Below are 144,179 nucleotides of genomic sequence, written 5' to 3'. Positions count from 1 at the left end.
GGGCAAGAGTGGGACTAACTGGATTGCTCTTCCCAACAGCCAGCACAAACTAGATGGGCCGAATAACCTCCTTCCGTGCTGTACTATGTCCTGAGATCTTAAACACAGCTAACCGGACACCAGTTTGGAAAATAGTACAACTTGCTCAACCTCCAGCACAGTTGTATCTTCCAGAATAAACTACCATAAAAGTTTTAACTCAGGAGCTCTGCACCCAGACAAAAGCAAAATACTGTGGATGCTGGAACAGAAAATGTTGGCCTGGCAGCATCTGAGGCGAGAAAGAACAGAGTTTTGAGTCCATGTGACCCTGCTATAGATTGTAGAAGGGTCACAGGGAAGTGTTAACTGTGTTTCTCTCGCCCCCTCCCCCTCACCCCCCTTACATTTTTTCTTCTTCAGTTCACTTTCCTTTGAGGCTAATATTGAATTTGTTCCCACCACACTATTGGGCAGTGCAGTCCAAGCCCAAGCACTTGTGTCATACTTTTATTTTCCACCTTAACTGAAGGGTATTTGGAAGTGGATTTTGACTGTCTGAATCAGGTGCTGGTAAGTTGGATTACAAACTAATGAAGAATAAAGCTCCCTCTGCTCTGTCCCAAGAATGTGTGCTATTGTTGCAACTGAAGAAAGGAACCCTTGACTCGACCCTGCCCTCTGCTTCCCATTAAACTCTTTCATACCCATCTGCAGTAATCTCACAGACACTGCCAGACCTGCTGAGCTTATCCAGCATTTTCTGTTTTTGCTCCAAATCCAGATGAAAGCTTGAACACATTGTCACTGGAGGATGAGTTAGTTATTTCCCCCAACCGCATCCACTGATTTGTGAAACCATCCTCCAGTGGGGCAGTTTCACAAACCAGTAAGAAATCGGACGTCGGATTTGTACTTAACTCAGATGAATCCGATGTCCATATTTTCCACATTAAACTCAGTACTGCTGACAGGATATCAATGAAATTTTGTGTCAACTTTGTTTTAGGTGGGCGTACAGAAGAAATCACTATTTTAAGTGCAAGTGTGCAGTAATATTGATAGGGATAGGTCTGAATTAGAATGATCTACTGATGAAGGAAGCAGTTTGCGTTGAATTAAGTTTTCAAGTTTATTTATTAGTGTCACAAGTAGGCTTACATTCACACTGCAATGAAGTTACTGTGAAAATCCCCTAGTCGCCACACTCCTGTTCAGGTACACTGAGGGAGACATGGACAATGCACCTAACCAGCACATCTTTTGGACTGAGGGAGGAAAACGAGGCACCCGGAGGAAATCCACACAGATACGGGGAGACATACAGACTTCACACACACAGTGACCCAAACCGTAAATCGAACCCAGGTCCCTGGCGCTGAGATAGCCGTGCTAACCACTGTAAAAGAAAAGCAATTTGCGATCAATTATGCTAGAACATTACAGGATATAATTTTTGGCACACAAAATCAACCCAGCGACAGCACTGTAAAGGCCAACAGTAAGACATTCTGAAAATATCACTGTGACTGCTTACAACATCAGGGAGAGGTGCAATCGTGGCAAAAACGATGACTTTTTAAAGTATCAAAATTACATTAGGTAAAACTGCCTTCACATCATATGAAAGTTAACAGAAGCGGCAGCTTTGAGACCTTTTAGATTCATTGCTGGCTGGTCACAGCCGATTCTAACTAGAGGCGGCACAGTGGTAAGTACTGCTGTCTCACAGCGCCAGGGACCCGGGTTCAATTCCCAGCTTGGATCACTGTCTGTGCGGAGTTTGCACGTTCTCCCCGTGTCTGCGTGGGTTTCCTCCGGGTGCTCCGGTTTCCTCCCACAGTCCGAAAGGCGTGCTGGTTAGGGTGGATTGGCCGTGCTAAATTCTCCCTCAGTGTACCCGAACAGGAGTGTGGCGACTTGGGGATTTTCACAGTAACTTCATTGCAGTGTTAATGTAAGCCTACTTGTGACACACATAAATAAAACTAGAGTCTCAGGCCTACCCCACAGTTACAGCCCACGTCCAGCGCCACTGTCCTTCCTGCCGGGAACACTTCCACTAAATCTGCGGCCGGAATCAGTCGTAACCGTTCCCCTGGAGGATTAAAACGATAATAGTTAATGAAATTGCCGTAAGGCGCCGCTCCGGGCTCACACTGCTCATTTGCCGTCTCCATGGATTCAGGCTTCACCTCACACATGGACGCCGCCATTGCTTGTCCGACACGGAAGGTGCTCCCCCCACCGGAGTGGCCAGGGCGAAAGGTTCCGGCTGCACTCTGATACAATGGGGAAAGTGTTTAATTCTAGGTTTTACCCAACAGATTTCTCCCAAAAGAAGTGATTAGATTTCCTCTTTTGGTATAGAAACTTAAAGTAAAAGCGTTTCCATAATTACAAACGCCTAAACAGCCTCTTTTTGGGCCAACCAAGTAAACCAGCTCAAATTAAATCAGGATCAAATAAAAAAGAGGCAGCTCCCAAACTGAGGGGAAACAGCCACCCTCTCAGAATTAATTCAGTTTTAAAGTTTATTTATTAGTGTCACAAGTAGGTTTACATTAACACTGCAATTAAGTTACTGTGAAAATCCCCTAGTCACCATACTCCTGTTCGGGTACACTGAGGGAGAATTTAGCATGGCCAATGCACCCTAACCATCACGTCTTTCGGACTGTGGGAGGAAACCGGAGCACCCGGAGGAAACCCACGCAGACACGGGGAGAATGTGCAAACTCCACACAGACAGTGACCCAAGCCGGGAATCGAACCCGGGTCCCTGGCGCTGTGAAGCAGCAGTGCATAAATGGGCCATGGTTAGGGCAATGCCTCCCGCAGTATCGCAAAATCCATTTTATCCTATCAAAAAAATCTTTTGAGGAATATAAGTTTCTGCCTCCTTGTCTTTTTCCCCCATTATTCTCCTTGATGGAATCAGTGTGACATTCTGTAGTGGAAGCCAGCCCTGCCAAACCTATTTGTGTTCTGACCTTAAAGTGTTAAAGTAGGCTTACATTAACACTGCAGTGAAGTTACTGTGAAAATCCCCTAGTCGCCACACTCCTGTTCGGGTACACTGAGGGAGAATTTAGCATAGCCAATGCACCTAACCCACACGTCTTTCAGACTGTGGGGGGAAACCGGAGCACCCGGAAGAAACCCACGCAGACACGGGGAGAATGTGCAAACTCCACACAGACAGTGACCCAAGCTGGGAATCGAACCCGGGTCCCTGGCGCTGTGAAGCAGCAGTGCTAACCACTGTGCCACCTTGCTGCAGACCTTATATCTGCTGACGGACAGTACCATCAATAATTACTGGCTGTCAATCTCATTCATGGGATGTGGGCTTCTTTGGCTCAGCTGCATTTATTGCCCATCCCTAATTGCCCCTTGTGAAGATGCCTTCTTGAACCGTTGAAGTCCATGTGGTGTAGGTGCACCCACAGTGCTGTTAGGGAGGGAGTTCCAGGATTGTTATTGGACATCAGTCAGTCCATGTGGTGTAGATACACCCACAGTGCTGTTAGGGTGAGAGTTCCAGGATTGTTATTGGACATCAGTCAGTCCATGTGGTGTAGATACACCCACAGTGCTGTTCGGGAGGGAGTTCCAGGATTGTTATTGGACATCAGTCAGTCCATGTGGCGTAGGCATACCCACAGTGCTGTTAGAGAGGAAGTTCCAGGATTTTGACCCAGCGACAGCGAAGGAATTATGACATATTTCCAAGTCAGGATGGTAAGTGGTTTGGAGGGGAACTTGCAGGTGGTGGCATTCCCAGGTATCTGCTGCCCTTGTCCTAGATGGCTGAGGTCGAATGTTTGGTCGGTGTTGCATGAAGAGATTTAGTGAATTGCTGCAGTGCATCTTGTAGATGGTACACACTGCTGCTACTGAGCGTCGGTGGTGGAGGGAGTGAATGTTAGTAGGAGTGGTGCCAATCAAGCGGGGCTGCTTTGTCCTGGATGGTGTCAAGTTTCTTGAGTGTTGTTGGAGCTGCACTCATCCAAGCAAGTGGAGAATATTCCATCACACTCCTGACTTGTGGATGATGGACAGGCTTTGGGGAGTCAGGAGGTGAGTTACTCACTGCAGGATTCCTCACCTCTGACCTGCTCTGGTAGTCACTCACCTGAAGAAGGGGCTTAGAGCTTCGAAAGCTTGTGTGGCTTTTGCTACCAAATAAACCTGTTGGACTTTAACCTGGTGTTGTTAAACTTCTTACTGAGTCACAGTATTTGCATGGCTGGTCCAGTTCAATTCAACCCCAGAATGTTGATAGTGGGGGGGACTCAGCGACGGTAGTGCCACTGACTGCCAGTGAAAGGGGTGTGGTCCCATTGAGCTGGCAAATCAGATGAGAGGAAAAAAGGAAAGGCTAGCACCTTTTCACGACCACCAGCCATCGCAAACGCTTTACGGCCAACGGCGTGCTTCTGAAGTATGGGCACTGTCGAGAAAGCGGCAGCCATTTTGCGCACAGCAATCTCCCACAAACATCAATGTGATGATCAGATGATCTGTTTTTGTGATGTTGATTGAGGCCAGGACTCCCCCTTTGAAACAGTGCCAGGAGATCTTTTACATCCACCCAAGGGGGCAGATGGGGGCTTCCGTTTAACATCTCATCCACAAGACAGCGCCTCCAACCATGCGGCACCCCCTCCACACTCCAACACCAGCCTTGATTTTAATGCTCGGTCCTGGAAGGGGAACTCAAACCTCCTGACCCGGAAATGAATGTGTTGGGCGGCACGGTGGCACAGTGGGTTAGCACTGCTGCCTCACAGCGCCAGGGACCCGGGTTCGATTCCTGGCTTGGGTCACTGTCTGTGTGGAGTTTGCACGTTCTCCCCGTGTCTGCGTGGGTTTCCTCCGATTTCCTCCCACAGTCTGAAAGACGTGCTGGTTAGGGTGCATTGACCCGAACAGGTGCTGGAGTGTGGCGACTAGGGGAATTTCACAGTAACTTCATTGCAGTGTTAATGTAAGCCTTACTTGTGACTAATAAATAAACTTTAACTTTTAACACTGAGGCACACACCTCATTTTGATCAGCACAAAGTTCTCCATGTTCCTGTCCATCCCACAATCCAAAAATAACGAGGACTGGATAGAGTGGACGTGGAGAGGATGTTTCCACTAGTAGGAAAAACTAGAATCAGAGGGCACAACCTCAGGCTAAAGGGACGATCCTTTAAAACTGAGATGAGGAGGAATTTCTTCAGTGGTGAATCTGTGGAACTCTTTGCCGCAGAAGGCTGTGGAGGCCGGGTCATTGAGTGTCTTTAAGACAGAGATAGGTAGGTTCTTGATTAATAAGGGGATCCGGGGTTATGGGGGAAAAGGCAGGAGAATGGGGATGAGAAAAATATCAGCCATGATTGAATGGCGGAGCAGACTCGATGGGCCGAGTGGCCTAATTCTGCGCCTATGGTGTTACAATCATGACACAAAAAGAATGAGCCAGTTCTGATGGGTTTAGTTTGGTTATTTATTCGCAATATGGAAGTACAAAGTCTACTACAAACAAGCCGCACGCAACATTCAAGCCAAGTGACGTAAAGTACACGGTCAAAAAAGCAAATGATATCGCAGCATTTTACTACAGAAAAATATAATCTGTACACCTCTTCATAATTCAGAACAGTCTGCCGGGCCACAAAATTGCCCTTCTAGATAAAGATTTGCTGCTACATACTGGATGAAAAGGTAACAAGTCAAACTTTGCTATCAAGGGAAGCAATAAAGGCCAAGTATCTGAAACAACAGCTTGGAAAACAGCACGGTTCTAACAACACCTGGAAGAAATAGTGAAAGGTTAATGCTCTGGATAGGACTTAGAATCATAGAATCCCTACAGTGCAGAAGGAGGCCATTTGGCCCATCAAGTTTGCACTGACAACAGTCCCACCCTATTCCTGTAACCCCACACACTTACTCGACGAATCTCCCTGACACTTGGGTCAATTTAACATGGCCAATCCAGCTAACCCGCACATCTTTGGACTGTGGGAGGAAACCCACACAGACACGGCAAACTCCACACAGACAGTGACCCAAGCCGGGAATCGAACCCGGCGCTGTGAGGCAGCAATGCTAACCACTGTGCCACCGTGCCACTCCATGATAGAGAAAAAAAAATCAAATATCAAAAGAACTCAGGTCAAATATTAAGAGTGATTGGGGGTGGCACGGTGGCACAGTGGTTAGCGCTGCTGCCTCACAGCGCCAGAGACCCAGGTTCAATTCCCGGCTAGGGTCATTGTCTGTGTGGAGTTTGCACGTTCTCCCTGTGTCTGTGTGGGTTTCCTCTGGGTGCTCCGGTTTCCTCCCACAGTCCAAAGATGGGCGGGTTAGGTGGACTGGCCGGGATAAATTTCCCCTTAGTGTCAGGGGTGAATGAGGGTAAATACATGGGGTGACAGGGATAGGGCCTGGGTGGGATTGTGGTCAGTGCAGGCTCGATGGGCTGAATGGCCTCCTTCTGCACTGTAGGGATTCTAATGATTCTATTCTATTAAAAATTAAGTTATCAAGAGGAATTATAAATTAAGAAATTGCATTTCTGTGCTGCCAATGAAGTACTTGTGCAGTGTGTTGCAATGTAGGAAAATGTGGCAACCAATGTGTGCACAGCAAGATCCCAGATCCATTTTGTGACGTTGATTGAGGGAGGGAGAAATACTGGCCAGGGCAGTGGGGAGAACTCACCAGCTCTTCTTCACAATAGGACCAGGCCCGGCCACGAGGTTCAGGCAAAGCCTGTTTAACATCTCATTGTGTCAGATGGGGCCTCAGACAGTGCAGCACCTCTGCTGTAGGCCACTGGAGTGCCTGCCTCGATTTGTGCACCTGAATCTCAAAGAGTGGAACTTGAGCCCACGGCTGAGGCAAGGGTGCTACCAACTCAGCCACAGCTGGTGCTTAGAAGAAAACACAGTAAGAAGTCTCACAACACCAGGATAAAGTCCAACAGGTTTATTTGGTAGCAAACGCCACTAGCTTTCGGAGCACTGCTCCTTCGTCAGGTGAGTGGGAGTTCTGTTCACAAACTGGGCAGATAAAGACACAAACTCAATTTACAGAATAATGAATAATGATTGGAATGTGAGTCTTTACAGCTAATCAAGTCTTAAAGGTACAGACAAGGTGAGTGGAGAGAGCATTAGCACACGTTAAAGAGATGTGTATCATCTCCAGACAGGACAGCCAGTTTGCAAGTCCAGGCAAGTTGTGGGGGTGACTGATAATATGACATAAATCCAACATCCCGGTTTAGGCCGTCCTCATGTGTGCGGAACCTGGCTATCAGTTTCTGCTCAGCGACTCTGCGCTGTCGTGTGTCGTGAAGGCCGCCTTGGAGAACGCTTATCCGAATATCAGAGGCCGAATGCCTGAGTCGTTGAGCAGAGACTGATAGCCAGGTTCCGCACACATGAGGACGGCCTCAACCGAGACCTTGGGTTCATGTCACACTATCTGTAACCCCCATGACTTGCCTGGACTTGCAAAGTCTCACTGGCTGTCCTGTCTGGAGACAATACACATCTCTTTAACCTGTGCTTAATGTTCTCTCCACTCACATTGTCTGTACCTTTAAGACTTGATTAGCTGTAAAGACTCGCATTCCAATCATTATTCTGTAAATTGAGCTTGTGTCTTTATATGCCCTGTTTATGAGCAGATCTCCCACTCACCTGACGAAGGAGCAGCGCTCCGAAAGCTAGTGGATCTTGCTACCAAATAAACCTGTTGGACTTTAACCGACTCCTTACTGTGTTCACCCCAGTCCAACGCCGGCATCTCCACATCATGCTTAGGAGAAAAGTCAGGGGAAGTGTTTTCGGCCAAGGGGAATTAAAGTCATGGAATAGGTGGCCAGAAAAAGATGCCAGTTTAGCGGGCAGAACAAATGGACTCGAGAAGAAATTCAGCGCTGGCATGAAACTGGGTAAGTGCAGTTAACGTAGGGAAAATGGATTGGCGCATTGGTTCCATCCAAAGCATTAATCTGCTGCAATTATTTTTGTTATCCTGAAATGTTTCTAATGTGGATGTCATTTTTGGTCAGTGTGTGCATGTTTTAATATTGAGTTTATTTTTTATGTGCAAATTGTGTGTCCAATAAACTGAGGAACCTGTGTAAGAAATAAGCTGGTGTCGTTTTAAACGGAAATCGATTATAACAGAGGAGGAGAACTTGGCTTTTCTTTCGCTGTCTGCTGTTGTATTGCAGCCACCAGTCACACTGCAGCTTAATTGTGAGCACAATGCCAAACTCAAGAGCCCTGCTCCCCAAGTTAGGATCATTTGTTAATGTTGAGGGAATGTGTCTGCTTCCTCATTCTGTTACAGGCTCCATCGTAAGTTTAGGCCGGTCAAGTGGTATTCCTTCACAGCAGCTCAGCACTGGACCAGAGTTATACTGTCCAGTGCAAAACTAGAGGTGCGTGGAAGTACAGACATCAAGAGATTTCATTTCTCTGACCGAAATCTGCATGGCAATGATGTTGGGTGTTTAGCCTCAGCCATGCAGTGACCTTTTCAGCATGTCGGAAGTACAATTGTCAACCTTTACTGTGCCTGCCACTTGAATCGCCCTGTGGGCTTGTGCACCCCAGAATAAACCGATGAGAGCTGCCTACCAGGATTGAATCGATCTACAATCAACAAAATGCTGCGGATACTGGAATCTGGAATTGAACAGAGGGGACTGGAAGATCTCACCAGGTCTGACAGCATCGATCAGGAGAGAAACAGAGTTAACATTTGAGACTCGAAAGCAGAAAATGCTGGAAAATCTCAGCAGGTCTGGCAGCATCTGTGGAGAGAGAATCGAGCCAACGTTTCAAGTCTAGATGATCCTTCATCAGAGTTCTAGCAGAAAATGCTGGAAAATCTCAGCAGGTCTGGCAGCATCTGTGGAGAGAGAATCGAGCCAATGTTTTTGAGTCTGGATGACCCTGACGAAATCAGAGCTCTCACAAAGGGTCGTCCAGACTTGAAACGTTGGTTCGATTCTCTCCCCACAGATGCTGTCAGATCTGCTGAGATTTTCCAGCATTTTCCATTTCTCTTTCAGATTCCAGCATCCACAGTATTTTGCCTTTAACATTTTAGACTCTTTGTCAGAACTGAAAAGAGGGAGAATGTAGAAACTACAACAAAAAAATAGCAACCACACTCTCAGGCAGCGCATTCCAGATCCTAATCACTCGCTCTGTTAAAAAAAAAGTTCTGCCTCTCGCCATCTTTTGTTCTTTTGCCAATCACTTTAAATTCCCGTTCTCGACCTTTCCGTCAACAGAAACAGTTTCTCCCCACCACCTCTGTCCCAGACCCCGCCATGATCTTTCAGAAACTTGATCAAATCTCCTCCTAACCGCCTCTTCTCCGAGGGGAGTAACCCGAGCTTCAATCTATCCACGTAACTCAAGTCCCTCATCCCTGGAGCCAATCTCATGAATCCTTTCTGCCCCCTCTCTAAATCATAGAATCCATACAGTGCAGAAGGAGGCCATTTGGCCCATCGAGTCTGTGCCAACCACAATCCCACCCAGGCCCTACTCCCATAACCCCACAAACTTACCCTGCTAATTCCCCTGACACTAGGGGCAATCCACCTAACCTACACATCTTTGGACACTAGGGGGCAATTTAGCATGGCCAATCCACCTAATCCACACATCTTTGGACACTAAGGGACAATTTAGCATGGCCAATCCACCTAACCTACACATCTTTGGACACTAAGGGGCAATTTAGCATGGCCAATCCACCTAACCTGCACATCTTTGGACACCAAGGGACAATTTAGCATGGCCAATCCACCTAACCTACACATCTTTGGACACTAAGGGATAATTTAGCATGGCCAATCCACCTAACCTACACATCTTTGGACACTAAGGGATACTTTAGCATGGCCAATCCACCTAACCTGCACATCTTTGGACACTAAGGGGCAATTTAGCATGGCCAATCCACCTAACCTACACATCTTTGGACACTAGGGGGCAATTTAGCATGGCCAATCCACCTAACCTACACATCTTTGGACACGAGGGTGCAATTTATCATGGCCAATCCACCTAACCTACACATCTTTGGACACTAAGGGGCAATTTAGCATGGCCAATCCACCTAACCTGCACATCTTTGGACACTAAGGGGCAATTTAGCATGGCCAATCCACCTAACCTGCACATCTTTGGACACTAGGGGGCAATTTAGCATGGCCAGTGGTGAGAGGAAACCGGAGCACCCGGAGGAAACCCATGCAGACACGGGGAGAACGTGCAGACTCCACACACACAGTGACCCAAGCCGGGAATCGAACCCGGGTCCCTGGCGCTGTGAGGCAGCAGTGCTAACCCACTGTGCCGCCCCTTAAAAGTCTTCGCATCCTTCCCAAGAGTGATGCCGAGCAACAGTAATTGAGGCTGAACCAGTGTTTTATAAAGATTCATCATAACTTCCTTGCCTCTGGCTCTATTTATAATGAACAGAATCCTGCGTGCTTTATTAACCACTTTCTCAATCTTTCTTGCTACCTTCAATGATTTATGCACCCCCAGGTCCCTCTGCTCCTGTATCCCCTTTAGAATCATACCTTTTATTTTATCATGCTTCGCCTCATTCTTCCTATGTCTCATGGCTCTGCATCAAATTTCACCCACCACATATCCACCACTCCACCTGCCTGTCTATGTCCTCTTCACTATTGCTAAGCTCCGCATTGTTCACAATACTCTCAATATCGTGCTCACGTAACTAAATGTCACATCTGACGTGTGACAGGCCTATCTCACAAGGAGTTATAGCTGAAGATGATTCAGCATCAAACATCTGCACCAACAAATCCCAGCCTGAACTGAACCTTCTCCAGTTAATCAGGGAAGATTTTTACTCTTCAGATTACGCTGCAGGTTAACAACACACCCTGGCACACCCCGGCCCGATTCCGGGTGCGAGCGAGGCTCAGAGAACGGCATTCTCCATTGGCCTCGGGCGGGATTGTACGAACCGCGGGCGGACGTGCTGGTAAGATTCCGCCCATAATTCAGTCCCTCAGCCAGGGCAATTGTGATTCATTCCCTCACTTCAGACATAATCCTGATGCCCCATCTTAGAGCCATAGAGGTTTACAGCATGGAAACAGGCCCTTCGGCCCAACTTGTCCATGCCGCCTTTTTTTTTTAACCCCTAAGCGGATCCCAATTGCCCGCATTTGGCCCATATCCCTCTATACCCATCTTACCCATGTAACTGTCTAAATGCTTTTTAAAAGACAAAATTGTACCCGCCTCTACTACTACCTCTGGCAGCTTGTTCCACACACTCACCACCCTCTGTGTGAAAGAAATGCCCCTCTGGACACTTTTGTATCTCTCCCCTCTCACCTTAAACCTATGCCCTCTAGTTTTAGACTCCCCTACCTTTGGGAAAATATATTGACTATCTAGCTGATCTATGCCCCTCATTATTTTATAGACCTCTATAAGATCACCCCTCAGCCTCCTACGCTCCAAAGAAAAAAGTCCCAGTCTATCCAGCCTCTCCTTATAACTCAAACCATCAAGTCCCGGTAGCATCCTAGTAAATCTTTTCTGCACTCTTTCTAGTTTAATAATATCCTTTCTATAATAGGGTGACCAGAATTGCACACAGTATTCCAAGTGTGGCCTTACCAATGTCTTGTACAACTTCAACAAGACGTCCCAACTCCTGTATTCAATGTTCTGACCGATGAAACCAAGCATGCCGAATGCCTTCTTCACCACTCTGTCCACCCGTGACTCCACTTTCAAGGAGCTATGAACATGTACCCCTAGATCTCTTTGTTCTGTAACTCTCCCCAACGCCCGACCATTAACTGAGTAAGTCCTGCCTTGGTTCAATCGACCAAAATGCATCACCTTGCACTTATCTAAATTAAACTCCATCTGCCATTCGTCAGCCCACTGGCCCAATTGATCAAGATCCCGTTGCAATCCGAGACCGGAAAAAATTCTGAAGGGACAGGGGTACAGTGGCCCAGTTCCATTACACCTGACGCAAACTCAAAAAGACACTGGTCATTCAATATTAATCACGCCCTTGTGTTGTGTTTGCAAACAAATAGCAGAAGGTTCGTGAAGCACTCTTTAGTAAAAGTAGTGCCCTTTAAGACTAAATTCAACTGATTCAATGCTACGAACAATTCTTAAAGAGACAGTGGCCCTTTTCTGAACTGTGTAAAACACCTGATGTTACCTGGCGCACATTCTCTTGTCTCAACACGCAGTGCCCACCAGACTAAATATTTGAATACACTCAGTCCGAGAAAATAATACCAGCATCAAAGAAAGTCAATGGGGGCGATTCTCCCAGTCCGCTGCGCTGCTCGAGTAGCGCAGTGGGCCGGGAGATACCAGCGGCGGCCATTTCGCAGGGTTCACGCTGGGCGCCACGGCCTCCGCACGCCTCCCAGGCTAAGCTTTTTGGCGCAATCAGCTCCGCACCAGAAAACGGAAATCAGGTCACGGAAATTGACGTTTCCATACGATTAGCGGGCTCAGGACGATATTCCCCAGGCCCGCGAGCATCTCCCACCCCCGCCGGGAGTGGCTCACTCCAGCGCCATTTCTGACTGTTCCCCACTCACGGGGAACAGAGGCCATTGAGACCCCCCCCCCCCCCCCCAAGGGAGGTTGGGGGTAAGGGGGGTGCCTCTTGGGTAGCGCTAGCCTGGAAGTGCCAGCCTGGCACTGCCCACCAGGCACCGTGGCACTGCTCACCGGGCAGTGCGGGCAATCGGGGCTGGCCATCAGGGTGGGGGTGACTGTCGAGGCAGGGAGGAGGGGGGGGGGGGAGAGATAATCTGGGAGGCCAGCGATCGGGGACCGGTGAGGGGGTCGGAAGGCCAGCAATGGGGGGTTTGTGGGGCTGGTCAGCGATCTGGAGGCTGGCAATGGGTGGCCTGATTCTGACCAGCATGCTTTGTGCCAGATCCCATTGCAAAGCTTCTTCTATCATCTCGTTTCACCCCTATTCTCTAAATAAAATGACATTTGCCGCACTTTTACCGCCTCGCCCACTCGTAAGATCTCACCCGCGGGCGGCACGGTGGCGCAGTGGTTAGCGCTGCCGCCTCACAGCGCCAGGGACCCGGGTTCGATTCCCGGCTTGGGTCACTGTCTGTGTGGAGTCTGCACGTTCCCCGCCCCCGCTCCCCCCCTCCCCCGCCCCGTGTCTGCGTGGGTTTCCTCCGGGTGCTCCTGTTTCCACCCACAGTCCAAAGATTTGCTGATTAGATGGATTAGCCGTGCTAAAATGACCCTAGTGTCAGGGGATTAACAGGTTACGGGGATAGGGCCTGAGTGGGATCGTGGTCGGTGCAGACTCGATGGGCCAAATGGCCTCCTTCTGCACTGTAGGGTTTCTATTGTATGAACAACAATCCTGTGCTTCCACTACTGACAGCAGCTTCTTAATTCTAGATGATTTAATGGAATTTAAAATCCCCTGCTGCCATGGTGGGGTTTGAACTCACATCTTGGGACCATTAGTCTGAGCCTCTGGATTACGGGTTCAGCAAGAGGTTTAACAACACCAGGTTAAAGTCCAACCTTCTTACTGTGTTTACCCCAGTCCAACGTCGGCATCTCCACATCATGATTACGGGTTCAGCAACATGGGCACCATGCTAGCGTTCCACTGTCTTTTGCGAGCCTTTTTATTCTGAATGTTGGTGCAGGTTTGCAGAATGCAACTCAGCGCTTTGCAATGGAATCTTAGAAGCTACAGCACAGACAGATAAAGAAAACAGCGCCTTTCACATCCCTCCCAAATGCCTCGCGTCATCGCTTTTCAACTGCCATCACCGTTGTCGTGGCAGCATTTGCAGCAGCTAATTTGCGCGCAAGTAAACTCCCACACATAGCAAGCGAAACGAGTGATCTGCTAATCGGCCTTCAGAGCCGGGTGAATGGAGAGCTCACCAGGGGCGGTGGGATATTTACCGTCTGCCCGGTGGGGGCCTCGGTTTCCAGGCTCACCCAAAAAGATGGTCAAGGCCAAAAATAGTGCAGCACCCCCTCAGTAGGTGCTGCTGCCTCACAGCGCCAGGGACCCGGGTTCGATTCCGGCTCGGGTCACTGTCTGTGTGGAGTCTGCACGTTCTCCCCGTGTCTGCGTGGGTTTCCTCCGGGTGCTCCAGTTTCCTCACACAGTCCGAAAGACGTGCTGGTTAGGTGCATTGGCCATGCTAAATTCTTTCTGTGTCCCCCGAACAGAATCCTATAGTGCAGAGGGAGGCCATTTGGCCCATCGAGTCTGCACCGACCACAATCCCACCCAGGCCCCATCCCCATATATTTACCCTAGCTAGTCCCCCTGACACTAAGGGATAATTTAGCACGGCCAATCCACCTAGCCCGCACATCCTGTCGCACAACAGGAGTGTGGCGACTTGGGGATTTTCACAGTAACTTCATTGCAGTGTTAATGTCAGCGTTACTTGTGACACTAATAAGTAAACTTTTTACTGTGCTGGGAGTGTCAGCCTGGATTTTGGGCCCAAGTCTCTGGATATGACCTTAAACCTACTGATTCTGAGGTGAGAGTGTTACCCAATGAGCCGTCACTGATACATAACAATGATGTCCAGGTAGACATTCCTCAGGGCAGATTGTGTACCGGCGATTCCCGATCAGCAGCTGCGTGTCAAAGGCCAGGAACTGGGGAGGAAGAAGCAGAACGCGTGGGCTATTTGAGTCATCCCTTTCTTTAGCGCTAAGGTTTGCAGATTCGATTGGAGACATTGGCGGCTTTACGGCCTCACTCGTCCCAAAACCCGCCCGAGGCCAATGGACCTTTCCAAGGTCCGCTCCTCCCTTCCCCCTCGCCTGCTCCGATTCCCGTGGCGGGCAGCTCGGTAAAATTCCGGCCAGTGGATGACCTCCATTCTCCCTTTCTGCCAATGCTGTGGAGAGTTGTGTTTTTAAAAAGAGATGTCTATTCAACCCCCAGAATCCACAGGGCTCCGAGTGACCGGAGATAGGTCTGGGTAGCAGGCTGAAAATGTACAGCCCACTCAAACAACAAACACTGTTCGGAAATTCCTTCCAAGGCATTTCTACATATGACCTCATCATCCTCCGTTCTCTGCCCAAAGGCAGGCCCTTGGTGATTACTGGCCAAACCACAGCAAAATGCCATGTTTTTTTCCGTCATGATGGGTAGGGCGAGGAGGCAGGCCCCAAGTCATAGAATCCCTACAGTGCAGGAGGCGGCTATTCGGCCCATCGAGTCTGCACCGACCACAATCCCACCCAGACCCCATCCCCACAACCCCATGCATTTACCCTGCTAATCTCCCTGACACCGAGGGACAATTTAGCATGGCTAATCCACCTAACCCGCACATCTTTTGGACTGTGGGAGGAAACCGGAGCACCCGGAGGAAACCCACACAGTCACGGGGAGAATGTGCAGACTCCACACAGGCAGTGACCCAAGCCGGGAATCGAACCCGGGTCCCTGGCACTGTGAGACAGCAGTGCCAACCACTGTGCCACCGTGTCTATCTCAACCAGAACAGGAAATTGAACCCTATACCCGAGCTAGTCTGCTTGACAACAAGGGACAATTTAGCATGGCCAATCCACCTAACCTACACATCTTTGGACACTAAGGGGCAATTTAGCATGGCCAATCCACCTAACCTACACATCTTTGGACACTAAGGGGAAATTTAGCATGGCCAATCCACCTAACCTACACATCTTTGGACACTAAGGGGCAATTTAGCATGGCCAATCCACCTAACCTGCACATCTTTGGACACTAAGGGGAAATTTAGCATGGCCAATCCACCTAACCTACACATCTTTGGATACTAAGGGGCAATTTAGCACGGCCAATCCACCTAACCTGCACATCTTTGGACACTAAGGGGCAATTTAGCATGGCCAATCCACCTAACCTACACATCTTTGGACACTAAGGGGCAATTTAGCATGGCCAATCCAACTAACCTACACATCTTTGGATACTAAGGGGCAATTTAGCACGGCCATTCCACCTAACCTACACATCTTTGGACACTAAGGGGCAATTTAGCATTGCTAATCCACCTAACCTACACATCTTTGGACGCAAAGGGGCAATTTAGCATGGCCAATCCACCTAACCAGCACATCTTTGGACAGTGGGAGGAAACCCACGCAGACACGGGGAGAACGTGCAAACTCCACACAGACAGTGACCCTAGCTGGGAATTGAACCCGGGTTCCTGGCGCTGTGAGGCAGCAGTGCTAACCACTGTGCCACCGTGCCTATCTCAACCAGAACAGGAAATTGAACCCTATACTGTTGGTGTTAATCTAATCCACATACTAACCGCTCAGCCAACAAACCCTCCCCTCCCCAACACCCCCCAGATATTGCTCGTTAAAAATGGATACAAATTTGTGAAAAGGAGGAAGCGGGACTTGGACCAGTGACTACAAGGAATGAGCAGAGAGGGCAGCAACGTGATGCTCAGATATTACCACTTGGAAGCACAGAAAAAGCTCAGAAATGCACATGTTCTGTGGTCATGCTGCTACCTAAAAGCGTGTGCAGTTCCACCTTGTACTAGATTCACAGTACGTTAACACAAAAGAATTCCAATATCAGCTGGAGTGAACGCATTCTCTCAGTCACTCCACTTGCTGTAACTCCGGGTGTTGCTGTGGCAGGTACGCTTACGTCCAGTGGCCTCTGTTGAGCATAGACCATTCGCTCCGAGCGACTCAGTCTCTATTGGTGCCAAAAATCTGCAGCATGAAGGTGAAGATGTAAATGATGTCCAGGTAGATATTCAGCGCCCCGAAGATGTATTCCTCAGGGCTGATTGTGTACCGGCGATTCCCGATCAGCAGCTGCGTGTCAAAGGCCAGGAACTGGGGAGGAAGAAGCAGAACGCGTGGGCTATTTGAGTCATCCCTTTCTGTGCCGCCAATTACAGGTTTGCATGCAGATTCGATTGGAGACATTGGGCGGGCCTTCACGGCCTCACTCGTCCCGAAACCGTAACATCCCACCCGAGGTCAACGGACCTTTCCGTGGTCCGCCCCCTCCCCGCCCCCCTCGCCCGCTCCGATTCCCGTGGCGGGCGGGACGGTCAAATTCCAGCCAGTGCATTTACTGCTGCGTGAAAGGGTTTTACAGCCAATGACATCCTTTTGGAACGTAGCCACCATCGTGGCGTGAGAAAAGCCGCTGCCAATTTGCGCAAGCTCCCGCGAAGAGCAACATGATAAATGGCCAATCTGTTTTTAGCTCTGGTTTGAGGAATAACTATCAGCTCAGACACGGGCGGCATGGTGGCACAGTGGTGGGCACTGCTGCCTCACAGCGCCAGGGACCCGGGTTCGATTCCCGGCTCGGGTCACTGTCTGTGCGGAGTTTGCACATTCTCCCCGTGTCTGCGTGGGTTTCCTCCGGGTGCTCCGGTTTCCTCCCACAGTCCAAAAGACGTGCTGGTTAGGTGCTAAATTCTCCCGCAGTGTACCCGAACAGGAGTATGGCGACTGGGGGATTTTCACAGTAACTTCATTGCAGTGTTAATGTAAGCCTACTTGTGACTAATAAATACATCAAATAAACCAAGCCTCTCATTTAAGAAGTGCTGCAAGATCTTTTCAATCTAGTTCAGAGGGCTTTAGCATCACATCCGAGAGACAGCACCTCCAACAGTGCAGCACCACCACTGGTCCTGCACTGGCAGCGCGAGCCTAGATTTGTGCTTAGGTCTCCAGAGCGGACAGGCACACCAGTGTAGCAGCACTAGTCAGTAGCCTGCCTGCCCTCAAAACTGGCGGTGTGCTGCTGGAAAAGACACCAGTAGAGCCTTTAAAAAACCGCAGCCAGCCAGCAACACGCAGAGGCTATCAGCTACAGTGAGAGACACACAAACACTGAACTTACCTTGTTCCAGCAGACGCACTTTCCTACATCGTGTGGGCACCTCGTCAAATTTGCAGTTGGAAACAGCACCGAGCGGGAATTGAAAATGGTCGGGAAGGATGGAGGGACAGGCTGGGGAGGGGATGAAGGATAGGGTTTGTGTTCAGGTTTGACTGCAAAGGAAAAGTTCACCGCGAATCACTCACCATTGTAAAAATGACAGCGCCAAGCACTGCGTAAACAGCATGAAGCCAGGGAACCTGGAAGACAAACCAAAGGCAGCATTAGTCAGGCTCCCTTCGCTGCAACAATGTTCTCTGCTATTGGCTTACTTTGTCAATAGTAGGAGCACCCATTGGCCCTGGTTTCCATTGGGGGTTAAAGGGATCAAGCGGGGATCAGGATATTGACTTTGATGATCAGCCATGATCATAATGAATGGTGTAGCAGGCTCGAAGGGCTGAATGGCCTCCTCCTGCTTCTATTTCCTACGCATGTTTCTATCTACGTACATTGTCAAGTTGTCTCGGTCCTTGCCCCTGGTGTCAATGGCTGGAATTTTACCAGCCCGCCCGCCACGGGAATCAGAGCGAGCGAGGGGCGGACAATGGGAAGGTCTGTTGACCTCGGGCAGGATTCTACAGTCTCGGGACGAGCCAGGGCGTAAAGTCCCGCCGAATGACTTTCTTTTTCTGCCATCGGTCCATATTATCAACGGGCATCGCAACTGCAAAATTGCAAGCTTAGATCCCGTGCAATGCAGAGGGTTAATAGTCTCCTAGACCCTAATCCTGTGGAGGTTTTGTGGCGCAGTGGGCAGCGTCCCTGCCTCTGAGCCAGGAGCTCCAGGTTCAAGCCCAGCCCCAGGACTTGATGGCTAAGGAAGATGCATTCATAACACGATCAAACAGGTTAAATGCCAACCTATAATTTCCTCCTGACATGGCAATGGCTGGCAGTAAGAGTAGGAGAGATTCCTGGTCAGCCGTGCTTGATGTGGAGTGGCGCCTCTCAGGCTATAGGCCCCTGACGACAGACTAGCGACCAGTTCTGGGAATTCCTAGCTATGGAAACAGTCTGCCTTCGTGCGCCACTATATATTTTTTTCTGTGAGGCTTAGACGGAGTGGAATGCGGAGTGCTTCATGGGCCCTCGTTTCAAAGGCGCGGCAACTAGCAGGTGAGCAGGCGGAATGTGCACTGCCCACTCGCAAGAGAGCAGGTGGAATGGGGAAGGGGTTTACGTACATAATGAAACGGTAACACAATCGCCAGAACCAAGCCACTAATGCAAAGCACGATCAGCAACACAAACAGAACCCCGTGGCAGGAGGTAAAGTCAAACTGCAAGAGAATGAGAGAATATCTCGGTTAGCGGATCGCTGGTTAGATTCAAATCCAAATTAACTTTCGGTAGAGACATTTTTTAAAAATCTGAACTCGATTCCTCTTCCCCTCCCCCCACCCCGCCACTGAGAATACTGTGGGCGGCACGGTGGCACAGTGGTTAGCACTGCTGCTTCACAGCGTCAGGGACCCGGGTTCGATTCCCGGCTCGGGTCACTGTCTGTGCGGAGTCTGCACATTCTCCCCGCGTCTGCGTGGGTTTCCTCCGGGTGCTCCGGTTTCCTCCCACAGCCCAAAGATGTGTAGGTTCGGTGGATTGGCCATGATAAATTGCCCCTTTGTGTCTGGGATGCGTCGGGTAGAGGGATTAGCGGGGTAAATATATGGGATTATATGGATTTATCCAATGTCAAGGATTTCTGTTGGACCTGCCACAAATATTGGGTGCACAAAGGGTACATACAAGAGCTTGCTTGAATGAGGTGATGCAGAGAATCATAGAATCCCGACAGTGCAGAAGGAGGCCATTTGGCCCATCGAGCCTGCACTGCCAACAATCCCACCCAGGCCCTATTTCCATAACCCCACATATTTACCCTGCCAATCCCCCTGACACTAATGGGCAATTTTAGCATGGCCAATCCACCTAACCCGTGCATCTTTGGCTTGTGGGAGGAAACCGGAGCACCCGGAGAAAACCCACGCAGACACGGGGAGAATGTGCAAACTCCACACCTGAGGCCGGAATCGAACCCGGGTCCCTGGCGCTGTGAGGCAGCAGTGCCAACCACTGCGCAGCCCACTGGCTATCTTTACCAGAGAAGAACCTGCTCTTGGGCAACATTCTGCAATGTCCTTTTGCCTGACAGGAAGTCAAGCAGGGGACATGTTGGGGAAATAAAAAAACTAACGCATGCCATGGAGATAACACTTAACCAGAATCCTAACCTCCCCCCCCCTGTTTGGAAATGCCACCCCAGTGAGTATCAGGGCCAATGTCTCGCTCATTCATTCCCCCTCAGGACATTGCGTGGGGGGGGAGGGACTGATCATTGGGAAGTTTCCTGGCCAGCTTACCTTAGTTTGAAAACTGAATATGGTAACCGCGAGACACACCAGTGCCGTGATGGCAAAGCAAAGCAGGACAGATTTGGTGTTGTAGAAGCTGGAAAATGAAAGATCAAAAGTAATCAATATAGATCCTCTTCTTGGTTTAAAAATAACAGTGACTCTCGTTTCGCATTTTCAACATACAAGGTTTACAGCATGGAAAAGGCCCTTCGGCCCAACTTGTCCATGCCGCCCAGTTTTTAACCCCTCAGCTTGTCCCAATTGCCTGCATTTGGCCCATATCCCTCTATACCCATTGTACCCATGTAACTGTCTAAATGCTTTTTAAAAGACAAAATTGTACCCGCCTCTACTACTGTCTCTGGCAGCTTGTTCCAGACACACACCACCCTCTGTGTGAAACAATTGCCCCTCTGGACCCTTTTGTATCTCTCCCCTCTCACCTTAAACCTATGCCCTCTAGTTTTAGACTCCCCTACCTTTGGGAAAAGATATTGACTATCTCGCTGATCTATGCCCCTCATTATTTTATAGACCTCTATAAGGTCACCCCTCAGCCTCCTACGCTCCAGAGAAAAAAGTCCCAGTCTATCCAGCCTCTCCTTATAACTCAAACCATCAAGTCCCGGTAGCATCCTAGTAAATCCTTCCTGCACTCTTTCTAGCTTAATAATATCCTTTCTAGTTTAATAATATCCTTTCTATAATAGGGTGACCAGAACTGTACATGGTGGTCTGTGGTTTGCCCACTGCCCGAGTCAATAGCCTTAGCACGAATCTCCCTACTTTAAGATTATGAAGGGAATAGATAAGATAGAAGCAGGGAGGTTGTTTCCACAGGCGGGTGAAACTTGAACTAGGGGGCATGGCCTCAAAATAAGGGGGAGCAGATTTAGGACTGAGTTGAGGAGGAACTTCTTCACACAAAAGGTTGTGAATCTGTGGAATTCTCTGCCTAGTGAAGCAGTTCAGGCTACCTCATTGAATGTTTTTAAGGCAAGGATAGATAAATTTTTGAACAGTGAAGGAATTAAGGGTTATGGTGAGCGGGCGGGTAAGTGGAGCTGAGTCCACGAAAAGATCAGCCATGAACTTATTAAATGCGAAGCAGGCTTGAGCGGCCAGATGGCCTACTCCTGCTCCTAGTTCTTATGTTCAATGCCCTTCCCTTTCTCTCAATTGAAACTGAATTAAAAGACAAAGACCACACCGAAGGAAAGGGGGATGGAAAACAGGCCACATGAGGTTCGGTGGCACCAAGGCGAGGGGTAGCCGGACTGTGTGTGCTTGCGTGTGCATGCGAAAATTACATGAGAGTAGGACATGTTTACCCCCTGCTGAAATGGAGCTGGCTCAGTTATGAGCGTTCATGCCCAGGGGACACCTTGGCACTGCCCGCCAGGCATGGGGTAGGGCCTGATTTGGGGGAGGGCACAATTGGTGGGTGAACCATAGAAACCCTACAGTGTAGAAAGAGACCATTCGGCCCATCGAGTCTGCACCGACAACAATCCCACCCAGACCCTATCCCCGTATCCCTACATATTTACCTGCTAATCTCTCTAACCCTCTTATTTACCCACTAATCCCTCTAATCTACGCATCCTGGGACACTAAGGGGTGTGGGGGGGACCCGCTGCCACTCTGCATTTGGGTGGGAGGGAGGCCAGCGATCGGGGCTGGGGGTGGGGGTCGGGGGGAGTAGGGGCCGCCTGCTGGGGCAGGGGTGGGGGGAAATTGGGAGATCGAGGCGGGCCGGGCCTGAGTGCTGCCTCACCCGCCATGTGGGATTCACCCGCCTTTCTAGTTGCTCCGGACTCATTAAGACGTCCCGAAAAGCCAGTCCAAGGAATTAATAGTGGGAACAGGAAAAAGAGTTGGGAACTCCACAAAAAGCAACACTGTGGGAGTTAGCTGCTGAGAAATGGTGACAGTGTCACCAGGATTTAGCCATGAGACCCATGGGTTTCGAATTTGTCTGCGGCACTCAGGCAGCTGCTTGAGAACTCAGGCTAACAGCATATGATGCAAAACAGGCCCTGAAAGGAACTCCGCCCATTACCTAACTCCAAGATGACGAATGGTAATGCATTCATGGAGCAAAGGAATACATTTTAGCTCCAAGGTTCAGGATGGAAAAGCTGGGGTTGTTCCCCTTGGAGTGAAGGGGATTGAGGGGGGATTTGATCGGGGGTGGACAAGATCAGGATGGGTTTAGATAAGGAAAGCTGTTCCTATTGGCTGATGGTACAAGGATTAGGGGGACACAGTTTTTCGGTTTTGGGCAAGAAATGAAGGAGGGTGTGTGAGGAAGAACTTTCTTTAAAAATGGAGTCGCACTTGAGGGAAATAAACTTGCAGGGCTACGAGGATCGAGTGAGGGAATGCTTTGCTCTAGAGAGAGCCAGCATAGACTCAATGGGCCCTTATCCCGTACCATAATGACTCTAGTGCCTAGACCAGTGGTTCCAAACAAGCATGCCATGAGAAAAAGATTCAAAATTCATGTGATTAAACTAAAACAAACCTTCATCTCCAGCTCTGTGGTTGACATCTCCGAGACCTCCGCCAGATCTCAGGCCTCCCACGCAAGTGCCAGCTGAGATAGATCGGCACGTGCGCGGTTTAGATTTTTAATGTTGGTCAGACCCAACCGCGTGACCAACGGGACTTGGAGCTGAAGACAAAAATCCCGCATGCCCGCACACAAAAAGCAGAAATTCATACAGGGCGCAAATTGTCGGAAAAACCCATCTGGTTCCTTTAGGGAAGGAAATCTGCCGTCCTTACCCGGTCTGGCCTACATGTGACTCCAGAGCCACAGCAATGTGGTTGATTCTCAACTGCCCTCCAAGGGCAACTAGGGATGGACAATAAATGCTGGCCCAGCCAGCGACGCCCATGTCCCATGAACGAATAAATAAAAAGGCCTGGGCGAAGTGAGAGAGAGGTTTTAAAAATAAACCGGTGAGAGGATAGGGAGAAGTTAAAGACAAAGTTCCAAGTAAGGGAAGAAGACAGAAAAAATAGGAGGCGTACCTCGAATTGTTTTTGTAGTATAGAGGTGTGCAATGATGTACAAAAGGTTGGGAACTGGCTTAGACAGTAAGCCATTTGATAATCAATGGTAGATTAAAAGCACTTAACCTGCAGGCAAGTGCCAGAAAATAACTCTCCAATATTGTCATAGAATTCCCTACATTGCAGAAGGAGGCCATTCGGCCCATCGAGTCTGCACTGACCACAATCCTACTATTCCCGTAACCCCACGTATTTACCCTGCTAATCCCCTGACACTAGGGGCAATTTAGCATGGCCAATCCACCTAACCCACACGTCTTTGGAGTACATATAACAGTCAGTAGTTTAAATTGTTTTCCCGTGTTAACATCTACAGCCTTTTGAATGAGATCTTAACCTTTCGGGCCTCTCCCACACGGAGATCCTTTCAGCCCAATAAGACGGCCCCTTCAATCCAGAAATAACATCTGGTGAACCTTCTCTGACTGCCTCCGGTGCAAGAATATCCCTCTTTAAATTAAGGAGTCCAAGATTGTACAGCAAGGAGAGAATTGTTGAGAGGGGAATTCTAATCCCAAATTCAATAACGATTAAAATACATAAACGTGGACATAAAAGATCCCATTGCGCTATCTCACAAAAGAGGATGATAAGTCCTTCCTGCTGTTTGGACCAGTATTTACTCTGAGGGAATTGAGGGATATGAAGATCAGGAGGGAAAGCAGTGTTGAGGTAGAAGATCAGCCATGGTCTAATTGAATGGGAGAGCAGGTTTGAAGGGCTGAATGGCCTACATCATAGAAATCATAGAAGCCCTACAGTACAGAAAGAGGCCATTCGGCCCATATGCTCCTATTCCTTGTTTTAGCAGCTGTAAGAACACAAGGGTTCAATACAGCTCCGAGATATTGTAATCGTTGTTGAATTAGGGATTAGAATTCCCCTCTCAACAATTCTCTCCCTGCCGTACAATTTTGGACTCCTTAATTTACGGAAGGATATACTTACAATGGAGGCAGTCAGAGAAGGTTTACTAGGTGTTATTTCTGGATTGAGGGGGCCCACTTGTTTGGACCTATATCCATTGGCATTTAAACAAATGAGAGGCGATCTTATTGAAACGTAAGATACTGAGGGGGCTCGAAAGAATGAATGCCTAAAGGATGCTTCCTCTTGTGGGAGAGACTAGCACTAGGGGGTGCAGTTTAGAAATAAGGGGCCTTCTCCCATTTAAGATGGCAATGAGGAAGAATTTATTCTCACAGAAGATTGTTAATCTTAGAACTTCTCTCCCCCAGAGAGCAGTCAAGGCTGGGTCACTGAATGTATGCAGGGCTGAGTTAGACAGAGTCTTTGATTGACAAGAGAGAGTCAAGGGTTATGGGGAGCAGGCAGCAAAGTGGAACTGAAGCCACAATCAGAACAGCCATGATCTTACTGAATGGCGAAGCAGGTTCAAGGGGCCGAATGGCCCACCACTATTTCCTACGTTCTCCGGAAGAATGTTTGCCGGGGGTGCAGAAACAGCCAGAGGAACAGTGTATTGGGGATGAGAGGTGGGATCAGAGACAGGAGGAGATGGTATAGATAGGACCAAGCAAAGCCATGGAGGGATTTAAAGACAGGGATAAGGATTTTTCAATTCAATGGGGTGGGTTTTAGAATCCCAACAGTGCAGAAGGAGGCCAATCGGTCCATCGAGTCTGCACCCACCACAATCCCACCCAGGCCCTATCCCCATGCATTTACCCGAGCTAGTCCCGTTGATACTAAGAGGCAATTTAGCATGGCCAATCCACCTAACCCGCACATCTTTGGACATTAAGGGACAATTTAGCATGGCCAATCCACCTAACCTGCACATCTTTGGACACTAAGGGGCAATTTAGCATGGCCAATCCCCCTAACCTACACATCTTTGTACACTAAGGGACAATTTAGCATGGCCAATCCACCTAACCTACACATCTTTGTACACTAAGGGACAATTTAGCATGGCCAATCCCCCTAACCTACACATCTTTGGACACTAAGGGACAATTTAGCATAGCCAATCCACCTAACCTGCACATCTTTGGACACTAAGGGGCAATTTAGCATGGCCAATCCACCTAACCTGCGCATCTTTGGACACTAAGGGGCAATTTAGCATGGCCAATCCACCTAACCCACACATCTTTGGACGCGAAGGGGCAATTTAGCATGGCCAGTCCACCTAACCCGCACATTGGACTGTGGGAGCCAATGTCGATTCTTCATTCTATCAACGCTAAAAGTCTCTTAGTCTCTTGTTTCATCATTTTGGTGATGATTTTAAATCAATGCCTTTAAGCATTAACTCAATGACCAGTGGAAATTGGCCTGATTTAGTCCCTTTCTAAGGAATATTCTGCAATGCTGCTTTGGGACATGAATCAAAGGTTCCAAATCGAGTTCAACGTTCTACATATTAGCCACAGCGCTACCCATTCTGAAAGCTGTGGTGTTGCATGGTCCCTGTAAGAAAGGGTTCATATTTCTGCTACGGGTCATCCAGCTTGACTCATTTCATATTTCTGACCATTCTTAACTGAATGGCACCAACATTAATCATTACACTCATGCTCATTTCATAGCTAGTCAAGCCAAGGCAGGGTGGGAACAAAAGGAAAGGCAAAGACCTAGCCTCACCAACACGTGTTCACGTCAAAGCAAGAATCAATTCAACAAAAATAATAATACCTTGAAATAAATCCAAGCATGCACGCAAAACTGCTGGTCTTTAGAAAGGTTAAACACAAAAGGAAAGGAATTAATAACAAGACACACAAAATGAAATGGGTGGTGTGACTAATTACTGCAATACCTTGACATCATTCCCGTCATGTAAGACAAGGCCAGAGTCTGCAGAGAGTGATTAGAAACATCATTGGTTAATGCTAGTTGACCTTTGTTCCGCTATTAACACCTGCCTTAGTCTTTAACACTATCACTACCTTTGTCTTGTGCCCATGACGTCTTTGTCAAATCGCCCCTGACCAACCTATCCCTGACCTTCTATTCTGCTTCACCTGCTCCATTGTCAACAGCATAAAACCCATCGCATTTCTATCTTTCTCCCATTATGGGCGACACAGTGGTTAGCACTGCTGCCTCACAGCGCCAGGGACCCAGGGTTCGAATCCCGGCTTGGGTCACTGTCTGTGTGGAGTCTGCATGTTCTCCCCATGTGGGTTTCCTCCGGGTGCTCTGGTTTTCTCCCACAGTCCAAAAGACATGCTGGTTGGGTGCATTGGCCATGCTAAATTCTCCCTCAGTGTACCCGAATCGGCGCTGGAGTGTGGCGACCAGGAGATTTTCACAATAACTTAATTGCAGTGTTAATGTGAGCCTACTTGTGACACTAATAAATAAACTTTAAACTCTGGAGAAGACTTAATTCTTTCCAGATCTAGAATCATAGAATCCCTACAGTGCAGAAGGAGGCCATTCTGCCCATCGAGTCTGCACCGACCACAATCACGCCCAGGCCCTATCCCCATAACCCCATGTATTTACCCTAGCTAGCCCCCCTGACACTAAGGGGCAATTTAGCATGGCCAATCCACCCAACCAGCACGTCTTTGGACTGTGGAAAGAAACCGGAGCACCCGGAGGAAACCCACATAGACACGGGGAGAATGTGCAGACTCCACACAGACAGTGACCCGAGTCGGGAATTGAACCCGGGTCCCTGGCACTGTGAGGCAGCAGTGCTAACCACTGTGCCACCACACCGCCCTGTTGAGTTTTTCCAGCGTTTTCTGTTCTTGTGTTAGTCAATGCTGCACAGACACCCCAATTAGCTTCGGGTAATGAAACTACACCATATTAGTCTGAATATATTGGCGAGAGACAGCAATGGCCATGAGTAACATAGTGGTAATGTTACTGGACTAGTAATCCAGAGGCCTGAGTGATTGTTCTGGAGCCACTGGTTCAAATTCCACTGGCAGCTGGTGGAATTTAAATTCAATTTACATTTACAAATCTGGAATATAAAGCTGGTCTCAGTCGTGGTGACCATGAAACTATCAATTGTCATAAAAACCCATCTGATTCTTCCAAGAAGGAAATCTGCCGTCCTTACCCGGTCTGGCCTACATGTGGCTCCAGACCAGCAATGTGGCTATCTCTTAAATGCCCTCTGAAATGGCCCAGAAAGCAGGAGGAACATAGGAATTCGGAGCAGAAGGAGGCAAACTCAGCCCTTCGAGGCTGCTCCGCCATTCAATCAGATCATGGCTGATCTCTCCCTGGTCTCAAATCCACCTCTCCCACCTGTTCCCCATATCCCCTTATCCCTTTTCTATTAGAAATATATCCATCTCCTTCCTGAAACCATTCAATGATTCAGACTCCACCGCGCGATGGGGCAGCGAGTTCCACAAACTCACCACCCTCGGCGAGAAGTAGTTCCTCCTCATCTCAGTTTTAAATCTACCGCCTCTCACCCTATACCTGTGACCTCTTGTTCTAAATTGCCCCATAAGAGGAAACATTTGATCTACATTTACTTCATCAATCCCATATCCCTCGATCAGATCCCCTCTCATCCTTCTAAGCTCCAGCGAGTATAAACCCAAACTGTTTCATCTCTCCTCGTACGTCAACCCTTTCATCCCCGGAATCAGTCTGGTGAACCTCCTCTGAACTGCCTCCCACATCCTTCCTCAGATAAGGAGACCAAAACTGGACACAATACTCCAGATGTGGTCTCCCCAACACCCTGTACAATTGCAACAACACTTCTCTACTTCTATACTCCAGTCCCTTCGCAATAAATGCCAACATCCCATTTGCTTTTTTTATTACATGCTGTACCTGCATACCGACTTTGAGATTCATGAACAAGGACACCCAGATCCCTCTGCACAGATGCATTTTGAATCTGCTTTGCATTTAGGTAATAATTTGCCTTACTATTTTTTCTGCCAAAATGGATAACCTCGCACTTCTCCACATTAAACTCCATCTGCCAAATTTTGGCCCATTCTCCTAGCCTATCCATATCCGTCTGTAGAATCTTGATCTCCTCTTCACTGCCTGCTTTCCCACCTATTTGAGTATCATCCACAAATTTTGCGATGTTACACTCTGTCCCTGCTTGCAGATCATTTATATAGATTGTAAACAGTTGAGGTTTGAGGACTGACCCCTGCGGCACCCCGCTCGTTACATTTCGCCAGCCAGAGTAGGACCCATTTATCCCAACCCTCTGCTTCCTGTCAGTCAGCCAATCCTCAATCCAATCGAGTACTCTACCCCCAATCGCCTGTGATCTCACCTTCTGGATCAATCCTTTATACGGCACCTTGTCAAACACCTTCTAGATATACCACATCCACAGGTTCCCCAATATTCACCTTGCTGGTTACGTCCTCAAAGAACCCAAGCTAGTTTGTCAAGCGTGACTTTCCCTTCATAAACCCATGCCAGTGTGCAGTCTATTGGTACATTTAGTAACATTTAGCAAGGCATCGGTAACACAGAGCACAATTAACTGTAGGAGGCGCAAAAACAAAGGATTCTTCCATCCTTCGAGTCACAATACTTACAAAAATGCTCAGGAGGATCAGGTTCCATGGAAAATGCCTCCTGTAACACACAAAAACATTGTTTGGTATTATCTATCACAATTTGCCAATTGTTTCCTGGAAATTCCTAAAGGAAATGCCAACCCCCCCCCCCCCCCCACTGCTCTGCAAATTTGTAAAGTAACAAACTTTCAACTCAAAACGTGCTAAATTACCGCTTAGTGTCCAAAGATGTGCGGGTTAGGTGGATTGGCCATGCTAAATTGCCCCCTAGTGTCCAAAGATGTGCAGGTTAGGTGGATTGGCCATGCTAAATTGCCCCCTAGTGTCCAAAGATGTGCAGGTTAGGTGGATTGGCCATGCTAAATTGCCCCCTAGTGTCCAAAGATGTGCAGGTTAGGTGGGTGGCCATGCTAAATTGCCCCCTAGTGTCCAAAGATGTGCAGGTTAGGTGGATTGACCATGCTAAATTGCCCCCTAGTGTCCAAAGATGTGCAGGTTAGGTGGATTGGCCATGCTAAATTGCCCCTTAGTGTCCAAGGATGTGCGGGTTAGGTGGATTGGCCATGCTAAATTGTCCCTTAGTGTCCAAAGATGTGTAGGTTAGGTGGATTGGCCATGCTAAATTGCCCCTTAGTGTCCAAAGATGTGCGGGTTAGGTGGATTGGCCATGCTAAATTGCCCCTTAGTGTCCAAAGATGTGCAGGTTAGGTGGATTGGCCATGCTAAATTGCCCCCTAGTGTCCAAAGATGTGCAGGTTAGGTGGATTGGCCATGCTAAATTGCCCCCTAGTGTCCAAAGATGTGCAGGTTAGGTGGATTGCCCATGCTAAATTGCCCCCTAGTGTCCAAAGATGTGCAGGTTAGGTGGGTGGCCATGCTAAATTGCCCCCTAGTGTCCAAAGATGTGCAGGTTAGGTGGATTGGCCATGCTAAATTGCCCCTTAGTGTCCAAAGATGTGCGGGTTAGGTGGATTGGCCATGCTAAATTGTCCCTTAGTGTCCAAAGATGTGTAGGTTAGGTGGATTGGCCATGCTAAATTGCCCCTTAGTGTCCAAAGATGTGCGGGTTAGGTGGATTGGCCATGCTAAATTGCCCCTTAGTGTCCAAAGATGTGCAGGTTAGGTGGATTGGCCATGCTAAATTGCCCCCTAGTGTCCAAAGATGTGCAGGTTAGGTGGATTGGCCATGCTAAATTGCCCCCTAGTGTCCAAAGATGTGCAGGTTAGGTGGATTGGCCATGCTAAATTGCCCCCTAGTGTCCAAAGATGTGCAGGTTAGGTGGATTGGCCATGCTAAATTGCCCCCTAGTGTCCAAAGATGTGCAGGTTAGGTGGATTGGCCATGCTAAATTGCCCCCTAGTGTCCAAAGATGTGCAGGTTAGGTGGGTGGCCATGCTAAATTGCCCTTTAGTGTCCAAAGATGTGCGGGTTAGGTGGATTGGCCATGCTAAATTGCCCCTTAGTATCCAAAGATGTGTAGGTTAGGTGGATTGGCCATGCTAAATTGCCCCTTAGTGTCCAAAGATGTGTAGGTTAGGTGGATTGGCCATGCTAAATTGCTGGCTGGATGGGCCGACTGGCCTCCTTCTGCACTGTTGGGATTCTATAATTCACTACTGAGAACATGGCAAGCATTAAGGATGAGAATCCTTCTCTATTTGGTAAGGTTTCCCCAACTTCAAATGCCCTGCACCCTCCACAAATTCAAGCGGGGTTGGGGGTGAAGGCTGAGCTTGATAGACTCTGGGGAAAGTGCGTGCTGATAGGTAGTGCTATAACAAGAAGTCTCACAACACCAGGATAAAGTCCAACAGGTTTCCCCGACCAGCCATGGCAGAAGGTGCTGCAGGGAATTTAGTGGCCCGGCCAAAAGTCCATTGACTCTCGGTGGGACTGGACGATCCCGGTGGCAGGCTGGAAAATCCGATCCCTGCTCCGGTGCATCACACAAAGCGGGACTGGAAATCTCGAAGTCTGTCCAGGAAAAAGCAGCTGAGGGTGGGAACCAATTGGAAATTTCAAACCCGAGACCAAGTTTGTCGGTCCACAGGGAATACGCAACCAAGGCTGGTAGGCGGAGTTAAGATACAGATCAGCAATTGGTCAGGTGACCCAACCCAATCTTAATCAGTGGGCCCAACACCTGAAGACAGATGGTCACATTGCTGTTTGTGGGAGTTTGCTGTGTGTAAGTTAGCACTCTCTCGTTTCCTTCTCTATGAATGGTATGCTTTGTCTGTATAGCAAGCAAGAAACAATACTTTTCACTGTATCCCAATACATGTGACAATAATAAATCAAATCAAATCAGACTCTGCAGGCTTCCCCACAGCGAAGCCATTTCAAAAAAAGGACTGCGTTGGCTGCCAAGCGCTTTGGATGTCCCGAGGTTGTGCTAGGCGCTATATAAATGCACGCCTTTCTTTCATGGAAGGGACAGGGGTTAGAATGGCCGACTGTCCTGGAGCTGGGCCCCGGCAGACACACGGGAACACGTGGGCCGAGGGAACGTCGGAAAAAAAAATCGGGCAATTTCTTTCGCTTCACGTGCGCTGGCCTTCCCGATTTTCTGACACGTTTTAGTGAGCGTGTGCTCACTCGTGCAGGAAAACCCCTCCCGCAAAAACAGGACAAGTTCACCAATCCCGCACTCTCGACTGATGCGGAGGTGCTGGCGTTGGACTGGGGTGGGCACAGGAAGAAGTCTCACAACACCGGGTTAAAGTCTTGGAGATCCTCTCCACTTTAACCTGGTGTTGTGAGAATTCTTATTGGACTCTCAACTGACAGCTACCACTCGACCCAAATGAGACAAGCAAGTAGCCTTGGTGGGGAGGGGTGGGGCTTGCAGTGGCCAAGGGTGAACAAGCAAGAAGTCTCTTTTTAGGAATTGATTCCAGACTCTGCAGGCCTCCCTACCCCTAGCTTCGTGAGGTCTACAAAGGTCTGGAGCTATGGATGGTGCTGGTAAAGGCTCCAACTTTTTTTCCATCATCTGGTTGACGAGGAATCTCTGGAATTTAATTTAGATCAATGTGAGGTGATGCATTTTGGTCGATCGAATCAGGGCAGGACTTACTCAGCTAATGGTAGAGCGTTGGGGAGAGTTATAGAACAAAGATCTAGGAGTACAGGTTCATGGCTCCTTGAAAGTGGAGTCACAGGTGGACAGAGTGGTGAAGAAGGCATTCAGCATGCTTGATTTCATTGGTCAGAACATTGAATACAGGAGTTGGGACGTCTTGTTGAAGTTTGTTATTTTAGTTTATTTATTAGTCACGAGTAGGCTTACATTAACACTGCAATGAAGTTACTGTGAAAATCCCCTAGTTGCCACACTCCTGTCCGGGTACACTGAGGGAGAATTTAGCCTGGCCAATGCACCCTAACCAGCACGTCTTTTGGACTGTGGGAGGAAACAGGAGCACCCGGAGGAAACCCACGCAGACACGGGGGAGAACGTGCAAACTCCACACAGACAGCGACCCGAGGCTGGGAACCGAACCCAGGTCCCTGGCGCTGTGAGGCAACAGTGCTAACCACTGTGCCACCGTGCTGCCTGTTGTACAAGACATTGGTAAGGCCACACTTGGAATACTGTGTGCAATTCTGGTCACCCTATTATAGAAAGGATATTATTAAATTAGAAAGAGTGCAGAAAAGATTTGCTAGGATGTTACCGGGACTTGATGGTTTGAGTTATAAAGGGAGGCTGGGTAGACTGGGTAGACTTTTTTTCTCTGGAGCGTAGGAGGCTGAGGGGTGATCTTATAGAGGTCTGTAAAATAATGAGGGGCACAGATCAGCTAGATAGTCAACATCTTTTCCCAAAGGTAGGGGAGTCTAAAACTAGAGGGCACAGTTTAAGGTGAGAGGGGAGAGATACAAAAGGGTCTGGAGGGGCAATTTTTTCTCACAGAGCATGGTGAATGTCTGGAACAAGCTGCCAGAGGCAGTACTAGAGGCGGGTACAATTTTGTCTTTTAAAAAGCATTTAGACAGTTACATGGGTAAGATGGGTATAGAGGGATATGGGCCAAATGCAAGGCAATTGGGACTAGCTTAGTGTTTAAAAACTGGGCGGCATGGACAAGTTGGGCCGAAGGGCCTGTTTCCATGCTGTAAACCTCTATGACTCTAGTTGTGTTGGAAGGAGTTACAGGCGGATAATCTATCTGTTTGGCCATGGTATGAACTCACCTTCTGTTGGCCATCAAGTCCTGAGTCCTGGGGCGGCACGGTAGCACAGTGGTTAGCACTGCTGCTTCACAGCTCCAGGGACCTGGGTTCGATTCCCGGCTTGGGTCACTGTCTGTGTGGAGTTTGCACATTCTCCCCGTGTCTGCGTGGGTTTCCTCCGGGTGCTCCGGTTTCCTCCCACAGTCCAAAGGTGTGCGGGTTAGGTTGATTGGCCATGCTAAAATTGCCCCTTAGTGTGTCCTGAGATGCGTAGGTTAGAGGGATTAGTGGGTAAATATGTAGGGATATGGGGGTAGGGCCTGGGTGGGATTGTAGTCGATGCAGACTCGATGGGCCAAATGGCCTCCTTCTGCACTGTAGGGTTTCTATGACTCTATGGGACTCAAACCCGGAGCTTCTGGCGTGGACAGGCACACTAACCTCTGCACCACCAGTCCTTCCTTCATTTATACAGGATGGATATCCAAGTATTTCTCCAGGGCAGTCTTTCCTTTCAACAACCAGATGGTCAGTTTAGGACCACAGAACCATAGGAAAGCTATGATGGGAAAAGAGGCCATTCAGCCCATCATGATTGCACTAGCCGGAGAATAAAGAAACAGTCGCTCATTTTAATCCCATTTTCCATCACCTGGCCCATACCCTTGCAGGTTCCAGTAGACCCAGGTTCCTTTTAAATAAGTTGACTGTTTCAGCCTCAGCATTTCACCAATTTAGGCAGTGAATTCTTCACCCAAAGAGTGGTGAGCCTGTGGAATTCATTACCACAGGAAGTAGTTGATGCCAAAACATTGAATGTATTCAAGAGGCGGCTGGATATAGCACTTGGGGCGAATGGGGTTAAAGGGGAGAAAGCAGGATTAGGCTATTGAGTTGGATGATCAGCCATGATGGTGATGAATGGCGGAGCAGGCTCGAAGGGCCGAATGGCCTCCTCTTGCTCCTATCTTCTATGAATTCCAGACACCCACCACCCTCCGTGAAAAAGTTTTCCCTCATGTCACCTCTAACCTTTCTACCAATCACCTTAACTCTATGCCCCTTGGTAACTGCCCCTCAGCTGGGGGAAACAAGTCTTTCCTCTCTACCCTATCTAGGACCTCATAATTTTGAACACCTCAATTAGGTCACTCCTTCACCTCCTCTATTCTAAGGAAAACAAACCTCGCCTACCCAACCCCTCCGTCCAGCCCTGGCAACCTTCTTGGGAATCTCCTCTGCACTGTCTCCGGAGAAATTCTGTAATATAGTGACCAGAACTGTGCACAAGACTCCAACTGTGACCTCACCAGCATTTTATGAGTGAACTCATCGTGAATGATCTCGAACATGAAGGAGAAAGAAAGCGTAAAGAGGTTAGGGAAAATATTCAAACTTTCCTCTTCCCAATACATTGCAAGGATTCAGACGGCGTTACGAACGCACCTTCTGTGGTCAAGTCCTGGGGTGAGACTTGAACCCAGAACTTCTGGCTCAGAGGGCAAGGATACGACCCACTGCACCATAAGATCTTCCTAAGTTATTACTGTTGATTTGAATACTTAATTAAGTTGAATGATCAACAGTGGAGTGTACAAGTTCATTTCTGCCTAAAAATAGTTACCTTGGTCCAGGGCAGCAGGCCAGGGTCATATAGGTCACAAAGAAGATTGCGCTGTGAATAGGAAAAGAGATGTTAAAGTGATTGAAGCAACAGTGTTAACAGCACAGAAGCAGGCCACTCAGCCCAACTAGTAATATTCAGAGTCCACACGAGCCTCCTCCCATCTCATGTTAAGAAGCCTCACAACGCCAGGTTAAAGGCCAACGGGTTTATTTGGAATCACGAGCTTTCGGAGCGCTGCTCCACTCACCCGATGAAGGAGCAGCGCTCCAAAAGCTTGTGATTCCAAATAAACCTGTTGGACTCGAACCTGGTGTTGTGAGACTTCTTACTGTACCCACCAACGCTGACAACTCCACATCATGGCTCCTATCTCATGTTATTCTTCCACTTTGTGTACGTTAATGTCCCTTTAAGAAGTGTTTTTGTTAAATCATGATCTCTGCAGCTCTCACAGTCAGTGTTTCTCAGCTCACAGTCTTAGGTGATGTCATTGGTGGGAGGCGCAAAAAAAACTGTGCCTGTCAGGTAACAAGGGTTGTTTTTAGTTTTGTTCTGGCTGCAGCGTTCGAGGCATAGAAGTCTCTCCCTCTGATTGTATTTTGAAAGTTTTACCAGTTAGCTGAAAGCATATCTTGTTTGCCATTCTGCAGTCAAGAATCTGTGCTTTGGTGTTTTGATTATAAACTGTTCTAAGTCTCAAGAGCATTTGACTGCAGAATTCAACTAAAGGCCTCGATCTCAGTATCACGTGAGCCTTAGTGTGTGCTATGTTTAACCTGTGAAAAGGTCTTTTGTCTGTGGAGGTTGGGTTTGAGTGGGACAGCTTATATATATTCATTAAGAGTTATACATTATAGTGGCTGTTTTGTTTTTGTTTGTAATTGAGAAAAGTTCTGCTAATTTTCTTACTATACATGTTAACTATATTCTTAAATAAACTTTGTTTGTTAAAAGCTCCCTAGTGGGTCACTTGAATCGCATTTGAAGTGAAGCATCTCATGCTTATTCTGGCCAAATTCAAGATGCAAAAACTTCAGACAGGCTCTATAAAACACTAACCTGAACCATAACAGTGCTTTGCGAGCTTCCTCGTAAATGTGCTCTGGGAACCATATTTCTTCCCTCATAAAATGGCTATATGCGTCGACAAATACACATTGGCACACACACAAATACACAATTGTACGACACAGGTAAGGAGACAATTGTGCACACATATTAACAACATAGGAATCGGGACATTATGAATTCACACTTACTATGAAGCCCAATACCAGCCAGGATGTGCCTGAATGTAGATCTTGACAGGGTCGCTGTACAGAAGGGGTTAAAACAAAAACCAAGTGAATACAATTTCAGGAGTGGGCAACCTGGAATGAGAATGCAGGAGAGACTCCTCCTTTAATTGGAGGGTAACTTGACTCACGTTGAAGGGGAGAGCCGGTCTCTCTGACTGGCACTGCTCACCCAATCGCAAAGCCAGAGCATAAGTGGGCTGCGAGCTCATGGCATCATGAACCCAGGGGCAAACCGGGCACGGCAGAGTACTCACCATGTCACCCTTTCCTTGAGCAATGTACACATTGAAGACACTGAGGGTCAGACTCGTGCCCGCTGAATGGAGAGTGGCTCCACAGGCAATGATCTAATCTCTCGCTGGCCTCCCCCTCGGAACCCACCGAGTTTTCATTTCAAGAAGAAATTGTCCACCTGTTAAGCCCTTCTTACTTTTCCAGAAATGTCATTTCTGTGCCCAGCTCATTTCCTTCCCCCGTCCCCTTCCTCATTCTTCTCCAGTTTCTTTGTGCCAGGGAGGTAAGCATGCACAAACTTGCCACTTGGCACCGGGCACTGGCACCCTCAAATGCCCACATGGTGAGTATAATCTTGGCCACGCCAGTCGCGATAGGAAGCGGGGTACAGCACAAGTGCGGGTTAGAAATCGCTCAAGGAGGAAAGGGCAAATGAGCCCTTTCTGTTCCCATTCTGCTCCCAGCTAGAGGAGCTGCCAGAGTCAGTAGTTCAAAGGAGGTTGCGGGCATGCCATTTGGGAGAGAATTTGAATGCATTTGGGAGCCCTGGCTTGGAGAAAGGGCTCACACAAGGACATAGGTAGCCGTGGACAACTCAAGCCACCTCTGGGTCCAACGGAAGTTGGTTTGTGGCTCACGCCAAGGCTTTGCTTTACGATTTAACTTCACAATCTGGCACAGTACTGAGGGAGTGCTGCACTGACTGAGGCAGTGTAGAGGCAATGTTACCATTGCGTTGTGCCCATTTTCGGGCGCGACGTGGTAAAGTGGGGCGTAAAGCGCTCAGCGCGATTGGCACCGGTTTTCACGACCGGCGCCATTTTACGAGCGCAGGATTTCCGGCACGATCAGCCTCTCGCCGAAAATGGGCGAGAGGAGGGTTAATATATAAATGCTGCTTAACATCTGCTTAGCGAGCCCGGCTCTCGCCAGCGAGGAATAGACATGCTCCCCATGAACGAGGAGCAGTCGACTTGGCCTCGCTGGTGGAACCGGCGGCCATTGAAGCCCCCCCGAGGAGGCCGGGGGTAAAAATGGTAAGATCGCCCCCTTGTGGCTTCAGGCGCAGCGCGCGGAGGATTCGCCTCTTCACCATCAGCAAAGGTGCGCCATATTCTTTCTCATGTTGTGAAGGATCCCACGGCACTGTTCGAAGAAGAATTCCCCCAGAGTCCCAGCTCAACATTCCTCCTTCGACCAACATCGCGATGTGACTGGTGGGATCTTGCTGTGCCTAACATGGCTGAATGGTATTTCAGCATACAAATGCTTGGAGTATCGTTGTGCGCCGTAAAAATCCACAACATAAATGGTTAATCTTTTTGAAAACTGCCCATTTGCGCACAGCAGTTGAAATCTTTGATAATAAGAATTGTAGATTTCTTCAGAGATTAATATATCCTCAGCTATTCCCAACCCAAGAGCTCACGAGGATATCGTACAAGGCTCAAATCCCACACAGCGCGTGGTGAGCTGGTCTGACCACATCGTGAGAGGGCAACTCTTGAATCTCACTTTTCCTGGTAACATGAACTTTAAAGGTTTATTTATTAGTCACAAGTAAGGCTTACATTAACACTGCAATGAAGTTACTGTGAAATTCCCCCAGTCGCCACAGTCTGGCGCCTGTTCGGGGTCAATGCACCCTAACCAGCTCATCTTTCAGACTGTGGGAGGAAACCGGAGCACCCGGAGGAAACCCACGCAGACACAGGGAGAACGTGCAGACTCCACACAGACAGTGACCCAAGCCGGGAATCGAACCCGGGTCCCTGGCGCCGTGACGCAGCAGTGCTAACCACTGTGCCACCGTGCCGCTTTACACAGAGTCACCGGGGCTGCATAAGCTTAAAAGGTATCTGGCCACACGTACGAAGGTGGCAAAGGTCAAAAATTGTTGGATCGCAAAGTGGGTATGCCATTGCCTGAGGTAGAAGCACGGAGGATGGTCTTGTTTGCCACAATGGGCACACTTCTCAAGAAGAAGGCAATGCCCCAGGAGGTGGTAGCCGGACTCAACAGAATCCATGGATGCCACATGTTAAGGAACCTGGCAAGGCAAGGTTACATAATAATACCACATGCCACGCAGTTGGCCCAAGGCTATATGGAACAAAGTTAAAGTTAAAACTTTATTTATTAGTCACAAGTAAGGCTTACATTAACACTGCAATGAAGTTACTGTGAAATTCCCCTAGTCGCCACACTCCGCCGCCTGTTCGAGTACACTGCATTTTAACACTCGTTCAAACCTAAAAGGTTTGATCATCGTATCTCATTGTATCAGGAGACGAAGGAAATTTGGCATTTCAGCTACGACTCTCACCAACTTTTACAGATGCACCATAGAAAGCATTCTTTCTGGTTGTATCACAGCTTGGTCTGGGCTCCTGCTCTGCCCAAGACCACAAGGAACTACAAAAGGTCGCGAATGTAGCCCAATCCATCACGCAAACCAGCCTCTCATCCATTGACTCTGTCTACACTTCCCGCTGCCTCGGAAAAGCAGCCAGCATAATTAAGGACCCCACGCACCCAGGACATTCTCTCTTCCACCTTCTTCCTTCGGGAAAAAGATACAAAAGTCTGAGTTCACGTACCAACCAACTCAAGAACAGCTTCTTCCCTGCTGCCATCAGACTTTTGAATGGACCTACCTCGCATTAAGTTGATCTTTCTCTACACCCTAGCTATGACTGTAACACTACATTCTGCACTCTCTCCTTTCCTTCTCTATGAACGGTATGCTTTGTCTGTATAGCGCGCAAGAAACAATACTTTTCACTGCATACTAATACATGTGACAATAATAAATTAAATCAATCCATACCCGTACTTAAGTAGGGCAGGATTTAAGCTACTTGCAATTGGAAGCCATGACCCGCTTACAGCTTCCAAGGGCTTCACATTGTAACACAGACATTGTTGCGTACTGACACCCAGGACAGGCTCCAACCTGAACATATCCTAGCCGTTGGCGATCTCTGTACTTTGGGAAGAGCAACAACGAGGGGCAGCAGAGTCATACGATTCAGTGAGAAATGAAAGTGCAATCCATGTGGTTTGGTGCGCCAATGGCCCATTCCATAGAATCCCTACAGTACAGAAGGAGGCCATTCAGCCCATCGAGTCTGCACCACAATCCCACCCAGGCCCTATCCCCATAACCCCATGCATTTACCATAGCTAGTCCCCCTGACACTAAGGGGCAATTTAGCATGGCCAATCCACCTAACCAGCACATCTTTGGACTGTGGGAGGAAACCGAAGCACCCGGAGGAAACCCACGCAGACACAGGGAGAATGTGCAAACTCCACACAGACAGTGACCCAAGTCGGGAATCGAACCCGGGTCCCTGGCGCTCTGAGGCAGCAGTGCTAACCACTGTGCCACCCCCTCATGAGGTATTACAGAATGTACACGTTTATTTAATCTATTTTTTCCTCAGGGCTGAGGCCTAAGCAAGGCGAGTGCACAACATTCGAACATATAAATTAGGAGCAGGAGTAGGCCATTCGGCCCCTCAAGCCTGTTCCGCTATTCTTATTCATTGCTGGGACATGGGCATCGCTGGCTGGGACAGCATTTATTGCCCATCCCTAGTTGACAGAGGTCAGTTGAGAGTCAACCACATTGCTGTGGCTTTGGAGTCACATGTAGGCCAGGCCGGGTAAGGACGGCAGATTTCCTTCCCTAAAGGGGACATTAGTGAACCAGATGGATTTTTCCAACAATGGGTTCATGGTCATCAGTAGATTCTTAATTCCAGATATTTTTTATTGAATTCAACTTCCACCATCTGCCGTGGCGGGATTCGAACCCAGGTCCCCAGAACATTAGCTGAGTTTCTGGATTAATAATCTAGCGATAATACCACTAGGCCATCGCCTCCCCATAGCTGATCTGATTGTGGCTTCAATGCCAGTATCCTGCCTGCCCCCGACAATCCTCAACTCCCTTGTTAGTCAGATTTCTACCTCTGCCTTGAAAATATTCAACGGCCCAGCCTCTGGGGAACAGAGTTCCACAGACTGGTGACCCTCAGAGAAATAAAAAATCTCCTCATTAATTGGGAGACCCCTATGTCTAAACTGTGCCCCGAGTTCTGGTCTCTCCCACAAGGGAAAATATTCTCTCAGCATCCACTCTGCCAAGCTCCCCCCCTCAGGGTCTAATGTCAAGCTCCCCCCCTCAGGGTCTAATGTCAAGCTCCCCCCCTCTGGGTCTAATGTGTCTCAATAAGATCACCTCTCATTCTTCTAAACACCAATGGGTACAGGCTCAACCTTTCCCCAATATAATGGGTGCAGGCACATCAAAATGCAGGAAAATCCTGTCGCTACCCTCTCTTGGTGCCAGTTTCTCACTTTCTCCCTCAGCTCACAGGAAGCACGAGTGTCAGACAACTGAATATTGTCAAGATAAACGAGGAAGGACTACTGCCCTGATCATTGGACACTGCATCACATGGTGTTCTGGTGTCGTCAAGAGATTTCAGGCTTTGTTACAAGACCATAAGACATAGGAGCAGAATTAGGCCACTCGGCCCATCGAGTCTGCTCCACCATTCAATCATGGCTGATATTTTTCTCATCCCCATTCTCCTGCCTTTTCCCCATAACCCCTGATCCCCTTATTAATCAAGAACCTATCTATCTCTGTCTTAAAGACACTCAATGACCTGGCCTCCTTCTGTGGCAAAGAGTTCCACAGATTCACCACTGAAGAAATTCCTCCTCATCTCTGTTTTAAAGGATCGTCCCTTTAGCCTGAGGTTGCACCCTCTTGTTCCAGTTTTTCCTACTAGTGGAAACATCCTCTCCACGTCCACTCTATCCAGGCCACGCAGTATCCTGTAAGTTTCAATAAGATCCCCTCTCACCCTTCTAAACTCCAACGAGTACAGACCCAGAGTCCTCAACCATTCCTCATACGACAAGCTCTTCATTCCAGGGATCATTCTTGTGAACCTCCTCTGGACCCTTTTCTTGTTAAACAACCGCAGCAAAGTGTCAGGGGGACTAGCTAGGGTAAATGCATGGGGTTATGGGATAGGCCTTTTAATTCAAACATTTATTGAGCTCATTATTCAAACGGGGGTGGCACGGTAGCATAATGATCAACACTGCTGCCTCACAGCGCCAGGGACCCGGGTTTGATTCCCAGCTTGGGTCACTGTCTGTGTGGAGTTTGCACGTTCTCCCCGTGTCTGCGTGGGTTTCCTCCGGGTGCTCCAGCTTTCTCCCACAGTCCAAAGATGTGCAGGTTAGGTGGATTGGCCATGCTAAATTGCCCCTTAGTGTCCAAAGATGTGCAGGTTAGGTGGATTGGCCATGCTAAATTGCCCCTTAGTGTCAGGGGGACTAGCTAGGGTAAATGCATGGGGTTATGGGATAGGGCAGACTCGATGGGCCAAATGGCCTCCTTCTGCACTAGGATTTCTATGATTCTATGATTCTACTTGCAACTCGGCCAACGTTGTCTACCTGATACGCTGCAGGAAAGGATGTCCCGAGGCATGGTACATTGGGGAAACCATGCAGACGCTACGACAACAGATGAATGAACACCTCTCGACAATCACCAGGCAAGAGCGTTCTCTTCCTGTTGGGGAGCACTTCAGCGGTCACGGGCATTCAGCCTCTGATCTTCGGGTAAGCGTTCTCCAAGGTGGCCTTCACGACACACGACAACGCAGAGTCGCTGAGCAGAGACTGATAGCCAAGTTCCGCACACATGAGGACGGCCTCAACCGGGATCTTGGGTTCATGTCACACTATCTGTAACCCCCACGACTTGCCTGGGCTTGCAAAATCTCACTAACAGTCCTGTCTGGAGACAATACACATCTCTTTAACCTGTGCTTAACCCTCTCTCCACTCACATTGTCTGTACCTTTAAGACTTGATTACCTGTAAAGACTCGCATTCCAACCATTATTTTGTAAATTGAGTTTGTGTCTTTATATGCCCTGTTTGTGAACAGAACTCCCATTCACCTGATGAAGGGGCAGCGCTCCGAATGCTAGTGGCTTTTGCTACCAAATAAACCTGTTGGACTTTGGTGTTGTGAGACCCGAAACAGAACATGTTCCCCAGGGCTAATGGATTGAGGACAAAAAAAAATGCAACACGGAGAGGAAACAATTCTAATATGAATGAATAACTTCAATTCAAACCACAAGAAGTACACCTTCCCATTTGCTATTGCCTCCCAGTCGAACCTTCCATATTCCACAGTCACTTTGCACACACACAAGTGCTGACTTAACCTGGAAACCAGCACTGTGTTAAGACAGAAGCAATAAATAGCCTCCTACCAGAAGGTGAACAGGGCAATAATTCCGGCAGTGAAGGAGAGTTGAATCATCAGGATAATATAGACCTGCAAGAGGGAATAACAAGGCATCAGCCTCTGGCACAGGGTATTAAGGACACAAGTAACAGTAGCTTTTAAAAAGGGAGAATTGGATAAATAATGAAAGGGTTTACAGGGCAATGGGGAAAGATCAGAGGAGTAGGACTAATAAAAAGATGTATTTATTATTATCACAAGTAGGCAAACTCCATACAGACAGCGACCCAAGCCAGGAATCGAACCCGGGTCCCTGGCGCTGTACAACTTAATACAAACTTACCAATGTCACACAGGAGGTTGGTTAATTGTTTAAAGATTATTTATTGATGTCACAAGTAGGCTTACATTAACACTGCACCTCCACATGGGGAATAGAAATTGGAGGGAATGCATGCTGTTCTACTCTAGGGCGCCTCCCAGTGTATCCAGAGAAGCTGCATAATGGACCAATATTTAAGTTTATTCGTGTCACAAGTAGGCTTACATTAACGCTGCAATGAAGTTACTGTGAAAATCCCCGAGTCGCCACACTCCTGCACTGAGGGAGAATTTAGCATGGTCAATGCGCCTCTTTCAGAGGTGCATTGTGGGGGGAAACCGGAGCATCCGGAGGAAACTCACGCAGACACAGGGAGAACGTGCAAACTCCACACAGACAGTGACCCAAGGCTGGAATCGAACCTGGGTCCCTGGCACTGTGAGGCAACAGTGCTAACCAGTGTGCCACCCTAAGTTTGAAGACATAGTGGAGGATTGCTCAGCGAACTTACTATAAAGATTTGACAGCTATTGTTAACAGGAAATTATTGCTGCGATTCCTTCACACTGCGAGCTAAACTGAAAGCTACTCTGCACAGTGTCTGTTTACATCCTCACTCCTTATTCATTGCCATATTCTCTCTCTCAAAGGAATATCACAACATCCAGTACTTCTCAAACTCTTTCTCAATGTCACCCTGTTTTAATTGGGTGGGGGGAGGTTTCATCTCTTGGGCTGAGAGGGCCTGGCTTCCATTGCTGTCTGAGCGAGCCACCCACAATCTTTACTTGCGATCCCACAGGTTTGGGGTGTGGGGGGGGCGGGGGGGGGGGGTAGTGGGGGGTCACAACCCCCAGTTTAGGGAGCCCTGACTTAACCCATCCTTCAAGCACACCAGGCATGTTTAAGAAAACTTTTCCAATTTTGATGCAATGGATACCGTAAAATTGCATTCCAAAGAAACCAAAAGGAAAATAACTTGACGAGGAGACGGCTTGCTTTAAAAAATTAAAAGAATGTTTAATGCCCCTTAGTGTCCAAAGATGTGCAGGTTAGGTGGATTGGCCATGCTAAATTGCCCCTTAGTGTCCAAAGATGTGCAGGTTAGGTGGATTGGCCATGCTAAATTGTCCCTTAGTGTCCAAAGGTGTGCTGGTTAGGTGGATTGGCCATGCTAAATTGCCCCTTAGTGTCCAAAGATGTGCGGGTTAGGTGGATTGGCCATGCTACATTGCCCCTTAGTGTCCAAAGATGTGCAGGTTAGGTGGGTTGGCCATGCTAAATTGCCCCTTAGTGTCCAAAGATGTGCAGGTTAGGTGGGTTGGCCATGCTAAATTGCCCCTTAGTGTCCAAAGATGTGCAGGTTAGGTGGATTGGCCATGCTAAATTGCCCCTTAGTGTCCAAAGATGTGCAGGTTAGGTGGATTGGCCATGCTAAATTGCCGCTTAGTGTCCAAAGATGTGCAGGTTAGGTGGATTGGCCATGCTAAATTGCCCCTTAGTGTCCAGAGATGTGCTTTCCTGCTGGGCCCAAAAATCTGGTCGCAATTTGTGGAGAGCGTCTGAGCAAGAGCAACTGTAAGAAACCCGCTCACGAGGCTCTGTAACTCGGGGAAGGTCAGAGCTGTGTTTGGGCAGAATGACAGGGGCAAAAGACTGAGGAGATTCAGCTGTGTTGTACCCTCCTGCGTAACCTGCTCGCACTCAAAAGTACCGCAATCTTTAAAGCCATGTAATCGATTTCATCAAATCCCTACAGTGCAGAAGAGACCATTTGGCCCATCAAGTCTGCACCAACTCTCTGTGAGAGTATCTTACCCAGGCCCTCCCCTGCCCTATCCCTGTAACCCCACACATGTAGCATGGCCAATCTCCCTAACCTACCCATTTTTGGACACTAAGGGGCAATTTAGCATGGCCAATCCACCTAACCTGCACATCTTTGGACACTAAGGGGCAATTTAGCGTGGCCAATCCACCTAACCTACACATTCTTGGACACGAGGGAGCAATTTAACATGGCCAATCCATCTAACCTGCACATCTTTGAACACTAAGGGACAATTTAGCATGGCCAATCCCCCTAACCTACCCATCTTTGGAGACTAAGGGACAATTTAGCATGGCCAATCCACCTAACCTGCACATCTTTGGACTGTGGGAGGAAACCGGAGCACCCGGAGGAAACCCACGCAGACACGGGGAGAATGTGCAAACTCTGCACAGACAGTGATCGAAGGCCGGAATTGAACCTGGGTCCCTGTGAGGCAGCAGCGCTAACCATGGTGCCACCTGGTGCGTCCAGTTCCCCTTGTTTCTAGACATGAGGTATCGCTGCCAACCAGTTTGTTGCAAATGGGTTAACAGCCTCCGTGAAAGGCAGAGTTGTCAGGGATTCGCCCGCTTTGCAGTTTGCTTTGCCTGGGAAATCCGCAAAGACCAAACGAAGGGGAAATAACACGAGATAGAAATGACAGCACAGAAACTGACCACTGAGCCTCACTGTGTCCTGCAACCCTTGAGCCTCCTCCCACCCATCCGAGGGATTAAAGAGGAGGGAAATGTGCAAGGGGGATGGAGGACAGCAAAGAGAGGCCAGTTGGACTCGCTGCGTCAGCGACGCTTCCCACAGTGAAGACTCCACTCACCTTTCTGATGAAGATCCTTCGGACGTTCTTGTCATCCCAGCTGAAAGAGGAAAAGAGCTCGCTCTCGCCAGAGAAAGCTCCACTTCCATAACTCGGGCTGCGACCTGAGCAAAGGAAAAGATGGAAAACACGCATCAGAAGGAGAAAAGGTCGAGAGCTTCAGGTTTTTAGGTGTCCAGATCACCAACAACCTGTCCTGGTCCCCCCCATGCTGACACTATAGTTAAGAAAGCTCCACCAACGCCTCTACTTTCTCAGAAGACTAAGGGAATTTGGCATGTCAGCTACGACTCTCACCAACCTTTACAGATGCACCATAGAAAGCATTCTTTCTGGTTGTATCACAGCTTGGTATGGCTCCTGCTCTGCCCAAGACCACAAGAAGCTACAAAGGGTTGTGAATGTAGCCCAATCCATCACGCAGACCAGCCTCCCATCCATTGACTCTGTCTACACTTCCTGCTGCCTCAACAAAGCAGTCAGCATAATCAAGGACTCCATGCTCCCCGGACATTCTCTCTTCCACCTTCTTCCGTCGGGAAAAAGATACAAAAGTCTGAGATCAGGTACCAACCGACTCAAAAACAGCTTCTTCCCTGCTGCTGTCAGACTTTTGAATGGTATGCTTTGTCTGTATAGCGCTCGAGAAACAATACTTTTCACTGTATCCCAATACGTGACAATAATAAATCAAATCAAATATTAAGCTGATCTTTCTCTACACCCTAGCTATGACTGTAACACTACATTCTGCACTCTCTCCTTTCCTTCTCTATGAATGGTATGCTTTGTCTGTATAGCGCTCGAGAAACAATACTTTTCTCTGTATCCCAATACATGTGACAATAATAAATCAAATCAAATCATCAGTCCATCACCAAGACAAAGACCTTTCCTGAACAAGCCTCACAACATAGGTCCCAGCCGTAGCTCACTCACTCCGGAGGCCACGGGCTCACGTCTCACTCCTGAGACACAAATGTAAAACTCAAGGGTGATACTCCAGCGCAGTACTGAGGGGGTGCAGCACTGTCAAGAGGTGATGGCTCCTTTGGAAGAGCCATTAAACTGAGGCCTGGTCTGCCTTCTTGGGTAAAAGATCCTGTGGTATTACTTTGAAGACGAACAGGGGAGTTGGGTCCTGGCCAACATTCAACCAACCTCAATTGAGAAACAAATTGATTGCCGTTTGTGGGACCCAAAGAAGTCATCATGACTTGACAGTGCTGCACTCCCTCAGCACTGCACTGGAGTATCGCTCTTCTGAGTTTCACATCTGTGTCTCAGGAGTGAGACTTGACCCTGTGACCTCCGGAGTGGGATCTTGCTGTGCGCAAATTGGCTGCCACACGAACGGAGTGGGAATGGAGGGATACAAAAGAATGGTCTAGTTTGGACCAGGGAGCGGCACGGGCTTGGAGGGCCGAAGGGCCTGTTCCTGTGCTGTATTGTTCTTTGTTCTTTGTTTGAGAGGAGCAGCAGTCTGCGGTAGAGGGGAAGTAAGAGAGAGAGTGCTTCAACATGGAGGAACCCTCGAAAGTTACAAACAAAAAGTAGAAAAGGCAGCCATTAGGCGTAGGAGTAGAAGTAAGCCATTCGGCCTGTTGAGTCTGCTCCGCCATTCACTGAGATCATGACTGATCTGATCGTAGAATCATACAGTGCAGAAGGAGGCCATTCGGCCCATCGAGTCTGCACCGACCACAATCCCATCCATGCCCTATCCCCATAACCCCACATATTTACCCTGCTAATCCCCCTGACACTAAGGGGCAATTTACCACGGCCAATCAACCTAACCCGCACATCTTTGGACTGTGGGAGGAAACCGGAGCACCCGGAGGGAACCCACGCAGACACGGGGAGAACGTGCAGACTCCACACAGACAGTGACCCAAGCCGGGAATCGAACCCGGGTCCCTGGCGCTGTGAGACAGCAGTGCTAACCACTGTGCCACCCCATAGGTAATAAATGATGCCCACATCCAATGTTTAAGCCCAGAGTGGTGCCAGAGTGGGAAAAGGTTGGGTGCACTGGCTTCAGGGACTTGATGTGGAGATGCTGGCGTTGGACTGGGGTAAGCACAGTAAGAAGTCTCACAACACCAGGTTAAAGTCCAACAGGTTTATTTGGTAGCAAAAGCCACTAGCTTTCGGAGCGCTGCCCCTTCGTCAGGTGAGTGGGAGCTGTGTTCACAAACAGGGCATACGAAGACACAAACTCAATTTACAGAATAATGGTTGGAATGCGAATCTTTACAGGTAATCAAGTCTTAAAGGTACAGACAATGTGAGTGGAGAGAGAGTTGAGCACAGGTTAAAGAGATGTGTATTGTCTCCAGACAGGACAGTTAGTGAGATTTTGCAAGCCCAGGCAAGTCGTGGGGATTGCTAATCGAAGAGGCCTGACGAAGGGGCAGCGCTCCGAAAGCTGGTGGTATTTGCTACTAAATAAACCTGTTGGACTTTAACCTGGTGTTGTGAGACTTCTTACTGTGTTTACCCCAGTCCAACGCCGGCAACTCCACATCAGGGACTTGAACATGGAAAAGCTGGTTGTAGAGCCACCCTGTGGTGAAACACAGTTACTGCAGCAATCACAGTGAATACCCACCGCACAGCTCCCCCATTGCTCTGACAACCATGCTGCATTTTTCTTTCAAAACCAGGTTCAGCATTGCCGTGTGGCAAACTGTGGGGGCATCCTGTTTGGAATTTATTTCTGAGTAGCTCTGTGTCACTGCACACCTCAGTTGGGACTTCTAAAATGACCCTTCATTTGCCATAAGTTTTAAGTTTAAAGTTTATTTTTTTCGTGTCACAAGTCAGCTTACATTAACACTGCAAAGAAGTTACTGTGAAAATCCCCTAGTCACCACACTCTGGTCCCCATTCGGGTACACTGAGGGAGAATTTAGCACCTAACCCGCACGTCTTTCAGACTGTGGGAGGAAACCGGAGCACCCGGAGGAAACCCACGCAGACACGGGGAGAATGTGCAGACTCCACACAGACAGTGACCCAAGCTGGGAATCGAACCCGGGTCCCTGGCGCTGTGAGGCAGCAGTGCTAACCACTGTGCCACCCCTAACATTACCAACTGACACCCTGCACTCTGAATGGTGAAAGATAGAATGCAAAAAACGCAGTAAAAAAGAGTGACAGAAGAAGGAAGAGGCAGAGAGAGAGAAAGGGATAGTTATAGATATACAGATTTCACCCTCTCTCTCTACATAGAGAGAGAGGGATGAGATGGAGAGGAAGTAAGAGAAAGGGAGAAAGAGCAAGAGAGAGCAAGAGAGGGGGAAAGAGAGAAGGAGGAAGAGAAGTGAGGGCCAAGTGTTAGATTGGGTTGTGGGAGAGCACTTTGGAGATAGTGACCACAATTCGGTGTCTTTTGTAATTGCAATGGAGAGGGATAGGGCCGTACGGCAGGGCAAGGTTTACAATTGGGGGAGAGGTAATTATGATGCGATCAGGCGGGAATTAGGAAGCATAAGTTGGGAACAGAAACTGTCAGAGAAAGGAACTAATGAAAAGTGGAACTTTTTCAAGGAACAAATACTGGATGTCCTTGATAGGTATGTCCCTGTCAGGCAGGGAGGAAATGGCCGAGTGAGGGAACCATGGTTCACGAAAGAGGTGGAATGTCTTGTGAAAAGGAAGAGGGAAGCTTATGTAGGGATGAGGAAACAAGGTTCAGATGGCTCGATTGAGGGTTACAAGTTAGCAAGGAATGAGCTGAAAAAGGGGCTTAGGAGAGCTAGGAGGGGACACGAGAAGTCCTTCGCGGGTCGGATCAAGGAAAACCCCAAGGCTTTTTACTCTTCATAGAATCATAGAAGAATCATAGAAACCCTACAGTGCAGAAGGAGGCCATTCGGCCCATCGAGTCTGCACTGACCACAATCCCACCCAGGCCCTACCCCCACATATTTACCCGCTAATCCCTCTAACCTATGCATCCCAGGACTCTAAGGGGCAATTTTTAACCTGGCCAATCAACCTAACCCGCACATCTTATGTGAGGAATAAAAGAATGACCAGGGTGAGGTTAGGGCCGGTCTAGGACAGGAGTGGGAACTTGTGTATGGAGTCAGTAGAGATAGGCGAGGTGATGAATGAATACTTTTCTTCAGTGTTCACCAAGGAGAGGGGCCATGTTTTTGAGGAAGAGAAGGTGTTACAGGCTAATAGGCTGGAGGAAATAGATGTTCGGAGGGAGGATGTCCTGGCAGTTTTGAATAAACTGAAGGTCGATAAGTCCCCTGGGCCTGATGAAATGTATCCTAGGATTCTTTGGGAGGCAAGGGATGAGATTGCAGAGCCTTTGGCTTTGATCTTTGGGTCCTCGCTGTCCACGGGGATGGTGCCAGAGGACTGGAGAATGGCGAATGTTGTTCCTCTGTTTAAGAAAGGGAATAGAAATGACCCTGGTAATTCTAGACCGGTTAGTCTTACTTCGGTGGTTGGTAAATTGATGGAAAAGGTCCTTAGAGATGGGATTTACGACCATTTAGAAAGATGCGGATTAATCCGGGATAGTCAGCACGGATTCGTGAAGGGCAAGTCGTGCCTCACAAATTTGATTGAATTTTTTGAGGAGGTAACTAAGTGTGTTGATGAAGGTAGGGCAGTTGATGTCATATACATGGATTTTAGTAAGGCGTTTGATAAGGTCCCCCATGGTCGGCTTATGATGAAAGTGAGGAGGTGTGGGATAGAGGGAAAGTTGGCCGATTGGATAGGTAACTGGCTGTCTGATCGAAGACAGAGGGTGGTGGTCGATGGAAAATTTTCGGATTGGAGGCAGGTTGCTAGCGGAGTGCCGCAGGGATCAGTGCTTGGTCCTCTGCTCTTTGTGATTTTTATTAATGACTTAGAGGAGGGGGCTGAAGGGTGGATCAGTAAATTTGCTGATGACACCAAGATTGGTGGAGTAGTGGATGAGGTGGAGGGCTGTTGTAGGCTGCAAAGAGACATAGATAGGATGCAAAGCTGGGCTGAAAAATGGCAAATGGAGTTTAACCCTGATAAATGTGAGGTGATTCATTTTGGTAGGACTAATTTAAATGTGGCTTACAGGGTCAAAGGTAGGGTTCTGAAGACTGTGGAGGAACAGAGAGATCTTGGGGTTCATATCCACAGATCTCTAAAGGTTGCCACTCAAGTGGATAGAGCTGTGAAGAAGGCCTAGAGTGTGTTAGCTTTTATTAACAGGGGGTTGGAGTTTAAGAGCCGTGGGGTTATGCTGCAACTGTACAGGACCTTGGTGAGACCACATTTGGAATATTGTGGGTAGTTCTGGTCACCTCACTATAAGAAGGATGTGGAAGCGCTGGAAAGAGTGCAGAGGAGATTTACCAGGATGCTGCCTGGTTTGGAGGGTAGGTCTTATGAGGAAAGGTTGAGGGAGCTAGGGCTGTTCTCTCTGGAGCGGAGGAGGCTGAGGGGAGACTTAATAGAGGTTTATAAAATGATGAAGGGGATAGATAGAGTGAACGTTCAAAGACTATTTCCTTGGGTGGATGGAGCTATTACAAGGGGGCATAACTATAGGGTTCGTGGTGGGAGATACAGGAAGGATATCAGAGGTAGGTTCTTTACGCAGAGAGTGGTTGGGGTGTGGAATGGACTGCCTGCAGTGATAGTGGAGTCAGACACTTTAGGAACATTTAAGCGGTTATTGGATAGGCACATGGAGCACACCAGGATGATAGGGAGTGGGATAGCTTGATCTTGGTTTCAGATAAAGCTCGGCACAACATCGTGGGCCGAAGGGCCTGTTCTGTGCTGTACTGTTCTATGTTCTATGTTCTAGAAAGAGAGAAGGGGAAGAAAAAGGGAAAGAAAGAAGCATGGAAAGAGAAAAAGCATGAAAGGGAAAGAAAGAGGGAAGGAGAGAGATAAAGGAAAAGAGAGAAGTGAGGAGGGAGAGAGAGAGAGAAAGGGAAAGGAAGAGTGAAGGAGAGAGAGAAAGAGGGATCGATCAAGAGAGATAGAGGGAGAGGAATTTCTCTGGATCCACAACCCAGCAGCTTCAAGCTCCAAGGTGAGAGTGCGGCCACTGAAATAAGCTGGAACTTGAGCAGCGTTCTAATATTAATGCCTATCAAATAAATATTTGATAAAGGCTCAAACTACAGATCACACTCACTGAGCCAGTGCGAGAATGATAGACTGGGAGATACATGGGCACAGATCAAGTCAAAAGCTACAGTGGGGGGGACGGGAGGGGGACAGACTCCCTCCAAACTTTTCCATGGGGGGTGGGGGGTGGGATTCCTGATTTAACCCGGTCGCAAGGCAGCTGACGGGATTGGCTGCTTTCCAGCCCACCACTCCATTGAGAAAGAAAAGCATCCGCCCACAAGGAGCTGGGTTAAAATTAGTCGTGGAGTTTCTGCCAAGGTTGTGCCAGTGGGCAGTAAGTCTGAGGGACATTATTCCCTGCATGCCTGACGCCTATACCTCATGGTCACGTGCTCAGTAAGTAATGGAACAGGATTATGAATACACACAGTCACCGTTTGCTATTAACGCCTCTTAAACCCCATTTCTTGGTTCTGTGTAGTGCATTTCCTGCCAGCGATGAACACAACAGATTGCACTGCAGGTGACCCTCAAGTCCAGGTCATTGCCATGGCAACCGATCTCGCAAGACATTTTGCGTTAGTGAATGGACGGGAGAGCTATGAGCTGATACAAAAATAACAAGCTTACATTTAGACAGCGCTCTTCACTGCCTATCTTCAAGCACATTGCAGCCTATTAACTACTTTGGAAGTGCAGTCTGCTGTCATATAGGGGAAAATAATGCCTCGTGTTTTCAATTCATTGCATCACCAGTCGAGCTGTCAACTCTCCTGGAATTAAAAGATGAATCTCCAGGATCCTTCTGCGAGCAAAATGAACAAAACATACTTTTGTTTCTTGCTCAGACAAATATCAGACATGGTCAGGGAGACAAGAATTTCCCATTGGTGAGGGAAAGGCAGGACGTGCCTGCTGGCTAATCAACGGTAGGTGGATCGAGGTGTAGGGCGGCACGGTGGCACAGAGGTTACCACTGCTGCCTCACAGCGGGGTCGATTCCCGGCTTGGGTCACCGCCTGTGTGGAGTCTGCACGTTCTCCCCGTGTCTGCGTGGGTTTCCTCCGGGTGCTCCGGTTTCCTCCCACAGTCCAAAGATGTGCAGGTTAGGTGGATTGGCCATGCTAAATTGTCCCTTAGTGTCCAAAGATGTGTAGGTCAGGTGGATTGGCCATGCTAAATTGCCCCTTTGTGTCCAAAGATGTGTAGGTTAGGTGGATTGGCCATGCTAAATTGCCCCTTTGTGTCCAAAGATGTGTAGGTTAGGTGGATTGGCCATGCTAAATTGCACCTTCGTGTCCAAAGATGTGTAGGTTAGGAGGATTGGCCATGCTAAATTGCCCCTTAGTGTCCAAAGGCATGCAGGTTAGGTGGATGGTCATGCTAAATTGCCCCTTTGTGTCCAAAGATGTGCAGGTTAGATGGATTGGCCATGCTAAACTGCCCCATAGTGTCCAAAGATGTGCAGGTTAGGTGGATTGGCCATGCTAAATTGCCCCTTAGTGTCCAAAGATGTCTAGGTTAGGTGGATTGGCCATGCTAAATTGCCCCTTAGTGTCCAAAGATGTGCAGGTTAGGTGGATTGGCCATGCTAAATTATCCCTTAGTGTCCAAAGATGTGTAGGTTAGGGGGATTGGCCATGTTAAATTGCCCCTTAGTGTCAGGGGAACCAGCAGGGTAAATATGTGGGGTTACGGGGATAGGTCCTGGGTGGGATTGTTGTCAGTGCAGACTCGATGGGCTGAATGGCCTCCTTCTGCACTGTAGGATTCCAATATGAGGATGGAAGGTCATGTGATTAAACCTCCAGGACTAGGCTTGGAGGTTTAATCACATGACCTCCCTTCCTCTCCCCCCCCCCCCGCCTCCCTCTCCCGCTCCCTGCACCCCCTAATAATATCTTGCATCTTTACTGGTGGATTATGAAACGAAACACGAAGGAACATCTCATAAGGAGATATTCAGTCAGATGACCAAAACTTTGGGCAAAGTGGTAGTTTTTAAGGCCTGTGAGTAGGCCTTCTGTAAGCAGGTTATGGCGCTTGCCAGTTGGAGACCCAATGTATGAGAGGGAAAAGGAACCAGAACGTGAGCATTAGCTACCAGTACAAGCGCAACTCCGATCTCTCACATGGTTTTGTCGAAACGTTTGACTTACTTGGATCCACGTATGCCCAGCTCGGGTGCATAGGTGCCGATGGTGACGGACTGTTATTCTTGGTGCCCACAGTCGCCTCCTCATACGTGGGGGGGGCAGTTGACGCCGACATGTGTTCGCGTTTCTCAGCGCCTCCCTGCTCACCTTCCGAATTTGGGGCTTTGCTCGTGGCAAAAAGCTGCAAGCGAACAAGGACAATATACATCAGGCTAAGCTATACTGACTCTCAGTGACGCAGACCATCGTGCAAACAGAAAAGTGCATTTCTCCGCCCTCTTTGCCCAATTTGGGAGTTTTTGGTTCGTGTTGATTGGGGGAACTGAGCAGAGTCTACAATCGGAATTGGGGCTCACTGGAGTTTCCTGCAGTGCCCCCCGCCAACAGAATACAGTGCACCCTGCGCGCAAATGGTACAAATCTGCTTACCTTTCCGCGTCTCGGCTAAATTTACCATCCTATATCAGGCTCAAATTGAAGCTTCCCAAAACCAGGAGGCAAGAAGCAGTCTTGAAATGGCGTTCCGACATTCCCTTCCCAGCTATTTGCTGAAAGAGCATTAGTGAAGGGGATTAGGTTGTCCGCCGGATTAGATGACAGTCACAATTCCCATCACTCGAGATTACTGGCACACTCAAGCCTAATACTCAAGCTTCAGGTCTCTCAGCCGATGTCCCTGGCAATCATGGCAGGCAGGGGAGGCAGAGCGATGTTGCTATCAATTGAAAGCCATTAAAAGTAGACTCGCAATGATATTGAGTTCCAGCGATCGGTCTGACCGGCTGCAAAGCTTCCCCGGGTTGAACAGAACGGGGAAATGAATACATGCGCTGAATAATTGTTTCCAATTGTTTCAGGGGATGATTATAGGCCAGCATTTGTTGCCAAGAGGGTGGTGCCACCTTCCTGAACCGCTGCCGTCCCTGTGGTGTAGGTACACCCACAGTGCTGTAGGGGGAAACGCCAGGATTGTTATTGGACATCAGTCAGTCCATGTGGTGTAGGTACACCTACAGTGCTGTTAGGGAGGGAGTTCCAGGATTGTTATTGGACGTCAGTGAGTCCATGTGGTGTAGGTGCACCCACAGTGCTGTTAGGGAGGGAGTTCCAGGATTGTTATTGGACATCAGTCAGTCCATGTGGTGTAGGTACACCCACAGTGCTGTTAGGGAGGGGAGTTCCAGGATTGTTATTGGACATCAGTCAGTCTGTGTGGTGTAGGTACACCCACAGTGCTGTTAGGAAGGGAGTTCCAGGATTGTTATTGGACATCAGTCAGTCCCTGTGGTGTAGGTACACCCACAGTGCTGTTAGGGAGGGGAGTTCCAGGATTGTTATTGGACATCAGTCAGTCTGTGTGGTGTAGGTACACCCACAGTGCTGTTAGGAAGGGAGTTCCAGGATTGTTATTGGACATCAGTCAGTCCCTGTGGTGTAGGTACACCCACAGTGCTGTTAGGGAGGGAGTTCCAGGATTGTTATTGGACATCAGTCAGTCCGTGTGGTGTAGGTACACCCACAGTGCTGTTAGGGAGGGAGTTCCAGGATTGTTATTGGACATCAGTCAGTCCGTGTGGTGTAGGTACACCCACAGTGCTGTTAGGGAGGGAGTTCCAGGATTGTTATTGGACATCAGTCAGTCCGTGTGGTGTAGGTACACCCACAGTGCTGTTAGGGAGGGAGTTCCAGGATTGTTATTGGACATCAGTCAGTCCGTGTGGTGTAGGTACACCCACAGTGCTGTTAGGGAGGGAGTTCCAGGATTGTTATTGGACATCAGTCAGTCCGTGTGGTGTAGGTACACCCACAGTGCTGTTAGGGAGGGAGTTCCAGGATTGTTATTGGACATCAGTCAGTCCGTGTGGTGTAGGTACACCCACAGTGCTGTTAGGGAGGGAGTTCCAGGATTGTTATTGGACATCAGTCAGTCCGTGTGGTGTAGGTACACCCACAGTGGTGTTAGGGAGGGAGTTCCAGGATTGTTATTGGACATCAGTCAGACCATGTGGTGTAGGTACACCCACAGTGCTGTTAGGGAGGGAGTTCCAGGATTGTTATTGGACATCAGTCAGTCCATGTGGTGTAGGTACACCCACAGTGCTGTTAGGGAGGGAGTTCCAGGATTGTTATTGGACATCAGTCAGTCCATGTGGTGTAGGTACACCCACAGTGCTGTTAGGGAGGGAGTTCCAGGATTGTTATTGGACATCAGTCAGTCCATGTGGAGTAGGTACACCCACAGTGCTGTTAGGGAGGGAGTTCCAGGATTGTTATTGGACATCAGTCAGTCCATGTGGAGTAGGTACACCCACAGTGCTGTTAGGGAGGGAGTTCCAGGATTGTTATTGGACGTCAGTCAGTCCATGTGGTGTAGGTGCACCCACAGTGCTGTTCGGGAGGGAGTTCCAGGATTGTTATTGGACATCAGTCAGTCCATGTGGTGTAGGTACACCCACAGTGCTGTTAGGGAGGGAGTTCCAGGATTGTTATTGGACATCAGTCAGTCCATTGTGGTGTAGGTACACCCACAGTGCTGTTAGGGAGGGAGTTCCAGGATTGTTATTGGACATCAGTCAGTCCATGTGGTGTAGGTACACCCACAGTGCTGTTAGGGAGGGAGTTCCAGGATTGTTATTGGACATCAGTCAGTCCATGTGGTGTAGGTACACCCACAGTGCTGTTAGGGAGGGAGTTCCAGGATTGTTATTGGACATCAGTCAGTCCGTGTGGTGTATGTACACCCACAGTGCTGTTAGGGAGGGAGTTCCAGGATTGTTATTGGACATCAGTCAGTCTGTGTGGTGTAGGTACACCCACAGTGCTGTTAGGGAGGGAGTTCCTGGATTGTGATTGGACATCAGTCAGTCCATGTGGTGGAGGTGCACCCACAGTGCTGTTAGGGAGGGAGTTCCAGGATTGTTATTGGATATCAGTTAGTCCATGTGGTGTAGGTACATCCACAGTGCTGTTCAGGAGGGAGTTCCAGGATTGTTATTGGACACCAGTCAGTCCATGTGGTGTAGGTGCACCCACAGTGCTGTTAGGGAGGGAGTTCCAGGATTGTTATTGGACATCAGTCAGTCCGTGTGGTGTAGGTACATCCACAGCGCTGTTAGGGAGGGGAGTTCCAGGATTGTTATTGGACATCAGTCAGTCCGTGTGGTGTAGGTACATCCACAGCGCTGTTAGGGAGGGAGTTCCAGGATTGTTATTGGACATCAGTCAGTCCATGTGGTGTAGGTACACCCACAGTGCTGTTAGGGAGGGAGTTCCAGGATTGTTATTGGACGTCAGTCAGTCCATGTGGTGTAGGTACATCCACAGTGCTGTTCGGGAGGGAGTTCCAGGATTTTGACCCAGCGACAGTGAAGGAACGGTGATATATTTCCACGTCGGGATGGTGACTGGTTTGGAGATAGCGTTGAAGGAGCCTTGGTGAGTTGCTGTAGTGCATCTTGTAGATGGAATATTTAAGGTGTTGATGGGTTGAAGGCGGTCGGGGGGGGGGGGGGCGGGGTGGCGGGGGGGGGCGATGAAGCGGGCTGCTTTTGTTGAGCCTCTGGAGTCTTGGTGGAGAGTACTCGTCCAGGCAAGTGGAGAGTGTTGCTGCATGCAGCACGGAATGGCGATTGCGACGGAACATTGTGCAATCCTACGGGAATATCCCTACTTCAGGCATGACGATGGAGAGAAAGTCATTGATGAAGCAGCTGAAGATGACAATTTTGACGACACATCGGTATGCGATGATGCAACACCAGCAAATTCCCCTTGAATTTATTCTAAAATTGGCATGTTTGCATATTTATGAAGCTAAGCTAAACTATATGGCACAGGGACACAGTGGTTAGCACTGCTGCCTCACAGCGCCAGGGACCTGAGTTCGATTCCCGGCTTGGGTCACTGTCTGTATGGAGTTTGCACATTCTCCTCGTGTCTGCGTGGGTTTCCTCCGGGTGCTCCGGTTTCCTCCCAGAGTCCAAAAGATGTGCGGGTTAGGTGGATTGGCCATGCTAAATTAACCCTTAGTGTCCCGGGATGCGTCGGTTAGAGGGATTAGCGGGGTAAATATGTGGGGTTACGGGGATAGGTGTGGGATTGTGATCAGTGCAGACCCATTGGGCCGAATGGCCTCCTTCTGCACTGTAGGGATTCTGAACGCAATTGTCAAATAATGCATGGGAATCTGTTATGGGGAATTCCTGGGAATCTAGCAGGGAATCCTTAGGAAATAGCCAGGTCCAGCCATAGCCATAACAGATCATGATTATTGGGAATAATCAGTCCTTCTGACATTGATCTATTGAGTGTTTATCCATTGCCTCACTTACAGCTCCTAGTTACCTCGAGGAGAAACTTTCTTCCTGAGGGCCATGTTAAAGAGGGAATGTGATCCAATGTGATGATAAATTGAAGTATTTATCTTTATCTTCAACTATCAGAACAATGAACTGACTGTGTTCATCAGATCCTATCCTAAGTATTAAACTCACCGTGGTATACCCGGGAAATCACAGCAATACAAGCTTTCCAATAGCATGGTCATTTATATAATGCAGCTCAGGTAGAAGGGCATAAAAAACTGCCGAGGTGTTCTCCCCAGTATCCTGACTGATATTTCTCCCACAATTAACATCACAAAACAGATTATCTGGCCATTATCACATGATGTGGAGATGCCGGCGTTGGACTGTGGTGAACACAGTTTTAACAACACCAGGTTAAAGTCCAACAGGTTTATTTGGTAGCAAATGCCATTAGCTTTCGGAGCGCTGCTCCTTCATCAGATGGAGTGGAAATGTGCTCTCAAACAGGGCACAGAGACACAGAAATCAAGTTACAGAATACTGATTAGAATGCGAATATCTACAGCCAGCCAGGTCTTAAAGATACAGACAATGTGGGTGGAGGGAGCATTAAGCACAGGTTAAAGAGATGTGTATTGTCTCCAGAGAGGACAGCCTGCAAGTCCAGGAGGCAAGCTGTAGCGTCTGCATGGTTTCCCCAATAACAAAGAACAAAGAACAGTACAGCACAGGAACAGGCCCTTCGGCCCTCCAAGCCCGCGCCGCTCCCTGGTCCAAACTAGACCATTCTTTTGTATCCCTCCATTCCCACTCCGTTCATGTGGCTATCTAGATAAGTCTTAAACGTTCCCAGTGTGTCCGCCTCCACCACCTTGCCTGGCAGCGCATTCCAGGCCCCCACCATCCTCGGTGTAAAATACGTCCTGATATCCGTGTTAAACCTCCCCCCCTCACCTTGAACCTATGACCCCTCGTGAACGTCACCACCGACCTGGGGAAAAGCTTCCCACCGTTCACCCTATCTATGCCTTTCATAATTTTATACACCTCTATTAAGTCTCCCCTCATCCTCCGTCTTTCCAGGGAGAACAACCCCAGTTTACCCAATCTCTCCTCATAGCTAAGACCCTCCATACCAGGTAACATCCTGTAAACCTCCTCTGCACTCTCTCCAAAGCCTCCACGTCCTTCTGGTAGTGTGGCGACCAGAACTGGACGCAGTATTCCAAATGCGGCCGAACCAACGTTCTATACATCTGCAACATCAGACCCCAACTTTTATACTCTATGCCCCATCCTATAAAGGCAAGCATGCCATATGCCTTCTTCACCACCTTCTCCACCTGTGACGTCACCTTCAAGGATCTGTGGACTTGCACACCCAGGTCCCTCTGTGTATCTACACCCTTTATGGTTCTGCCATTTATCGTATAGCTCCTCCCTACATTATTTCTACCAAAATGCATCACTTCGCATTTATCAGGATTGAACTCCATCTGCCATTTCTTTGCCCAAATTTCCAGCCTATCTATATCCTTCTGTAGCTTCTGACAATGCTCCTCACTATCTGCAAGTCCTGCCAATTTTGTGTCGTCTGCAAACTTACTGATCACCCCAGTTACACCTTCTTCCAGATCATTTATATAAATCACAAACAGCAGAGGTCCCAATACAGAGCCCTGCGGAACACCACTAGTCACAGGCCTCCAGCCGGAAAAAGACCCTTCCACTACCACCCTCTGTCTTCTGTGACCAAGCCAGTTCTCCACCCATCTAGCCACCTCCCCCTTTATCCCATGAGATCCAACCTTTTTCACCAGCCTACCATGAGGGACTTTGTCAAACGCTTTACTAAAGTCCATATAGACGACATCCACGGCCCTTCCCTCGTCAACCATTCTGGTCAATGCATGCAGACGCTACGACAATGGATGAATGAACACTGCTCGACAATCACCAGGCAAGACTGTTCTCTTCCTGTGGGGGAGCACTTCAGCAGTCACAGGCATTCAGCCTCGGATCTTCAGGTAAGCGTTCTCCAAGGCGGCCTTCACGACACATGACAGCGCAGAGTCGCTGAGCAGAAACTGATAGCCAAGTTCCGCACACATGAGGACGGCCTAAACCGGGATGTTGGATTTATGTCACATTATCAGTAATCCCCACAGCTTGCCTCCTGGACTTGCAGGCTGTCCTGTCTGGAGACAATACACATCTCTTTAACCTGTGCTTGATGCTCCCTCCACCCACATTGTCTGTATCTTTAAGATCTGGCTGGCTGTAGGGATTCGCATTCTAATCAGTATTCTGTAACTTGATTTCTGTGTCTCTGTGCCCTGTTTGAGAGCAGATATCCACTCCATCTGACGAAGGAGCAGCGCTCCGAAAGCTAATGGTGTTTGCTACCAAATAAACCTGTTGGACTTTAACCTGGTGTTGTTAAAACTCTTACCATTATCACATTACCATAAGACCATAAGACATAGGAGCAGAATTAGGCCACTCGGCCCATCGAGTCTGCTCCACCATTCAATCATGGGTGATATTTTTCTCATCCCCATTCTCCTGCCTTTTCCCCCATAACCCCTGAACCCCTTATTAATCAAGAACCTATCTATCTCTGTCTTAAAGACACTCAATGACCTGGCCTCCACAACCTTCTGCGGCAAAGAGTTCCATAGATTCACCACTGAAGAAGTTCCTCCTCATCTCTGTTTTAAAGGATCGTCCCTTTAGCCTGAGGTTGTGCCCTCTAGTTCTAGTTTTTCCCACCAGCGGAAACATCCTCTCCACGTCCACTCTATCCAGGCCTCGCAGTATCTTGAAAGTTTCAATAAGATCCCCCCTCATCCTTCTAAACTCCAACGAGTACAGACCCAGAGTCCTCAAATGTTACTGATTGTGGGAGTTTGCTGTGTGGGAATTTGCAACTGTGCTTCCTACATTACAGCAGTGGTCACACTTTAAAAGTGCGTTGAGATCACGAGGTGCAGTAGAAATGGAAGTCCTCCCTTCTGCTGTATGGTTGAAGGGGTCACTGATCTTTATAGTGGTGTTCAGGTGACTGATTGCGCTACTTGCTGTTACTAGTGTGGAGAAAAGGGCAGCATTGCCTCGCGTTCCACTCGACGCCACCCAGGACAAAGCAGCCCCGCTTGATTGGCATCCCTTCCACAAACACCCACTCCCTCACCACCAACACACAGTGCCAGCAGTGTGTACCATCTACAAGATGCACTGCAGCAACTCACCAAGGCTCCTCAGACAGCACCTTCCAAACCCACGACTGCTACCATCTAGAAGGGCAAGGGCAGCAGATACCTGGGAACACCACCACCTGGAGGTTCCCCTCCAAGCCACTCACCATCCTGACTGGGAAATATATCAGCCGTTCCTTCACTGTCACTGGGTCAAAATCCTGGAACTCCCTCCCTAACAGCACTGTGGGTGTACCTACACCACATGGACTGACTGATGTCCAATAACAATCCTGGAACTCCCTCACTAACAGCACTGTGGGTGTACCTACACCACATGGACTGACTGATGTCCAATAACAATCCTGGAACTCCCTCCCTAACAGCACTGTGGGTGTACCTACACCACATGGACTGACTGATGTCCAATAACAATCCTGGAACTCCCTCCCTAACAGCACTGTGGATGTATCTACATCATAGGGACTGCAGCGATTCAAGATGGCGGCTCACCACCACCTTCTCAAGGGGCAATTAGGGATGGGCAATAAATGCTGGGCCCAGCCAGCGATACCCATATTCATAGGAACGAATAAAAAAAAAGATTCAAGCATGAATCACCATGAGGCACGGTGGCACAGTGGTTAGCACTGCTGCCTCACAGCGCCAGGGACCTGGGTTCGATTCCCGGCTTGGGTCACTGTCTGTGTGGAATCTGCACAGTCTCCCCACAGTCCAAAGATGTGCAGGTTAGGTGGATTGGCCATGCTAAATTGCCCCTTAATGTCAGGGGAACTAGCAAGGGTAAATGCATGGGGTTATGGGGATAGGGCCTGGGTGGAATTGTGGTCGGTGCAGACTCGATGGGCCGAATGGCCTCCTTCTGCACTGTAGTGATTCTATAATTCTATGAGGATGGCATGGGGAGGAAGCACAGCATGCAGCCCAATTGCCCCTCATCTGTTGGGGTGGCACCTCACACATGCCAGGCTGCAGGAGAAGCTCTAACTCTTGTGTATAACACTGTGGTGCAATTTGGAATCTGTTGGTGGCATTCTCTCTCTCTTTCCTCTGTCAAACATGTTCCAGTGCCTGGTACAAAATTGTTCGACCAACCTGTTGCCAACTGATAATGTGTCAGTGCAGAGAAGTTGCCAGTGTAGTAACAAACAGCAGAAATCAGTCACATGGCTCAGACATAATGCTTCCAGTTAAATCGTCGACACAAGTGACTTTTTATCCCAGATTCCACATCACAGCAAACAACAAAGCTCGGAGTGAATGCACTTCGCACAAACTGGAAATCAAAAGCTGCATCCGAACTTAAAGGATATTTTAAATCGACAGCAGGCTTGTTTTCTCCTGCCCGTGCCCACATCGCCACCCCCACAGGTATCACCAGGGTGAGCTACTGCCAGGGCTCTGCCATTACTGATGGGCACAGTGCTATGATTGGCATTTAGTGCGAGCAGTCAGAGGCAGGCTGGCGATCGAGTTCACACTCTTTCTCTCTCTCGGACATCTCCAACTCCTGCCGGTCCCCTGTCAGAAAGCCTAACTTGCATTCATGTAGCACCTGTCTGGGGGTGCCCCAAAGCCCTTCACAGCCAATGAAGTGTGTTTTGCAGTGTGGTACCTGTTGTACTGTAGGAAACACTGCAGCTAATTAGCTCACAGCAATATGCTAATGACCCAGGGAATCCATTTTAGTGATATCAATTGAGGGATAAAATTCAGCCAGGACACCGGGGAGAACTCCCCCCGCTCTTCAAAATAGTGCCATGGGATCTTTTACACCCAAGAACAAAACTGCCTACCTCAGACATAAAAGCACCCCCCCCCCCCCGCCCCACACCCGCCGCCCCCGCACCCAGCATCCAGAGCCTTTTGGGGAAGCGTGCATTGCAGGTTTCTGATACCTTTAAATCTTACCAAGTTCGGCCTCTCAGTCACTGATTGGAGGTGGAGCATCTCGTTTTTCCACCATACCCTGATTTGGTTTGATTTAATATTGTCACATGTATTGGGATACAGTGAAAAGTATTGTTTCTTGCGCGCTATACAGACAAAGCATACCGTTCATAGAGAAGGAAAGGAGAGGGTGCAGAATGTACTGTTACAGTCATAGCTAGGGTGCAGAGAAAGATCAGCTTAATATTTGATTTGATTTATTATTGTCACATGTATTGGGATACAGTGAAAAGTATTGTTTCTTGCGCACTATACAGACAAAACATACCATTCATAGAGAAGGAAAGGAGAGGGTACAGAATGTAGTGTTACAGTCATAGCTAGGGTGTAGAGAAAGATCAGCTTAATATTTGATTTATTGTCACATGTATTAACATACAGTGAAAAGTATTGTTTCTTGCGCGCTATACAGACAAAACATACCGTTCAGAGAGAAGGAAAGGAGAGAGTGCAGAATGTAATGTTACAGTCATAGCTAAGGTGTAGCAAAAGATCAACTTAATGCAAGGTAGGTCCACTTAAAAGTCTGACAGCAGCAGGGAAGAAGCTGTTCTTGAGTCGGTCGGTACGTGACCTCAGACCTTTGTATCTTTTTCCCGACGGAAGAAGGTGGAAGAGAGAATGTCCGGGGTGCGTGGGGTCCTTAATTATGCCGGCTGCTTTGCCGAGGCAGCGGGAAGTGTAGACAGAGTCAATGGATGGGAGGCTGGTTTGCGTGATGGATTGGGCTACATTCACGACCTTTTGTAGTTTCTTGCGGTCTTGGGCAGAGCAGGAGCCATACCAAGCTGTGATGCAACCAGAAAGAATGCTTTCTATGGTGCATCTGTAAAAGTTGGTGAGAGTCGTAGCGGACATGCCAAATTTCCTTAGTCTTCTGAGAAAGTAGAGGCATTGGTGGGCTTTCTTAACTATAGTGTCGGCATGGGGGGACCAGGACAGGTTGTTGGTGATCTGGACATGTAAAGAATTGAAGCTCTCGACCCTTTCTACTTCATCCCCGTTGTTGTAGACAGGGGCATGTTCTCCTTTACGCTTCTCCTTTACTGCTATAGAGGGGTACAGGCGGTGTAGAAATGCCTCACATGGTCAGTGTTGTATATTTTATATCTTGGAGCTATGCAGAGATGACACTCGTTTTTATGTGTAACAGGTTTTATTCACGGGGCTCTGTCCATGCTTCAAGCTTTATCTATAGCTTTGTTCACCTTTCTCTGAATCCACACCCAGGCTTAACCAATCAAGCGCTGTGAGCATCAACTGTAAACGGACTCACATTACCAAACGCTGAAAAATTGAACGCCAGAGGTCAGATATCGAGACAGGCATTTCTGATGTGGTTCCACGTAATGTTCTTCACCCACATCTGATGGGGAGGGAGAACCAGAGATCAATTGCAACAACTCCAAGGCAGCTGACTCCAAGCAGATGTGACACAGCAGACCGCATCAACTCCAGTGTGCGAGGTGTGGAGAGACCTAGCACTGAGATAGCATGCAAAACATCTTGACAACGACCCTTTCTGCAGTTTGATGTAGGAATCATCACGCACTGCATACCCTTTTTGTATTTGCCTTGTACATACCAGTCGATGCATGTGCCCCTTGCTGCCAGCCAAACTGGTCTTTTCCCAAATATTTTTCCCTCTCTCCCCCCTTGCCCACCCCCTCAGTATAGCCCAGCCTCCAACCCACGACTGTATGTGTGGCATGAGACTAATGCCATCATGTAACTGGTTGGCTTAAGGCATCACAATTGGCAAGATGCCAAAAGCCCCAGGAATGAGGCTGTGATGAATAAGCTCAATGTGTGTGATATGTAGCGCCAATATACTTACTCAAACAGCCTCAATCAATATGAATGAGTTCAGACTCAGTGCCAGCTCAAAGGGAAATGCCTTGCTCCAGGCATAAAATATAAGGTTCAAATTGCAGTTTAATAGGAAGTTATCGGAACTAGAACAAAGAAAGAACAAAGAAAATTACAGCACAGGAACAGACCCTTCTGCCCTCCAAGCCTACACTGACCAAGTTGCCCGACTGAACTAAAACCCCCGACCCTTCTGGGGACCATATCCCTCTATTCCCATCCTATTCATGTATTTGTCAAGACGTCCCTTAAAAGTCACTATCGTATCCGCTTCCACTACTAGCTCCACATCTGTCTACTGAGAGGGGGAAGCAACCAGTTAGAGTTTCCACAATAGGGCAAAGTGCATGTGTGGTGGATAGAATGGTCTTAGGGTGGCACAGTGGTTAGCACTGCTGTCTCACAGCGCCAGGGACCCGGATTCGATTCCCGGCTTGGGTCACTGTCTGTGGGGAGTCTGCACATTCTCCCTGTGTCTGCGTGGGTTTCCTCCGGGTGCTCTGGTTTCCTCCCACAGTCCGAAAGACGTGCTGGTTAGGTGCTAAATTCTCCCTCAGTGTACCCGAACAGGAGTGTGGCGACCAGGGGATTTTCACAGTAACTTCATTGCAGTGTTAACGTAAGCCTACTTGTGACACTAAACTTTAAAACTCATGACGGATCAGCCTGTCGCTTAGGAAGGACGCTGGTAACCATGGCACCGTAACTCAGCATGAGTCAGAGCCTTCAGGAGAGGAGGGGAAGGAAAAGTGGGAGGAAAGGAAAGAAGATAAATGTTCACGTGGCTGCATATGAATCCGATGGCGCACCGTTTGGGGCTGAATATGCCTGGGGGCTGAATGAACAGTAGCAGACACATTGCATGCACCACAGCGAAGGATATTGACAGCTTAAAGTGCACACACTCGCTCAGGCTGGTCGTTATGCAAGAGGAACTAGATATAGCATCCAACTCGTCATACTTGGAAAAAAAACACCTTAACTAAATGTTACATTCCATCACATTACATTTCAGCACCAGTTGACCTCCAGGTTTTTAAATAAACCTGGTGAAGGCGGGGGTGTTATTTTCGGTGAGAATTGCCCACTTTAGCACTGATAATGTTTATTTCCTAAAGAAAGTCTGCGGTTATAACGTCGGGAGGTTAGATAAATGCATAACATCAGAAGATGTTTGGAGGAATACCGTAATAAATGTCACACTGTAGCAAAACACCTGGAATGATAAACTAGTGCGCCAAGCGATAAATAAAACAGCAAAGTGCTCAGCGATATGGATCGACTTACTTTTCCTTGTGTCATTTTGGGACTCGCAGTGCGGGTGACAAGAGAATGTTCTGCACTTCCTGCTGGTTAATTTCCAGGGAAACTGACCTGCCGCTTGTTATTACCGCAGCAGCTCAGTGACAATACAATTTCTAGCAATATCCACGCACACAGGAGAGCTGGAAGGTACCATTCCGGGTGCAGCAGTCAGGGGAGGCTCTGACCGCATCGCACAACAGCATCCCGGCTGTACCTCCCCCGCCTCCCCAAAACAGCTGGCCAGCACTGTGCTCATCTGCAGCGCCCAGAAAGCGGCCAAGGTGCCTTTTGCAGGAGGGCATTGCGGTGGAGAGGCGCTTGTTGTCCTTTGCTCCAATGGTGAAGTCCTGTTATTTAACCAGGCGCCTGCTGAGCTTGGAGAGTGTTTGGCCACAACCTCAGCCCCCCCCCCCCCTCAGCCCCCCCCCCCCCTCAGCCCCCCCCCCCCCCCTCAGCCCCCCCCCCCCCCTCAGCCCCCCCCCCCCCTCAGCCCCCCCCCCTCAGCCCCCCCCCCCCTCAGCCCCCCCCTCAGCCCCCCCCCCCCCTCAGCCCCCCCCCCCTCAGCCCCCCCCCTCCCCCTCAGCCCCCCCCCCTCAGCCCCCCCCTCCCCCTCAGCCCCCCCCCCTCAGCCCCCCCCTCCCCCTCAGCCCCCCCCCCCTCCCCCTCAGCCCCCCCCCTCCCCTCAGCCCTCCCCCTCAGCCCCCCCCCTCCCCCTCAGCCCCCCCCTCCCCCTCAGCCCCCCCCCTCCCCCTCAGCCCCCCCCCTCCCCCTCAGCCCCTCCCCCTCCCCCTCAGCCCCCCCCCTCCCCCTCAGCCCCCCCCTCCCCCTCAGCCCCCCCCCCCTCCCCCTCAGCCCCCCAGCTTTATAGCCAATGCAGTACTTTTTGAAGTATGGTCACTGTTGTAATATAATAGAATCCCCACAGTGCAGAAGGAGGCCATTCAGCCCATCGACTCTGCACCGACCACAATCCCAACTAGGCCCTATCCCCGTAACCCCACGTACGTCTTTACCCTGCTAATCCCCCGAAACTAAGGGGCAATCCACTCAACCTACACATCTTTGGACACTAAGGACAATTTAGCATGGCCAATCCACCTAACCGGCACATCTTTGGACACTAAGGGGCAATTTAGCATGGCCAATCCATAAGACCATAAGACATAGGAGCAGAATTAGGCCACTCGGCCCATCGAGTCTGCTCCACCATTCAATCATGGCTGATATTTTTCTCATCCCCATTCATAGAAGAATCATAGAATCATTATCCTGTCTTTTCTCCCTAACCCCTGATCCCCTTATTAATCAAGAACCTATCTATCTCTGTCTTAAAGACAATGACCTGGCCCTCCACAGCCTTCTGCGGCAAAGTGTTCCACAGATTCACCACTCTCTGGCTGAAGAAACTCCTCCTCATCTCTGTTTTAAAGGATCGTCCCTTTAGCCTGAGATTGTGCCCTCTGGTTCCAGTTTTTCCTACTAGTGGAAACATCCTCTCCACGTCCACTCTATCCAGGCCTCGCAGTATCCTGTAAGTTTCAATCAGATCCCTCCTCACCCTTCGAAACTCCAACGAGTACAGACCCAGAGTCCTCAACCGTTCCTCATACGACAGGCTCTTCATTCCAGGAATCATTCTTGTGAACCTCCTCTGGACCCTTTCCAAGGCCAGCACATCCTTCCTTAGATATGGGGCCCAAAACTGCTCACAATACTCCAAATGGGGTCTGACCAGAGCCTTATTCAGCCTCAGAAGTACATCCCTGCTCTTGTATTCTAGCCCTCTCGACATGAATGCTAACATTGTATTTGCCTTCCTAAATGCTAACTGAACCTACATGTTAGCCTTAAGAGAATCTTGAACAAAGACTCCCAAGTCCCTATGTGCTTCTGAGTTCCTAAGCATTTTCCCATTTAGAAAATAGTCTATTCCTCCTTCCAAAGTGCATAACCTCACACTTTTCCACATTGTATTCCATCTGCCACTTCTTTACTCACTCTCCTAACCTGTCCAAGTCCTTCTGCAGCCCCCCTGCTTCCTCAATACTACCTGTCCCTCTACATATCTTTGTATCATCTGCAAACTTAGCAACAGTGCCTTCAGTTCCTTCCTCCAAATCGTTAATGTATATTGTGAAAAGTTGTGGTCCCAGCACTGACCCCTGAGGCACGTCATTAGTCACTGGCTGCCATCCTGAAAAATAACCTTTTATCCCCACTCTCTGCCTTCTGCCAGTCAGCCAATCCTCTATCCATGCCAGGATCTTACCCTTAACACCATGGGCACTTAACTTATTTAACCTGCACATCTATGCGGCACCTTGTCAAAGGCCTTCTGGAAATCTAAATAAATCACGTCCACTGGCTCTCCTTTATCTAACTTCCTTGTTACCTCCTCAAAGAACTCTAACAGATTTGTCAGACACGACCTCCCCTTGACAAAGCCGTGCTGACTCAGTCCTACTTTATCATGCACTTCCAAGTACTCTGCGATCTAATCTTTAATAATGGACTCTAAAATCTTGCCAATGACCGAAGTCAGGCTAACCGGCCTATAATTTCCCATCTGCTGCCTCCCTCCCTTCTTAAACAGTGGTGTTACATTAGCTACTTTCCAGTCCTCTGGGATCCTCCCTGCCTCCAGTGATTCCTGAAAGATCACCACCAATGCCTCCACAATTTCCTCAGCGATCTCTTTTAGAACCCTGGGGTGTAGTCCATCCGGTCCAAGTGATTTATCCACCTTCAGACCTTTCAGTTTCCCCAGAACCTTCTCCTTAGTGATGGCCACTACACTCACCTGTGCCCCCTGACTCTCCTGGAGCTCTGGCATCCCAGTGGAGACTTCCACCGTGAAGACTGATGCAAAATAACTATTCAGTTCCTCTGCCATTGCTTTGTTTCCTATTATTACTTCTCCAGCCTCATTTTCCAGTGGTCCAATGTCTATTTTTGCCTCTCTCTTACCTTTTATATATTGAAAAAAACTCTTCCTATCTTCTTTAATATTCCTAGCTAGTTTACACTCATATTTCATCTTCTCCCCACTTATCGCTTTTTTAGTTGTCCTCTGCTCACTTTTAAAGGCTTCCCAATCCTCTGGCCTCCCACTAATCCTTGCCACTTTGTATGCTTTTTCTTTTGCTTTTATGCTGTCCTTGACTTCCCTCGTCAACCGTGGATGCCTCGCCCTCCCCTTAGCATGTTTCCTCCACCTGACCTGCACATCTTTGGACACTACGGGGCAATTTACCATTGCCAATGCACCTAACCTACACATCTTTGGACACAATGGGGCTATTTAGCATGGCCAATCCACCTAACCTGCACATCTTTGGACACTAAGGGGCAATTTACCATGGATAATCCACCTGACCTGCACATCTTTGGACATTAAGGGGCAATTTACCATGGCCAATCAACCTAACCTGCTGATCTTTGGATACTAAGGGGCAATTTAGCATGGCCAATCCACCTAACCTGCACATCTTTGGACACTAAGGGGCAATTTAGCATGGCCAATCCACCTAACCTGCACATCTTTGGACACTAAGGGGCAATTTAGCATGGCCAATCCACCTAACCTGCACATCTTTGGACTGTAGGAGGAAACCGGAGCACCCGGAGGAAACCCACGCAGACATGGGGAGAATGTGCAGACTCCACACAGGCAGTGACCCGAGACCAAAATTGAATCCGGGACCCTGTGGGGCAGCAGTGCTAATCACTGTGCAGAATGTAGGAGGCACAATTTGCCCACAGCAAGCTTCCACAATATAATGGATCTTTTTGGTGATGTTTGTTGAGGGATAAATATTGGCCAGAACGTAGAGGAGAGCTCCCCTGCTCTTCTTCAATAGAGGGCCATAGGATCATTTACATAGGCAGATGAATCCTATAGACACTGGTGTACGCACAGTGTCATAATCACTTGTAAATTTAAAAACTGCTGGGGGCCAGAGGTGTTGAGATGATTCCCCCCTCCATTCATTTACAGAATATAGACATCATTCAGAAGGCCAACATTTATTGCCCTTGAACTGAGTGTCTCGCTCGACCATTTCAGAGGGCAGTAAAGAGTTAACCACAATGCTGTGGCTCTGGAATCACATGTAGGCCAGACCAGGAAAGGATGGCAGATTTCCTTCCCTAAAGGACAATAGTGAACCAGATGGGTTTTTACAACAATGGTCTCTTTGGTCATCATTCGACTTGTAATTCCAGATTTTTATTGAATTCCAATTTCACTATCTGCTACGGTGGGATTCAAACCTGGGTCCCCAGAGCATTACCCTGGGTCTCTGGATTACAAGTCCAGCGACAATACCACTACCCCAGTGCCTCCGATGCAATATTAGCAGACAATTCCTTCCAGCAAGTGTGTATGAAACATCTTCAAAAACGATTTCAACAGCAGCGCTAATCCGTTTATTTCAAACTAGTTAGTGCTTCCACCACAAGATGGTTGCCAATCCTCCCGGTTTATCTGAGAATTTCGCGGAATCGACAGGGATCTCCTGGCATGCTGCTGCTAAACGTGAACATATTTATAAAGAGTGAGCCAGTGTTTCATAGTCAATAGCTGATGATCAAACCTCCAGGAATATGTCCAACCAGCAATACTGAGTGAACACATTACCTTCACCTTATTAATAATAGAGTCATAGAGTCATAGAGGTTTACAGCATGGAAACAGGCCCTTCGGCCCAACCTGTCCATGCTGCCCTTTTTTATAACCACTAACCACTAATTGCCCACATTTGGCCCATATCTCTCGATACTCATTGTACCCATGTAACTGTCTAAATGCTTTTTAAAAGACAAAATTGTATCCGCCTCAACTACTACCTCTGGCAGCTCGTTCCAGACACTCACCACCCTCTGTGTGAAACAATTGCCCCTCTGGACTCTTTTATATCTCCCCCCTCTCACCTTAAACCTATGCTCTCTAGTTTTAGACTCCCCTACCTTTGGGAAAAGATATTGACTATCTAGCTGACCTATGCCCCTCATTATTTTACAGACCTCTATAAGATCACCCACTAAGCTTCCTACACTCCAGGGAAAAAAGTTCCCGTCTATCCTGCCTCTCCTTATGACTCAAACCATCAAGTCCCGGTAGCATCCTAGTAAATCTTTTCTGCACTCTTTCTAGTTTAATAATATCCTTTCTATAATAGGGTGACCAGAACTGTACACAGTATTCCAAGTGTGGCCTTACCAATGTCTTGTACAACTTCAACAAGATGTCCCAACTTCTGTATTCAATGTTCTGACTGATGAAACCAAGCATGCCGAATGCCTTCTTCACCACTCTGTCCACCTGTGACTCCACTTTCAAGGAGCTATGAACCTGTACTCCGAGATCTCTTTGTTCTATAACTCTCCCCAACGCCCTACTATTAATTAAGTAAGTCCTGCCCTGGTTCGATCCAACAAAATTGCACAATGCAATTTGACCCATTTATGTTCTACTTCCTTTTGACAAAATCTCTGAAGGACCAATGAGAGGTCTTTCTTTATATTATGCTTTCAGCTTCTACTGAGAGGTCTACTCAGTGACCGCTGCCGCTGAGGACAAGAGCAGCAGTATTATTGGGAATCTTTCAGTCCACGTTTCCCTCTCAATCATACAGCATTCAGATTTGGAATTGCCATTCCCTGATCATTGTTGGGTCTGCATCTCCCTACCTAACCATAGACTGAGGATTCAACTGTCTCAAAACCTATTCACGTACACAGGATTAAAATGGGCGTAGGTGCCCCACAAAGACAGTCAGGTTGAATTGCAATGCTCCCTTGGTTGAATAACCAGCTCACAAGAGCCTATAGCTTATGTTTGAAGAATGGCTTCAAGGTTGAGACAACAGGCGGCTTGAAGCAGCCATCTAAATGTAGGTTGTAGGGGTCATTGCCTTTAGGACAAGGTTTGATTTGATTTGATTTATTATTGTCACATGTACTGGGATACAATGAAAAGTATTGTTTCTTGCGTACTATACAGACAAAGCATACCGTTCGTAGAGAAGGAAAGGAGAGGGTACAGAATATAGTGTTACAGTCATAGCTAGGGGATAGAGAAAGATCAACTTAATATTTGATTTGATTTATTATTGTCACATGTATTGGGATACAGTGAAAAGTATTGTTTCTTGCGCGCTATACAAAGTATACCATACTTAGAGAAGGAAAGGAGAGAGTGCAGAATGTAGTGTTACAGTCATAGCTAGGGTGTAGAGAAAGATCAACTTAATATATGGTAGGTCCATTCAAAAGTCTGATGGCAGCAGGGAAGAAGCTGTTATTGTCTCGGTTGGTACGTATCCTCAGAATTTTGCATCTTTTTCCCGACGGAAGAAGGTGGAAGAGAGTATGTCCGGGTGTGTGGGACCCTTAATTATGCTGGCTGCTTTTCCGAGGCAGTGGGAAGTGTAGACAGAGTCAATGGATGGGAGGCTGGTTTGAGTGATGGACTGAGCTTCGTTCATGACCCTTTGTAGTTTTTTGCAGTCCTGGTCAGAGCAGGAGCCATACCAAGCTGTGATACAACCAGGAAGAATACTTTCTATGGTGCATCTGTAAAAGTTGGTGAGAGTTGAAGCTGACATGCCAAATTTCCTTCACCTCCTGAGAAAGTAGAGGCGTTGGTGGGCTTTCTTAACTATAGTGTCAGCATGGGGGGGACCAGGACAGGTTGTTGGTGACCTGGATACCTAGAAACTTGAAGCTCTCGACCATTTCCACTTCATCCCCGTTGATGTAGACAGGGGCATGTTCTCCACTATGCTTCCTGAAGTCGATGACAATCACCTTCATTTTGTTGACATTGAGGGAGAGATTATTGTTGCCGCACCAGTTCACCAGATTCTCTATCTCATTCCTGTGCTCCGTCTTGTCATTGTTTGAGATCCAACCCACTATGTTGGTGTCGTCAGAAAACTTGAAAATCGAATTGAAGGGGAATTTGGCCGCACGGTCATAGGTGTATAAGGAGTATAGTAGGGGGCTGAGAACACAGCCTTGTGGGGCACCGGTGTTGAGGATGATCATGGAGGAGGTGTTGTTGCCTATCCTTATTCATTGTGGTCTGTGGGTTAGGAAGTTCAGGATCCAGTTGCAGAGGGAGTAGCCGAGGCCCAGGCCACAGAGTTTGGAGATGAGTTTTGTCGGAGGGTTGAGATAAAGGAGATAAAAGTGCTTGGTAGAGGTTCAGTGTAAGTGATGTGTAGGGTCTTGGCAGTTGTTCAGTGGTTAGTACTCTCACTGTCTGTGAGCGTGAGCTAATGACCCAACTCAAGGCTTTTTATACATACATAAAGAGCAAGAGGGGAGCCAGGGAGAGGATTGGCCCACTCAAGGACAAGGGAGGGAATCTATGCGTGGAGCCAGAGGAAATGGGCGAGATATTAAATGAGTATTTTGCGTCAGTATTCACCAAAGAGAAGGACTTGGTGGATGATGAGTCTGGGAAAGGGTGTGTAGATAGTTTGAGTCATGTTGAGATCAAAAAGGAGGAGGTATTGGGGTTCTTGAGAAACATTAAGGTAGACAAGTCCCCAAGGCCTGATGGGATATACCCCAGAATACTGAGAGAGGCAAGGGAGGATATTGCTGGGACCTTGAGAGAAATCTTTGTATCCTCACTGGCTACAGGGGAGGTCCCAGAGGATTGGAGAATAGCCAATGTTGTTCCTTTGTTTAAGAAGGGTAGCAAGAATAATCCAGGTAATTACAGGCCGGTGAGCCTTACATCAGTGGTAGGGAAATTATTGGAGAGGATTCTTCGAGACAGGCTTTATTCCCACTTGGAAATAAGTGGCCGTATTAGTGAGAGGCAACATGGTTTTGTGAAGGGGAGGTCGTGTCTCACGAACTTGATCGAGTTTTTCGAGGGAGTGACGAAGATGATTGATGAGGGTAGGGCAGTGGATGTTGTCTACATGGACTTCAGTAAGGCCTTTGACAAGGTCCCTCATGGCAGACTGGTGCAGAAGGTGAAGTCGCAGGAGATCAGAGGTGAGCTGGAAAGGTGGATACAAAACTGGCTCGGTCAAAGAAGACAGAGGGTAGCAGTGGAAGGGTGCATTTCTGAATGGAGGGCTGTGACAAGTGGTGTTCCTCAGAGATCAGTGCTGGGGCCTTTGCTGTTTGTAATATATATAAATGATTTGGAGGAAAATGTAACTGGATTGATTAGTAAGTTTGTGGACGACACAAAAGTTGGTGGATTTGCGGATAGCGATGAGGACCATCAGAGGATACAGCAGGATATAGATCAGTTGGAGACTTGGGTGGAGAGATGGCAGATGGAGTTTAATCCCAACAAATGTGAGGTAATGCATTTTCAAAGGTCTAATACAAATAGGAAATATACAGTAAATGGCAGAACCCTTAAGAGTATTGATAGGCAAAGGGATCTGGGTGTACAGGTACACAGGTCACTGAAAGCAGCAATGCAAGTGGAGAAGGTAGTCAAGAAGGCATACGGCATGCTTGCCTTCATCGGCCGGGGCATTGAGTTTAAAAATTGGCAAGTCATGTTGCAGCTTTATAGAACCTTAGTTAGGCCGCACTTGGAATATAGTGTTCAATTCTGGTTGCCACACTACCAGAAGGATGTGGAGGCTTTGGAGAGGGTACAGAAAAGATTTACCAGGATGTTGCCTGGTATGGAGGGCATTAGCTATGAGGAGAGGTTGGAGAAACTTGGTTTCTTCTCACTGGACCTACAGAGGTTGAGGGGAGACCTGATAGAAGTCTACAAGATTATGAGGGGCATGGACAGAGTGGATAGTCAGAAGCTTTTTCCCCAGGGTGGAAGAGTCAATTACGAGGGGGCAAAGGTTTAAGGTGCGAGGGGCAAGGTTTAAAGGAGATGTACGAGGTAGATTTTTTACACAGAGAATAGTGGGTGCCTGGAACTAGTTGCCAGGGGAAATAGTGGAAGCGGATACGGTAGTGAGTTTTAAGGGGCGTCTTGACAAGTACATGAATAGAACATAGAACATATAGAAAGCCACAGCACAAACAGGCCCTTCGGCCCACAAGTTGCGCCGATCACATTCCCACCTCTAGGCCTATCTATAGCCCTCAATCCCATTAAATCCCATGTACTCATCCAGAAGTCTCTTAAAAGACCCCAACGAGTTTGCCTCCACCACCACCGACGTCAGCCGATTCCACTCACCCACCACCCTCTGAGTGAAAAACTTACCCCTGACATCCCCCCTGTACCTACCCCCCAGCACCTTAAACCTGTGTCCTCTCGTAGCAACCATTTCAGCCCTTGGAAATAGCCTCTGAGAGTCCACCCTATCCAGACCCCTCAACATCTTGTAAACCTCTATCAGGTCACCTCTCATCCTTCGTCTCTCCAGGGAGAAGAGACCAAGCTCCCTCAACCTATCCTCATAAGGCATGCCCCCCAATCCAGGCAACATCCTTGTAAATCTCCTCTGCACCCTTTCAATGGCTTCAACATCTTTCCTGTAATGAGGTGACCAGAACTGCGCGCAGTACTCCAAGTGGGGTCTAACCAGGGTCCTATAAAGCTGCAGCATTATCTCCCGACTCCTAAACTCAATCCCTCGATTAATGAAGGCTAGTACGCCATACGCCTTCTTGACCGCATCCTCCACCTGCGAGGCCGATTTAAGAGTCCTATGGACCCGGACCCCAAGGTCCTTCTGATCCTCTACACTGCTAAGAATGGTACCCTTCATTTTATACTGCTGCTCCATCCCATTGGATCTGCCAAAATGGATCACTACACACTTATCCGGGTTGAAGTCCATCTGCCACTTCTCCGCCCAGTCTTGCATTCTATCTATGTCTCGCTGCAACTTCTGACATCCCTCCAAACTATCCACAACACCACCTACCTTGGTGTCGTCAGCAAACTTACCAACCCATCCCTCCACTTCCTCATCCAGGTCATTTATGAAAATGACAAACAGCAAGGGTCCCAGAACAGATCCCTGGGGCACTCCACTGGTCACTGACCTCCATGCAGAGAAAGACCCCTCCACAGCCACTCTCTGCCTTCTGCAGGCAAGCCAGTTCTGGATCCACAAGGCAACAGCCCCTTGGATCCCATGCCCTCTCACTTTCTCAAGAAGTCTTGCATGGGGGACCTTATCGAACGCTTTGCTGAAGTCCATATAGACCACATCCACCGCTCTTCCTTCGTCAATGTGCTTGGTCACATTTTCAAAGAACTCAACCAGGCTCGTAAGGCACGACCTGCCCCTGACAAAGCCGTGCTGACTACTTTTGATCATACTAAACTTCTCTAGATGATCATAAATCCTGTCTCTCAGGATCCTCTCCATCAACTTACCAACCACTGAGGTTAGACTCACCGGTCGGTAATTTCCCGGGCTGTCCCTGTTCCCTTTCTTGAATATAGGGACCACATCCGCAATCCTCCAATCCTCCGGAACCTCTCCCGTCTCCATCGACGATGCAAAGATCATCGCCAAAGGCTCCGCAATCTCCTCCCTCGCCTCCCACAGTAACCTGGGGTACATCCCATCCGGTCCCGGCGACTTACCAACCTTGATGCCATTCAATAGTTCCAACACATCCTCTTTCTTTATGTCCACATGCTCGATCCTTTCTGTCCTCCGCAATCCAGCAGTACAACCACCCAGATCCCTTTCCACCGTGAATACCGAGGTAAAGTATTCATTAAGCAGCTCCGCCATTTCTAACGGTTCCGCACAAACTTTTCCCCCTTCACCTTTTAAGGGTCCTATGCCTTCACATCTCATCCTTTTACTCTTGACATATTTGTAGAAAGCCTTGGGATTCTCCTTAATCTTACCCGCCAAGGTCTTCTCATGACCCCTTCTCGCTCTCCTAATTTCCTTCTTAAGCTCCTTCCTACATCGCGTATACTCCTCTAAATCCTTAACACCTCCTAGCTCTCTGAACCTTCTGTACGCCTCTCTTTTCTTATTCACCAGGTTCATCACAACCTTCGTACACCACGGTTCCCGTACCCTACCAACACCCCCCTGTCTCATCGGAACGTTGTCATGCAGAGCTCCAGACAAACATTCCTTGAAAATCCTCCACTTTCCTTCGGTACTTTTCCCCAAGAATGCCTCCTTCCAATTTACCCGTCTAATTTCCTCCCTGATGACACTGTATTTCCCTTTACTCCAGAGAAACACTTTCCTAGCCTGCCTGACCCTATCTCTTTCCAATGCTATCGTGAAGGAGATAGAATTATGATCGCTATCCCCAAGATGCTCACCCACCGAGAGATCCTCCACCTGTCCAGGTTCATTAGCCAGCACCAGATCAAGAATAGGATGGGAATAGAGGGATATGGTCCCCGGAAGGGTAGGGGGTTTTAGTTCAGTCGGGCAGCATGGTCGGTGCAGGCTTGGAGGGCCGAAGGGCCTGTTCCTGTGCTGTAATTTTCTTTGTTCTATTGTTCTTTGTTTAAGCACATTATCTAGGCTGATTGGTCATTGTCACATCCCTGTTTGTGGAACCGCGTGAGTAAATAGCCTCCAAACCTTCCTATGTAACAGGAGTAACTAACTTCAGTGGTTAGTACTAACTAACACAATGGTTAGCACTGCTGCCTCACAGCGCCAATGACCTGGGTTCGATTCTGGCCTCAGGTCACTGTGTGGAGTTTGCACATTCTCCCTGTGTCTGCGTGGGTTTCCTCCCGGTGCTCCGGTTTCTTCCCACAGTCCGACGATGTGCGGGTTGTACGAGGAATGGTTGAGAACTCTGGGTCTGTACTCGTTGGAGTTTAGAAGGATGAGGGAGGACCTTATTGAAACTTACAGGATACTGCGAGGCCTGGATAGAGTGGAAGTGGAGAGGATGTTTCCACTAGTAGGAAAAACTAGAACCAGAGGGCACAACCTCAGGCTAAAGGGACGCTCCTTTAAAACAGTAAGTAGAATCACAACACCAGGTTAAAGTCCAACAGGGTTATTTGGTAGCACAAGCTTTCGGAGCGCTGCTCCTTCATCAGGTGAGTGCAGGATTTGGTTCACAAACAGGGCATATATAGACACAAACTCAATTACAAGATAATGGTTGGAATGCGAGTCTTAACAGGTAATCAAATCTTTATCGATGGAGACAATGTGAGTGGAGAGAGGGTTAAGCACAGGTTAAAGAGGTGTGAATTGTCTCCAGACAGAGATGAGAAGGAATTTCTTCAGCCAGAGAGTGGTGAATCTGTGGAACTCTTTGCCGCAGAAGGCTGTGGAGGCCGGGTCATTGAGTGTCTTTAAGACAGAGATAGATAGGTTCTTGATTAATAAGGGGATCAGGGGTTATGGGGAAAAGGCAGGAGAATGGGGATGAGAAAAATATCAGCCATGATTGAATGGCGGAGCAGACTCGATGGGCCGAGTGGCCTAATTCTGCTCCTATGTCTTACGGTCTTATTGGTTGGGTGGATTGGCCAGGCTAAATTGCCCCTTACTATCAGGGGGTTAGCAGGGTAAATATGTGGGGTTACGGGAATAGGGCCTGGGTGGGATTGCGGTCGGCACAAACTCGATGGGCCGAATGGCCTCCTTCTGCACTGTAGGGATTATATGAACTTCAAATATTAGCCTGAAGCCCTCTGAGGTGTCATGAGAGGTACGATAAAAATAGTGGTTTAAAAAACAATGAGATGCTTTTTTTCCTTCAACTTGTCAGCAGTCCGATCCGTTAACATGGATATGTGGGTGGGAATTGGTAAGGTGAATTAGCAGAGACAAAGCTGAGAGGTTGATTGATTCGTTATCCAATCCCAAAGGCGAGACGGTTTTCCCTGTAATTAGTCCTTCCGATCGATTCATTTTTGTAATGTGCGGAACAGGATTTCTTTTTGAAACAATGAGAGGTTTAAGCCTGACCTCCAGCTGCTGTCTCACAGTCTGAAGGAAATGATTGGACCTACCATGGTTTTCCTGATGGGGCTGTGCGACACTGAAAGATGCGCGGTTCCTTTTTGTAACCCGGCTTCTGAGTTCATCAAGGTGAAACACGTTTAACTCGAGGGACTGGAACATTTTTGATTTTAACTTTGAAGCAGTCCATGTTCAAATGCAACAAGATCTGGACAATATCCAGGCTTGGGCTGACAAGTGGCAAATAACATTCACACCACACAAGTGCCAGGCAATGACCATCACCAATAAGAGACACTCTAACCACCGTCCCTTGACATTCAATGGTGTAACCATCACTGAATCCCCCACTGTCAACATCCTTGGGGTTACTATTGACCAGAAACTCAACTGGACTCACCACATACACACTGTGGCTACAAGAACAGGTCAGAGGCTGGGAATCCTGCGGTGAGTAACTCACTTCCTGACTCCCCAAAGCCTGTCCACCATCTACAAGGCACAAGTCAGGAGTGTGATGGAATACTCCCCACTTGCCTGGATGGTGCAGCTCCAACAACACTCAAGAAGCTCAACACCATCCAGGACAAAGCAGCCCCGCTTCATTGGCCCCCCATCCACAAATATCCACTCCCTCCACCACCGACGCTCAGTAGCAGCGTGTGTACCATCTACAAGATGCACTGCAACAACTCACCAAGGCTCCTTAGACAGCACCTTCCAAACACACAACCACTTCCATCTAGGACAAGGGCAGCAGATACCTGGGAACACCACCACCTGCAAGTTCTCCTCCAAGCCACTCACCATCCTGACTTGGAAATATATCAGCTGTTCCTTCGCAGTCACTGAGTCAAAATCCTGGAATTCCCTCCCTAACGGCATTGTGGGTCAACCCACAGAACATGGACTGCAGCGATTCAAGATGGCGGCTCACCACCACCTTCTCAAGGGCAACTAGGGATGGGCAATAAATGCTGGTGGGGGGGCGGTGGTGGTCACGAACTGGTTCAAATCCCATTATAGCGGCTGCTGGAATGCACGTTTGTCAATAACATCTGCAATTTGAAACCGAGGGTGCCCCTCCCCTCCCCGCCATGCTTCATGGCAGCGGAATTGCCCCACCAACGTCGCTGGCGGGATCTTCCGGTCCCACCCATCTCTATGGCGCTTTGCCCGGCTCGCGTTTCCCGCCGTCAGGGAACCCGATGTGAGCCTGTCGGGTGGCAGGATTCGAAGATCTCTCTGGTGAGAAGCGCCGAGAAGTCTCAGTAATAGTGAGCACAAAACTGTCTCTGAGTGCTGTAAAAGTGACTTCATCCCAGAAAGGCAAGCCAGCCTGAATCATAGAATCCCTACAGCGCAGAAGGAGTCCATTCGGCCCATCGAGTCTGCACCGACCACAATCTCTCCCAGGCCCTGTCCCCATAACCCACGTATTTACCCTCGCTAGTCCTCCTGACACTAAGGGACAATTTAGCATGGCCAATCCACCTAACCTGCACATCTTTGGACACTCAGGGGCAATTTAGCATGGCCAATCCACCTAACCCGCACATCTTTGGACACTAAGGGGCAATTTAGCATGGCCAATCCACCGAACCTACACATCTTTGGACACTAAGGGGCAATTTAGCATGGCCAATCCACCTAACCTGCACATCTTTGGAGTGTGGAAGGAAACCGGAGCACCCGAAGGAAACCCACGCAGATACGGGGAGAACATGCAGACGCCGCACAGACAGTGATCCAAGCCGGAAAATCATGTCTCACAAATTTGATTGAGTTTTTGAAGGGATGACCAAGAAGGTAGATGAGGGCAGTGCAGTTGATGTTGTCTACATGGACTTTGGCAAGACCTTTGACAAGGTACCGTATGGTAGGTTGTTGCAGAAGGTTAAATCTCACAGGATCCAGGGTGAGGTATCCAAATGGATACAAAACTGGCTTCTTGACAGAAGCCAGAGGGTGGTTGTAGAGAGTTGTTTTTCAAACTGGAGGCCTGTGACCAGCGGTGTGCCTCAGGGATCAGTGCTGGGTCCACTGTTATTTGTCATTTATATTAATGATTTGGATGAGAATATAGGAGGCATGGTTAATAAGTTTGCAGATAACACTAAGATTGGCGGCATACTGGACAGTGAAGAAAGTTATCCCCAATTGCAACGGGATCTTGAACAATTGGGCCAGTGGGCTGACGAATGGCAGATGGAGTTTAATTTAGACAAATGCGAGGTGATGCATTTTGGCCGATTGAACCAGGGCAGGACTTACTCAGTTAATGGTAGGGCGTTGGGTAGAGTTACAGAACAAAGAGATCTAGGGGTACATGTTCATAGCTCCTTGAAAGTGGAGTCACAGGTGGACAGAGTGGTGAAGAAGGCATTCGGCATGCTTGGTTTCATCAGTCAGAACATTGAATACAGAAGTTGGGACATCTTGTTGAAGTTGTACAAGACATTGGTAAGGCCACACTTGGAATACTGTGTACAGTTCTGGTCACCCTATTATAGAAAGGATATTATTAAACTAGAAAGAGTGCAGAAAAGATTTACTAGGATGCTACCGGGACTTGATGGATTGAGGCTGGATAGACTGGGACTTTTTTCTCTGGAGCGTAGGAGGCTGAGGGGTGATCATATAGGGGTCTTTAAAATAATGAGGGGCATAGATCAGCTAGATAGTCAATATCTTTTCCCAAAGGTAGGGGAGTCTAAAACTAGAGGGCATAGGTTTAAGGTGAGAGGGGAGAGATACAAAAGTGTCCAGAGGGGCAATTTTTTCACACAGAGGGTGGTGAGTGTCTGGAACAAGCTGCCAGAGGTAGTAGTAGAGGCGGGTACAATTTTGTCTTTTAAAAAGCATTTAGATAGTTACATGGGTAAGATAGGTATAGAGGGATATGGGCCAAATGCGGGCAATTGGGATTAGCTTAGGGGTTTTTTAAAAAAAAGGGTGGCATGGACAAGTTGGGCCGAAGGGCCTGTTTCCATGCTGTAAACCTCTATGGCTCGATGACAGATTAAGAGAGTGGTTAATAAATGGAGGTGTGGGGGAGGGCATCAATTTAAATGGCTCTGAATTCTCCTCTCACCACCCAGCCGTTAGCAGAAAGCGTTTTTGATTTCCCCCTTTATAAGGGGGGGCTTATTCCCCCCTGTTTTGCTGAGATTAAATTTCTACTCGTAACTCAACAGCAATCTTGAGAGAGGGTCTGTGTGGAGTCTGCACATTCTCCCCGTGTCTGCATGGGTTTCCTCCGGGTGCTCCCGTTTCCTCCCACACTCCAAAGATGTGCGGGTTAGGTGGATTGGCCGTGCTAAATTGACCCTCGTGTCAGGGGGACTAGCAGAATGAATGCACGGGGTTACGGGAATAGGGCCTGGGTGGGATTGTGGTCAGTGCAGACTCGATGGGCCGAATGGCCTCCTTCTGCACTGTAGGGATTCTATGATTCGATGAGGTTAAATGCAGAAAGTTCGATTTGAACACCTTCGTGTACGAGAGGGGACTCACAACATATCCTTGACACTCATGGATAAAGAATGAAAGATTTGCAGGGCAGAGTAAAGAGTTATTGTTTCACTGTCCAGAGTCCAGGATCAAAGTCTGCAAGATAGTCCCATAATTTCGAAATTGAACAGGCGCCAATTTCCTCCTTTTAAGGCATTGGATTTCCTGGGGCGGGCACATTAATCTCACGCAGTGTCAATCTGCTGCATCGACCATACAGGACAAGAACAAGCCCCTTAGCCCGCAACACAGGCTGGAGAGCTACTTCCGCACTGTGAATGAACAGAGGTGCTTTGACACTGGCTCGACTTGCCTGGAGATGGGCATGATTTTGGTGAAATGTGCTTTACTCGACCTGACCGTTCAGTGGGTCCTCTGGGTCGCAGCAAGCATTCTGCAAACCGAGAAGTTTTATGACTTAGCTGGTTAGTGGAGGTTCTGAAACTTACAAACGGCAATAGCCGGAGACGAGGAGGAATGAGGATTAACTAACAGTTCAGTTTCATGTTGTTTTGTTTTTGCCCAGTGCTTACAACACGTTCCTCCGCTAACCTGTCGTGTTTGGAAAGACAGCTGGGTGGGAAAGACAGAGAGGGTCAGTTTTAAACGTGAAAGACAGTTTTAAACGTGGCTGTTATGAAACATGTTTTTGATCGTTGTGTAACGCCTGTGCAACAACCAAACACGAGTTATGTGTTAGATAATTCACGAACACAATTATTCTTTACAGGGTATTGGACTGACTTTGATTTATTATTGTCACATGTATTGGGATACAGTGAAAAGTATTGTTTCTTGCACGCTATACAGACAAAGCATACTGTTCATAGAGTACATAGGGGAGAAGGAAAGGAGACGGTGCAGAATGTAGTGTTACAGTCATGGCTAGGGTGTAGAGAAAGATCAACTTAATATTTGATTTGATTTATTATTGTCACATGTATTGGGATACAGTGAAAAGTATTGTTTCTTACGCACGATACAGACAAAGCATACTGTTCATAGAGTACATCGGGGAGAAGGAAAGGAGAGGGTGCAGAATGTAGTGTTACAGTTACAGATAGGGTGTAGAGAAAGATCAGCTTAATATTTGATTTGATTTATTATTGTCACATGCGTACAGTTCTGGTCGCCGTATTATAGGAAAGATGTGGAAGTGTTGGAAAGGGTGCAGAGATTTACCAGGATGTTGCCTGGTATGGTGGGAAAATCGTATGAGGAAAGGCTGAGGGGCTTGAGGTTGTTTTCGTTAGAGAGAAGAAGGTTAAGAGGTGACTTAATAGAGGCTTACAAGATGATCAGAGGATTAGATAGGGTGGATAGTGAGAGCCTTTTTCCTCGGATGGTGTTGGCTAGCACGAGGGGACATAGCTTTAAATTGAGGGGTGAGAGATATAGGACAGATGTTAGAGGTAGGTTCTTTACTCAGAGAGTAGTAAGGGCGTGGAATGCCCTGCCTGCAGCAGTGGTGGACTCGTCAACGTTGAGAGCGTTCAAGTGGTTATTGGATAAACATATGGATGATATTGGAATAGTGTAGGTTAGAGGGGCTTTAGATTGGTTTCACTGGTCGGCGCAACATCGAGGGCCGAAGGGCCTGTACTGCGCTGTAATGTTCTATGTTCTATGTATTAACATAAAGTGAAAAGTATTGTTTCTTGCGCGCTATACAGACAAAGCATACCGTTCATAGAGAAGGAAAGGAGAGAGTGTAGAATGTAGTGTTACAGTCATAGCTGGGGTGTAGAGAAAGATCAACTTAATGTGAGGTAGGTCCATTCAAAAGTCTGACAGCAGCAGGGAAGAAGCTGTTCTTGAATCGGTTGGTACGTGACCTCAGACTTTTGTATCTTTTTCCCGACGGAAGAAGGTGGAAGAAAGAATGTCCGGGGTGCGTGGGGTCCTTAATTATGCTGCCTGCTTTTCCCGAGGCAGCGGGAAGTGTAGACAGAGTCAATGGATGCAATCGACAATGTTTTAATAAGACTTGAACAATTGGGGTTGTTCTGAAACAGAGATTTTAGGGTAAAAGCAAATTACTGCAGATGCTGGAATCTGAAACCAAAGGAGAAAATGCTGGAAAATCTCAGCAGGTCTGGCAGCATCTGTAAGGAGAGAAAAGAGCTGACTTTTCGAGTCCAGATGACCCTTTGTCAAACATTTTAGGGTGATTTGACACTGGATGGGACTGTGGCTTAGAACCAGGATACTGAACTACACAAGGTTAACACAGAAAATAAGTGGAGGAGGCCATTCAGCCCTTCGAGCCTGCACTACCATTCAATATGATCATGGCGGATCATGCACTTTCAGTATCCCACTCCCGCTTTCTCTCCACATCCCCTTGATCCCTTTCGCCGCAGGGGCCACGTCCAGCTCCCTCCTGAACATATCTAACCAACTGAAGGTTAGGTGGATTAACCCGTGCTAAATTGCCCCTTAGTGTCAGGGGGGTAAGGGTAAATGCATGGGGTTATGGGGATAGGGCCTGGGTGGGATTGTGGTCGGTGCAGACTCGATGGGCCAAATGGCCTCCTTCTGCACTGTAGGGATTCTATGATTCTAACTGGCCCCAACAGCTTTCTGTGGTTGAGAATTCCACAGGTTCACAACTCTCTGAGTGAAGAAGTTCTTCCTCATTTCAGTCCTGAATGGCTTACCCCTTATTCTTAGACTGTGATCCCTAGTTCTGGCCTTCCCCAACATTGGGAACATTCTCCCCGCATCTGGCCTGCCCAGTCTGGTCAGGATTTTATATGTTTCTATGAGATCCCCTCTTATTCTTCTAAATTCCAGTGAGTACAACCCAGTCGATCCAGTCTCTCTTCGTATGTCAGTCCTGCCATTCCAGGAATCAGTCTGCTGAACCTTCGCTGGACTCCATCAATAGCAAGAGTGTCCTTCCTCAGACTAGGAGACCAAAACTGCACACAATACTCAAGATGTGGCCTCACCAAGGCCCTGTATAACTGCAGCAAGACACCCCTACTCCCATACACAAACCCTCTTGCTATGAAGGTCAGCATGCCATTAGCTTTCCTCACCGCCTGCTGTACCTACATGTCAACCTTCAGCGACTGTTCCACCATGACACCCAGGTCACCCTAAGAGGGAGGGTAAGGAAAATAATTTGATTCAGAGTTAGTGATTGAAGGCACAAGAAAGAAAGTGGGCAGCACGGTGGCACAGTGGTTAGCACTGCTGCCTCACAGCGCCAGGGACCCGGGTTCGATTCCCGGCTTGGGTCACTGTCTGTGCGGAGTCTGCACGTTCTCCCCATGTCTGCGTGGGTTTCCTCCGGGTGCTCTGGTTTCCTCCTACAGTCTGAAAGACGTGCTGGTTAGGTGGATTGGCCGTGCTAAATTGACCCTAGTGTCAGGGGGATTAGCAGGGGTAATGTGTGGGGTTACGGGAATGGGGTCTGGGTGGGATTGTGATCGGTGCAGACTCGATGGGCCGAATGGCCTCCTTCTGTGCTATGAAATGGAAGGAAATTAGATTTTATTTCACACAGCGAGTTGTGATCTGATGCTGTTGTTTGAGAGTGGGAGCGGTTTCAGTGGTACAGGGATAGCAGGCTGAATAGCCTCAAGATTCCATCCTCCTCCAAGAGGGTATTGGTGACCACGGCTTTCCATTGGATTGTCCGTGATTATGCTTGGCAAGGTACTGCAGTGGTTTGCCATTGCCTTCTGCAGTGTGGCTGACCAGCAAACTCACCCACTCTTACCGCCTGCCCTCTGGCAGGTTGGCAGGATTGACAGGCTGATAATCAATCGCTTTGGCCAGATTACAAATGCATATTCTGTGGCCATGAAGCCTTAAAGTGGGACTGCCCGTGGCCCAGACATTGCAGGTTCATTACCTTCGCACCACAAGACACTCTGCGATTCTCTGGCGATGCTTTTTTAAAATTAGTTCATCCGCCTTTGAGAAGGTGGTGGTGAGCCGCCATCTTGAATCGATGCAGTCCATGTGGTGTAGGTACACCCATAGTGCTGTTAGGGAGGGAGTTCCAGGATTGTTATTGGACATCAGTCAGTCCATGTGGTGTAGGTACACCCACAGTGCTGTTAGAGAGGGAGTTCCAGGATTGTTATTGGACATCAGTCAGTCCATGTGGTGTAGGTACACCCACAGTGCTGTTAGGGAGGGTGTTCCAGGATTGTTATTGGACATCAGTCAGTCCATGTGGTGTAGGTACACCCACAGTGCTGTTAGGGAGGGTGTTCCAGGATTGTTATTGGACATCAGTCAGTCCATGTGGTGTAGGTACACCCACAGTGCTGTTAGGGAGGGTGTTCCAGGATTGTGATTGGACATCAGTCAGTCCATGCAGTGTAGGTACACCTGCACTGCTGTTAGGGAGGGAGTTCCAGGATTGTTATTGGACATCAGTCAGTCCATGTGGTGTAGTACACCCACAGTGCTGTTCGGGAGAGAGTTCCAGGATTGTTATTGGACATCAGTCAGTCCATGTGGTGTAGGTACTCCCACAGTGCTGTTAGAGAGGGAGTTCCAGGATTGTTATTGGATATCGGTCAGTCCATGTGGTGTAGGTACACCCACAGTGCTGTTAGGGAGGGAGTTCCAGGATTGTTATTGGACATCAGTCAGTCCATGTGGTGTAGGTACACCCACAGTGCTGTTAGGGAGGGAGTTCCAGGATTGTTATTGGACATCAGTCAGTCCATGTGGTGTAGGTACACCCACAGTGCTGTTAGGGAGGGAGTTCCAGGATTGTTATTGGACATCAGTCAGTCCATGTGGTGCAGGTACACCCACAGTACTGTTAGGGAGGGAGTTCCAGGATTGTTATTGGACATCAGTCAGTCCATGTGGTGCAGGTACACCCACAGTACTGTTAGGGAGGGAGTTCCAGGATTGTTATTGGACATCAGTCAGTCCATGAGGTGTAGGTACACCCACAGTGCTGTTAGGGAGGGAGTTCCAGGATTGTTATTGGACATCAGGCAGTCCATGTGGTGTAGGTACACCCACAGTGCTGTTAGGGAGGAAATTCCAGGATTTTGACAGCGACAGTGAAGGAACGGTGATGTATTTCCTAGTCAGGACAGTGAGTGGCTTGGCGGGGAACTTGCTAATCGTGGTGTTCCCATGTATCTGCTGCCCTTGTCCTTCTAGATGGAAGTGGCCGTGGGTTTGGAAGATGCTGTCTAAGGATCTTTGGTGAGTTGCTGCAGTGTATCTTGTAGATAGTACACACTGCTGCTACTGAGCGTCGGTGGTGGAGGGAGTGGGTGTTTGTGGATGGGGGGCCAATCAAGCGGGGCTGCTTTATCCTGGATGGTGTTGAGCTTCTCGAGTTTTGTTGGAGCTGCACCATCCAGGCAAGTGGGGAGTATTCCATCACACTCCTGACTTGTGCCTTGTGGATGGTGGACAGGCTTTGGGGAGTCAGGAGGTGAGTTACTCTCGACAGGATTCCCAGCCTCTGACCTGCTCTTGCAGCCATGGTATTAATATAGAATCCCTACAGTGCAGAAGGAGGCCATTCAGCCCATCGAGTCTGCACCAACCACAATCCCACCCAAGCTCTCTCCCCGTAAGCTCACATATTTACCCTGCTAATCCCCCTGACACTCGGGTGAATTTAGCATGGTCAATCCACCTAACCTACACATCTTTGGACTGTGGGAGAGTCCAGTTCAGTTTCTGGTCAGTGGTAACCCCCAGGATATTGATGGTTTAGAGAAGTGGTTGAAGGAAAGAGGAGAAAGGAATATGGGAAAAGAGCGGACACATGGGATTAGGATACTGCTGGTGTGGAGGATACACTGAAACATGACAGACTGGATTGGGCTGTACAGTCTGTTTTGCTGTTGCAATGTTGATGCAATAAGGGGCGTCATGGTGGCACAGTGGTTAGCACTGCTGCCTCACAGCGCCAGGGACCTGTCTGTGCGGAGTCTGCACGTTCTCCCCATGTCTGCAAGGGTTTCCTCCAGGTGGCATGGACAGAGTAGATAGTCAGAAGCTTTTTCCCCAGGGTGGAAGAGTCAATTACTCGGGGGCACAGGTTTAAGGTGCGAGGGGCAAGGTTTAAAGGAGATGTACGAGGCAGATATTTTACACAGAGGGTGGTGGGTGCCTGGAACTCGCTGCCGGGGGAGATAGTGGAAGCAGATACGATAGTGAGTTTTAAGGGGTGTCTGGACAAATACATGAATAGGATGGGAATAGAGGGATACGGTCCCCGGAAGGGTAGGGGGTTTTAGTTCAGTCGGGCAGCATGGTCGGTGCAGGCTTGGAGGGCCGAAACACAGCCTGTTCCTGTGCTGTAATTTTCTTTGTCCTTTGTTCTTTGCTCCGGTTTCCTCCCACAGTCCAAAAATGTGCTGGTTAGGTGGATTGGCCGTGCTAAATTGCCCCTTAGTGTCAGGGGCACCAGCTCGGGTAAATGCATGGGGTTACGGGGATAGGGTGGGATTGTGGTCAGTGCAGACTTGATGGGCTGAATGGCCTCCTTCTGCACCGTAGGATTCTATGATTCTAAGCACTGAAGCAAATAAAGAAGCAAGTGTTACAGTGGGCATATTGCTTCGCTTGCTCGAAGCTCAAAGTATCTTTCGGCTTGTCTCTCATTTTTAAATATCTGTTTCACATTCTGCAGGTCCATGCAGTGACATATTATTCATCTGTTTGCAGGCTCAGGGACCTTCATCATACTGACTTACCTGAGTTACAGATGGAATGGCACCAGCTACCACAGGCAGAAAATACAGAGTGCCTTGATAACTGTGTGGGGCCTGAGGTGAGGATTCAGCAGATCAGATTCCAAGTTGAATGCTGAGCTTGTGTCCTGTATGTTTTCTTTTGACCGGTGTTTTACCTTGGCGTAGATTTCTCTTTCCCAGACCTTTCCGCACCTTCCCTTCTTCAAACTGGCACTGGCTAAGTTGGCAGAGGAGTGACTAGCTGCCAACTGCTGGGAGGCGAATTAACGGTCTGCGGGCAGTGCCCAGCTTCCAACTTGAAAGCCAGGTGCTAGTAACTCAGCAAGTGTGGGATTAAGGGCACACGTCTGCATTTCTAACACTTCATGGTTTGTGCCTCATCGCCTGGGGCCTCCCGTGATTTTGTAAAAGTCTTTCAAATTGGCACGGTGGCACAGTGGTTAGCACTGCTGCCTCACAGCGCCAGGGACCTGGGTTCAATTCCCGGCTCGGGTCACTGTCTGCGTGGAGTTTGCACGTTCTCCCCGTGTCTGCGTGGAGTTTGCACGTTCTCCCCGTGTCTGCGTGGGTTTCCTCCCACAGTCCAGAGATGTGAGGGTTAGGTGGATTGGCCATGCTAAATTGACCTAGTGTCATGGGGATTAGCAGGGTAAATATGTGGGGTTACGGGAGTAGGGCCTGGGTGGGATTGTGGTCGGTGCAGACTCGATGGGCCGAATGGCCTCCTTCTGCACTGTCGATTCTATGAAATGCCATCAGAATCCAATCTTCCCAGTCAGGGATCCTGTACTTTGAGTAAGCCTTTGTTTGCCCTGAAGCGGCTCTTCCTTACACCTAGAACAATACAGCACAGAATGAGGCCTTTTGCCCCATCTAGGGCGTGCTAGCTCTTTTGCAGAGCAAACCAATTTATCCCACTCCCCTGCTCTTTCACCATATTCCTGGACTTTCTTTCCCCCCCTGTGACTATTCTTCTTCTGGGAGCTAAACATGATGCTGAAGGGCAGTCAGCTATTCAGCCATGTATAACATCGCAGTCAATCCCAATCCCTGCTCAAAAATATGCACTGTCTGCAAGGCACAAGAGCTACGAGTTTAACTGACCACCCATCTCTCTCTCTCTGTCTGCAGTCTGACACTTAGCTGTGTTGGCACTATTGCTGCCTGGTTGACCAGCTCACTCAACACAAACTGGAAGTCAAGGCGAGGGCTGCTGAATAGCTTAACTTCACCTCGTCCATTTGCCAGCCAGAAACCACATTTACAAGATAATTTGCATCATCATATACTCCTGTAATCTTGCTGGAAGAAAAGAAGGAAGTTAAACGGAGCTGTTGCTTGTGAACAGACCATCATAGAATCCCTACAGTGCAGAAGGAGGCCATTCGGCCCATCGCGTCTGCACCGACCACAGTCCCACCCAGGCCCTATTCCCGTAACCCCACACATTTACCCTGCTAATCCCCTGATACTAGGGTCAATTTAGCATGGCCAATCCCCCTAACCTGCACATCTTTGGACACTAAGGGGCAATTTAGCATAGCCAATCCACCCAACCTACACATCTTTGGACACTAAGGGGCAATTTAGCATGGCCAATCCCCCTAACCTGCACATCTTTGGACACTAAGGGGCAATTTAGCATAGCCAATCCACCCAACCTACACATCTCTGGATACTAAGGGACAATTTAGCATGGCCAATCCACCCAACCTACACATCTTTGGACACTAAGGGGCAATTTAGCATGGCCAATCCACCTAACCTGCACATCTTTGGACACTAAGGGGCAATTTAGCATAGCCAATCCACCTAACCTGCACATCTTTGGATACTAAGGGGCAATTTAGCATGGCCAATCCACCTAACCTGCACACCTTTGGACACTAAGGGACAATTTAGCATGGCCAATCCACCTAACCTACACATTTTTGGACACGAAGGGGCAACTTAGCATGGCCAATCCACCTAACCTACATACTGTTTGGACTGTGGGAGGAAACCGGAGCACCCGGAGGAAACCCACGCAGACATGGGGAGAACGTGCAGACTCCACACAGACAGTGACCCAAGCCGGGAATCGAACCCGGGTCCATGGCGCTGTGAGGCAGCAGTGCTGACCACTGTGCTACCGTCCCGCCCCAAATATTTCTCCTCTATGTTGCCTTTAACCAAATGCCAGGAAATCAGACCAGTCCTGATTTTAACTTTAAAGATGGAGGAGCTGGTATAATAAATTATGACAAAGGGCTGCTGTCAGTAAATAGAGTAAAACGTCCACTTTGAGACCAGCAGCCCATGTTTAGCTGTGGCCGCAGCTTCTCACAGACGCTAAACTTCCTCCAACGGAGTCTTGCTGTGCTTCACTCTGGGCCTGGTTGGCCTTGGACTCCCTATTTGGATCATATTAGAAGTTTTAGCAAACAGCGCGGTGTAAAACACCTCCCCCTCGGCACTCGTGTTTGAGCTATAGCCAAGAGCACCAGGGACAAAAGATATGGAGCATTGTGTACATCAAACAGTTCTGTGACAGCTTAATTGAGGGGATTCAACGATAAAGACAGCCCAAGTGAAATGCCTGAGGCATAATTGAGTCTTTTTTTTCAATTCCAGACTGGGTCTATTTCTGTTCTTCAGAGTGTTAAAGGAAGGCCATGATAGACGTTTCAATAAAGTTCGCACCAGCCCAAGACAATTCTTTATTTACTGGACGCTTCAAGGTATGCTTCCTGGGGGGTCTGTGTTTTCTATATTAGAAAAAAAAAATCAATTCCTTGACAGTATATTTTCCCCCTTCATCTGTCTTGGAATTGCTTTCTCATTCTAATGTGGTGGACAGCACCAAGCCACCAAAGGAACGACCTGACCCCCACAACCACCCCCCGTCCAAGGTATTTTGGAAAGTGAAGGGTGGTGCAGATACTGTAGACGCTATACACTGCGACAAATTCAGCAGAAGCTTCTCATTTAAGAGCGGACTTTCTCTTCAATAAAAAGGGAGCCACACCAGGAGGAATGCGGGAGGCTTGATTTTTAGCAACATTACCTCCCTTACATTGGAGATGTACCATGCAGTTGGTGCTTGCAGGGCAGGGTGGCACGGTGGCACAGTGGTTAGCACTGTTGCCTCACAGCGCCAGGGACCCGGGTTCGATTCCGGCCTCAGGTCACTGTCTGTGTGGAGTCTGCACATTCTCCCCGTGTCTGCGTGGGTTTCCTCCGGGTGCTCCGGTTTCCTCCCACAGTCCAAAGATGTGCAGGTTAGGTGGATTGGCCATGCTAAATTGTCCCTTGGTGTCCAAAGATGTGTAGGTTAGGTGGATTGGCCATGCTAAATTGCCTCTTAGTGTCCAAAGATGTGCAGGTTAGGTGGATTGGTCATGCTAAATTGTCCCTTAGTGTCCAAAGATGTGCAGGTTAGGTGGATTGGCCATGCTAAATTGCCCCTTAGTGTCAAAAGATGTGCAGGTTAGGTGGATTGGCCATGCTAAATTGTCCCTTAGTGTCCAAAGATGTGTAGGTTAGGTGGATTGGCCATGCTAAAATGACCCATAGTGTCCAAAGATATGTAGGTTAGGTAGATTGGCCATACTAAAATGACCCTTAGTGTCCAAAGATGTGCAGGTTAGATGGGCTGGCCATGCTAAATTGTCCCTTAGTGTCCAAAGATGTGCAGGTTAGGTGGATTGGCCATGCTAAATTGTCCCTTAGTGTCCAAAGATGTGCAGGTTAGGTGGATTGGCCATACTAAATTGACCCTAGTGTCAGGGAGATTAGCAGGGTCAATATGTGGGGTTATGGGGATAGGGCATGGGTGGGATTGTTGTTGTTGCAGGCTCGATGGGCCGAATGACGTCCTTCTGCATATAGGATTCTATGATTCTAACACCTCCAACTTGCGTGCAGCTCACTTCCTTAATGTAGTGAAATGCTCAAAGATGCCTCACTGGAACATTGTGGAACAGAATTTGACACCAAGCTGCATGAGGAGATTTTAGAACAGGCAAGCAGAAGCTTGGTCTTAGAAGTAAGTTTTAATGAGCATCTTGAAGGAGACTGAAGCGGAGAGGTGTAGGGAGGGAATTCCAGAGCTTGGGATCTCCGTAGCTGAAGGCAACATCCATCTGTGGTCGAGCGATTCAAATTGGGGATGCACAAGAGGCCAGAATTGAATGAGTGCACAGATATCTGAGAGCTGTGCTGGCTGCGGGAGTTTACTGAGATCACAAGTGATAGGAAGGCCATGGAGGGATTTGAACACAAGGATGGGAATGTTAATACTGAGGCGTTGCCAGTCTGGGAGCCAATGTAGATCAGCGAGTTCAGGGGTGATAGATGAACGAGACTTGATGTGCGCTAGGACGTGTAGAATCAGTACAGAAGGAGGCCATTCGGCCCATCGAGTCTGCACTGACCACAATCCCACCCAGGCCCTACTCCTGAAACCCCACATATTTACCCTGCTAAACCCGACACTAAGAGGCAATTTAGCATGGCCAATCCACCTAACCCACATATCTTTGGACACTGAGGGACAATTTAGCACGGCCAATCCACCTAACCTACATATCTTTGGACACTAAGGGGCAATTTAGCATGGCCAATCCACCTAACCTGCACATCTATGGACACTAAGGGGCAATTTAGCATGGCCAATCCACCTAACCTGCACATCTATGGACACTAAGGGGCAATTTAGCATGGCCAATCCACCTAACCTGCACATCTTTGGACACTAAGGGACAATTTAGCATGGCCAGTCCACCTGACCTATACATCTTTGGAGTATGGGAAGAAACCGGAGCACCCGAAGGAAACCCACGCAGACACGGGGAGAATGTGCAAATTATGTGGCTTGCATCTTTGGGCTAACTTAAGTCACAACAATTTCCTGGAGTCGATAATAAAACTGTATGAGTTAATTCTTTGAGGAAGACAGTGAACAAGTACCCATAGATTTTTCTCCCTCTCAGCACTAACAATTGCTGATCCCCTGGCACTATTTCAGTGAGAATACGGACTTCTGATTTCCGAACCTTTTGTCCTATAGCTGGGCGGCAGAATCCCAGTTTATCACTTGGTCTCAGTGGTAATTTGCAGACCAGAAGTATTGTTAAATCCAAAATGGGAGAATTTAACAGTGTTCCTCTCTAGAGAGGCACTATTTGTATTGTTGTAATATGCAGAAAGCATGAGTTAGTGCGCATAATGCCTATGTACTACTGTGGCTGTGAACATATTGTTTACTGCTGACTCTCTCGGGTACACTTTTGAACTTCCATAGGCAGATAAATGTTCCCTTCCCACAATGTCAGCATTTAAAAAAAGACTTGCAGTCTGGATCCCCATAACCATGCTAATCTCAATGATGTGGGGATGCCGGAATCAGAAACACAAAGGGACATCGCAGTCCTTGTTCAAGATTCTCTTAAGGTTAACGTGCAGGTTCAGTCGGCAGTTAGGAAGGCAAATGCAATGTTAGCATTCATGTCGAGAGGGCTAGAATACAAGAGCAGGGATGAACTTCTGAGGCTGTATAAGGCTCTGGTCAGACCCCATTTGGAGTATTGTGAGCAGTTTTGGGCCCCGTATCTAAGGAAGGATGTGCTGGCCTTGGAAAGGGTCCAGAGGAGGTTCACAAGAATGATCCCTGGAATGAAGTGCTTGTCGTATGAGGAACGGTTGAGGACTCTGGGTCTGTACTCGTTGGAGTTTCGAAGGATGAGGAGGGATCTTATTGAAACTTACAGGATACTGTAAGGCCTGGATAGAGTGGACGTGGAGAGGATGTTTCCACTGGTAGGAAAAACTAGAACCAGAGGGCACAACCTCAGGCTAAAGGGACGATCCTTTAAAACAGAGATGAGGAGGAATTTCTTCAGCCAGAGGGTGGTGAATCTGTGGAACTCTTTGCTGCAGAAGGCTGTGGAGGCCAAGTCATTGAGTGTCTTTAACACAGAGATAGATAGGTTCTTGATTAATAAGGGGATCAGGGGTTATGGGGAAAAGGCAGGAGAATGGGGATGAGAAAAATATCAGCCATGATTGAATGGCGGAGCAGACTCGATGGGCCGAGTGGCCTAATTCTGCTCCGATGTCTTATGGTCTTATGGTTGGACTGGGGTAAGAAGTCTCTTATTTCATTGAACGAACAGTGCTCCGAAAGCTCATGATTCCAAAATAAACCTGTTGGGCTTTAACCTGGTGTTGTGAGACTTCTTGCCGTGCTAATCCCACAAGCAATGCAGTGCACTGGAACAGCATTAGATGGCGCTAAAACACTACAGCTGAGTATCTGTTGACTGATAATTTGTGCCACCTTAATGTGATAGTCAAGTTTTGTTCCTGCTTTCTAGCTGTGTGGATCTTCATCACACTTCTTCCAACACTAATTCTAAACACTAAGGGAAAGGACTGGCCTTTGGGTGTTCGAGACTACACTGGATGGACAATCTGGACTTTGGGATTTGCTACAGAAGCCATTGCCGATCAACAGAAATGGAATTTCAAAAGTGACCCTGATAATGTTGTAAGTGAATTTTGCTGTACTTTTTAACAATAGCTTAAAATTACAAAGGGATACTGGCAGACGAGGCGTATGGCAAAACCGTGAGAGATGGATTTCAATCAAGTGTGAGGTTATTCAAGTTGGACTAAAAATGGTTAGATCGGAGTACTTTGTAGATGGTATTAAAGTTTAAAGTTTATTTATTATTGTCACAAGTCGGTTTACATTAACACTGCAATGAAGTTACTGTGAGAATCCCCTGGTCGCCACACTCCTGTTCGGGAACACTGAGGGAGAATTTAGCACCTAACCAGCACGTCTTTTGGACTGTGGGAGGAAACCGGAGCACCCGGAGGAAACCCGCACAGACACGGGGAGAACGTGCAAACTCCACACAGACAGTGACCCAAGCCGGGTCCCTGGCGCTGTGAGGCAGCAGTGCTAACCACTGTGTCACTGTGCTGACCCAATACAGTAATGTCCAAAGAGACTTGGGGGTTCAGGTGCATCGATCTTTGAAATGCCACGTATAGGTGCAGAGAATAATCTAGAAGGCTAATGAAATGCTGGCCTTTATATCTAGAGGATGCAGAGGTCATGCTGCAGCTATACAAAACCCTGGTTAGACCCCACCTGGAGAATTGTGAGCAGATCTGGGCATCACACCTTAGGAAGGATATATCGGCCTTGGAGGGAGTGCAGTGTAGGTTTGCAAGAATGATACCTGGACTTCAGGGATTTAATTATGAAGAGAGCTTACACAAATTAGACCCGTATTCTGTAGAATTTAGAAGGTTAAGGGGTGATCTGATCAAAGTCTTCAAGATACTAATAGGAAAAGAGAGGGTAGATAAAGATAAACTATTTTCACTGGTTGGAGATTCCAGAACTTGGGGGCATCGTCTAAAAATTAGGGTCAGACCGTTCAGGAGAGATGTTTGGAAGCACTTCTACACACACAGGGTGAATCATAGAATCCTACAGTGCAGAAGGAGGTCATTCGGCCTATCGAGTCTGCACCGACCACAATCATGCCCAGGCCCTATCCCCATAACCCCATGTATTTACCCTAGCTAGCCCCCCTGACACTAAGGGGCAATTTAGCATGGCCAATCCATGGGTCAAAGGCAGGTATATGGAGTTAGGCCACAGATCAGCCATGATCTCATTAAATGGCAAAACTGATAGGCTGAACTTCTCCTGTTCCTATGTTCCTAATTACCCTCTCTGTCCGTCCCCCCCATTTTTTCAAAGAGTGGGAGGAGCAAGGGAACGTCATGACTTAATTCACAATATGCAGTCCCCGGGATACCTGTATTGGATTCAATTATTTATTAGTGTCACAAGTCGGCTTACATTAACACTGCAATGAAGTTACTGTGAAAATCCCCTCGTCGCCACACTCCTGTTTGGGTACACTGATGGAGAATTTAGCACGGCCAATCCACCTAACCAGCACGTCTTTCAGACTGTGGGAGGAAACCGGAGCACGCGGAGGAAACCGGAGCACGCGGAGGAAACCCACGCAGACATGGGGAGAACGTGCAGACTCCGCATAGACTGGTTGGAGATAAATGTTGCAATTCTTCCCTTTTTTAAAAACTTTATTTATTCATGGGCTGTGGGCGTCGCTGGCTGGGCCAGCATTTATTACCCATCCTAATTGCCCCTTAAGGTGGTGATGAGCTGCTTTCTTGAACCGCTGCAGTCCATGTGGTGTAGGTACATCCACAGTGCTGTTAGGGAGAGAGTTCCAGGATTGTTATTGGACATCAGTCAGTCCATGTGGTGTAGGTACACCCACAGTGCTGTTAGGGAGGGAGTTCCAGGATTGTTATTGGACATCAGTCAGTCCATGTGGTGTAGGTACACCCACAGTGCTGTTAGGGAGGGAGTTCCAGGATTGTTATTGGACATCAGTCAGTCCATGTGGTGTAGGTACACCCACAGTGCTGTTAGGGAGGGAATTCCAGGATTTTGTCCCAGCGACAGTGAAGGAACGGAGATATATTTTCAAGTCAGGATGGTGAGTGAGTTGGAGGGGAACTTGCAGGTGGTGATGTTCTTGCTGGTATCTGCTGCCTTTGTCCTTTAGATGGAAGTGGTCCTGGGTTTGGATGGTGCTGTCTAAGGAGCCGCAGTAGATGGTCGCATTGTTCCTACTGTGTGTCAGTGATGGTGGGATTGAATGTTTGTGGATGGGGTGCCTATCAAGCGGGCTGCTTTGTCCTGGATGGTGTCGAGCTTGAGTGTTGAGTGACTCACCTGATGAAGGAGCAGTGCTCCGAAAGCTTATGCTACCAAATAAACCTGTTGGACTTTAACCTGGTGTTGTGATATTTTAGTAATACACTTCGGTTTCCGGAGTGTGGCGACTAGGGGAATTTCACAGTAACTTTATTGCAGTGTTATGTAAGCCTTACTTGTGACACTAATAAATATACTTTACTTTAAGGAACAGTAGGAGTTAATTTACTGATCTTATCAAATCTGAAACACTAATAGAGATTCAAGCAATTTATTAATTGTGTGTGCAAAGTTCCAACCCTGCATGTTTTCTCATCCACTTTTGAAATCTCTCTCATCATAAATGGTAGAGATTGAAGCAGAGGTTTCTTGTTTCATCAGCCGAGGATTGGCGTTCTAATCGTAAGCTGCCTTACAGGACACAGTAGCTTTAAGGTCTTTGCACATAAAATTAGTCATCCCCAACTTGTGTTCTTGTCCAGCGTGGCAGGGGCTAATGGAGAAGACAGACAAGCGGACACGCTCTTGTGGGATTTCACAATATTGCCATTTTTTATTTCAAACAGGGCAAATTCATTCAAACCGGACTCTGGGCTTTCAGTCGCCACCCGAACTATCTGGGAGAAATACTTCAATGGACTGGGCTGTTCATCTCTGCTTCTTCTGTAATGGAGGGGGTGGATTATGTTAGTGCGCTCTCGCCAGTGTTTGTGTGGTATTTGCTTACCCGTGTCAGCGGAATCCCGATACTAGAAAAGCAAGCAATGTCAAGGTGGGGACATGATCCCGCTTACCTTAAATACATCAAAAACACTCCAGCTCTATGGCCATTTAAATTTTAATACAGCTTTCCCTCCCTCCTCCATGTTCCACACTGAATAAGAAAGCTGCAGGTTTTCAGGTAGACCTGGAGGAGTGATCTTGTGCCTTTCACAAGCTTCAGGCTGTCCTTTCACAGTAAACAGATATTCCACTCATTTAGCTGGTGTTTCTTTGATTTGATTTATTGTCACATGTATTGGGATACAGTGAAAAGTATTGTTTCTTGCACACGATACAGACAAAGCATACTGTTCATAGAGAAGGAAAGGAGAGGGTGCAGAATGTAATATTACAGTCATAGCTCGGGGGTAAAGAAAGGCCAACTTAATATTTGATTTATTGTCATATGTATTAGTATACAGTGAAAAGTATTGTTTCTTACGCACTATACAAAGCATACCATTCATAGAGAAGGAAAGGAGAGTGCAGAATGTAGTGTTACAGTCATAGCTAGGGTGTAGAGAAAGATCAACTTAATATTTGATTTATTATTGTCACATGTATCAGTATACAGTGAAAAGTATTGTTTCTTGCGCACTATACAAAGCATACCATTCATAGAGAAGGAAAGGAGAGAGTGCAGAATGTAGTGTTACAGTCATAGCTAGGGTGTAGAGAAACATCAACTTAATGCGAGGTGGGTCCATTCAAAAGTCTGACAGCAGCAGGGAAGAAGCTGTTCTTGAGTCGGTTGGTACGTGACCTCAAACTTTTGTATCTTTTTCCCGATGGAAGAGAGAATGTCCGGGGTGCATGAGGTCCTTAATTATGCTGGCTGCTTTGCCGAGGCAGTGGGAAGTGTAGACAGAGTTGATGGATGAGAGGCTGGTATATCAAGTAAGATATTTGGATCTTGTATCATGGTTACAGATCATTTTGTAACCTTGGTGGGCAGAGCATTGCAATGGTGACTGTGATCATGGGAGGTCATGATGTGGAGATGCATGGGAGGTGAGCAGAGAAGTGTTAGTTTAGGACAGAACCTTGTGATAGCACCAATGCTTCAAGTACCAGGATGGCAGAGGGCCCAGAATTACTCTCAAATCTGACGCAAAAGGTAACGTGCACCAGTCTTATAATGAGAAAAAGGGCATTTAATTCTTGCATTAGAGTCGGTTCTGTTAGAGGCCAGGGAATGTTGATGTTCTTTAAATTCAATTCAGCCAAGTTTATGTTCTCTGACACAGTGTAAACCCTACACTTATCAACTGCATTGCTGAAAGAAATCAGCATTTAATTGGAAACGCCACTGTGACAAATATTCATTCCATTTGAAACTCATGTTTTGGAAACTGTATATATAACAGTTAAAAGGCTCACTTAAAATTTAGGAGCTGTTCAACATAGGTCTGAACATAAATCCCAGGATGGTGTTGTTCTGTCGCTGGCTACGTATCTGGCAGAGATTGCTTACATGGCATGTAAGTGAGCTCCACCATACTCCAAGTAAATCTTCAAATGCAGCTTATGCAACTCGGGGTAACCACGTCTATAATGTTGCTCATCTATGCCTCCTCTTGCCTGGGAGCATCACTTCATACTGAGATATAGTTCCACACTCGGTACGTACATTGTCGTATGGGCGGCACAGTGGTTAGCACTGCTGCCTCATAGCACCAGGGACCTGGGTTCAATTCCCAGCTTGGGTCACTGTCTGTGTGGAGTTTGCACGTTGTCCCTGTGTCTGCGTGGGTTTCCTCTGGGTGCTCCGGTTTCCTCCCACACTCCAAAAATGTGCGGGTTCGGTGGATTGGCCTTACGAAATTGACCCTCGTGTCAGGGGATTAACAGGGAAATATGTGGGGTTACGAGAATGGGGCCTGGGTGGGATTGTGGTCGGTGCAGACCCGATGGGCTGAATGGCCTCGTTCTGCACTGTAAGGATTCTACCTCAACTCCGTGCCAATTTTCCACACTAGACTCAACACAAGTGATGACAGGATAATCAACCTGGCCCGCGAGAAGCTGCAATACAGCCATACCTCACTTTAATTTCTCAGCAGTAACGCGGCCCAATTTTCTCTCTGACGAAGGGACCCTGTTATCAACAGTAGCGCTGGCTAGCTGCGCAGAGATGATAGATCCAACCCAGAACCTTCCTTGTTTGCACGGTTCAGGACTGCATAGTGAGTGATGCCTTTACTCATTGAGCCATCATAACCGTGCAGAGTCATAGAGGTTTACAGCATGGAAACAGGCCCTTCGGCCCAACTTGTCTATGCCACCCTTTTTTTTAAAACCCTGAAGCTAGTCCCAATTGCCCGCATTTGGCCCATATCCCTCTACCCACTCTATCTGTCTAAAGCTTTTTAAAAGACAAAATTGTACCCACCTCTACTACTGCCCCTGGCAGCTCATTCCATGATGTGGAGATGCCGGCCTTGGACTGGGGTAAGCACAGTAAGAAGTCTCACAACACCAGGTTAAAGTCCAACAGGTTTATTTGGTAGCAAATATCATTTGCTACCAAATAAACATATAGAACATAGAAAGCCACAGCACAAACAGGCCCTTCGGCCCACAGGTTGCGCCGATCACATCCCCACCTCTAGGCCTATCTATAGCCCTCAATCCCATTAAATCCCATGTACTCATCAAGAAGTCTCTTAAAAGACCCCAACGAGTTTGCCTCCACCACCACCGACGTCAGCCGATTCCACTCACCCACCACCCTCTGAGTGAAAAACTTACCCCTGACATCTCCTCTGTACCTACCCCCCAGCACCTTAAACCTGTGTCCTCTCGTAGCAACCATTTCAGCCCTTGGAAATAGCCTCTGAGAGTCTACCCTATCCAGACCTCTCAACATCTTGTAAACCTCTATCAGGTCACCTCTCATCCTTCGTCTCTCCAGGGAGAAGAGACCAAGCTCCCTCAACCTATCCTCATAAGGCATGCCCCCCAATCCAGGCAACATCCTTGTAAATCTCCTCTGCACCCTTTCAATGGCTTCAACATCTTTCCTGTAATGAGGTGACCAGAACTGCGCGCAGTACTCCAAGTGGGGTCTAACCAGGGTCCTATAAAGCTGCAGCATTATCTCCCGACTCCTAAACTCAATCCCTCGATTAATGAAGGCCAGTACGCCGTACGCCTTCTTGACCGCATCCTCCACCTGCGAGGCCGATTTAAGAGTCCTATGGACCCGGACCCCAAGGTCCTTCTGATCCTCTACACTGCTAAGAATGGTACCCTTCATATTATATTGCTGCTTCATCCCATTGGATCTGCCAAAATGAATCACCACACACTTATCCGGGTTGAAGTCCATCTGCCACTTCTCCGCCCAGTCTTGCATTCTATCTATGTCTCGCTGCAACCTGTTGGACTTTAACCTGGTATTGTGAGACTTCTTACTGAGCTCGTTCCAGACACTCACCACTCTCTGTGTGAAAGAATTGCCCCTCTGGGCCCTTTTGTGTATCTCCCCTCTCATCTTAAACCTATGCCCTCTGGTTTTAGACTCCCCTACCTTTGGGAAAAGATATTGACTATCCAGCTGATCTGTGCCCCTCATTTTATAGACCTCTATAAAAATCACCCCTCAGCCTCCTACGCTCCAGAGGAAAAAATCCCAGTCTATCCAGCCTCTCCTTATAACTCAAACCATCAAGTCCCAGTAGCATCCGAGTAAATCTTTTCTGCACTCTCTTTAGTTTAATAGTATCCTTTCTATAATAGGGTGATCAGAACTGTACACAGTATTTCAAGTGTGGCCATACCAATGTCTACTTCTTAGACATTAAGTGATTTGCAGTGGTAATTTTCTGTATGCTCTGTTGCAAAAGTTCTGTGAAACGTGAGTGCACACGACCCAATTATTATATTTGCTTTGCACATTTACCAACTTTGATCTCCCTCTTTTAAGCATGATAGGTTCAGTTACAATCTTATGCAATATGCACTGGGGTGAGGAGCAGATAGGCATGTCATTTTTGTAATTTAGCAGTTTAAGGGGAATAAGCAGACCAAAGTCTGGTTCACTGCAGCCCTCTCCCTTCAAGAAAATTATGAGAAAGGTTCAACAATTATCCCTATTTTAAGAGATTACACTTAAATGCTGCCATTACCTGCATTCACGCACAAACCACAAGCTGCTTATACTGCAATCCTGCATGTTTATCTTTTCCTACTGCTTTTGTTCATTGAGTTCATCAACAAAGAAGCTTGTGACAACCATTGTTCAAGAGGTCTTACGTTTTAAAGCAGTTGAACTTCAATTGAGGTAAGTGGGGTGGTTCATTTATAATGATTAGTAAGACAACTTAACTCCTTGGGAACTAAGAATCCAAATTGGTTAGGGGAGCATAGGAATTGAGGTACAGATTTACAAATCGTTGATTTGTTAATAATCATCATGCAAGTAAACATAAAAATGCAAACAAAGCCACACTCGTGAGTACATTTCTGGTCTCAATATTGAAAAAGGATAGAGGCACTGGAGAAGGTGCAAAGATTTACAAGGATACAAGATCTGCAAGGCTATGGCTGAACAGGTTGGGACGGTGATCTAATGGAAGGGGTTGGGTCCCTATAACATATCAAAAAAAACATTTTTTTGCTGAAACAAAAACTCTGTTGAAACAAAAAAGATGGCTGCTATAAGTCATATGCCACAGGATTGGCCTGTTCCAGAAGCTACCCCCAAGAGTTAACAAAATAATTTCTGTGTCTGTGGAATCCCACACCTCATTGTAATCAATAAAATATGAGGGGAAGTGTAGATTAACTGGCTCTGCAACATGCCAGAAAAATTCGAATAGCCACCTCCTCTCTCTCAAAGTGGAAACAATTTCTGGCCAGAAGCACAGAAACTGATTGGTATGCTGCAATTAACCATTAATTTGTCATGTCACATGACTCAAGCCTCTGGTCTTTTGGACAATTTTAACATTGGATCTTGAGCCCGCACTTTCCGTGCACAAGATTGTAGATGGGGGTACAAAGTGTGGCAAAAACAAGAAGTCGCAAATCTCACCAGCAAGATTGCGATGTCTGATTTTCCCTGCCCCTTGCCAGCTATGTAACCAGGTTGACACCCACAACACTTGATCAACGCCTGTCAAGTGGTCGAAGCATAGCATGCCCATCATGTCAAGGATTTTTTGTGTTGTCTCTAATCAGAAGTTCATTGTGACTGAACTCAGCCATGGAGGATACACCTTCTGGACTTTGACTTCTCAAGACTCTGGGAATCACATGAATATTAATTTCTATGGTTATTACTGTTACTATCCATAGTTTTTCCTATTTGTTCCCCTCAATGTGTGTATGAAGTGGGAAGTTGTGAACCCTCCTCCAAGGGTTTCATCATTGAATAAACTAACCTTCTGCATTAACCATAACGTGTTTGCTGCACATTAATAGTAAATTGAACCACATGAACAGAGGTTTTGGGAAAACATGCCACAGCATATTCAAAACACCTTTTACTTAGAGAGTTGGTGAGAGGAAAGTAGTAGTTTGCTTGTCTCCCCATCCATAATAGAAGTAAAAAAATAGTCTCCATTTGCCACAAGTGGTTGAGGCAAATAGCAGATACTTATCCAGCTTCCTTTTGTGTACAAGGGAGAAGAGAATAGAAGGCTGTGAAGAGGTTAGCTGAAATAGGTGGAGGTTCTTGTGGAACATAAACAGCTTGGATCACTTGAGCCCGTTTCTTTGCTGACAGTTTATGACACAGAAGTACATCAAATTACCTTTTGTATGCCTTGGTCCACTGAGTAGGTGAATAGTTATTGGGGTGCTATATTAAAATGTATAATACATTACTGTATTAGTCAAAAGATATCCCATCCTTTGACTTTAGACTTATTTACAAGGGAGTAAAGAGGAGAACAGGCAGGAAAGTGGAGTTAAGGTCACGATCAGCTATGATCTTGTTGAATGGTAGGTTAGGTTTGAGGAGCTGAATGGCCTAATCCTACTCTCATTTGTTATAACTAGAAGTCTGACAGGATTTTACCAATTATTGCAAGATTGGGACATCTACAACTCCCTTTAATTATTGAATTCAATGATCAGCCATGATCAAAATGGCAGAGCAGGGCCAAATGGCCTACTCCTGCTTCTATGTTTAAGTATTTGGATTCTGGATGCTGAGTGTTTTTTTAAATAATTAGAAATAGCACATGGTAAAGATACATAGGATCCTGTACGCATCATTGTGAACCTATGGATCTTTAAAATTTATTAAACACAGACCTCAGTCACAATTTAGTTCATTTTCTTAAGCAAGGTGGAGGGAAGAAAAAGATTAAATGTTAAAATGAAGGAAACAGTGATGTTCCAATGATGGTGAGATAATTTATTCTCCTGTTCATTCTTGGGATGTGGGCATTGCTGGCTAGGCCAGCATTTGTTGCTGATTCCTAATTTCCCTTGACAAAGTGTAGTGAGCTGCCTTCTTGAATTGCTGCAGTGTGTGTGGTGTAGGTGCACCCCTCAGTGCTCTTAGGAAGATTCCAAGTCAGGATGGAGAGAGACTCAGCAGGAAGACGCAGAAAGCAGTGTTAAAAAAAAACACACAACCAGAAAAATTGATCACTGCACTCATTTAACTGAAGCTGTTGAAACATCAGATCATGCATTGACACAAGTACAGTAAAAACTACAGAAAACTACACTGTGCTATTTAAGATGGTATTCAATTTTAAGTATCCATTAATAAAGCTTCAGCAATCCCTCAATTGATACTTGAGGTGTATCCTTCAAATGGTTGCAAGCACTTTAGAGACTACGATTCTAACACTACAACTTGTACAGTGTCCTGTGGGTTTCGTTTTGGGCAGCATGAAAACAAGGCTGCATTATTGACCCACTTGCATCAGTTTTCACTTGGATTTAACTTTTCAGATCTACAAAGTACCCAAGAAAGCAGGTTTTACTGCAGCTCTGCAACAGATCGTTGATGAAGCAGGACTTTACAGCTAAAAGCAAATGTTTGGTACAGACCTTTTATAATGGGTACCCCTCAAATGACTAAAATGGATATTTTTAAAAAATGGCTGAAAGCTACATTTAGATTACATCATAATCCATAGTTAGAATCTAGTCTGCATTACATACAATATACATGCTTCTATTTTTGGTAGCAATTTTCTATTTGGGATATCTGTATTGAATAAATTCAACAGCTGCAGAAGTATATTAATGCATATTGCAAGTCATAACCGAGGTAAGCACTTGACATCCGTCTATGCAAATCTAATTTTACACTCCAAAAATGGATCACAAGTTACAACATACACACACGCCAGATTAAACATTATTAAAATGAAAACATTTCAATGTTTTTTTAAAAAAATAGAAGCTTCTAGTTAGCAAAGGGTTCAAAAGCAAGTATCAATCCAGTTTGTTCAAATGCCCATGTTCCAACAAAAATCACGTAGTATATAAATAATAATTGTATGGTTTTTGCAATGAAACTTACTGAAAGGGCCACAGTAACCCCAAATTTGAAGAGTTCCATGCCCTCTCCTTTGCCATGACAAAATGGTTAACTCGTTCACAATTGTCGTATCCAGATGGTACACACCTCGTACCAAAAAAATGCTACTGGTGATTCGAATGATTGGACAGCTACTGGTGTCAAAGCTGTGGCTTTGTAGCAATGACAAATAGGTTTAACACAAGATAAAAAACTGCCAATTGGGTTAAAAGCTGGCAGAAGTCAGGCCATGCCTGTAATGAATAGAAACTATGTGGACAGAAAACTCATTCCATGGCATTTTTGCTTTGTGGTGGACTCCCAATAAAGCATGGAGGGAAGCAAGAGAATTAACATACAAATCGCAAGAGGGGAACTGCTAACAGTACAAAATTGCCACGTACATACAGGGTATTCCTTGTAACTGCCAAAAGTGGCAAGAAATTTAAGCAAAACAAAATGCTCAGATCTTTGATACAAGTTCACAAAAGGCAGAGAATTATGAAAATCAAAATACTGATTGACACTAGGATAGAAATCGGTCAGCAGGATAGATCAGATAATTGTTGGATTATAGCAGTTTTCCTGAATATATTTCCCATTCTGTCGTAACAGATCTCACAACCTGAGACATTGTAAAATAATCTTTTACTTTTGGGCTTCTTAGCGTTTTCCGAGGCAGGCATCAATGGCTTTCTAAACCATTTGCTAGTCCAAAGGTTACAAAATTCAGCACTGAGCCTCCCCATCATAATGGTAAGCCATAGTATTACAAACTGGAATATAGGAGTTATCCACTTAAAAACAGGCTCACATTTTTTAAAAAAGTACCATCACTAATAACAGACATCCACTACATTATATTCAAAGGATTAGACTAGTGATTATACATTATTAATATCTAATGTAGGTATAAAACCGCTGTATTAGGATTGCTGTATTGTGCAGAGGATAATACTAAAGAAAACTGCTGTTAACACTAGTTGGTTCAATGTGAAGTTCCAAGGAATCGGACTTTGATTTTTGGTTAAATTGTGATCACTTCAGTAATGGGGAGGCAAAGAAGTTTCCAGTTCGATTGAAATTCATTGACTGCTTGCCCTTGCTTCCAAACCTGCAAAATATTCAGAGTATTAAATCGAGGAAAGGGATTCTGTGCAATTGTTTACTGTTCCCTGCATCAGATTTCAAGGTTATAGATTGTATCACAGTGGAATCCCACCCCAAAGGCATCAAGCAAGCTATGGAACTGAACAAACACACACAATGTCACTTCAACCTAAATCAAGCAGTTTAGGTACATGCAGAACTTCCAATGTCACACACACTGATTTGGAACACAGTTTGAAAATAGTTTAGTTAAAAAATATTACCCGAGAAATCAGAGATCCTCAGGAGAGAAAACATTTCCAAGTCCTTGGCTTTGGATGACTTATACTAAGGCAGTGCTCAAACTTGTTAGAGAGAGGACAGTGGCTCACATGTGGCTTTTATCAGGTGGGGACTGATCATGCAGCAGCCAATGAGTTGGACAGCAGGTTACCCATGCATCTATCTTTTCAGAGTAGATGGGGGTTGTGAAAGAAGGAAAGACAGGCGATTAACAGGTAAAATTGCTAAAACCACCTCTCACCATTATTCTAGACACCAGAGCCTGGATGTTATGCTTTGTTAGCTTGTGTGCAACTGTTGAGCAGGTTCTCTCCACCATCTTAATGGCAACTTCAACCAGTTTATTTAAAACAGATTGTCATTCAAAAGGAAATGGAACTGCACAGGACATTATTCAACACAGTGTACAAGAGTGGGACAAAACAAATTTATTCACAAAAATAAAGCTGCACTGTTTACAGGAAGACAAATAGAAGTCGGTAGCACAGTGGTTAGCACTGCTGCTTCACAGCTCCAGGGTCCCGGGTTCGATTCCCGGCTCGGGTCACTGTCTGTGTGGAGTTTGCACATTCTCCTCGTGTCTGCGTGGGTTTCCTCCGGGTGCTCCGGTTTCCTCCCACCGTCCAAAGATGTGCGGGTTAGGTTGATTGGCTATGCTAAAATTGCCCCTTAGTGTCCTGGGATGCGTAGATTAGAGGGATTAGCGGGTAAAATATGTAGGGATATGGGGGTAGGGCCTGGGTGGGATTGTGGTCGGTGCAGACTCGATGGGCCGAATGGCCTCTTTCTGTACTGTAGGGTTTCTATGATTTCTATGATTTCTAAGTCAGAATTTCCAGACTGTGGAATGCTGACCGTGAAAAAGGGGTGGGTGAAGGGGAGAGAGAGAGAGCACATGTCAACCTCAACCACTTTGAAGCAGCAATATCAGATGGAGAATCAAGTCAACCCCAATCAAGAGATCCAGAAGGGAAGGAATAAATGGGAAGTAACCGAAATACAAAACTGGCACGTGTAACATGGCCATTAAACAGCATCTTCCAACTAGCATTCTTCACACCTGATATGAGACTGCAGGAGCAGAGGGGTACTTACTTGGGAGTGGTCTTGGTCAGACTGGATTTGACTCGTGCTGATAAGGAGCTGGACGAGGGGGTCTTACCAATTATTTGATGTTCCGGTGTGGTAAGCGGCCCAAGCATGCTCACTAGGGGGATAAAAATTATGAATTAGATAAATACTGAAATCCAAAATGTAATTTACAGCCAGACATTTTTTTTTTTAAGGAGTTCAGGTTTATTTTTTCCACAGGAGATCAGTTTTCTCAGGTCTGCACTAACATGGAGGTGCTCTTTATGTCCTGGAGCAGCTCCGTTTGAAGGTAGATCTGTACTTTGTACCAGCTTTGACCCAGGAGATCTGCAGTGCCTGCACACAGAGCAGCACCCAGACTAACCAACCCTTGCCCTAATCCAGGCAAAGGACAACCTGCATTCAGAGTAATATAGCTTCTGCTATCATGCACATCATTTTGGAGTAGTTCCAGATGGCTAGTGAAAACCTGGAAACTTGAGTTTTCAAAGAATGAAATTAAATCTGGAACTACTGCACTGTACCAATTTGGAGAGACATCAAAATATGGATGAATACTTTCTCCACACAATATTCCTTCTCCAACAATGAAAGGAGATAGGTGTAACCGGTTACTTTGATGAGACATTACATCGAATGTAAAGTGCCATTTTCCATTTATTTTCCTACCATCGGACACATTTTGCAGCAGGACATCAAATTGCTTGCCAACTTTTGTGAATGCATGCGTTTAACGATTCTACTAGTTCACTTACTAGGCGAGCTGTTGACTTTGGAATTACCGTGATGAAACGGGACAGAATATTTAAATAGGAGTTCACACAGAGCAAAAAAATTCACGATTCAAAACCAAGACTTGTTCTCGGTAAGCAAGTGTTGAAAAGCCTGCACCTGTTACTTATAATATTAGTGTGGCACAGATGCTCAATAATCAAACCTATGCGCTTCAAATCACACTAATCAGACATGGCTCACTGAAAGTAGTACATTAAAAAAAAAACTGACACTTAGTCAGAGGCTGTGATTTAATTAACAGATTGGTCTACCACTGATCAACCTCGTAAAGCTTTATTCATTGCTTGGATGCCATCAGAACTGCTGTTGATCTACGGTTATATAACAAAAGGACCGTTAAAAGTTAAAATGGATAGTGACATACAAGGAAGCAAGATACTTTGCACACATACCCCACATTACAAATGCAAAGGGCATGCATCTCTTGTCTCAATTTTTAGTAAGGAAGCAATGCTTCAATTTTCCTTCCTTGGGGAATCGTATTCACCACTGGTTCTTCAAATTGGTGGAAAGTAGTAAAAGAATTATTTGAATGGTAACTCATTATTGAAAAATACTGGCATTAATAGAGCAGCTTGTCACATTTCAAAACCATCCCGAAGTACTTTATAGTAATTACATTGACATGCAGTCACTGAAGTTGGTAAACAGAGCATCCATTTTGTACTCAGCAAGATCCCACAATAATAGCAAGATGAATGGTGACGTTGGTTGAGGAAGGAATGTTGGCCAGGTCATTAGGAGAACCAACTCAGCAGAGCACTGAGGGCTCAGTTTAATGTCTCAACTGAAAGATTGGTACAATACTGTAAATGTCAAAGATGCACTCCAGTCACATAGCGAGTCTTCAACTTGACCCCCTGACAATACAGCCAAGCTAGAAAAACATTCCTTAAGTGGTCTAAGGCTTTTGTTTGCTCATGAAAGGTCCATACCATGAATGATTTTGAACCATCACACAGTATACTCAAATGTATAGCTTCAAACAAGTCAATGTCATTTTATCCATTTTGATAACCACAAGTGTTACCTTTCACTTCAGGAGTGCTGTAGGCATTAGAATTTTCAATGATATGATTAGGGTGGACATTTTCCTGCTCCACCATCGTAAACTGGCTCCAGTATTCCACTGGCAAAGACAGGAAACGTTCAACAACCTACCAGAAAAAGAGAAGCTTTTAGATAGGTTCAATTCCAAAACAAAATGCACAACAAAGACTGCTTACTAAACACAGACTGGGTGACCATTTTGTGGAATATCTTCGCTCAGCCTACAAGCATATCAACCTTCCTGTTGCTTGCCATTTCAACTCAGCACCTTGCTCTCATACCCACATGTCCGTCCTTGGCCTGCTGCAATGTTCCAGTGAAACCCAATGCAAACTGGAGGAGCAGAATCTCATCTTCCAATTAAACACATTATAGCTCTCGGGGCTCAACAACATTAGACTGTGATTTTTCTCCTCCATCTTAGACCCTTTTTCTAAAAAGATATATCCCAAACATTTTTTGTCCCAATGCAAAACTCTCCCTCCCCCTCTGGGCCATCTGCCACTTGTTTCCAAGTTTTGCCATATCTTTGTTACAATCTCTCCTAGTTCCCACTAAATTCATGGTTGGCCCAAAGCAAAAATATTCACAATAAAGAGATTGCTGTTGTAACTGCTTCTTGTGGCACGAGGCACATAATGCCAACATCAGGTCAGATGGACTTCTAAAGGGAGCACCAGAAATCCTCTTGGTCTTGTGCTTTCTGCAAGAACTACCGAACTTCACCCTGATGCATACTGCACCAGTGAGTGCAGATTTGCAGTGCACACTAGAAGCTTTGACCAAGAGTGGCACAGTGGTTAGCACTGTTGCCTCACAGCACCAGGGACCTGGGTTCGATTCCCGGCTTGGGACACTGTCTGTTCTCCCCATGTCTGCGCGGGTTTCCTCCGGGTGCTCCAGTTTCCTCCCACAGTCCAAAGATGTGCAGGTTAGGTGGATGGTCATGCTAAATTGCCCCTTAGTGTTAGGGAGACTAGCTAGGATAAATGTATGGGGTTATGGGGATAGGGCCTGGGTGGGATTGTGGTCAGTGCAGACTCGATGGGCCGAATAGCCTCCTTCTGCACTGTAGGAGTCTATGATTCTAGAAACTTTGCTCGTCACGTGGGAGCACAAACCAAAATAAAAAATAAACTTTAAAACGGCCAATTTGATATTTCTCCCCTTCCTCCGTTGTGAAAAGACGAGGCACATGACATCAGCTCGGTTACATACCTTTGGTTGCAGCTTGGTTTCCTGCAGCATTAACATGGGGGCCGGATCAGGTATGGAGTAACCCACAATTGTAGGGCCAAAGACCTTGCTAAGGTTAGTTATGTCCATCTTGCAGTTTGGGCTGTTAGCCACTCTAAGAGAGGGAGGAAAAACATTAGCTCAGATCTTTGTATCAAATGAAAGCAACTTGAACAAGACAATAAAACACGTAAATTGTAAAATCATAATTTTATGAATCATATAGGCAGCTAAATGATGCACTGGCCACATTAAACACCGATGAAGCAATAAAATTCAACCATAAAGTCTTTAAAATGGTTGCAGTTAAAAATTAGGAGAATAAATTGTTTGAATATTTAGGTGAAATGAAGCACTTCGGAAACAAAAAAAGTTGTAAACTTAAAGATTTAATTCCACATGTCCAACTGTCCAATTAATCCTTTGTAGATGGGGCTTAGCCAGCCCTCCTTGAAGAAATCCAAAGCAACCCTTAAAATAGCCAAGGGACTCCAGAGCCTGGAGATGCCACTACCCCAACCCAAAGTTCATGAAAGGAAGAAAGCACAAGCCCACTCCCAAGCAGAGGGCACCATGTCTGCACAACCAATGCAGTGGCCACTGACGCTACGCCCTCTAATCCACAAAAGTTTCAATGTTGCATCCATTCCATGCCCATGGCTACAGAGAGAAGTTAAAAAAGGAAAAAAAAATAGGCAGGGCAAGAGAGAAGGAAAACTAAAGGGCAAAAATGAGTATTGGCCATTTTTAAATAACAGTTCAGAATCTTGATCATATGCAACCCACTCATTGCCTGCGACAAATGCTGCAAACAGATGGGCCCTATGCTGCAAGTCAGGATCTGAATTGCAAAAGATCCCAAATTCAAACGTACCTTTGCAGGTGATTCATCAGAAATGCCAAAGTATCTCTGTTGGGCTGTGGCAGTTCACCGATAGCCTGGTACATTGCTGCAATACTGTTATCATCATCAGGGATTTCTATCGAATGAAATATTATATTGGTAAAACAAGCAGTGCCCTTGGGTAAAGATCAGGTAGGAACACTGAACTCTGCTGAACAAATGAAATTAATTCCATTTACATTTCCCCACAGGAAAACAAATCCAGTTCCAATAAATATTGGAAAATCTCATTCTCCCTCACCTTCAATAGACTGAAACGCCATGACATAGCACAATACCATTACCCTTTAGGTCAAAGCCATCAAGTTTTACACAGGTTCAATAACCTACACGACTCATGCACGACCTTACCAGAAAACTTGTCAGAAAAGATGATTTTACATTTTTAAAAACATATGCTGGGGAAAGCAAACAGCTCCAGGACAGTGAAAAGCAACCATTTGCTCTTGCTTTCCATTTAGCTCTCAAGTGGATTTATTGCTTTGCAATGTGTTTGCATAACTAATGTTAAATTAGGAAGGTGTTAAAATTGCACCAATTAAACTAATTACATCACTACCCAATTTGCTTCTTTCCCTGGAACCATATTAATTTCCTCATCAGATTTTCTTCTCTGCACTGGGATGTGATTGCACAGGTGAGCGCTGGCCACTGGAAATCCAAAAGGATTCTCGTTGTGTGTGTACCCCTTTTACAGCAAGTGTCAGTAGGTTATCTGATCACAGAAAGGAACCACAGCCAGTCCCAACTATAATACGGATTTTGTTAACATCTACACAGAGGCACATGCTGACAAGAGGTGACGGGACAAGTGATCAGAAGTAGGAACCTGCCCAAATATTTCCTCACTTATCCAGAAGATGGGAGCCTAATTTGTGACTTTAGTCATTCTGGGCGAGATGAAGCAATACCAAATGGGCTTCAAACCTGGGACGTTCCTGGCAATAGAAATTTCATTTCTTTTAATTTATAGATTAGTTTACTTCAAAAAGGTAAAAAAAGAAAATTAAATATTTAAAGAATCAATAGTGTTTTAAACCTCAAGCTCTCAGGTCCCAAAAATAGGAATGACAGGTCACAAAGGCAGCACTGACTGGAATTCTATACATCCTCAAAACACACAGATTGCAGTTGGATTGTCCGGACCGAGATTTAGCTGCACAGTTCTTTTCTCAACATTCGTCATTGGAATGAAAACCTACAAACCTGCTGCTTTTACAAATGCTGAATACAGTTTGAACGTCACAAGAGGCTCCTTCAAGTTCCTCAGAAAGTCCTTCAGAAGCCCACAGATTGCATGAATGTCGTCCACTTTACTGAGCAACGGCACGTTCTTCCCTTTCAGGAACTTCTCCTTCAGCTCTTTCACGGTACGGTCACAGCCCGAGATACGGTATAAACCAGTCTAAAGGAGACATCAGTACTGTACAAATTAAACCTAGCACACAATTTATAAATCCAAATTAAAAAGATTTGTCAATCTTTAATACATTTTCCAGCTATATTTCTTTGATGAATGGTCTACTTAACACAGCATTAAAACTCAATTCACTGGCATTAACAGGGAAGCAATGTTTTGAAAGGGGCCCACCAGTGTGCACCCAACATGCCTGCTCACCTTAATATACACATTGAGGTTCTATGACCTGGACTGCCATTTCAGGTTGGAACATTGCAAGTGCATGCTCCAATTATTGTTGGCAGTAAAGGGGTGAGATTATTTCGGTAGGGTACAGAATGCTCTTCCAGGCCCCACAAAAATAATCAGTAATTGTTGCTGCCCTGTCTGAAATCAATTATATAAGTGTTTCACCTAAACAAACATTGAATTTGACAATCTTGGACTCCAGGATTGTGTGGGGAGAAGAAATAAAGTTAAAGTAAAGTTTATTTATTAGTTACAAGTAAGGCTTACATTAACACTGCAATGAAGTTACCATGAAATTCTCCTAGTCGCCACAGTCCGGCGCCTGTTTGGGTCAACGTACCTAACCAGCACGTCTTTGGACTGTGGGAGGAAACCGGAGCACCCGGTGGAAACCCATGCAGACACGGGGGAGAATGTGCAAACTCCACACAGACAGTGACCCGAGCCGGGAATCGAACCTGGGTCCCTGGCGCTGTGAGGCAGCAATGCTAACCACTGTGCCACCATGGCTTAAAGATTTAACACCTAGATACAGAAAATGTTTCAGACACTCCTATTTTATAATTTTGAATCAAGACAACAAGTTGGAAAATTACTCATGAAAGGATTCAGTCCTACCTCAGATAAGCCTCTTTGCTCAATCTCATTGATGCAATGTACAACAATGGATGGAATCATGGGTGACTTATGAGATGTGAAGTCTGCCAACACTCCCTGGAAGCAACACAAATAATAAAGTGAACAATATTTCAAAAGAACTACTACAGATATTCACAACTAAAGGATAAACATACTTACTTGCACATTTCGTTCAAAAATGAACTGGATAATTTGGTAAATTATGAAAACCATTTATTACAAGGGTGCTAGGAGAACTTGCATAAGGATGTACATAAGGCAAAGAAAGAGGTAGTTTGAAGTTGGCTACTGTATTTCAAAAGGGAATATATAATATGACTGTAAACAAATGAGGAAAGATAGGGCAAGTATACCTTTAAAATAATAGTAGCCATAAAGTAAAATGGAGATTACTCAATTCTGGGAAAGTGAACCTCCAAGGAATGGTAGGAAACAACAGACTGCAAGATCAAAGGAGAAAAAACAAACAGATTTCAGAAAACACTGAAGACCGAAAGAGTGTCCAAAGATGTGCGGGTTAGGTTGATTGGCCATGCTAAAATTGCCCCTTAGTGTCCTGAGGTGAGTAGGTTAGAGGGATTAGTGGGTAAAATATGTAGGGATATGGGGGTAGGGTCTGGGTGGGATTGTGGTCGGTGCAGACTCGATGGGCCGAATGGCCTCTTTCTGTACTGTAGGGATTCTATTCTATGAAGTGTGGTGGCTGGGAAGATCAAGGACAAAATGTGAACAAGGCCAGACCTGAAGAGCCAGTTTGCCGTACCCTATGAGCTGCAGGGCCGTGTGTGGTAAAGCTATTGGAATTTTATAGATTAGAAAATTAATAAAGACTGTCATTTTTGAATTATTTAAGCCAAGATGATCTGTTTGGAAAGATTTAAAAGGTATTGATAACAGTCACAGTGTTCTTGTATTTGTGTAAATTTTAATAAATGTTTCACTTTAATATAAGAATCACCAGTTCGTCTAAATTATTTCCCGATTTCATAAAACCTCATTATACACAAATTGCAAAACCGTTCTGGCAGCTGTTTCAAATTTCCCTAGTGATTTGGGTAGCTGAACACTTACCGCCTGCCGTGTCATAAGATAATACGATATGGAACAAATTGTGTATCTCTACACTGCAACTAGCGTTTGAGAATAGATTGGTTGACATTAAGCTGGGCTAAACTGTCAGAGAACTTCCCCTCAACTTTAGCTCCTATTTCACCTTCTTGGTTCAAAAATGTTTCATTAACTATTTTTGTTGCCAAAATCTTGCTGCTGTTTACACCGGCGGGACCTTGTGATCCCAATGACGCACCCCCACCGTAGGTTTCCTGGCAGCAAGGGGTGCGTTCAACAGGAAACCTCGTTGATAATAGTGGGACCATAAAATCCCACCGCCAGCAACTGGCACATCATGGCCCACCGCCACGGAGGGGAAGGAAAATCCTGCCCTGCATTACAGATTTCCAGACTGTCAGCGGGAAGCTTACCTCACCAATTCTTACAGGTGTTCCTGCCAAAGTTGGAATACAGGGAAGTGCACAGCGATCTCGGCATTCAGGGTGAGCCACAACTCTGCAGTCTCGGCACTTCAAAGCCAACTTTCCAAATTTGATCCTCTTGCCACAAGGGACACACGACTCTGGTTTTATAACCTACAATTTTTAAAAAGACAAACAAATTGACATTTGGAACATTATAGTACTATTCTAGCGGGAACCAGATTCAAAGTCACAGTACCACATACATGCACACCCAATCTAATCTTATACATCTTGAAGCAGTTTAGATAGATAGATAAAATAGATAAGTCCCCTGGGCCGGATGGGATTTATCCGAGGATTCTCTGGGAGGCTAGGGAGGAGATTGCAGAGCCTTTGGCTTTGACCTTTATGTCGTCATTGTCTACAGGAATAGTGCCAGAAGACTGGAGGATAGCAAATGTTGTCCCCTTGTTCAAGAAGGGGAGTAGAGACAAACCTGGTAATTATAGACCAGTAAGCCTTACTTCTGCTGTGGGCAAAGTTTTGGAAAGGATAAGAGATAGGATTTATAATCATCTAGAAAGGAATAATTTGATGAGGGATAGTCAACATGGTTTTGTGAAGGGTAGGTCGTGCCTCACAAACCTTATTGAGTTCTTTGAGAAGGTGACCAAAGAGGTGGATGAGGGTAAAGCAGTTGATGTGGTGTATATGGATTTCAGTAAAGCGTTTGATAAGGTTCCCCACGGTAAGCTATTGCAGAAAATACGGAGACATGGGATCGAGGGTGATTTAGCGGTTTGGATCAGGAATTGGCTAGCTGTAAGAAGACAGAAGGTGGTGGTTGATGGGAAATGTTCATCCTGGAGTTCTGTTACTAGTGGTGTACCGCAAGGATCTGTTTTGGGGCCACTGCTGTTTGTCATTTTTATTAATGACCTGGATGAGGGCGTAGAAGGATGGGTTAGTAAATTTGTGGATGACACTAAAGTCGGAGGAGTTGTGGACAGTGCGAAAGGTTGTTGCAGGTTACAGAGGGACATAGATAAGCTGCAGAGCTGGGCTGAGAGGTGGCAAATGGAGTTCAATGCGGAAAAGTGTGAGGTGATTCACTTTGGAAGGAGTAACAGGATTACAGAGGAGTACTGGACTAATGGTAAGATACTTGGTAGTGTGGATGAACAGAGGGATCTGGGTGTCCATGTGCATAGATCCCTGAAAGTTGGCACCCAGGTTGATAGGGTTGTTAAGAAGGCGTACAGAGTGTTAGCTTTTATTGGTAAATGGATTGAGTTTTGGAGCCAGGAGGTCATGTTGCAGCTGTACAAAACTCTGGTGCGGCCGCACTTGGAGTATTGCATACAGTTCTGGTCGCCGCATTATAGGAAGGATGTGGAAGCATTGGAAAGGGTGCAGAGGGGATTTACTAGGATGTTGCCTGGTATGGTGGGAAGGTCTTATGAGGAAAGGCTGAGGGACCTGAGGTTGTTTTCGTTGGAGAGAAGGTGGTTTAGAGGTGACTTAATAGAGGCATACAAGACGATCAGAGGATTCGATAGGGTGGATAGTGAGAGCCTTTTTCCTCGGATGGTGATAGCTAGCACAAGGGGGACATAGCTTTAAATTGAGGGGTGACAGATATAGGACAGATGTCAGAGGTAGGTTCTTCACTCAGAGAGTAGTAAGGGCGTGGAATGCCCTGCCTGCAGCAGTAGTGGACTCGTCAACATTAAGGGCATTTCACTGGTCATTGGATAAACATATGGATGATATTGGAATAGTGTAGGTTAGATGGGCTTTAGATTGGTTTCACTGGTCGGCGCAACATCGAGGGCCGAAGGGCCTGTACTGCGCTGTAATGTTCTATGTTTCTTCAGAGAAGCAAAGGGAGAGTGCTGGGATGACAAGCCACTTTATATTGGGCTTCAGAGCTTTGGGCCATCCTCAGTTTGTGTTTGAGGTCCAGGAAATGTGAATAGAAACCTATTCCTTAGCTAAAAAGGAATGAAACAGCTTCCAAGATATCATGTACTCCAGCCAAATCCCAGGAACATCTGGGACAAACAAATATTGTAGTCAAAATTTTGTACAAGGAAGTGAAACACAACCAAAGATTGCAAGAAAATAATTCAATAAAGCACAAAAAAAAAATCAGAAATACCGTTTTAGAGACAAACTCATGAGTCCTCATCCCGCCATTACTCTGAGGTGTAATGCAATTATCAGATCTACTGGCTACTGATGGTGTGCTTGAGGGAGTTTCCGAGATGGTATCAAGATCTTGTCCTTTCAGATTTGCTTAAAAAGAGAAATTGGAAATGGTATAAAGTCCTGGACAATTAAGCTGAACTGTTCAAATGGACAAAAATAGTCACCGACTTGGTCAAGATACAAATGTACTGGTGCTCAATTAGGCCACCTCTTTCAGCCATCATTACACTCAACATCTTAAAAAGCACAAGACATTTGATAAGTAAACTGTGTCAAATACGCACTAATGATTTTGTTTCTATTAATTAACCCAGGTTAATCAGCCCACAAATTCACAATGTGAGTAAGGCAAGAACAAATCCGAATCTGAGTTATTGTACAGCTCCTGTTATAATATAATAGGAAGTGGTTGCACAGCAGGATTATCAACAGCCTGGCAAGTCTCCAACCCTTCCTCTCTGCAGGGGCATGGCAAGAGGAGATAAACAGGACGAGCAAGACAGAAAGGTACAATTACCTAATTTATGTATAAATCTATACTGATATACAGCAGAGCAACCAATCGAAAGAAATATTGGCCTCTGTTCAAGCAAAGTATTCTGCATTTCCATGACAACAATCCCCAAAATTATTCTACGCTCTGTTGCATAAATTATAGGCGTGTCCCCCACTTTTGGCATAATGGATGCTACAAATCCAACAACGGAAAGGAAATGTGTCTGGTTCTTCCAATCAGCTCCCCACAAATCAAGCAGAAAGCAGCATTTTTATGATTAGGATCAACTGTATGAATTTGAGCTGCAATCTTTCCATTTATATTTCCGACCAGATTTGCAGTTCATTTGAGAGATGGGCAATGAACGCTAGCCAGAATTCCCAATATATACAGTGAGATCTCAATTAAATCAGTATTATAAAGTATAAATCCAGCTTAGCACCAGCAGCAACACCCAATTCTCAGAATACCCTACAACAAATAACTTAAAAAGCCAAACTCCTCAGTTCATACGTGAATTTTCCAACAAATTCCATTGCTGCCAGTTTCCACCTTGTTCACAAATGTCCAGTGCAGACCACAGAAGGCGGGACTCTCAGTATTTTGTCAATGGAGCTCACCTGTTCGCCTCCTGCTTCTTGTCCAGTACGGCACCGTCTCAATTGTAGAAACTGCCTCGATTGGCCCGCCATTATTTGGCATGGTTAGAGTAGTTTTAGCCACAATGGAGTCATTTGCCTGAAAAGGTAACCAAAACAGTCAGCAATGTGCCAACAGCATTCCTATATTTACAGATCTCTTTCCTGTCCTTAGCTCCAACCCCACTATATTAGGGCAATGCACATATTTCTTCTGTATACATTGGGGACCACAACATTCATCATAAAAAAAACTTTAAGAACGTGATTCCTTGTTTTAACTTCTTAACTCCATTAAAATTGATAAAGAACCAAAAAAAAATAGCCTGCCTGGGAAGTCAACTGCTCCCACTCCAGCTACATAAAGGTTTCACTAATGCTGGGTGGTAGTTGTTGCGCAGATCATTTAAGGTAGCAGAACAGATGGTAACAGCAGTCAATAAAGCATATACTATTCTGGGCTTTATTAGTAAGGATATAGAGCACATGAACAAAGAGGTTGTGCTGAACTTATAGAAGACACTAGTTAGACCTCAGCTGGAATAGTGTGTACAGTTGTGGGTGCCACACTATAGGAAGGATGTGAACGTATTGGAGTGCAGAAGACTACAAGAATGGTTCCAGGAGAAACTTCACTTTATCAGGACAGATTGGAGAGGGTGGAACTGTTCCCCCTGGAGAGAAGATGGCCAAAGAGGAGATGTGATAGAGATGTTCAAAATCATGAAGGGGCTGGACAGAGCAGATAGAGATAAACCGTTCCAGTTTGTAAAAGGACCAAAGACGAGGGGGTACAAGTCACTTGCAAACGTGATACGAGAAAAACATCTTTTCACACAATGAGTGGTTTGGGTTTGGAAGTGTGGTGGAGGCAGGTTCAATCAAGGCTTCAAGAGGGTATTAGATGACTATTTAAATGGAAGCACCATTCAAGGGTAGGGAGGATGGCACCAAGTCATAATGCTCATTTGGAGAGCCAGTGCAGACACGATGGGCTGATTGGCCTCTTTCTGCACCTTAACAATTCAGAGATTCTGTGACGTGGAACCTGGGCTTTTCAAAAAGTAGTTCAATTGGTTAAAACCTTGGCTTAATATATTAAAAGCAATTGCATTATAGGTCCAACAGGGACATCCTGATCCATCTTGACCCAGTGAATACTGGAAGACTGCCAACGGTGAGCATATTAGTTTGTATTCTACAAAGCAAGTAAACTCTTTGGAATACAAACTGGCCTCCCATTTGCAGGCGGCAGAGTTAAAACACTAATAGGAGATCTCAAATGGCCGGCAGAAACCTTTCAAATGGTAACACAGGATTGTACGGTGGGGTGCCCATTAACTTTTATCCTGCCCAAGGACATTGGTTTTTCCTGATGGCTAATCATGCGTGTGAAATAAGCAACCACTGACTAGACAGAAGCAACAAAAAAAACTCCTGCTGCAGGGGAAAAAAAGATCAGAAACCCGATTTACTGACAGCAAGTCTAATCTTGCTGATATAATCCTTTGGAGTCAGTTACAGCAACATCTAAATTGGTGCAGTATTGCTTTTCTCCATGAAATTCAATTGTTTTTGTTGGGAAACAATTTCCATCTAAGTAAACACAGCAGTTGAAATAGCAATACCCATCACCACAGTTGGCCTGGCAAATATTTAGAGTAGGTCGCACATTTGAGGGAATTGGACTTTGGCTGAACATAATTGCAAACTCCTGGACTAGAAAGCAAGACTTTATACCTGAGGCAACAAACAATTCATTATTTAAAACATGCACATCTAGGGGGAAGAAGAGTTACACAGCGGCAAAACAATTCAGTTTAGCTATTCCAGAATAAATCTTCAATCAGAATAATTCCTAAATTGTAAACTTTCCCTTCTCAACCTTTGACAGGTGACTGCACCGTCCTCTGCCAACACCTTCCCACTGTCATCCAGCAGGGTAGGACCCAATTTCATTCTCATTTAATCAGAGCCCAAAAAAACCCATGTACAGTGGCTTCTCTTTCTGCTCCTGCACTGTTACCTCTGGTGTCCACCAAGGATCGATCTTTGGTCCCCCCCTATTTCTCATCTACACGTTGACCCCTTTGGCAACATCACATACCAGCTGATGACACCCAGCACCTCTCGCAACTCCTCCACTGTTGCTAAATTATCAGGTTGCTTATCCAACAGGTAGTAATAGATGAGCATTAAATATTGGGAAGACTGAGGCCATCCTCTTCGGTTCCCATTCCAAGCTCTATTCCCCTAACTACTCAACTCCATCCCTCTCACTGGCAAAGTCTGAGATTAAGCCAGTCCGTTCATAGTCTCGGGTGCCACATTTTACCCCAAGGTGAGCTTCCGACTTCAGATTTGTGCCAGCACCAAACAGCCTATTTTTTATTCATGATGTGGAGATGTCGGCGTTGGACTGGGGTAAGCACAGTAAGAAGTCTTACAACACCAGGTTAAAGTCCAACAGGTTTATTTGGTAGAAAATACCATAGGCTTTCGGAGCGCTGCCCCTTCGTCAGATGGAGTGAAAACCTGTTCTCCAACAGTGCACAGAAATCAAGTTACAGAATACCAATTAGAATGCAAATCTCTACAGCCAGCCAGGTCTTAAAGGTACAGATAATGTGGGTGGAGGGAACATTAAACACAGGTTAAAGAGGTGTGTATTGTCTCCAGACAGAACAGCTAGTAAGATTCTGCAAGATCAGGGGGATAGCTGTGGGGGTTACTGATAATGTGACATAAATCCAACATCCCGGTTTAGGCCGTCCTCATGTGTGCGGAACTTGGCTATCAGTTTGGCCGCTGCAGGAAAGGATGTCCCGAGGCATGGTACATTGGGGAAACCATGCAGACGCTACGACAACGGATGAATGAACACCGCTCGACAATCACCAGGCAAGACTGTTCTCTTCCTGTGGGGGAGCACTTCAGCAGTCACAGGCATTCAGCCTTGGATCTTCAGGTAAGCGTTCTCCAAGGCGGCCTTCACGACACACGACAGCGCAGAGTCGCTGAGCAGAAACTGATAGCCAAGTTCTGCACACACGAGGACGGCCTAAACCGGGATGTTGGATTTATGTCACATTATCAGTAACCCCCACAGCTTTCCCCCTGATCTTGCAGAATCTTATTAGCTGTTCTGTCTGGAGACAATACACATCTCTTTAACCTGTGTTTAATGTTCCCTCCACCCACATTATCTGTACCTTTAAGACCTGGCTGGCTGTAGAGATTTGCATTCTAATTAGTATTCTGTAACTTGATTTCTGTGTCTGTGCACTGTTGGAGAACAGATTTTCACTCCATCTGACGAAGGGGCAGCGCTCCGAAAGCTTATGGTATTTGCTACCAAATAAACCTGTTGGACTTTAACCTGGTGTTGTGAGACTTCTTACTATTTTTTATTCCCCATACCTCGTTGCCCTTGGAGGGCATTTAAGAGTCAACCACATTGTTGTGGCTCTGGAATCATATGTAGGCCTGACCGGGTAAGGACAGCAGATTTCCTTCCCTAAAAAGACATGAGTGAACCAGATGGGTTTTTCCTGACAATGGTTTCATGGTCATCAGCAGATTCTTAATTCCAGATATTTTTTATTGAATTCAAATTCCACCATCTGGCAAGGGGGGATTTGAACTCGGGTCCCAGAACATTTGCTGAGTTTCTCGATTAATAGTCTAATGATAATACCACTAGGCCATCACCTCCCCTTTTTCCATTTCTGTAACATCGCTGTCTTCGCCCCGTCTCTGCTCATTTGTGACAGAAACCCTCATCTATGCCTTTTCTACCTCTAGACTCTATGTTTCCAGTGCATTCCTGGCTGGTGTCCCACACATTTGTCAGTAATGCTCACCTTTTCAATTGATCGTGACCGTTTCGCTGGGCCTGGCTGAATATCAACCAGGATTCTTGAAGAACGCTGGAAAGAAATGGGTGCAAAACTTTATAAACATACCTGGACACAACTGATTGCATGACCATTATTAATCAGGAAGAAATCTGGTGCACGAATACAATTTTCCTATCAGTATTAGAAAGTAAAGTGAGTTCAGGTAAGATACAATGTTCTACAGCCAAGATGAATTTGCAATTACAGGAAAGACAGATTACCATGACCTTTAATCCCAGTATAAATAGCCTCTATTTACACAGTTGCACCAGAGAATTCTTTTTGAAGGTGAAACCAGTCAGTAAAAGCAGGTGTAATAATGGATGTGCGATCAGGAAGGAATCTGGTACACTAATTTACAATACTAATAGGAAAAATGTGTTAAAGTGCTTCCAGCTAAGGTATAATGGCACACTGCTCTACATCAGTGAGAAAGTTTGTAATTATAGAAATGGCACATCAAAAAACCTGATTTACTTAGCAAGACTAGTGACAGTACGACCTTAAGTTCAGGTAAAAATATCCTCCATTGAGACAGGTGTACTAGAAACTCCATGCTGAAGATAAAACTCTGCTTTTGTAGACCCGTTTCACACCAAGGAGATCAGAAAAACTTTTATTTGAAAGAAAAGAACCATTCCTTAAATTCATCACCACGACACTTTGAGGGGGAGAAACCTGGGTCTGAAGTTAGTGTCTTAAACTTAAATGAAAGCATTTACAAAGCTATGAAGATAGAGTTGGCTAAAATGGAGAGGGAAAATAAACTAAAAGTTGAGTAGCAAACACTTAGAGATATTTTTATAGCTCAAATATATTCCGTTGAGAGAGACTATGAGAAAGGTGCTCCATCTGTGGTAAACTAAGCTAAGGATGGTATAAAATTGAAAGAAAAGGCCTCAAATGTTGCAAAGATTAATGGTAGGCCAAAAGATTGGGAACTTTTCAGAAAGCAGAAAAGGATGAAAAATGAGGAAGAAATTAGAATACATGAAAGCAAACTAGGAAAAAAATATAAAGAGCTTCTGCAACAAATAAAAAAGGAAAAAAAAAAGAGTAGCTAAAATAAGCATTGGTCTTTTAGAGGATGAGATCAAGGAATAATGGAAAACAAGGAAATGGCAGAGAACTTGAACAAGTATTTTGTATCGGTCTTCATGGTAGAATACACTGAAAGCACCCAAAGAATAGTAGAAAGTTAAGGGGAAAAAGGGAGGGAGGAACTTTAAACAATCACTAGAGAAGTATTGGGAGAATTAGTGCGATGGAAGGCTGGACCTGATGGTTTGCATCCCAAAGTCTTAGGAATTGGTTGCAGAGATAGTGGATACATTGGTTGTAACCTTCCAAAATTCCCTAGATTCTGGAAAGGTCCCAGCAGATTGGAAAATCTCAAATCGAGCACCCTCATTTCAGAAAGGAGAGACAGAAAACAGGAAACTGTAGGCCATTTAGCCCAATATCTGTCATTGGGAAAATGCTGGAATTCATTACTAAGGAAAGTAGCAGCAGGACTCGCAGTAAAGATCAAGCTGACACAATTGTATTTCTAAAAGGGATGTCTTATTTGACAAATTAGAGTGCTTTTGAGGCTGTAACAAGCAGGGTAGATAAAGGGGAACCAACAGATGTCATATATTTGTATTTTCAAAAGGCATTCGATAAGGTGCGACATAAAAGGTCATAAGATATTAGCTGGATAGAGGTTTGGCCACAGGAAAACACAAAAGTTGGGAAAAATGGATCATTTTCAAGTTGGCAAACCGTAATGTCACGGGGATCAGTGCTGGGGCCTCAACTATTTATGATCTACATTAATGATATGGACCAAGCATATTGTAATCAAATGTGCTGACAATACAAGGATAGGTGGAAAGCGACTGGTGAGGAGGACACAGTCTACAAAGGGATATTGATAGGCTAAGTGATTGCGCAAAACAAATTGGCAGAGGAGGTTTCCACTTTGGGAAGAAAGAGCAGATTATTTAGAGAGAGAGAGAAACCACAGAGTACAGCACAGATGGGATCTGGGTGTCCTTGTACAAGAGATTTCCAACTGGTATAGTTACAATACTAATTGCCTTGAAAGTGCCATGCAATTGAAGAGTTGCAAGAGTTGCAGGGGAAACCTTTAGCTTATATGAAGGAAGCAAATAAACACAAGAGGATATTGTTTGGTTATCATTCTTTGAATGAGTACCATGAAATATGCACTCCCCAAGCTGAATTACATCAGCTTCATACTTTGGTTGCAGCCATTATTTGATGGACTTTGGGCCATCCTTACTGTTGTATCAATACGTTCAGAATGAAGCCGTACTTAAACTTGAGTAAGAAAGTTTGAAACCTACCCGTTTTTCTCTTTTCTTTAGCTTGACAGTCCTCACAATGGAGGAATCCCAGTCCTACATCAAAAAAAACAGTTTAATCTCTTAGCAATAAGGGAAACCATTCAATCTTAAATTGGGAAAGATTTTTTAGACGCAAGCATTAAGTTTCTACATTAGACAAATTGCAGATGGATGAGCCAGCAGATAATGCCAAGTTGAAGTGTTCACACAATGCTAAGTGTAATGTCCTTTGAACTCGGGGTCATCTAGACACACACTATTTTTCCTCTTCTCTGTAGTCTCCCCAAACTACGACACAGCTTACTCGAATACCATATATAAAGCAAAATTCATAAGTTTAACGTGTACTCAGTGCACAGATAAGAGTATTATGCCCTGGACAGAGCTTAGAATTTATACAGCCGAATGCTTTGGAGAAACAGGTTCCAACAACATACGCTAAAGGTTCCTGCACAGAAATTGCAGCTGCCAAAACATTTTGAATGGACTGGTCACCAAAATTCTGAACACCAAGCCTTCCTGGGCCAGTGCAGTATCAGGCTGCCTTACCTCTCCCCTAGAACAATTTTATCAACAGTAACGCAGTCTGCACAGGAGCCTGTACACTCTGCTCCACTTTATCATGGCCAATTCACCGAACCTACATGGGGAGAATGTGCAAATTCCACACAGATAGTCACCCAAGGCCAGTATTGAACTAGGTCCCTGGGGCTGAGACAGCAGTGCTAACCACTGGGCCCCCTTAATTCAAAGTTGGCTAATTCAAGTTACTGGACAATTCATTGGGCGGCACGGTAGCACAGTGGTTAGCACTGCTGCTTCACAGCTCCAGGGGCCTGGGTTCGATTCCCGGCTTGGATCACTGTCTGTGTGGAGTTTGCACATTCTCCTCGTGTCTGCGTGGGTTTCCTCCGGGTGCTCCGGTTTCCTCCCACAGTCCAAAGATGCGCGGGTTATGTTGATTGGCCATGCTAAAATTGCCCCTTAGTGTCCTGGGATGCGTAGATTAGAGGGATTAGTGGGTAAAATATGTAGGGATATGGGGGTAGGGCCTGGGTGGGATTGTGGTCTGTGCAGACTCGATGGGCCGAATGGCCTCTTTCTGTACTGTAGGGTTTCTCTGATTTTCGTTCTCATACAAACACCCGAATTAGGATGCGCAGGACATTCAGCCCCTCGAGCCTGTTCCACTACTTGATAAAATCATGGCTGCTCCGATGTGGCCTTTACTTTCCCGGCTACCCCCTATACCCTTTCACTTCCTTGTCAGTCAAGAATCTAGCTAACGTGGCCTTCAAAACATTCAAGACGCTTTTAGAAGAGAATTCCACAGGCCAATGACCCGAGAAAAAAATTCTCCCCATTTCAGTCTCAAATGGGACTCGAGGCACCTAGTTCATGTCCTGCCTATTAGGGAAACATCATGTCAAGGCCCCCTCAGGGCCTGAACTTTTAATCACCTCTCATTATTCTAAACTCCAATAGACACAGGTTTAACCTTTCCTCACAAAAACAATCCCTTCATCCAAAGAATCAGTTGAGTGAACCTTCTCTGCACTACCTCTAACACATTTATATTCTTAAATGAGACCGAAACTGTACACAATATTCCAGATGTGGCCTCATCAACCCCTGTACAGCTGTAACAAAACATTTGCTGCTTTTATATTCTATTTCCCTTGCAATAAACATTCTATTTGTCTTCCTAATCACTTGCTGTACCTGCAAACTAACGTCTTGTGCAGAATTCTGCAATCTCTATTTAAATAACACAGATTTATTACTCCTTCTGCCAAAGAGAATGTTCTGCCAAGTTTTTGCCCACTCACTTAACCTATTTGTAACCCATTGCAGATTCCTTTTGTCCTCAACTTACTTTCCTACTTATCTTTGTATCATTTAATTTAGAACCATACAGTTCCTTCCAAGTTATCGATATAGATTGTATATAGCAGGAGGTCCCAGCACCGTGGTGTAGCACTTGATTTGTTACTTCTAGCCAATCTGAAAATGGCCCATTTATCCCTACGCTCTGCATTCTGTTGAGTAATCTTCTGTGTGCATATGGTACCCCTACATCACAAGTTATTCTGTGTAGCAACCTTATCAAATGCCTTCTGGAAACCCAAATACACCACCATTAACAAGTTCCCCTTATCCATGTTGCTTGTTACTTCCTCAAAAGAGCTCCAATAAATTAAACATGATTTTCCCCTCTCAAATCTGACATGGTTTTCTAAGTGCCCTGATATAACTTCCTTAATAATTGATTCTAGTGTTTTCCTCATGATAGATTTTAGTTTCCTGCTTTCGGCCTCTTCCTTTCTTGGAAATAGGAGTTGCATTTGTTGTTTTCCAAATCTGATGGCAAATCCACATTTTTAAAGCATCTTTTGTTCCAACACCATTCGAATTATTCAATACAGCAAATAAACTAATTGTGAACAAGAGAGACTATGCCACCTCAAATTCAATGGGTGTTCCTAATACCCTTCAACCAAATCCAATCTAGGGGATTTTCACAGCAACTTCATTGCAGTGTTAATGTAAGCCTACTTGTGACACTAATAAAATAAACTTTTTAAACTTAAGTTGGGGCCAGGTTAAGATAAAAAGAATTACCAACGAGTCATCGGTCTTGTCATAGCTGATGTCAGAATGAGAGATAAACGATCCGGACTCATCTATTGTTGATAATCTAAAAAAGTGAAAAATATTTTAGGATCATCAATTTAAGTACTTTCCTCCTTTACCCTATCCCAATTCTCTACAACTGCAAATAATAGACTATTACATGCCCCAACCCACCCTCCAGTCATAACAATATGAACGGTGCACATTTGTTCCTAAATAACATTTCAAAAAGGCAGCAACAACATTGTAATTATTTGGTCACACTTAAGACTGAAAATCTATTTGCGCTTTCAGGCAGAGCAAAGAATCTTTAGATAAAAACGATTGCGCGGGGGCATGGCACCTTACAGCCAGGCCAAGATGATGCCATGTAACAGGAGAACATAGGTAGTCACCTTTCACATCCGCAGGATGTATCAAAGCTCACTTTTGAAATGCAGCCACTGTTTTGCAGGTTAATGCAGCAGCCAGTTTGCGCACAGCAAAGTCCCACAAACTAGAGGAGTTACCAGTTAATCCATTTCAGTGATGCTGATTGAGGGAATATCATTTTGGGAAGTCTGAACAGTGGGATCTTTAACATCCACCTCAGTAGGCATGGGGGCCTTGGTTTTACAGACGGCATCCCAGACAATGGAGCATTCCCTCAGCACTATGTGAAACTGTCAGCTTATATACTTGAGCTCTGGCATTGGACTCAAACCCACAAATTTACTCAAAGGAGAGGATAGTCAGTAAGCTAAGCTCAATTGTCTGCAGCACCGATTTTCTTAATTTACTGATCCAAATTTTAAAATTCTGGATTGGAAATTTATCGCCTAGAATGGTAATTTTCTTTATTCAACTGTAGCAAGTGCTCTAATGGCAGAGTGCAGTGTGTATGTCTGCACTGCATGGATATTATATATGCACAAATGTATGAACGTAGGTGTACATGAACTATTTACTGTTTTTAATCTAATTACTATGTGATTGTGCTATACTGGAGGTGAAGCCAAAAGACAAATTTTCACTTGAGTGGGCAATAAAGTTCTATTCTAATTACACATGAGCAAGAAACATGGCTTCAACAAATATTTAATTTTACACTAATGATTTTTATGCAAGTGTTTTTAAGTATAATACCAAAGAAACGCATTAAAAGGTATTGAGGTGGCAGCTAATCGGATTAAAAATCGAGAATTTTGATAAAAAACACTTGATATAGCATCTCTCCCGAGAGGGAGGATCGCAGATTATCCTGGAATGGTTTGATCATAAAACAGCGGAAAGAGGCAAAGCTTCAAACTGGCCAGAACATTGCTCTGGACACAACCTCACTCCAGGTTTGGTAATGTCCTCTCAGCCTGCCCTGTGGATTTGCAGGGATGCACAGCATCAAAAGCAGTTTCTGGGTTGGTTTTATGTCCAGCCTCTAGCCGGTTGTGCTGGGGCACATAGGGAAAACACAGCTAATGGAGCACCCTGGCAAAGAGGGAGTGCTGACTGGAGGATCGCCAATGCTGCAGAAAAATCAGTGCTTTGGTTTTTCAGAAATGTCAAGTCTAATTGTGAAAAAGTTCTTTTGCGTAAGAGTACTGCCCTTTATGCAACTTCTTCTTAAATGTTGAATGAAATTTTAACTGACCTTTCTAGATTTAACAGGATGCAAAAACCACGCTTGCCTTTTCCCACACTCCCCATCCCCAGTTATGAAGCTTTACCCTAAAACCAACAGCACAAACAATTGTTGGTGACTGAAAAGTACTACCGTTTGTTGGATGCATATCCATTAGAATTTGAGCATTTGGGGTTGAGGAAAGCAAGAGCAGACTTCTGTTCTTCATTTAATTGAATGCTGGTTGAGCCTTCTGTTATGAGGAGCTCTCGGATAAGCTGAATCTGACGTTCCTTAAATGAAAGAAAGTAATTACTACAATGGAAGAGTACCACTGGCTCAAGTTAAATCAAATATTAATGTGGTCACAACTGCTCGCTTCTGATCATTCTCTAGTGATCCTTATGCATACAGATAGCAGGTGAGGATAGCATTTGGGTTTGGCTGCGATAGTCAAACTGCCTCACAATGCTCACTGTCTTAAGCTGGTGCATGAAGAATGAAAACAGGGATAGGTTACTACTTTTCTCCTGCAGTTGTACTCCAAGCACTAGTCCCTGCCAGCAAAAAAGGGGGAAAAATGGGACTAAATTGCACAAGAAGCTCCACTACAAGGCAGCCATCAGGCCTTGTGTAACATTCACATACATTATACTGGCAAATAAATATTCAACACCATCTTGGCAATGGAGTGGTGCGATTGTTGAAGACTAAATGGGAATCAAGGTGTGCAAATGGCTACAAAAGGCTCCAGGATTTCAGAAGTTACTTTGTTAAATCGGTATGTGAACCCCAATAAAAGTTGAGTTATGAAGATGTAACTCCAATTTTTCACAGCTGTGTTGTAAACTAGGTACTGCAGGCAACACATTAGAAAACCAAGTACCTAATCTCCCGCCAACTAATTTTATAGGTAGCAATAAAGCAAGCCAAGTTAATCATATACAAAGCTTTCAAGTCCTAAATTTTACACTCCACAAGTGAAAAAGAATTGAGAGCTCTCCTGTTCGAGAACTCTTCAAGGCAAGTTTTAATGGGGACGTTTGTGCTTGTGTTCCCTCTGCTGCATGGCACGTCATACATTACTTGGTCTCACCTAGTAATTTTCTAGGTATTTATCCCCAAGCATTTCTTTACAATATTTAGTTACCGTGGGTTATGACATTGCATCAAAAAGAGTTTGAGGATTTGCTTCAAATACTTTCTCCACCAGACTGTTTTCCATATACTGGAGCACAAGAGAAGTGACGAGTGCTGTTCCTATAAGGGGCAGCTTCTTTATTATGCTTCTGCAAATGAGATGTAGTTTTCATGAGGTGACAGTGTTCTCAAGTGCATGTAGGCAGGGTTCTTCATATTAGTCCCATTTATGAGAAACGATTTGCTCTTGCTGTCCAGGTGGCACAAATGTGAATAGCAGTGACCAGTATTCACAAAGCGATCATAATGCTGTCACTGTGCAGCATCCAACAGTACCAGCTTCATCTGAAGCAGCACTGCATGATGGACTGATTTATAACAAGTTCACCCTCTACAATCATGGTGGAGCTCACAAAGAAAGCACCTCATCCAGGATGCCCATTACCGTTTGCTGTCCCCTGCATCGTCAAGAAAATAAAAGTGTGCACTGAGGCACTTAGGTATGATTTTTGAACAGTTGCCAAAGTGCAATAGTGTTGCATAGTGCTTTGATTGGTAGCTCTCAAAGGGTACAGAAGTCCAAACTTCGGGTCGTCCCATTTTCGAAACGTAGAGCAAATTAACCATCTTCCTTCAAGTGTCAAATATCTCTGCCTCGTTTGCAGCCAGTTAGGAAGCAAGTTCCCTCAATGGAGTTGCGACCTCTTATCCTTTACTGGAAGATGGCACTTTTCTTTGGCGCACCTCCTCCAGCTCAATTTACCACTTTTTAAGTAAAAATAGCAGCACAGATCTCCCCATCCCACATAAAAAGTAATCCTTTGAAGCCTCATTAGATTGTACTACCTGTAAACCAAAGGTGCAGATCAATCTCTCTAAACAAACTTTTCTTTTGGCTGTGTTATCAGATTGGGGAAAGGGAAAGCAACCTTGTCTTGCAATATTGGCCCTGGATTCTTAAAACAAGGGCTGAAGTGGTGCATATACAAATGCAATACTTTCTAAAGGACTTAGATTGTGCAATGGTACAAAGTTGGGAGGAAACATCTTGGGCTGATGAATCTGTATCTGTTCTGCTTCCATGTTGCCAGCCATTGTAAGTTGTATAAACTGGGGTTAAGCATATATGGGAGAGCTTTGATTGAAGCTTAAGCGCATAGAGAGACACTTAACGACACCGGTGTGAGTGTAAGTTAGGAGGTATACACTTATGTTTCGCTCCGAATAAATATGAAACAAAAGATTGGCTTCTGTCTCCTACTCACCAACTGGCTGTCAGGACTGCAACCCAGTTAAAATAAACTTGAATAATGCAGCATGCTGCCTGTTAGATACTTCAGTGCAATAGACAAGTGTCACAAGAAGCATATTTTTAAATTTGAGCTTCAATAGCACTTTAATTCTTTCCCCCCCATTTCACAAAGTTACATAGAATTTACAGCACAGTAACGGGGCATTCATCCCACATAGACTATGTCAGTATTTATCCTCCATCCACCCTTCTTTACCTATCTTTATCACCATACCCATGTATTCCTTCCCATGCGAATCCATTATATGTGAATCCAGCTTTCCTTTAAGTGCATATACACAGTTCACCTCATCTACTCCATAGTGTTCCCCTCCTCACCATTCCCTTGCTTTTAAAATAGGTTCTGCCAAATTTCTCTATTGAATTCATCTTGTGTGTGGTCACTTGTTCTGCTGTCCCTTACAAATGGAAACATCCAGTCATCCCTACCAAACCCTTTCATAATTTTAAAGGGCCCTAATATATCAGCCTTCAATCCTCTTGAAAGAACAGGGCCCCACCTGTTCACTTAGTCCATCAATTATGGTACCATCATTTTCATAAAATGGAGACTTGTACTTTGTCAGCCACTTTTATACCTTATTAACCTACATTGTTACATTCAGTGATATCATATATACTTCCAAATCCCTCTGCTTTACTACCTCATTTAGACACTTTTCCAAGGAGCATGACCTCCTTGCTCTTAGTACCAAAATGTAGGAATACATTACAGGGAGTAGCTAGCCTTCCATATTCTATCCTCTGTAAAGCCGCTGTCATCCAAAACTCATGCTGCTTACATCCATACTCACGCCAAGTCATGTTGACACATTGACCTCTTTTGGTTCCCAGTTAAGCAGCAGCTCAATCATTAAAATTCCCATCCTGGTTTTCAAATCCATTTCGCACATGAAACAGTGTAGAACTGAAATGTCATTTCTGACAGCTGTGTATAAATGCTGCCCGACCTGCCGAGTGTTTCCATTTCCAGAACTTTTCCTTTTGCCTCAGTTTCTGGAGGATTGTGTAATGAAGTTTACTATACGCCACTACCAGACATGTGATATAATTGAACCTCAGACTGACTGCGTTGTGGTTTTATTCGTAACACAGAGCAGGAGACAAGTTGAGCCGATGCTGTGTACAGTCCTTTTCTCTCCTATGCTAAATCATTAGGAAAATTAGAAAGATGCAACTTGCATTTATTCAAGTACCGCATCACATCTTCAGGGTATCTCAAAATGAATGACATCCAACATGTTATTTTTGAAGTACAAACATTTGTTACTTAGGTAAACGCAGCAGCCGCTTTGCGCCTGGTAAATGCAATCAAAGAACAAAAGAACAATACATCACAGGAACAGGCCCTTCGGCCCTCTAAGCCTGTACCGATCATGTGTTCCTAACTAGACCATCCATTTGTATCCCTCTATTCCCAGTCTGTTCATGTGGCTATCTAGAGAAGTCTTAAATGATCCTAGTGTGTCTGCCTCAACCACTTTGCTTGGTAGTGCATTCCAGGCCCCCACCACGCTCTGTGTAAAATACGTCCCCCGCATATCTGTATTGAACCTTGCCCCCCTCACTTTGAACTTGTGACCCCTTGTGTTTGTCATTTCTGACCTGGGAAAAAGCTTCCAACTGTTCACCCTATCTATGCCCTTCATAATTTTATAAACTTCTATTAGGTCGCCCCTCAACCTCCGTCTTTCCAGGGAGAACAATCCTAGTTTACTCAATCTCTCCTCATAGCTAATACCCTCCATACCAGGCAACATCCTGGTAAATCTTTTCTGCACTCTCTCCAAACCCTCCACGTCCTTCTGGTAGTGTGGCGACCAGAACTGGACGCAGTATTCCAAATGTGGCCTAACCAACGTTCTATACAACCGCAACATCAGACCCCAACTTTTATACTCTATGCCCTGTCCAATAAAGGCAAGCATGCCATATGCCTTCTTCACCACCTGTGCTGCCACCTTTAAGGATCTGTGGACTTGCACACCCAGATCCCGCTGTGTCTATACTCCTGATGGTTCTGCCGTTTATTGTATAGCTCCCCCCTGCATTAGATCTACCAAAATGCATCACTTCGCATTTAATCGGGATTAAATTCCATCTGCCATTTCTCCGCCCAATTTTCCAGCCTATCTATATCCTGTATCAATGATCTATTAATCAGCTTTTTTTGGTAAAGTGGAATGGAGTGTGAACACCAGAACACCAAAGTTAAACAGGCAGGTGAATCTCAATATTTCATCCAAAAAGGAAGAACCTTACATCGGACAAAACAGCACATAGGACTGGACCAGACCATAGCCTTACAGTGAGACTTCAAACCACAATCTTTTCAATCACGTGAATACTACCAAGAAATGGAAAAACTGTAAGGGAGAATATGCAAAGAAAACCATGAATTCCAGTGATTAACAGCTCACTCAGCTAGGTATACATATTTAAGATCTCCATTTGATATTTACTTCAAAAGAAATAGCCTTAATACGAAGTATAAAGCCCACAGCTTGTAGGGGAGTTGGAACTTGCATGATCCATGTACAAGTTCCACGTGCAAGTCATTGTAAAAGGTTTACAAAGAGAAGACTCAACTGTGCACCCAAAGATCCCGCAACAGGTTGTTAAATGCAGATTACTACTAAAGGATACATTACCCACTTGTGGATTAATTCTAGTTGCATTGTTCTCTCACATTGCGCTTGCGCAGCTTTAGTACATAGCTGAGTTTTTGCGTCTGCGTATCACTTCACCTGTAAATAAATCTGAATTAAATAGTTTTAGCCTGCACATATTGATCTGGCAATGTATCATTTGCAGCTTGGCAAGTGTTGATGGGAGAATGTAGTGAAGACTGTATTACCCCACCAGTGGTTCAATCACAATTGGGCCTTAAATGCTTAAACTGGGCATGCTAGCCCTCATCCAGTGAATAGAAAGGTACAGCTTTTGGTTCCCAAGGATAAATTTGCTTTTGAAAAGTTGCCACACCACAACAAGAGCGAGAGGGCTGAAGGAGAAATGTTTTAAACAGATAGTGCACCTAGCCAAACGGCAACATGTTCCTTCAATATTACAAGGCGGTTACTTCATCTGATCGTTAGCCCTGCTGACAGAAAAGAAGAAACCAGTTTGTTTTTAGCACTGGTGGTTTAGAATGCAATTTAAAAATCAAGCCAGACATACCAGTCTTTCGCACTCAGTTTCTGCCTTCTGCCGACGTTTCATTTCTACGTCAACTTGGTTACGAGCGTGCTTCAATTTAACATCAAGTGCACTCCGTTCTGTCTCAGCTTTCGTTAGGCACTCTGTGGCACGGGACAGCTCCAGCTCAGTCTTTTGCCATTTTCTTCTGCACTCTTCAAAGTTTTTAGCTAACTGAATAAACTCTGTTAGAAAAAAAGGCATGGATATAATTAAGTGCTAATGAATATAACATCTTATTCTGTCTCCATATTATTAATAGCCTTGCTTAGGTGAACTGGTGTTGATGCAATGAAACATTTGAAAGAAACCTGGCAACAGTTTGATTCTTAAATTTGTCATTTTCTCCCCAAAAAAGGCAGCAATTGGGTTCAAAATTATCCTGGACTGAAGGTCTTCCAAACCTGGAGTTTGAAAAGCATTGCCCTGGCCATTTAGCCTGTGTGATATCCACAGTGACTCATTTTCATTGGGTTTGCATTGCAAATTTTGTTGCTCTCTCTCCTCAGATTTCCAAGGCCTTGAAAAGGGATTCACTGGTATCAATCCCTAATCCCACCAAAGGGACACCTGGGGTGGGGGGAAATAGAGCCAAGAGCAGATCCATTCAAACCATGGGCCAAAGAAATTTGAGCGGAGAGATATACAAGAAACTGACACCAGGGAAAGCATAGTGGGAGTCAGAACTGAGGAACCAGCACACAGAGCAGATCAACTAGGGGCAGACTGTACAGGCATTGAGGGTGGAGTGGAGAAACGTTCAGTTTCAATAAATGAAGATATTAAGTAACTCGTGAAAATTGCATGTATATTAACTACAGAATCATTAGGCAAAATAAAATGGAACTGTACAGAGAAATGATTGGTAGTAAATATATAATTTAATGCAAGTCACTGTCAAGTGAATTTGCAAATTGGCTCCTGGTAAAAAAAAAACCAAGCAGTTGAAATCTTTGTTTGAGAGAAACGAAGTGCTTTCAGCAAGCCAAATTTGAACCCGTCCTGTTGGCTTGACACCATATACCCATTAAAATGCTAAACGTCTCAAAAGCAAACCAGACGCATAATCTCACTGATCACGACCAATATTGAAAAAATTGTACATGCTTACGCGGTTCAATGCCTTCATTCAGCACTTCCATCTGTCTGAGCAACTGCTCAAACATGTTCCGTAGAGTGACCATCGCAGATTCCATTTCCCTATATAGAAAAAAGGGTTGGATTATTATATAGGAATGGAACTAGAACAGTGATGCAGCTTCCTCACATCCCTTAGTATTAAAATGAAATACTCTCTTGTACACACTGAATTTGCAAGGGGACAAAAACCAAGACAAGAGTCAAATTCCTTCAAAATACAATCATCTCCATCCAACTGAATTTTAGCCTGACAGGTGAAGGTCAACCTTCTACCCATGGCTCCATCGTCAGGGAACCAACAGTTTGACTGGAAGTCACAAGACGTGCCACTCCAGTGGCACAGCGGCTGGCACTGCTGCCTCAGTGCCTTGGACCCGATTCCCGGCTTGGGTGTCTGTGTGGAGTTTGCATGTTCTCCCCGTGTCTGCGTGGGTTTCCTCCGGGTGCTCCGGTTTCCTCCCACAGTCCAAAGATGTACTGGTTAGGGTGCATTGGGCCATGCTAAATTGCCCCTTAGTGTACCCGAACAGGCGCCAGAGTGTGGCAACTAGGGGATTTTCACAGTAACTTCATTGCAGTGCAAATGTAAGCTTACTTGTGACTAATAAAATAGAACATGTACAGTTGCAGCCAAACGTTTCCTCGAAAATCATAAAATGGCTGTCAGCTCAAAGGCAGTGACCGGATCTGTTTACCTTTCCTATTCCCCCAGTTACAGAAATCTCAGTTCAGTCTTATTATAATAATTCATAAAAAGGATAGGACCTGGAGTAACAGCTTTTCAAAAACAGTGGCACAGAGTAAATACTGCCAATCAACGCTAGACATTTATTTACTCAATGGAAATTTTCAGTATGTCATGATTTCAGTCAGAATGAAGGACTGAGTTTGATGTGGTGGTGACAAAATAATACTTTATTAAACTGAGCATGTCCAATCACAAATGATAACGGTTTAAGGAATAATTTCCATAGAATTTAATTGAACCAAAAAACAGAAGAAACTGAAGAATCCCAGATGACAGGCTTCAGCCAAGACGCCTCCAGCAGTAGTTTCTTAATTTATGCATGTCATCCCTCAAGAGATCTTTAGCAACAATATTTCTTCCAAAGGAAACTTTATTTGCAAAGAATTGCTTAATCATCCCTCACAAATTAGATGAAGCAGCCCTGTTAAGTGTTTAAAACCCAAGTGCTAACAGCACTGACTGGGCTGTGCTCCAAGCTGTACTGTTGACGGACAGGGAAAACTGTTCAATTCAAAAAAAGTGCAAAAACACAGGACCTGGTGCCACTCACATTCAAAAACAAAAAAGGTTTTGAAAATATTGCTTAAGTATGCAATAAGCATTAATGTGCTGTGCACAGTAAACGAACAAAAACATTAGATGCTGATATCAAACCACAACCCACTCATACCCACAAGTACACAATGCATCCATTACAAGACAAAAACGTACTGCATTATGGACTGGAATTACTTAACTGAAACTACACAAGTGCAAATCACACCATTAAAGTTAGCTCGTAATCCTTTTGTTGGAGGGAATGAAAGTCCATTTCCTATTTCACCGTGCTCTTAGTGAGTTGAGCTCACATGGTTGGCAGCTATATTACTGTAATACATAAAACAGTCCACAGCTTATGGGTTCACGTCCCACTCCAAAGAATTAAGCATGGGCTAGGAACTGGAGTGACGCTCCCAGTGCAGTACTGAGGGACTGCTGCACTGTCAGCAACCAAAACAGAAAATGCTGGAAAATCTTAGCAGGTCTGGCAGCATCTGTAAGGAGAGAAAACTGCACTGTCAGAGTTGACGACTTTTGTTTGAGGGGTCAAACTGAGCCCCCCTCTCCCTAAAAGGAATATGCGGGGGGGCAGGGGGAAAGAGAGAAAGAGACTTATTTTAGTGTACCAACCAAATAAACAAAATCAAATTAACTTAGGCGATCAAGATACTGAATATGATGATCAGCCACAATCAGAATTAATGGAAAGTAGGCTCAAAGGACCAAATGGCCTACCCCCCTTCTATTCTCTCAGGCTTATTTGAAATCACAAGCTTTTGGAGTGCTGCTCCTTCATCAGGTTGCATCTTCACCTGACAAAAGGAGCAGTGCTCCGAAACCTTGTGATTTCAAATAAGCATGTCGGTCTCCAACCTGGTGTGGTGTGACCTCTCATCAAGTCCATCCCAGTCCAACACCAGCAGCTCCACATCTATTTTCTACGTTACCTGTAGCACATATAAAGATAGTAAGAAGTCTCACAACACTTGGTCAAAGTCCAACAGATTTATTTGGTAGCACAAGCTTTCGGAGTGTCACTCCTTCTTCAGGTGAGTCTCACCTGAAGGAGTGACACTCCAAAAACTTGTGCTACCAAATAAATCTGTTGGACTTTGACCAAGTGTTGTGAGACTTCTTCTGTGCTTACCCCAAGTCCAACGCCGGCATCTCCAAAGATCCCATGGCAATATTTTGAATAGTAAGAAGTCTCACAACACCAGGTTAAAGTCCAACAGGTCTAAGTCCAACAGGTTTATTTGGAATCACGAGCTTATGGAGCACTGCTCCTTCATCTGGTGAGTGGAGATCCCTCACCTGATGAAGGGGCAGCACTCTGAAAGCTCGTACTACCAAATAAACCTGTTGGACTTTAACCTGGTGTTGTGAGACTTCTTACTGTGCTTACCCCAGCATCTCCACCTCAATATTTTGAGCAAGAGCAGAGGGAGTTCTCCCTGGTACCCTGGCCAAAATGCATCCCTCAATTGACAGGTCATGCTCAAATTGGTGTTTGTGGGACCTTGCTGTGCACCAACTGACAGCCACGTTTGCTGCATTACAACAGGCGAGTGCATTTCAAAAGGGATGTAATGGGAGGTGCCCTGAGGATGGGCGCTATAGAAATACAAATCTGACTTTACTAACTGCCCAGTAAGTTGGTCCTTCCTGGACCCTGTTGATACATTATAGATATACGAGAGGGAGGTTAGCTCACATCTTCACTGGGCACTAAAGGCGCCTACCCTTCCACTGATCAGGGAGGGAGAGGGGGGAAAGGGGAAGGCAAACGGCTCTTCCCGCTCTCCCTGTGGGTCCGGGAGGCCGGCTCGCACCGTGCCATTCGGCAGCCCCTACCTCAGCCTCAGGGAGGGGAAAGAGAGAAGTTGCGGCTCACAGACCGTTGTTGCCTCACCACTCAGTGCCCTCGCCCCCCACGCCTGCTCCGTCGCCGCCGGGGCTCCTCACCGCTCAGTCCTCGCGCTCCCTCTCTCGCGCCCCGCGCCTGCTCCGTCGCTGCCGGGACTCCTCACCGTTCAGTCCCCTCGCGCTTGCTCCGTTACTCCAGCCGCGCAACCTAATTTCAAATTCCCCCCAATGGCCAATCAGGGCCCGGCCTTCCCTTAGCTGTGACGCGCCTTAAAGGGAGGAAAAGGCGTTTGGCCGACTGTAAATCCTCCAGTCAGCAGACCCCTCCTTCTGCAGACCCCGTCAGCAACAAGGGCGTAAGTAATACAGTATGTAACCATTACAGCAAAGGAAGATTAGAAATCGAGAATAATAGTCTTGTTACTGTTGTATCCACTGTATTTAATCAGATAACTTACATCTGGTTCAGCAAGCCATTTATTTTCTTCACAGATAATGGATTTATGTCACATTATCAGTAACCCCACAGCTTGCCTCCTGGGCTTGTAGAATCTCACTAACTGTTCTGTCTGGAGACAATACACATCTCTTTAACCTGTGTTTAATGCTCCCTCCACCCACATTATCTGTACATTTAAGACCTGCCTGGCTGTAGGATACGCATTCTAATCAGTATTCTGTAACTTGATTTCTGTGTCTGTTTGCACTGTTAGAGAACAGATATCCACCCCATCTGACAAAGGAGCAGTGCTCCGAAAGCTTATGGTATTTGCTACCAAATAAACCTGTTGGACTTTAACTTGGTGTTGTGAGACTTCTTACTGTGCTAACATCCCCTTTACATGGCTCAGTGTCATATTTTGTTTGATAATATCATAGAATCCCTACAGTACAGAAGGAGGCCATTCGACCCATCGAGTCTGCACCGACTACAATCCCACTCTGGCCCTATTCCTGTAACCCTCATTTACCCTGCTAATCCCCCTGACACTAGGGTCAACCCAACCCGCACATCTTTGGACTGTGGGAGGAAACCGGAGCGCCCAGAGGAAACTCACGCAGACACGGGGAGAATGTGAAATCTCCACACGGACAGTGACCCAAGCCGGGAATCAAATCTGGGTCCCTGGCGCTGTGAGGCAGCAGTGCTAACCATTGCGCCACCATGCCGCCTAATGCTACTGTGAAGCACTTTGGGACACATTGTTACTTTAAAGGTGCAATGTAAAGTATGTTGTTGGAAACAATGATAAAGCCACATCCAGTGTAGCTACATGTCACAGGCATATATTCAAGACTTATCCTGTCATCAACCTTTCTGATGTTGATGGGCATTTGTAGATTTGCATGTGAGGCCATTATACCGAATGAAGGCTGGCTAACTCTCTCACCTGTACCCTTCTGAACTGTGCTGCTGTTTCTCCGGCTTTGCTAATGCTCTTGGTAATAACTGCATTGCTCTATCTCCTGTAACCTGGGGAACTTGCTCACTTTTTCAGAGAAGCTGTCCTCTCGAGCTGGTTTGTTTCTCCTGCTCTGGGCAGCTCCATGTGGATGCTTGACAGCCAGCTGCAGTTGGTGGCTGCCAACCAGTGGAACACGATCTTCCCATGCCTTGGAGGTACCTGGCTTCTGGTGCCTAGTGGACACTGGCCTGTAGATGGTGAAAGGGTATAGTTGATGATTAGCTGTAGATGAAGACTTCTTGGATTTACCCAAAGCTAAAACCCAATGAGCAGCGAGGGACTGGAAGTAATTAATTTTCTTCTCAACTCATCTTGTCCTTGGTAGACACAATTCTGATGTTTAGCCTTGTCTAAAGCATTAACATCAGTCACTAATTGCTTGCTTCTTCATAATGACATCTCGTATTCCCAAGCAAAATGATTGAAGATGCTGAAAAGAGCAATGTATTCACATTAACAAAGTACAGCATGCCTCCCACAATATCTCTGGTGGCCAGTAGGTGGTAGGTATGTCACAGTGAATTGAGACAAGCTGATATAATTCTGTGTAAGTTTAAGTTTATTTATTATTGTCACAAGTAGGTTTACATTAACACTGCAATGAAGTTACTGTGAAAATCCCCTAGTCGCCACACTCCTGTTCGGGCACACTGAGGGAGAATTTAGCCCAGCCAATCCACCTAACCTGCACGTCTTTCGGACTGTGGGAGGAAACCGGAGCACCCGGAGGAAACCTACGCAGACACGGGGAGAACGTGCAAACTCTGCACAGACAGTGACCCAAGCCGGGAATCGAACCCGGGTCCCTGGCGCTGTGAGGCAGCAGTGCTAACCACCGTGCCACCGTATAGTTTTTGCAGTTTCTCTGCAACTAACCAAGTCTGTATCTTCAACATTTTACTGTCAGCAATTGGCAACACAAAAGTTTTAAAATTGACATGATTTTTATTGGCTGTCAAGTGCTTTGGGATGTCTTGAGGTTGTCGGCAATATAGAAATGCAAATTTTTATTTTCATCCAACATAAAAAGCTGAAGGTGGCATAGCTTTGCAGGAGATTGGTATTTGGCCCCAGCAGCCCTGGGCGAGAGAGATGTGGGGGGGGCGGGGGGGTCGTTGAAATCAGTCAGGACCTTTGCTCTTGATCACTATCAAGAGCATCTACAAGGCACAAGTCAGGAGTGTGATGGAATACTCCCCACTTGCCTGGATGGTGCAGCTCCAACAAAACTCGAGAAGCTCAACACCTTCCAGGACAAAGCAGCCCCGCTTGTTCAACACCCCATCTACCACCTTCAACATTAAATCCCTCCACCACCAATGCACAGTGGTAGCCATGTTTACCTTCGACACGATGCCCTGCAGCAACTCGCCAAGGTTCCTTCAAACAGCACCTGCCAAACCTGCAAACTCTACCACCGAGAAGGCCAAGGGCAGTAGATGCCTGGGAACAACGCCACTTGGAGGTTTCCCTCCAAGCCACACACCATCCTGACTTGGAAATATATCGGCCGTTCCTTCACTGTCGCTGGGTTAAAATCCTGGAACTCCCTCCCTAACAGCACTGTGGGTGTACCTACACCAGATGGACTGACTGATGTCCAATAACAATCCTGGAACTCCCTCCCTAACAGCACTGTGGGTGTACCTACACCAGATGGACTGACTGATGTCCAATAACAATCCTGGAACTCCCTCCCTAACAGCACTGTGGGTGTATCTACGCCACATGGACTGACTGATGTCCAATAACAATCCTGGAACTCCCTCCCTAACAGCACTGTGGGTGTACCTACACCACAGGGACCGCAGTGGTTCAAGAAGGCAGCTCACCACCCCCTTCTCAATTAGGGATGGGCAATAAATGCTGGCCTAGTCCCACAGTGACACCCATAATCCAGTAACAAATAAAAAAAAATAAACCCTGGGAGATTTGGCACTTCCTGTGATTTACCACCAGAGTACCACAGTTTTACATGAACTGTGGTGCAAAACTCATCATTTGCACAAATGAATGTGAATGGCAGCGACGCTTGGCCTGATTTTAAGTTGACACATTGCATCAGCTTTTCCTGTAATACCAAAAACCATTAAGTGATCTCAAAGTTGTTATCCAAGCCTGGTTGCAGGCGACAATTAGAAATCACTTAGACTTTGCCCCCAAACATAGACCTGCCACCTTCTGTCAGAATGAAAACATG

The 144,179-nt window shown here is 46.4% G+C and overlaps 4 protein-coding genes across 7 annotated transcripts in view; 1 reads left to right on the top strand and 3 right to left on the bottom strand.

Moving 5' to 3' along the window:
• The window catches only part of bcdin3d (BCDIN3 domain containing), a 6,785-nt gene extending 4,574 nt beyond the window's left edge, over window positions 1-2,211 (bottom strand). Inside the window, exons 1-2 of one of the 2 annotated variants that reach the window (XM_078201273.1) lie at window positions 2,138-2,211; window positions 1,332-1,378 (exon numbers count right to left, since the gene is read on the bottom strand). In XM_078201273.1, the coding sequence (XP_078057399.1) occupies window positions 1,332-1,378; window positions 2,138-2,195 (105 nt within the window). In that variant the 5' untranslated portion in view covers window positions 2,196-2,211. Of the gene's footprint in view, window positions 1-1,331; window positions 1,379-1,985 lie in introns of both variants that reach the window. The other variant, XM_078201272.1, reaches the window with a different exon arrangement.
• A 14,555-nt stretch (window positions 2,212-16,766) lies between these two features.
• LOC144481838 (protein lifeguard 2-like) lies at window positions 16,767-53,979 on the bottom strand. Its single transcript, XM_078200991.1, has 11 exons — window positions 53,775-53,979; window positions 45,523-45,626; window positions 42,578-42,642; window positions 35,985-36,038; window positions 34,723-34,773; window positions 28,937-28,976; window positions 26,206-26,243; window positions 20,346-20,433; window positions 19,170-19,265; window positions 18,129-18,182; window positions 16,767-16,916 (listed from the first exon to the last, which is right to left on the bottom strand). Exons 1-11 carry the CDS (start codon window positions 53,977-53,979, stop codon window positions 16,767-16,769), a joined length of 945 nt encoding a protein of 314 aa, XP_078057117.1.
• A 29,099-nt stretch (window positions 53,980-83,078) lies between these two features.
• Window positions 83,079-104,339, top strand: LOC144481914 (uncharacterized). The gene is made up of 5 exons (XM_078201078.1): window positions 83,079-83,233; window positions 89,478-89,583; window positions 92,120-92,226; window positions 95,863-96,035; window positions 104,103-104,339. The coding sequence occupies exons 1-5, from the start codon at window positions 83,128-83,130 to the stop codon at window positions 104,133-104,135; spliced, it is 525 nt and encodes a 174-aa protein (XP_078057204.1). The 5' UTR covers window positions 83,079-83,127; the 3' UTR covers window positions 104,136-104,339.
• A 1,285-nt stretch (window positions 104,340-105,624) lies between these two features.
• Window positions 105,625-140,712, bottom strand: racgap1 (Rac GTPase activating protein 1). 3 transcript variants are annotated; one of them, XM_078201064.1, is made up of 17 exons: window positions 140,613-140,712; window positions 137,331-137,419; window positions 136,202-136,404; window positions 130,723-130,862; window positions 128,961-129,036; window positions 126,339-126,392; window positions 123,952-124,017; window positions 120,071-120,188; window positions 118,905-119,041; window positions 116,750-116,914; window positions 115,248-115,343; window positions 114,188-114,386; window positions 112,952-113,057; window positions 112,060-112,192; window positions 110,822-110,948; window positions 109,000-109,111; window positions 105,625-107,626 (listed from the first exon to the last, which is right to left on the bottom strand). In XM_078201064.1, the coding sequence occupies exons 2-17, from the start codon at window positions 137,413-137,415 to the stop codon at window positions 107,551-107,553; spliced, it is 1,893 nt and encodes a 630-aa protein (XP_078057190.1). In that variant the 5' UTR covers window positions 137,416-137,419; window positions 140,613-140,712; the 3' UTR covers window positions 105,625-107,550. The 3 variants fall into 3 exon arrangements, with proteins under 3 accessions (XP_078057190.1, XP_078057189.1, XP_078057191.1); XM_078201063.1 differs by having other exon boundaries at window positions 140,560-140,697; XM_078201065.1 differs by lacking the exons at window positions 105,625-107,626; window positions 109,000-109,111 and having other exon boundaries at window positions 110,130-110,948; window positions 140,560-140,677.
• Between the last annotated feature and the right edge of the window lie 3,467 nt (window positions 140,713-144,179).

The sequence above is a fragment of the Mustelus asterias genome, chromosome X (assembly GCF_964213995.1).
Source record: "Mustelus asterias chromosome X, sMusAst1.hap1.1, whole genome shotgun sequence".
Lineage (NCBI taxonomy): Eukaryota > Metazoa > Chordata > Chondrichthyes > Carcharhiniformes > Triakidae > Mustelus > Mustelus asterias.
Note: the sequence above shows the minus strand (reverse complement) of the source record. Positions and strands in the feature narration are given on the sequence as shown.

Coding starts and splice junctions, on each gene's coding strand:
- LOC144481838 (XM_078200991.1), bottom strand. CDS start 53,979: ATGTATATTGTCCTTGTTCGCTTGCAGCTTTTTGCCACGAGCAAAGCC. Junction 34,774..35,984: donor GGCTGGTATTGGGCTTCATA/GTAAGTGTGAAT, acceptor TCCTATTCACAG/CGCAATCTTCTTTGTGACCT. Junction 18,183..19,169: donor TTGTGTTACCGTTTCATTAT/GTACGTAAACCC, acceptor TTTGTCTTCCAG/GTTCCCTGGCTTCATGCTGT.
- LOC144481914 (XM_078201078.1), top strand. CDS start 83,128: ATGGGCATGATTTTGGTGAAATGTGCTTTACTCGACCTGACCGTTCAG. Junction 89,584..92,119: donor ATAACTGTGTGGGGCCTGAG/GTGAGGATTCAG, acceptor TTTCAATTCCAG/ACTGGGTCTATTTCTGTTCT. Junction 96,036..104,102: donor AAAGTGACCCTGATAATGTT/GTAAGTGAATTT, acceptor GCCCCTTGCCAG/CTATGTAACCAGGTTGACAC.
- racgap1 (XM_078201064.1), bottom strand. CDS start 137,415: ATGGAATCTGCGATGGTCACTCTACGGAACATGTTTGAGCAGTTGCTC. Junction 124,018..126,338: donor TAAAGAAAAGAGAAAAACGG/GTAGGTTTCAAA, acceptor ATTTCTTTCCAG/CGTTCTTCAAGAATCCTGGT. Junction 116,915..118,904: donor ATGAGTTTGTCTCTAAAACG/GTATTTCTGATT, acceptor TAAAAATTGTAG/GTTATAAAACCAGAGTCGTG.